At 45.1% G+C, this 144,179-nt stretch overlaps 2 protein-coding genes and 2 pseudogenes across 3 annotated transcripts; all 4 read left to right on the top strand.

Moving 5' to 3' along the window:
* The first annotated feature begins 26,751 nt into the window (after positions 1–26,751).
* On the top strand, positions 26,752–34,075 carry LOC141153238 (C5a anaphylatoxin chemotactic receptor 1-like). Its single transcript, XM_073637943.1, has 2 exons — positions 26,752–26,876; positions 30,157–34,075. The coding sequence occupies exon 2, from the start codon at positions 30,191–30,193 to the stop codon at positions 31,244–31,246; it is 1,056 nt and encodes a 351-aa protein (XP_073494044.1). The 5' UTR covers positions 26,752–26,876; positions 30,157–30,190; the 3' UTR covers positions 31,247–34,075.
* Positions 34,076–59,127: 25,052 nt separating this feature from the next.
* Positions 59,128–94,685, top strand: DHX34 (DExH-box helicase 34). Of its 2 annotated transcripts, none has more exons than XM_073641431.1 (17): positions 59,128–59,229; positions 61,109–61,838; positions 61,924–62,235; positions 63,417–63,671; positions 64,852–64,954; positions 65,098–65,315; positions 65,397–65,571; positions 65,868–66,061; positions 79,852–79,953; positions 80,845–81,078; positions 81,215–81,388; positions 85,051–85,162; positions 85,787–85,896; positions 86,046–86,318; positions 89,734–89,910; positions 90,652–90,784; positions 94,186–94,685. In XM_073641431.1, the coding sequence occupies exons 2-17, from the start codon at positions 61,155–61,157 to the stop codon at positions 94,320–94,322; spliced, it is 3,393 nt and encodes a 1,130-aa protein (XP_073497532.1). In that variant the 5' UTR covers positions 59,128–59,229; positions 61,109–61,154; the 3' UTR covers positions 94,323–94,685. The 2 variants fall into 2 exon arrangements, with proteins under 2 accessions (XP_073497532.1, XP_073497531.1); XM_073641430.1 differs by having other exon boundaries at positions 59,135–59,251.
* Positions 94,540–94,938, top strand: LOC141155526 (syncollin pseudogene; annotated as a pseudogene).
* A 10,271-nt stretch (positions 94,939–105,209) lies between these two features.
* On the top strand, positions 105,210–105,654 carry LOC141153237 (syncollin pseudogene; annotated as a pseudogene).
* The last annotated feature ends 38,525 nt before the right edge of the window (positions 105,655–144,179 follow it).

The following is a 144,179-nucleotide window of genomic DNA, read 5'->3' as shown; positions in this document are numbered from 1 at the left end:
GCAAGTGAGCAAGACGAAGATAAATTGCTTGCAGAACAGTTTATGAATGGGTTGAGATAAGACTTTCACCGTCAGCAGGTGCACATGTGGGTCCTAGATCATCCAGATGTGGATTTTAATACCTTAAAGGACCATGCTATAACTGTACTACGAGACCCATTACCTGCAAAACCTGCAATCCCATCCTGGCTGGTTAATACCTCTCACATGAACTTAGAGCCTACCCCTAAAGACTCTGTAAAAGCGGTAGGACAAGCTGTCGTACCCGAATCTGCTGATGACTTACGTAGTCAAGTGTTACAACTAACCAAAAACATGGACTACGTGCTAAAACTCTTGCAAGCCAGACCAGAGGCACAACCACCAAGCAAAATCCAGTTAGCTGAATTCCCTGAGGATGTTCTGTGGATGAGGAGAAAGCTCATGTCGCATGTGTAGGGGACCAATGCACCATTCCAACGCAGAGCCATGTCGCCCGTGGAGGGGATCAACAAGTCGCCCGTTCAGGGGACCAACGCACCATTCCGACGCAGAGCCACTGACCACACGGATTCTTCAGGACAACCCGTTTGCCTTCGTTGCAACAAACCGGGCCACTTTGCAAGAAGATGTCGTTTAAACCCGAGATTCCCAGGTCCCAGGGCCAACCCCCAGGAATAAAATGGCAGGGCCCATATGACTGGCGTAGTCGGTATGTGGGAGGCCGCCCGTACCTCAACATTACACTAGAAGGAATCCCCACATCGGCCCTATTGGACACTGGGTCACAAGTCACCACCATCCCACATATACTTTACAAGCAATTTTGGTCTGATGCTGATCTTAGCCCCCCAGACTCTAGTCTTGTCATTTTAGCAGCTAATGGTCAACCACTGAATCAGGTGGGGTTTAGAGAGGTGACAATAAAGCTGGGGAGGGAGTAGTTGAGAGGCCAAGGGTTATGTGTGGTAGAAGATGATGATGCGCCCAGGGGATGGGGACGACTCGGCGCCCGGGCCTTGTTGTTGGTTTTGGGGGATGCCGCGGTGGCCGGCTCCCGGGGCCGTACCCTGGGGTCACTCTTAAAAGAACGAAATTGGGGGAAAGGTGTATGGGAAATGGGAAAGTTCGTGACGCCACCCGTGGTGTCTGGTGAGACTCACCAGCACTGCTACAGTCCTCTGAGGCCAATGGTCAGGCAGCTTAGTTTGTGCGGCTCCCCAAAGGTGGAGCGGGGCCTCAGGGCAGCATAGGAAAAGGGATGCAGAACAGAGCGCTGGCGGGTGCAGAGCCATGGAGGAAAGAACAGACAGAGGCAGGATTTGAAGTCATCCAGGTCTTTACTCACGGTAGTGCTTTCTCAGCCCAGAGTTTCTCTCTGCTGTCACACGGCGAGCTGCGGCCGCCAGGGTGGGGTTCAGCACACTCCAGGTAGTTCTGGAGCGCTTGGCAGGACCCCCGCTCTAAAGTGTTCAACTCCTAGTGAAGCTTTTCCCGCCTTGTGTCCCCCACTGTGTCCCATACGGGTACTGCGATGTCCTTGATGGGTAGCCTGTATCTCCTGGACCGACTGGGTGCCCTTCTTGGTTACTAGTGGTGAGAACTTGGCGTAAGGCCGAGTCCCTCTGGATGAACTCAGATTAAGGAATACAGGTGGCGACTCCGCTCCGTCCATATCCCCCTGGGATCCACATAAGCCTCCGGACTTTTCCGACAGAAACGTGAAGTACAAAGTCAGATAATTGGGGATCGGTACCCCCTCTTGCGGCAGGGTCTCTCTGGCAGGGCCAGAATAAGGTATGCAGGTGGCGACTCTGCTCCATCCGCATCCCCTGAGATCCTTTCGCCTGTGGAGCTTAACGCCTCTGCTCCCCTCCTGGGCCTTCTTGGTTGGACTCTGACCGGGGACAGAGCCGGGTATGACTCTGCCCCAATCCCCCGTCTCGAGGCCTGAGACCGGGAATCGTGGACCCCTCAGCCAGTTGCAGCTTACTGCTGACTTGCCGCCCCAAAGACCCATGACTAAAGAACCGGTTATTAAAATGGCCTCCAGTTATATATGATTCTATTAAGTGCTAAAGTAAAGTGCTTTCTCCACCCTCACTCACTACTTGGTTCCCCCTAACTTTGGTTCCCCCCAACTCCTCCATTCCGGAATGGGGCAGCACTATGGTGTTTTTTTTTAAGCCCCCCTGCAGAACTGGAGTGGTGTAGTGTTGAGTGTGTTGGTTGGGGTCCTGTGTGGTGCTCCATCCTTACCTTGGAGAGGAGATACCACACCTCATTTTGAGGTGCAGTACCCCTGTGGCGACTGAACTCTCAGGGGCGCCACATTCCCCCCTGGTGAAACACAGCACGTCCGCGGGCTGCAATAGAGCAAAGACAGGGTATTTTCAGACATTCAAAAATATTTTGCATAACAATAACAATCTTCCCTTTATGGGAGGCACCTTATTAAACGTTGCAGGTTGTACATTATAATTACAGAGACATTATACATGTAGAAAAACAGTAGAAAATGTTAGTTAAGTGCGAGTTCAGCAGCATGAGGGACCTGTCCAAAACCCTCCACGTAGGCCCTGGGGTGGCTGCAGGGCATGGCGATCCTGAGTTGGACCACCGTTAGTGCCACCCAGACAGGTTGTGCTTCTGAGGTCAGCTGTTGTACTTATAAAACCAATAGGGGGCACCTTAATTAGGTGCAAACTATTTACAATCCAGTCTGTTGACTGCTCACTGTCCGCAGGCATAATGTCTCAGGGGAACAAAAACAGTAACTGAAACCGAGCAACAAGGAAATTTAGCCTCCGGGGCCGCATTACTGATGGTATCCCCACCGGGGGTACGGCTCATGTTTGCCCACAGAGGCGGATCAATCCTCAGTGGCACTGCGCAGGGGGGCATCCTCCTTGAACACCTGGTGCACCTCTAGGGTGTACCACCCACGTACTCCGTGGTGGCGGGTGTAGGAGACCAAGTCTCCCAGGTACAGATTGCGGTCGGGGTGTCCTCGCTCTAAGTGGGGCTCAACGTCCCGCCGATTTACAAAGACGTCTTGTGCGAACTGGGGCTGCGGATAAAGCCCCATCCCGCTTCCTGATGAAATCGGACTATCAGTCCTTCCTCCCGGGGACTAAAGCGGGAGGCCTGCGCCTGGCGGGCTTGGGTCGTTCTTTCTCTAGCTGGAGGAGCTCACTTCTGAAATGCTCCTCCCGCCATCGAGCCTCAGCTTGGGTCTCCTGGGGAAACCTCATTAGATCCCCCCCTGGTTGTCCCATCTAAACTCCTCTCCTTTAGGGCATGCAACCGGGGGCGCTGGTAACGGCGTTAACGGGGGTCGCTGTTGGTCCTCTATCTTAGCGGACCAGTCCGGGTGTGGGTGCGTATACACCCAGGCGAGGGCAGGTGCTGGCGGATCCGGGAGTGTGAGGGGCAGCAGGCTTCCGGAGGCTGCGGCAGCTTGGGCCTCAGGTTCCGGGGCTAGTAGCTGCTCCCAGACGGTAGCGCCCGGGGATGGAGGTGGCGGTAGGAAATCAAAGAGGAGATCGGTGCACTCGGCGCCCGGGGCAGGGGTTTCCTCCTTACCCGCTCCTGGGCTGGATGTGGCCTCCTGGCTTTGTTCCATTTCCGCCTGGGCTGGGGCATCGCTGACGGGGCACAGTGCATCTTGATGTCGGGCCGCAAGCTTCCCCATCTCTTTCCTCCACTCCGCGACTGCATTCCGTTGGGCCTCCTCCACTCGACGAGTCAGGTCCTGCGTCCCGCCACGGAGGAATTCGGTTTCCTCCGCTGTTAGGTGAACACTGCATTCCTCCAGGGTGAGAGAGGTGGCGAATGGTAGGCCAGCGACGGAGGGAACATCTCGCTCCGCTTCCATCGTGATGGCCCGGTGTGTTCTGCCTAGACGTGCCCAGGACACACCTTGTTTTCCTCTCTTCCTCCTCCTCTTTCAGGGGCGGTTCAGTGGCTGCTTGCAGACGGGCACTCCCTGGGACGTCCCATCCGTCTTGACAGACACAACTATGCGGACAGTCTCTAAGGCAATGGGCGGTCTGAGCTTTTGGCGCCATTGGAGAACCTGGCCCACGATGAGAGGGCTTAAGTTGGTGTTGTTTTCCCTGCACATAATGGCGCCCGTTCTTCTTGGGCGGGTGCCACATTGAATGTGGAAATACAGTCTTTAGGAAAGGCGCACAGTACCCGATGGCAATGGGTATAGACTTCTGCCGTTGCCACGGGCACGAAATCCTGTTTGTGACGCCAGGAAGAGATGACGCGCCCAGGGGATGGGGACGACTCGGCGCCCGGGCCTTGTTGTTGGTTTTGGGGGATGCCGCGGTGGCCGGCTCCCGGGGCCGTACCCTGGGGTCACTCTTAAAAGCAAGGAATTGGGGGAAAGGTGTATGGGAAAGGGGAAAGTTCGTGACCCACCCGCGGTGTCTGGTGAGACTCACCAGCACTGCTACAGTCCTCTGAGGCCGGTGGTCAGGCAGCTTAGTTGGTGCGGCTCCCCACAGGTGGAGCGGGGCCTCAAGGCAGCGTAGGAAAAGGGATGCTGAACAGAGCGCTGGCGGGTGCAGAGCCGCGGAGGAAAGAACAGACAGAGGCAGGATTTGAAGTCATCCAGGTCTTTACTCACGGTAGTGCTTTCTCAGCCCAGAGTTTCTCTCTGATGTCACATGGCGAGCTGCGGCCGCCAGGGTGGGGTTCAGCACACTCCAGGTAGTTCAGGAGCGCTTGGCAGGACCCCCGCTCTAAAGTGTTCCTCTCCTAGTGAAGCTTTTCCCGCCTTGTGTCCCCCACTGTGTCCAGTATGGGTATTGCGATGTCCTTGATGGGTAGCTTGTTTCTCCCGGACCGACTGGGTGCCCTTCTTGGTTACTAGTGGTGAGAACTTGGCGTAAGGCCAGGTCCCTCTGGATGAACTCAGATTAAGGAATACAGGTGGCGACTCCGCTCCGTCCATATCCCCCTGGGATCCACATAAGCCTCCGGACTTTTCCGACAGAGACGTGAAGTGCAAAGTCAGATAAACGGGGACCGGTACCCCCTCTTGCGGCAGGGTCTCTCTGGCAGGGCCAGAATAAGGTATGCAGGTGGCGACTCCGCTCCGTCCGCACCCCCTGAGATCCTTTCGCCTGTGGAGCTTAACTCCTCTGCTCCCCTCCTGGGCCTTCTTGGTTGGACTCTGACCGGGGACAGAGCCAGGTATGACTCTGCCCCAATCCCCCGTCTCGAGGCCTGAGACCGGGAATCGTGGACCCCTCAGCCGGTTGCAGCTTACTGCTGACTTGCCGCCCCAATGACCCACGACTAAAGAACCGGTTATTAAAATGGCCTCCAGTTATATATGATTCTATTAAGTGCTAAAGTAAAGTGCTTCCTCCACCCTCACTCACTACTTGGTTCCCCCTAACTTTGGTTCCCCCCAACTCCTTCATTCCGGAACGGGGCAGCACTATGGTGCTTTTTTTTAAGCCCCCCTGCAGAACTGGAGTGGTGTAATGTTGAGTGTGTTAGTTGGGGTCCTGTGTGGTGCTCCATCCTTACCTTGGAGAGGAGATACCACACCTCATTTTGAGGTGCAGTACCCCCGTGGCGACTGAACCCTCAGGGGCGCCACAATGACCCCAATAACAAATGTCCTTACCTGGTGCTTGGTACTAATGTGATTGCAAACTGCCTTGAAGAAGTGCTGTTTTTACTCCAACAGATTACAGAGACTGCTGGCATTGGGCGGAGGAGAGTCCTTCAAAGAGAAATCCGTGCCTTAATTCACAAGCAACAGGTAAATCTGTCTGGGGGGGAGATTGGCAGTGCGCGGGTAACAGACCCGTTTCCCATTGTATTACCACCAAACACCATATGATGATATGGTGTCGAGCAGCTATGTGTATCAGAAGAAAGGAATACCAGACAATTGTAGAACCGGTATATTCAGAGCATAGACCTACACTGCTGACAGCTAGAGGGGTGGTGGATGTACGCAGGGGAAGAGTACCAATCCGTGTGTTGAATTGTGGTGAGGAAGAAGTGAAACTACCCCGGTATGCTACTGTAGCAAAGCTGTACACTGTCAGTAATAACAACATACAGACATTAGAGCCCTTGCCCCTGTCAAGTCAGGTGGAGGACAACAACCCCAAGGGACATCTGGAGGAGTGGTGTCAGCAGTTGCACATAGGGACTGATGCCACTCCCGACCACCAGAAGCAAGGAGTTTACCTGGTAGTACAAGAGTTTAGCCAAGTATTCAGTAAGCATCCATTAGATTTTGGGAGGATAAAAGGGGTGCACCATCACATACCCACAGGAGATCATCCCCCGATTAAAGTGAGACATAGACCCATCCCACCAAACCACTACCAGTGTGCTAAAGAAATGCTGCAGGACATGAAGGAGGTCGGGGTTATAAGAGATAGCTGTAGTCCCTGGGCGGCCCCCTTTGTCTTAGTCAGAAATAAGGATGGCACTATGAGGATGTGTGTGGATTACAGGGAGGTCAATAAGATCACTCACAAAGATGCTTACCCGTTACCCCAGATAGAGGAGTCTCTTGCTGCATTAAAGACTGCTAAGTAATTCTCCACATTAGATCTCACTAGTGGGTATTGGCAGGTCTCCGTTGCAGAAGAAGACCGGGAGAAACCAGCATTCACAACGCCAATGGGCCTACGCGAATTCAATAGCATGCCATTTGGGTTATGCAATGCACCGGGGACGTTTCAGAGACTCATGGAGTGCTGCCTGGGACACCGGAATTTTGAGACGGTACTTTTATACCTGGATGACGTCACAGTGTATTCCAAAACCTATGAAGAACATCTGGAACACCTAGTGGAGGTATTTGCAGCTCTAACAAAGTATGGAATGAAGCTCAAACCATCTAAATGTTACCTGCTGAAGCCAAAAGTCCAATACCTAGGGCATGTGGTCAGCGCGGATGGCGTAGCACCAGATCCGGAAAAAGTGACAGCTATCCAGGACTGGCAGAGGCCGACCACCATCAGAGAGGTACATCAGTTCTTAGGTTTGGTTGGGTATTACAGAAGATTTATTAAGGGCTACACGAAGATGGCAGCGCCCCTACAAGATCTTCTAGTAGGCCAAGCTAAGAAGAGAAGGTCTGCAGAGCCGCCGTTGGAATGGGGAAAGAAACAAGAAGACTCCTTCCAACAAATGAAACAGGCCCTGACCGGTGAGGAAATCTTGGCGTGCCCAGATTATAACCTACCATTTGTCCTCTACACGGATGCAAGTAATGTAGGCCTGGGAGCAGTACTGTCCCAAATACAAGAAGGCAAGGAAAGAGTAATTGCCTATGCCAGTAGAAGACTTCGACCTACCGAGAGGAACCTGGAAAATTACAGTTCCTTTAAGTTGGAGTTCCTGGCCTTGGTCTGGGCAGTCACGGAGAGGTTCAAGCATTACTTAGCAGCTTCAAAATTTACCATCTTTACGGACAATAATCCGCTAACACACTTGGTTACTGCAAAGCTTGGTGCATTGGAGCAGCGCTGGATGGCCCGGCTATCGAACTACGACTTTACCATCAAGTACCGAACAGGCCGTGGAAATGCAAATGCTGATGCCCTCTCCAGAAACCCTCAAGTACATTTGCAAGGGCTTGAAGAAGAAGCAGATGACTTGGAGGAAATAGAACTTCCAGCTTTCCATAAAAGTAGAAAATGGAAAATGACAGAAACCCATATCTACCAGAACCATCAGGATGTTGCACTAAACCCGCTGCCTCATTATGGATGGAAAGAGACCCAAGATAGTGATCCGGCAGTGAGCCTAGTGAAGAGGCTGGTAACCCAACCGGATTCCAAATTTGAGAAGAATGCTCCCCCAGAGGCCCAATACCTGTGGAAAGAAAGAAGCAGGTTATTTATCTATAAAAACAATTGTGCAGACAGTATATCAATCCAGGGACACGTTAAATGGTATGGCAAGTTGTGGTTCGAAAGAGAGACATTCAAATGGTATTGGAAGCGTACCATAATGGAGCAGGACACTTTGGATGAAGAAAAATGGAAATACTGTTACGTGAGAGGTTTTATTGGATTGGCATGAGATCTTCCATAGAAAAATGGTGTAAAAATTGTGGCCCATGCTCATTAAGAAGAGGAGATCGTAACAACCAGAAAGCACCACTCCAGCCTATCATAACCAAACAGCCCTTGGAAATAGTAGCCTTGGATCATGTCAAACTCACACCCAGTAGATCAGGCTATACTTATGCTCTTACCATGGTGGACCACTATTCCAGATTCCTAGTGGTAGCTCCTGTGAAGGACTTGACAGCTCAGACAGAAGCAAGAACCTTTCAAGCTTATTTCTGCAGGCCACATGGATATCCAGAACCGGTATTGACAGATCAGGGTCCTGCCTTTGAAGCGGAAATATTTCAAGAGTTCTGTAGCTTGTATGGTTGCAAGAAAATTCGTACCACGCCTTACCATCCCCAAACTAATGGAATGTGCGAAAAAATGAATCATGTGGTAATAGAATTGCTGAAGACTCTGCCCTTGAAAGACAGAAATAGATGGCCAGAGAAATTACCAGATCTTATTGACATCTATAACAACATCCCAGTAAGCTCAACTAATTGTACCCCGGCATACTTGATGAGAGCGAGACCAGGAAAATTGCCAGTGGACTTTGAAATGGGCATTGTAGTTCCTGAGGAAGACCACTCAAGTGCAGATTGGGATACTAGAAGAACAGAACAATACAAGAAAATATAAGAGTGTGTTGAGAAAAGTCTAGAAAATCCAGAGAAGACAAGAAATCAATTTCAATAAAAATGCACAAGGAATGCCGTTAACCCCCGGAGAATTGGTTTTGAAAAGGAAAAAGAGACTTCATAAGCTAGATAATCAATTGGAAGAAGAACCATACACTGTATTACCATCCAGTTTTGACAGCCAGAAAACCTGTCTAATCAGCAAGGATAACGGAAAACAACAGCAACAGTGTCCCGAGACCACTTAAAGAAGTGTCCTCAACCCTTACAACAAAAAGAATATATCCCTTGTCCCATACCAGAGGAAGAGACGCCAAGGACAATTAAAACAATCTTAGGAGAGTTACCTGCAGATTGGCCCCAAATAGAAGGAGCATATTTAATTCCCATGTTGACATTCCCACAACCAGTAGAAGGATCAAGAGCAGAAGAACCACCTGCTGCAGCTGAGTTAGGGAATCCTGCAATCTGTGTACCTGCCATTCCCACTAGGGGAGTGGGAAGACACTCCGGCATACCTGTGCTACGTAGACCAACACATGAGTCAGTAAGTAGTGTTCGCTCCACACCAGGCTTACGCACCAGTGGGATACCAGTTTTACGGAGGTCATCACGTATTAATTTTGGACACCCACCACTCAGATACAGGGAGTAAACCATAACAAAAGGGAAATGTAGATAGGTTCAAAAATGTAAATATGTAGTTAAAGTCAGTATATAGAAGGGTGACGAGTAGACCAAAACAGGTTACACCAGGTACACAACATAAAAAAGGGGTGAGTTGAGTTGGCGTAAGATGCTGTCTATGGAGAGCAAAATCTTGGCCAATAGGTGACCCCAGGGCCAAAGGGCCTACATTGCTTATGACTGGGAGAGGCCCCTGCAGTACCTAGGACCCTAGCGCCGAGTCACACGTAGTAAATGTTTTGTTGTGTATTGTGAATTATTAAGTCTATTTGAATCTTTAAGCCTAAAGAGACTTTACCTGTTTGGACGTCTGAAACTTTTTGAACATTTTTTAAGAATGGACCGAAGCCACAGGACTGGTGGTAGCAAAAACACATTCCCTTTAACAGCTTGCAGCAGATCGACTAGCGTTGTATGGACTGGTTATCCATTTTTCCCACTTTCCCTGGTTATTGTAAATTTTATTTTTGAGACTCTGTTCAAATTACAAATATAAATGTTAATGTTATGTTATCTTTGTTAAAAAAAAGAAATGTTTCAGTCCCGGAGGACTGAAGTTAACTAGGGGGGAATGTGGCACCCCTGCGGGGGAATTACCACAGGATCCATAGGTGCAGGGAGAGATGTACACTTGGGCACACACAACACCTTCTACCTCAGGTCTGAGGGGAGGAGTCAGTTTCCAGGGAGACAGCAAAGTGGCAGTTAGTCTAGAGACGGGTGAAGGAGGAGGGAGAGTCAGAGAGCTGTTGGCTGAGGACCAGTTAAGCCCTGAACTAGGAAACTGGTCTGTGTTGTGAAGCACCCTAGAGAGAGGGATGGAAGCTAGAAGAAGAAAGAAAGAGATAAAACTATTATCCCTTTAGCTCACCCGGACACCGGAGTCCGAGATTGCTATTAATTCAGGAATAGCATAGAAAACCCGGAAAGATCAGGAGGATCTACTCCCCCTGAAGAAGAAGGGGAAAGAGTTGCCAAACTTGACCAAGTATAGGACCAGGGGCCCAGAAAGAGAATTGGTAGAATAAGGTGGAACAGACCGTCACTTTGGGGTCAGACCGCGTCTCTGCTCTCTGGTGCAATCACAAGTCATCATCCAATCACTCCAATCAGTGTTGGGGCTGGTTACACTACCATTGCCTAGCCCCAGCCTATGATCAGTGCTGTTATAGTACTGATCATAGGTGGACTTCAATGTTTCAGGCAATTTAATTTGCCTAAATATTGAAATAGTTGTGAGTGGCAGTTTCAGAATTGAACAGCCAATAACAGCCATCGTAGTGGTGGGGGGGCCTGCGAAACCCTCCATGGCAATGAGCACAGGTGCCATGCTGTCAAAAACAACAGGCACCGTCATGTGATCACCACGCTTTAAGTCATGATGGCACATGATGGCAAGGACGTACCCATACATCCAAGGTCAGGAACAGCTGCCTAACCAGGACGAATGGGTACGTCTAAGGTCGTGAAGGAGTTAATGATGCATCTGTGACGCCTCATGCTCGAAAAAGCCCTTTAGTTTACCCTGGGTGATGTGAGTCGGGTCCTGTGATGAAGAGATGGGGTGCAGCCGTGGCCCGGACCCGACTCGTGCTCAGGGCCGTCACATTAAAAGAGATGGTGTGGGCTCATCCAGGTTGAGTGGCTGATTTAACGACTACGCCACCTGTGGCACCTGGTGAAGGCCACCAGCGCCGCTGCAGTCCGTTGAGGCATGGTGTTATGGCGGCCAAAGTTATTACTACTCCCCACAGGCGGAGCAAGGCCTCAGGGCAGAGGGACAGGATGGAGGGGGTAGTAGTAGAGGAAGACAGGCGCCGCGTCGTACGGTGTAGCGCAGAATAAACAGTCCGGAGGCCATAGGGGTGAACTTCCAAGGCTTTACTCACTTTAGAGATGGCAGAAGGAAGGCGACTCTCTGCTCCCCGCGGAGTCCTGCGGTCACCAGGGATGAGGGTCCGACAACCTCCGAGTAAGTCCAGCGTTCAATCGGGACCCTACACCAGAGTGTTCCTGAACTACAGACCGAATCCTTTCCCGTCCGTGTGTGTGTGAATAGGCCGGGACTCCCTCTGAGCTCCTCTCAGAACTAGGGCACGGGTGGCAGCTCCGCTCTGTCCGATACCCGGTGGGATCCTCTGGGCCTACTGGGCTTTCCCGTCCAGGACGTAGAGTAGCAAGGTCGGATGTCGAGGGCCGGTACCCCTCTTGCAGCCGGAGTCCCTATGAATATATCAGCATGGCGAGGACAGGTGGCGTACACCGCTCTGTCTGCATCCTGCCTGGGATCCATTTGCTGTGGAGCCACACTCTTAAGCTCCGGGCCTTCTTGGTCCTGGTCATTGGCCGGGTTGAGACATTCTCCGTCTGCAACCTGCCCCTCGTCCCAAGGCCAGGGTACGAGGGCTGTGTCCCTTGCCAGTGCAGGCCCACACAGGATCTGCGCTCCGGGAGGGAGGTCACAGTTACACACAGTATATGACAGCACACAAGTACAGCCGAAAGACCAAGACCAAAAATGGCTTTTTATTAAATATGAAATTTAAGGTGTAACTAACTTGTAAGTCCTCCACCCTCACCCACTAACTGGTTCCCCTCACTCTTGGTTCCCCAGTCTCCCTGTAACCAGGGGAGCAGCACCTAGTGCATACTAGCTCCCTCTGGTGGAGAAGTGTGGTGTTGGATGCAAAGGTTGGGTCACGACTATCACACTGCTCTTACCTCAGAGGAGGAACACTACACTCCATTAGAGAAGTGCAGCATCCCTGTGGCGGTCGAACCCTCAGGGGCGCCACACATCAATTAAAAATGAATGAAACTTGGATGGAACCCTGAAGTACAAAGTCTGTCTACTGTGTTTTATATGTGTCTCACGGATCCCTATAGACTTTAATAAACGAGTCTGATCTACAAAATGGGTGAGAATAGGACCTGCTTTGAGTTTCGAGGACTGGAGACAAGGACCCGTTTTTAAAACTGATGTGTCAGTGAGAAAAAATAGCACAGCACATGGATTATTGTGGATGCACAAAAATAAATTCATATCGAGGTACAAAATGCAAACTAACCCCTTCTCACCTGAGCAATAGGTAACTACAAAGAAAACCAGGAAGGGAAGGAAACTTCATTTACAAAAACAGGAGTTACCAAATCCCTTAGCAAACTATATTCTGCTAGGTTAATCCAGCTTTACAGAATTCCTTACACCTCACCCAGCTTTACTTGGATGATAATATACTTCCTACTATGCATATGACGCGCCCAGGGGATGGGGGAAACGACTCGGTGCCCGGACCTTGTTGTTGCCTGATCTCGGGGGATGTCGCGGCGACCGGCTCCCGGGCCTGTACCCTGGGGTCACTCTTAAAAGAAGGGGGAAAGTTATATGGGATAGGGGAATGTTCGTGACGCCACCCGTGGTGTCTGGTGAGGATCACCAGCGCTGCAACAGTCCTCTGAGGCCGGTGTTCAGGCAGCTTAGTTGGTGCGGCTCCCCACAGGTGGAGCGGGGCCTCAGCGCAGCGTAGGAGAAGGGATGCAGGACAGAGGGGACCCAGCCGGGTCAGAGGAATAATAGAAGAATAGGCACACACACCGGAGTTCACTTCAGTACCTTTACTGGTGGTGTTTCAGGCACAATCCAGGGCACTTTAGGGTGAAGGGTGCATATCAGGACTCTCCCCAGTGAGCGGGTGTGGGGCCTCCTGTTCTCTGCCTTTCCTTGATAAGTTTCTGACCTACCTGGAGCTAGGCCTAACTTGGTCTCTGTCTTGCACCTGCTGACCTTGTGGTAGGGCCTTCTGTTGGAGATCACACTCCCTGGTCTCTTGGGCCTCCGTGTCTCCTGACCCTGGTATAACAGTCAGCTTTTGGTGTTGCTGGGACATATAGTTCGCCAGGGGTTCCGGTTGTTTCTGCTGGATGTAAGGAATCCCTGCAGACGCGGACCCGGTGTCCGGTATATGTTCCTGGGGTGAGCGGGTAAAGCTCCTCTGCCCCCTATGTTACTCTCTTTCCACTCACCTTCGGCCACGCTCGGGGCCCTCACTAGGCTTTACACGGGCAGTAGTCCTCGCTACTCTTCACCGCTCTTTTGGCGTCGGCACGCCCTAGGCTCACTAATCTGAGCTCTCTGAGTCTGGACTGACCTGACAACCTCTCTGGCTGCAGCAGACTGACTTCACTCTCTGTAGACTCCAGACTGAGCTGCCTAGCTCCACCTTCCCTTTTTATATCCCTAATGGGCTCCCTCTGCTGGTCTGAGGTGGAAGGTGGAGGTGTGTGAATGCTATGAGGGTCTCTTGTGGAGGAGTCCGTCCATGCATCCCTCTGGGATCTGTGGCACCAATGCGCAGCAGGGCGCCACACATAAGAGAGGAAATATAGTGATCTCCAACTACTTGTCTTATAATTATTTCACATCTTAATTTTGATTTTGGAGAAACAATTTGTTATATTATATCTGCTGAGCGATTTAAATTGCTCTTGTTTGATTGAATTATTGCAAATGTCTGTCAAAAAATTAGAATTAAATCTATCAAAAATCTGTATGTACCCCACAGTGTTACCAATAAAAACGTCTACTCATCCTACAAAGAAACGACATGTCATAATAAAGTGATGGCTCTTGTAACATGGCAATGATCAAAATAATAGTAAAGATAGGTCTTCTGGCTCTAACAGGCTTGGTCGTTAAGGAGTTAAAGATACATAGGGTAGATATCTTACTGTATTACTTAGCAGAATATTCAAGGATAAAGATAAGGCAGTGCTAATACCAAGACACTAGCACTTCTGTGGTTTGCAAAAGTAGAAGTGGAGATGTCTTCTGTGAATTAGTAATAATATCCATGAAGAAGGAGTTTGTCTTTAAATGTGTCATTGGGATGCAGGCCAGGAGTGATTAGCCGGGGTGATACATGGTTATGGATACTGCAGTTAGGAAGATCTTTATTATATTACAGAGGGGCGCAGGAAGAACTAAAAACTTCGGCAGAGCTATAGATGACCATTGGGTGATAAAAACCATAGACAGTGCCATTTGGCCCAATTTTGAACAGGCAAAGGGTAAGTGATATAAGGGATATTCTTAAATTAAGGAAAATATTCACCTTATCTGTGGGAGTGACAGGACAGTCCTTGAGGGTGGGATAGCAATAGTGTAGCAAATTGACTTCATGTATGATGGACTAATCTTCATTTTTCTCATAGCGTACCCACAATTTTGTGTCTTTGAATGTGAGCTTTGTGTGGTTGCAGTTCTTGTTAGCTACATAATGAAAATGTTCTCTACATTGTACACCGGCCAATAGTACATTGAAAATTTGTCATTAAACTCTTCCCGCTGCAGATGTTTTTTTGATTTTCCTTCCCCTTTTTCTTTCGACATACCCATATAAGTTCTTGTTTTTTCATTTTAGAATATAATCCAATGTCATCAAAATGCTCTCTATATTGGAACTAATGCTCTTTTTATACTGGAGACATAGAACCCCTGTTCTGGCAATTGGTGGAGGGCAAAGTGGATGGATTTGCATCAATTTAGCAATTATCACCCTTAATTTCCTGCAGGGAGACCTTCTAATAATGCCATTAGCCAATATATAAGCTAAGTCTTTGTTTCCTGTAATAAAGAAAATTTGCATATCTCCCGATACATTCAGCTGATTTACGTGTGTAGAAAATATATCAGTTAACAACTTCTTTCTTTCTCACATACTGTATACAGCTGTGCATAAACTAATGGACACCCAGTGCCTCCCACAGGCAAATGTTATTCTTGCATAAAAATGACCATAAAGTTTTGGGTTGTCTGAGAGTTTATGAAGTTACACTAACTCACGAAATGTTGGCAAAAGAAAAACAAATGTTGCTCAACTGTTAATTCCCCGCTGTAGCCATTGTCCGAGCGGTCTGACGAGACAGGTGACCTCAGCGGTGATGCAAGTGTGTATGGCATGTGACTTCTGAGGCTGGTAATTCGGTTAGGTAATCCCATGTTGGTACAACATGTAACAAGATGTACAGTACACCCCCAAAAAATAAATAAAAAAATGTATATTTTGAAACCATGTTAGCCAGAAATATGTAGGTAAATAATTTTATAGAAAAAAATATTCTATTGCTAGGAGTAATATCTTTATTGGCTAAGCAGAATAAATTATAGGGGATAAACATCAGATCGGTGAGGGTCCGACACCTGTCACTTTCACAGATCATTTGTTTACCACTGTGGTAGCTCAAAGGAAGCAGTTGTAGCCATGAGAAAGTCTGAGCATCCATCCCCACCTCAGACCCCAACGCTCATTTCATCCCTAGCTTTGAAATAATTATGACGAGGGCACTACATGGTCACACTTCACACCCCCATCGGACTTGAAGAGGTTTTAAAACTTTTAAAAAAGTTTCTCCCAAACAGGAGTCATGTAAAAACAAGAAAATCAGCATCCACCCTCGCAGGGTCCAGTGCCGACTCTCTTCTGCTTGTAATTTAGTGTTTTGGCTGAAGCGGTGAAGTTATGTTGACCGCTCACATCACCGCTGCTACCAATCAGCATTTCTGCTTATGTAGATGACACGAGCTGTTGAGCTCAGTAACTGGCTGCAGGGGTGATGAGATCTGTCAACCTGACATCAACGCTGCAGCCAAAACACTTAAGTAGAAGAGGTGGCAAAGGAAGCATTATAAATGTTATATACCAATAGAGTAGCTACCGGGGAGACGACCTCCCTGCGCCACTCACACAGTGGTGACCATCCAGAGCAACTGCGACTCTTAATTGTATCGGTGTGTATAGCAAGAGGATACAGTTAATTCTGCCGTAGAGCAGGGAGCCATGGTCTCCATGCCATACTACTCTCTGTTCTCTAGGCCACAGGTCAGTTTAGACAAACGGGCAAACAGAATTGCAAGGGCAGGCAGAGGACAGCGAGCTCACCATGGTCTGGGGTTAAGTGAACATATATGTGATTTTTTTTAAATTACGGTACATTACTTGTTATAGCGGAACTCAGGGGACATTATTACTAACCATAGGAGGATTCATGAGACATTATTACTGTATGTGGGGGGACTCAGGGGCTATTATTACTGTATATGGGAGGACTAAGGGGTTATTATTACTGCATGTGGGGGTACTCAGGGGCTATTATTACTGTATGTGGGGGTACTCAAGGGCTATTATTACTGTATGTGGGGGGACTAAGGGACTATTATTACCGTATGTGTGGGTACTCAGAGGCTATTATTACTGTATGTGTGGGTACTCAGAGGCTATTATTACTGTATGTGGGGGTACTCCAGGGCTATTATTACTGTATGTGTGGGTACTCAGAGGCTATTATTACTGTATGTGGGGGTACTCAGAGGCTATTATTACTGTATGTGTGGGTACTCAGAGGCTATTATTACTGTATGTGGGAGTACTCAGGGGCTATATTACTATAAGTGGGGGGACTCATAGGCCATTATTACTGAATGTCGGGGTACTCAGGAGCTATTATTACTGTAAGTGAGGGGACTCATGGGCCATTATTACGGTATGTCGGGGTACTCAGGAGCTATTATTACTGTTTGTGGGGGGACTAAGGGGTTATTATTACTGTATGTGCGGGATTCAGGGGCCATTATTACTATATGTGGGTGTACTCAAGGGCTATTATTACTGTATGTGGGGGATTCAAGGGCCACTATGAGTGTATGTAGTGGAGACTTAGGAGTCATTATTACTGTACGTGGGGGACTCAGGGGGCATTCTTATTGAATGTCATGGGGACTCAGGGGTCATTAATTACTGTTTGTGGTGGAGACTCAGGAGTCATTAGTGAACCAGCTCTACTCCCGAGCCCCTTAAAACTGAGCGCCATGGCTGCTACAATGGCAGTTCTGATACTGAGTTGAATAGTGGATCAGGGATGACTACCTGCTCCATAATTGTATTAAGAAAAGGCAACCAACCTTCTGGGACTATCTCCTAAATCTGGAAATGTCCCACTGGGTCTGGAATGGTTGGGAGGTACAGTACAGACCAAAAGTTTTTACACACCTTCTCATTTAAAGATTTTTCTGTATTTTCATGACTACGAAAATTGTACATTCACACTGAAGGCATCAAAACTATGAATTAACACATGTGGAATTATATACTTAACAAAAAAGTGTGAAACAACTGAAAATATGTCTTATATTCTAGGTTCTTCAAAGTAGCCACCTTTTGCTTTGATGACTGCTTTGCACACTCTTGGCATTCTCTTGATGAGCTTCAAGAGGTAGTCACCGGAAATGGTCTTCCAACAATCTTGAAGGAGTTCCCAGAGATACTTAGCACTTGTTGGCCCTTTTGCCTTCACTCTGCGGTCCAGCTCACCCCAAACCATCTCGATTGGGTTCAGGTCTGGTGACTGTGGAGGCCAGGTCACCTGGCGTAGCACCCCATCACTCTCCTTGGTCAAATAGCCCTTACACAGCCTGGAGGTGTGTTTGGGGTCATTGTCCTGTTGAAAAATAAATGATGGTCCAACTAAACGCAAACCGGATGGAATAGCATGCCGCTGCAAGATGCTGTGTGTAATGCAAGCGCCCGGACTGACTGGCGTGTGCGTGTATATGTAGTGATTCCACTGGACCGTACCGGAGAGTGAATGCCTGGAGGCGCGTAACTAAGTATCCACCCGATCCGACCAAGGTCGCACGACGGCATACAATGCCAGTGCACCAAGGAGGAACCGAGCAGAGGGACCAGGTGCTACTCCAGGTCAGACCCCGGACACGGCTGTTGACCCACACCGGGGAACACAGGAACAGGCAGGTTAGGCTGGCACACAGACTGGTGGGTATAGGCAGACACGGCTGGTATGCAGACGGGTGGATGCTGGTAAGCACGACTGGTATGCAGGCAGGGAGGTACTGGCAGGTACGACAGGTTGGAGCACAGAGAGGATAGGTCCCAGTACAGACTGGGACTCAGGAACAGAACCGCAGATGCGGTGGACAAACACAGCAGAGTGAGGCCGCCAGGAGCGGCGAGCAAGAGCAGAGCGAGACGAGACCGCCAGGAGCGATGAGCGAGAGTAGAGCAGGACGAGATTGCCGGAGCAGTGAGCAAAGGGTCAGAGCAGAGCGAGACTGCCGGAGCAGTGAGCAAAGGGTCAGAGCAGAGCGAGACTGCCGGAGCAGTGAGCAAAGGGTCAGAGCAGAGCGAGACTGCCGGAGCAGTGAGCAAAGGGTCAGAGCAGAGCGAGACTGGCCGGAGCAGTGAGCAAAGGGTCAGAGCACAGCGAGACTGCCGGCCGGAGCAGTGAGCAAAGGGTCAGAGCAGAGCGAGACTGCCGGAGCAGTGAGCAAAGGGTCAGAGCAGAGCGAGACTGCCGGAACAGTGAGCAAAGGGTCAGAGCAGAGCGAGACTGCCAGAGCAGTGAGCAAAGGGTCAGAGCACAGCGAGACTGCCGGAGCAGTGAGCAAAGGGTCAGAGCAGAGTGAAACTGCCAGAGCAGTGAGCAAAAGGTCAGAGCAGAGCGAGACTGCCGGAGCAGTGAGCAAAGGGTCAGAGCAGAGCGAGACTTCCTGAGCAGTGAGCAAAAGGTCAGAGCAGAGCGAGATCGCCTGGAGCGGTGAGCAAAGGCAGAGCAGAGCGAGACCGTCTGGAGCGGTGAGCAAAGGCAGAGCAGGCAAGGACCGCCGGAGCGGTGAGCAAGGCTGAGCAGACAAGAACCGCCGGAGCGGCGAGCAAGGCAGGGCAGAGGGGACAGGGCTCTGTTCACACGGAACAGACAGGAAGGGAAAGGCAGATCCAGATACCCGCAGGGTACTTGCAGTGAAGTAGCGAGTGGACCACAAACTCACAAACGGAAGTACAGTGACAACGAGCAGGAGTTAGGTACGAGTTCAGACTCTGCAGAAAAAGGGAAGATATGGGCATAGAGAGAAACGGGAAACAGGCTGGAAGATGGTTAGGGCAGGAACAGACACTGGGAAAAGACACAGACAACAGATCTAGGTATGCGGCCCCTAGAGGGCGGAAGGAACAGGCTAAGAGCGTGTTCACACAGGCCGGGAAATACAGCCTCCAGGAAAGGCAGAAAGACAGCTGGCTAGAGTACACAGACAGGACACAGTTCAGACACGGGAACTGATACCGCTAGGCAGGAAACATAGACAGGACCTGGCACATCAGTGACTAGAAGCCAACTGACAGAACAAGATGCTCAGGCCAAGATTCCAGGGAGGAGCTGGGTTAAATACCAGGTGACAGACAGCAATAGGCTGAGGAAGCATCAGGGGTGTGTCTGCAACAGCTACAAGAAACAGGAAGTTCAGCGGGCGTCGCCCTAAGCAGACAGAGCAGAGCAAAGCAGACAATATGGAAAGAAGCCAAAGTGATAGTCTGGACTGGAAATCAAGTGCGCGCTCTTGCACAGTGGGAGATGGACCACTATGCAAGGACGCCGCCAGGTATGTTACAGTACCCCCCCCTTACGCCCCCTCTTCTTTAGGCCTGCCAGAATCTTCCGCAGGGAATTCGAGGGCCAATCCTTCACTTCAAGGAGATTACTTCTACTGTCCACAGAAAAAACTGGTCTCATCTGGGTAGCTAGGATGCTACCTCCTATCCAGTCATCCTCAGCAACAGACGAAACGGGTGGAGTACCAGGAACAGCACACAAGGAAGTCTCTCTCCACATATTTTCAGGTGGCACCCCAGAGGGTACAGGAGACAACTGGAAGTCCTCCGCCGGGTTGGAGGGGGGCAGAGACTCGGGGGTAACCTCTGCTTCGGGGTACATCTTGTCAAGCTCACAGGATGAAATGGGCGAGGTATCAGGTACAAGGTGTAGAAACGTCACTGTCCCTTTGTTATCTGGTGGTACCCCGGAGGATTCAGGAAACAACTGAAGGTCCTCCCCCGGGTCGGAGGAGTGCAGAGACTCGGGGGTAACCTCTGCTTCGGAGTACACTAGGTCGGACTCACTGGACGAAGCGGGCGAGGTATCAGGTACAGAGTATAGGAAAGTCTCTGTCCATTCGCTACCAGGTAGCACCCCGAAGGGTTCAGGAGACAACTGGAGGTCCTCCACCTGGTTGGAGGGGTGTAGAGACTCGGGGGTAACCTCTGCTTCGGAGTACACTAGGTCGGACTCACTGGACGAAGCGGGCGAGGTATCAGGTGCAGAGTATAGGAAAGTCTCTGTCCATTCGTTACCAGGTAGCACCCCGAAGGGTTCAGGAGACAACTGGAGGTCCTCCGCCTGGTCGGAGGGGTGTAGAGACTCGGGGGTAACCTCTTCTTCGGAGTACACTAGGTCAGACTCACTGGACGAAGCGGGCGAGGTATCAGGTACCGGGTGTAGGGAAGTCTCTCTCCATTTGTCATCAAGTGGTATCCCGGAGGATTCAGGAGGCAACAGGGGGTCCTCCGCCAGGTTGTAGAGGTGCACGGACTCGGAGGTAATCACTGCTTCGGAGTACCCTTGGACAGGTTCACCGGGTAAAGTGGGTGAAGTATCAGATACATGGGTGCGGGAAGTCCTCCTGTGTGGATTCTGGGTGGGCAGAAGTCTCTTCGGGCAGGAGAACTGGTGCGCTACCCACGCACATTACCCGTCGGGGCTGCTCCGGAATACTGGGAAGTGAAGTTTCAGCAGGGACTTCAAGGTTGGGGTCAGGAGGTCTTTGGGAGGACAGACCCTGGCGTGACGGCTTGCCTCTTCGCCTAGCACGTCTGGACTGCCTCTTGAGGTTGGGAGAAGTATTCCGGAGAGCGTAGTCATCCTGTGTGGATTCTGGGTGGGCAGTAGTCTCTTCGGGCAGGAGGACTAGTGCGCTACCCACACACATTACCCATCGGGGCTGCTCCGGGATATTGGGAAGTGAAGCTTCAGCAGAGGCTTCCGGGTTAGGGTCATCGAAGACCATTAGAAAGGCCACCAGGAAGGCCTGCAGGTCCAGGACGATAGGATCCTGTGCGTCCCATAGGGGGGTGATCCATTTCAAGGCATCACCCGCTAGGTAAGACATCATGAATCCCACCTTAACCCGATCGGTGGGAAAATAAAGAGGGTAGAACTTGAAGTGTAGCAAGCATTGCTCTACAAATGCATGACTCAGTCTTGGATCCCCATAGTACCGTGGCGGATCCGCAGGAACGAGTGCTGATAGATCCATCTGGATGGGTGCGTAATTCGCCTGGAACTCAGCTGGAAGCAGTGAGCAAAGGGTCAGAGCAGAGCGAGACTGCCGGAGCAGTGAGCAAAGGGTCAGAGCAGAGCGAGACTGCCGGAGCAGTGAGCAAAGGGTCAGAGCAGAGCGAGACTGCCGGAGCAGTGAGCAAAGGGTCAGAGCAGAGCGAGACTGCCGGAGCAGTGAGCAAAGGGTCAGAGCACAGCGAGACTGCCGGAGCAGTGAGCAAAGGGTCAGAGCACAGCGAGACTGCCGGAGCAGTGAGCAAAGGGTCAGAGCAGAGCGAGACTGACGGAGCAGTGAGCAAAGGGTCAGAGCGGAGCGAGACTGCCAGAGCAGTGAGCAAAGAGTCAGAGCAGAGCGACACTGCCTGAGCAGTGAGCAAAGGGTCAGAGCAGAGTGAGATCGCCTGGAGCGGTGAGCAAAGGCAGAGCAGAGCGAGACCATCTGGAGCGGTGAGCAAAGGCAGAGCAGGCAAGAACCGCCAGAGCGGTGAGCAAGGCAGAGCAGACAAGAACCGCCGGAGCGGCGAGCAAGGCAGGGCAGAGGGGACAGGTCTCTGTTCACACGGAACAGACAGGAAGGGAAAGGCAGAACCAGATACCCACAGGGTACTTGCAGTGAAGTAGCGAGTGGACCACAAACTCACAAATGGAAGTACAGTGACAACGAGCAGGAGTTAGGTACGAGTTCAGACTCTGCAGAAAAAGGGAAGATATGGGCGTAGAGAGAAACGGGAAACAGGCTGGAAGATGGTTAGGGCATGAACAGACACTGCGAAAAGACACAGACAACAGATCTAGGTATGCGGCCCCTAGAGGGCGGAAGGAACAGGCTAAGAGCGTGTTCACACGGGCCTGGAAATACAGCCTCCAGGAAAGGCAGAAAGACAGCTGGCTAGAGTACACAGACAGGACACAGTTCAGACACGGGAACTGATACCGCAAGGCAGGAAACATAGACAGGACCTGGCACATCAGTGACTAGAAGCCAACTGACAGAACAAGATGCTCCGGCCAGGATTCCAGGGAGGAGCTGGGTTAAATACCAGGTGACAGACAGCAATAGGCTGAGGAAGCATCAGGGGTGTGTCTGCAGCAGCTACAAGAAACAGGAAGTTCAGTGGGTGTCACCCTAAGCAGACAGAGCAGAGCAAAGCAGACAATGTGGAAAGAAGCCAAAGTGATAGTCTGGACTGGAAATCAAGTGCGCGCTCTTGCACATCAAGAGAATGCCAAGAGTGTGCAAAGCAGTCATCAAAGCAAAAGGTGGCTACTTTGAAGAACCTAGAATATAAGACATATTTTCAGTTGTTTCACACTTTTTTGTTAAGTATATAATTCCACATGTGTTAATTCATAGTTTTGATGCCTTCAGTGTGAATGTACAATTTTCAAAGTCATGAAAATACAGAAAAATCTTTAAATGAGAAGACGTGCCCAAACTTTTGGTCTGTACTGTATTCCCAAGGTGGAAATATTTTGTAATGTATTTTACATGCTTTGCTCCGGACTCTGTTGTTTAAATCAGGTTTTTATGTTAAATGTATTGTTTAAATTTATGTTTTATTTTTCGCATTAGGATCTACTGAAAAGAAAAAAAAATCAGAAATTTTGCAATTTTCACACTTGGCATAATATTAGACTCCTAATTTTATGTCCTCCGATTCTAAACTTATTAACCTGAATATAATTTTTTTCTGCTCATGCTCTAATCTGAAAAAAACTCATTTTACAGGATGGGGAGGGGGTGAGCTGTAATCATCACTGAATGTGAATGGTGGATCCTATGTTATCTGCAATATAAAAAGTGTCACATCTTTCATTGTTATCCTGCCTGTCATGATAATGAGACTGCTGAAAAGTAACCTGTACAGAACAGGAAGTATGAGTCTAATATTACGTTTAGAGATCAGTGCAAAAATTGCAAGATTTCTCATTTATACATATTAAACAATTGTTCATTTTCTGATGACACATTGTCTGTCCTCAAGCAATTTAATCAGTTATCATTTTAGTTTAGTAAAATAACAGGATGCAGATAATTTGATGCAGATAATAGCTAGATAATAGCAGCTGAATTGTTCTAATTATCTGCACTCATCACTAGAGATAAAATGCTTTGCTCCAGTGTGAACAGTTTCAGAAGAAAAACTATTTTAATGCCTAATTTAACAATATTAACATTATTATAAGGCTTAGTGCCCACGATGCAGAAATGAAGCAGAAATTTTCCTGAGCATTTCTGCATCTCCTTGGCAGAAAAACGCATGCTCTTTTTCCATGCGTTTTTGACGCGTTTTTCCAATGCATTGTATAGGCAAATACGCATGCAGAAACGCACAAGAATTTGTCATTTCCGTATTTTTTCTGCGAGTAGAATCTGCGCAGAAAAAATCCTGACCATGTGCACAGAACTTGCAGAATGTCATAGGAAGTCATGGGATAAGGTATGCAATGTGTTTCTGAAGTGTTTACGCGCTGCAAATACGCACAAAAAAACGCCCCAAAAATGCATCGTGGGCACACAGCCTAAAAAATTTTTTTGCTGTACCATGGACTGACTCTGGACTTCTACAATGCTGGCACTTCCACAGGACACAATCGCCCAGCAGCCATAACAGGCTGCTATCTACTTAAAGGTGTATAACCATTGTAGTTAATTATGACAAATCGCTAGGATATCATGGGGCCAACGTCTGGGCCTTAGAACATTCCTATATGAAAGGGTTACACATTATGCTTCAGTGCTCCATCCCTCCTTGTAGTGTTTCCCTGCACAGCAGATCTTCAGCAGCACAGCTGTGCAGGGAACTCAAGCTGGCCTCATCACCTGCGCTGCAGCAGGTGGCTGGGAATGCTGCTATGCACAGGAACAACTGTGACAAGCTTGAACAATGGGCAGCGACTAAGAAAAATGCAAGATTCTACATCTGGGCAAGAAAAACGAATGGGAGGAATAGAAATAATCAATAGCATGTGTGAAAAAGACTTGGGTATATTACAAGATCACAAGCTGCACATGAGTCAACAGTGTGATGCAGCAGCAAAAAAACGCAAACGCAATTCTGGGATGTTTTAAGAGAAGCAAAAGAGTCAACATCACATGAAGTAATTATCCCCCTCTTCTCCTCTTTGGTCAGACCTCAGCTGGAATACTGAGTCCAGCTCTGGACATCACATTTTAAAAAAAAACTTAGAAAAACTGGAGCAAGTTCTGAGAAGAGCGGACTGCAAACTATGTCCTATGAGGAACAGTTATAGGATCTGGGAATGTTTAGCTTGCAAAACAGAAGACTGAGAGGAGACTTAATAGCTGTCTACAAATATCTGAAGGGCTGTCACAGTGCAGAGGGATCATCCTTATTCTCATTTGCACATGGAAACACGAGAAGCAATGGGATGAAACTGAATGGGAGAAGATACAGATTAGATATTAAAAAAAACTTTTTGACACTGAGGGTGATCAATGAGTGGAACAATGAATAGTGAATCCTGCATTGAGCAGGGGGGTTGGACACGATGACTCTCCAAATATTCACTCGGCTTCCTAACTATCTTCTGCCAGCCCACTCCACTGGCCAACAGGTGATCTAAACACCCAACCCAGGGGCCTTTATGTAAGTCCAGATCCCTGTAAAGAAGCTAAAGGGTAAAGGTTAAGGCAACTCCTGGGATCTGGTTAACGGAGTAGTTTGCACTAACCCTGTTGGTGGAAGCCCTATTAAGAGCTGTTAGCTTTTTGACATGGAGGAACTGTGCACGATAGCCTATGTGAACATGCTTTAAGTTTCTCATAAAAAAGTAATAACTCTAGCCAAACTGTAGCTTGAAGGGTGCCCCTTTAAAATGATCAATGTTAGATCGATAGGAATTTGGTTCTTTTCGCTAATCAGCTTTTTGAAAGGGACACTTGGCTATGAGCGCCTTGAGAGTTTATGTACTATTCAGGTTTGAGTCTCCAAGTTACATCAATGAATACTAGTCTCCAAGTTACATCCTAGAATAGCTACAGTATCTTCAAGGTCTCACAATGTCTTCTAGTACCGTAATTTGATGCCTGTTGCCTAATTAAAGGTGGTCCCCTATTTTACATTATATACTCAATGGGACCATGGTTGTTTAAATCAACTCCAAATCCTATACTTACCTCCAAGACACTGCTTCTCTGCCATTGCTACTGCATCACCCGTGACCTACTGGCATCAACATTAGTTGGGGGCGAGCTTTCACATTCCGGTTGGGCCGCTTCTTCCACTTGGATGAAATATGAAGGCTGACACCTAACTCCTGAATGTTGATGCCAGCAGACCTGTGGGAAACACTCAACTCGGAAACTAGGAGGTAAGTTTTGTTTTTGTTTTCTTTCTTAAACCACCCTGTGCCCTTTGAATATGTATAAGTTGTAAAGTAAGGGACAACACAACCCTTCTAATCATTATATATGTTTGTGTAATGAGGGTAAATTAATTTATATTTTTCTAAATAGAGTTTAAGTGAATATAAACCAGGAAAAACTGTCCCTCTTTGTAGCCTTTTGTTAGGCATGATACTCCTAACGGAAGGTGCGCCACAATTAATTTATTTATTTTACTCACTTATATAGCGCCATTAATTTCACAGCGCTTCACAGACCTTATCACTGTCCCCATTGGGGCTCACAATCTACATTCCCCATCAGTATGTCTTTGGAGTGTGGGAGGAAACTGGAGAACCCGGAGGAAACCCACGCAAACTCCTTGCAGATATTGTCCTTGGTGGGATTTGAACCCATGACCCCACTGCTGCAAGGCTGTCGTGCTAACCACTGAGCCTCCGTGCTGCTCTGTACTGAGTCACAATGACTATAACACCAGTTTACAAAGTTCTGAATTGTGTTAGTGCTGCATATACAGAACCACAGGATCAGACTACACAAAGATATTTTGTAGCCTTTTACCATGGAGATGCAAAGATCTGCATAAAAGCTGTTGACACAAAACAATTGGATATTCTTAAAGAGTCCTATTGCAAAGTTACAGTATAAGGGTGGCAAAAAAGAAATATGAATGGTAAAGATGAATAGATCTTTACAACCATCACTAATATCCTGCCACTTCTATGTTACATAAGGGTCTTCATTGGAGTGCACAGATAATTATGCAACAACTTCTTACAAATGTGCAAATCATGTCATGTTATCTGGAGAGACATCAACCATCAGACCGCTTCATAAAAGGAGAGGACTCTTAGAGAATTCTTATATTACCAGTCAGAAGTCTCCAGAAACGTGAAAGCTTGTCTCTGGGTAAGATAACATTTATTGCTTATAAAATAGTTAACGCCTTACATAATATGCAGTACTTTTATATTTTTATATGTTTACATAACGTGAAAGCAGAGTTGTGTTCCTCAACACTTTGTAATTTAGCACCAATTTTGTAATGGATGCTGGCAGTTTTTTTGGCTACAAATCTACAGTCTATTAATACGTAAAAGGGAAAGCAGTAAATGTTCATTTCTGAATTTCACAGAAACTTAGCTCAAAACTGACTTAAGGAAACAAATACTTTAGGGTAAGTTCACAACAGCATTTACATTGTTATCTGCAAACCTCTTTCAGATGTATGAGAGAGCTGCAGAAACTTATTTCTTAGGCTATGTGCACACTGTACGTTTTTTCTGCAGAGTTTTTCCTGCCAAGAGATGCAGAAACCTTAAGGAATTTTATGCATTCAAATCCTGAACGTGTGCACATAGCCTTAGAAACCTCTTAATCTTTTCTTTGGTATGCGACTATACCTTTATTTGGGCTCAGATCCTTATCTATAAGCAAGAGCAGAAAGTGTCTACAAAGATCACCTCTCACATCACACAACTGATTTTAATAAGAACAGCTTGATGTTTCTTCTCACCTGTTATGGCGCTGTGGGGCAAACACTTGTCAAATTCCTACACAGTGTTGATCTCTGCCATAAGGAATTTGTGGGTTCCATTAATCCAATGAGTCTTGGCTCTTGCCCTCCTCGTTAAAAGGGAATAGTGTCAAAAAAAGTGGCAGCAAGGCTGGATGGTGGAATAGTAGGGGTGAGGCGCAAACTAGCAGGGGTTCTATGGGAGGGCAGAGAAAGTATCTGAATAGGGGCTCTGGCAGGTAGGAAGGGGGTGAGACTAGGCAGAAGAGTTCTGTGTGTAGGGGAAAAGGACTAAGAAAAAGGAAACTACTAAAGGCAGAAGAAATTAGGCTAATGTGGAGGCAGTAATCTGATAGGGGCTTTGTTGAAGGACGGGGGAGAGACAGTAGGTATGCATGGACTCTTTGTGGGGGAATATCAAAAAAATATTACACTGAATTTTCTGCCTGTACAGAGGTCAGAAAAGACAACATATTTTTCTGTTGTTTTACTCTAGAGCCCTAGTAAATACAAATGTCCAGGTTCCCTCCCGCCTTTTGATTTTCAGCAGGGGATGTTTGTAATGTCTTAGTCCAGCTGACACGGAGTAGTGATGTGGACGTCAGACCAGGGTGCTACAAATCTATTTTTTCAATTTTTTCAATCTCTAGTTATGACATTGGGTGCAATGACACTTTCACTGATGGAGTTTTAAGGATTTCCGTGTTTTATCAATTGAATTTGATTACATAGTTTCATAGTTTTTTAGGTTGAAGTTAGACATAGGTCCATAAATTTGCTTGTAAAAAAAATCTGAGTGGCATCTGGGGGGTGTCTAGTGATTCTCACCATATGTTAGATAGTAAGCAGTGAAAGGAGGTGATGCAATAGGGAAATGGGGATGCCCAAATTAAATAGGCAATGTGGGAGGAGGGTGCAGGGGAGACACATCTTGACAGGGCAACCTGTCGGGGAGATAGGTGGCATGCAAAAGGTGACAGGGGAAGGTGCAGAAAAGGCTAATAATAATTGCACTAAACCTTTTGCCTGTCTGTGCAAAAACAGAGCAGGCCGCTAAAAGTAGTCCACTCATGTGCGATTGCTTCTCTATAGAAGGGAATAGATACAGTGGACATTCCCTCTTACTCCAGACTCTCATCTCTCGGCATCACAGACTTGGCCCTATCCTGGATCTCCTCATACCTAACAGACCGGATATTCAGTGTCTCCCACTCACACACAACCTCCTCATCTCACCCCCTATCTGTCGGTGTCCCCCAAGGGTCAGTTCTAGGACCCCTACTCTTCTCCATCTACACCTTCAGCCTGGGACAGCTCATAGAGTCCCATGGCTTTCATTATCACCTCTATGCCGACGAAACACAGATCTACCACTCTGGACCCGATATCTCCTCCCTACTAACTAAAATCTGACAATGTCTGTCCGCTATTTCATCCTTCTTCTCTGCTAGATTTCTAAAACTTAACATGGACAAAACAGAATTCATCATCTTTCCGCCATCTCAATCAATTCCCCCAACTGACCTATCTATCAACGTCAATGGCTGTCCACTCTCCCCAGTCCCTCAAGCTCACTGCCTTGGGGTAACCCTGGACTCTGAACTCTCCTTCAAACCACAGATCCAAGCCCTTTCCACATCCTGCCGACTCCAACTTAAAAATATCTCCCGGATCCGCACATTCCTCAACTATGAATCTGCAAAAACACTAGTGCACGCCCTCATCATCTCCCGCCTCGACTACATCAACCTCCTGCTCTGTGGCCTCCCTTCCAACACTCTCACACCCCTCCAATCTGTCCTAAACTCTGCTGCTTGACTAATCCACCTGTCCCCCCGCTATTCTCCGGCCTCTCCTCTCTGTCAATCTCTTCACTGGCTCCCCATTGCTCAGAGACTTCAGTTCAAAACCCTAACCATGGCATACAAAGCCATTCACAACCTGTCTCCTCCATATATCTCTGACCTAGTCTCCCGGTTCTTACCCGCACACAACCTCCGATCCTCACAAGATCTCCTTCTCTACTCCCCTCTTATCTCCTCCTCCCACAATCGCATACAATATTTCTCTCGTGCATCACCCCTACTCTGGAACTCTCTACCCCAATATATCAGACTCTCGCTGACTGTGGAAACCTTCAAATGGAACCTGAAGACCCACCTCTTCCAACAAGCCTACAACCTGCATCAACCATCGCTCCACCATACCGCTCCACGACCAGCCCTACCCTCACCTATTGTATCCTCACCCATTCCTTGTAGACTGTGAGCCCTCGCGGGCAGGGTCCTCTCTCCTCCTGTACCAGTCGCTGTCACATTTTGTTCAAGATTATTGTAATTGTTTTTGCTATGTATACCCCTTTTCACATGTAAAGCGCCATGGAATAAATGGCGCTATAATAATAAATAATAATACTAGGGAAAACCACAAGTGTCCTCGTTAAAAAACTATAATAATAATAAATTGGACTTGACCAAATTGCACTTCACCACCAATCACCATTACTGTGTATGTTTACAATAGATGTTCTTCCCACACAAGTAAACTGCAGCCATCCAAAGCACTTGTTATAAGCAGCTCTGCAAAAACTGAAAATTGTGAATGGTGTAATTGTGTAGACTGACCCTGTAAAAGTTGAAGACTAAGAGGACCACTTTTTGTTATATTTTTCAGGGTCTCACAAAGACTAAGAATTCTCTGGTTCGTCATGGAGATGTCATGGAATGAGAGTTATGAGTATGATTATGATGAAAACTATACTTTTCCCTCATTTCCCCCCAGCATTTCACAAAATGGGAATGATCAAGTTTCAGTCATCGATGGAGTTGCCATATTCCAGTACCTCCTTGTTTTTTTGTTTGGTGTTCCTGGGAACAGTTTGGTGTTGTGGATAACAGCCTTTGAAATGAAGCGCTCTGTGAACACCATATGGTTCCAAAATCTGGCAATTGCCGATCTCCTGTGCTGCCTCTCTGTACCTATTAGCATCATGAATATAAGCCTGAGATACTGGCCCTTGGGTCTCTTCGCCTGCAAGGTTATCCCTTCCATTCTGTTAATTAACATGTACGCCAGCATCTTCCTCCTGACTATGATCAGTGTTGATCGCTGTGCCTTGGTGATGAAACCTGTATGGTGTCAGAACAGCAGAACTTTGCGAAAGGCATACTTGGCATGTCTCATTCTGTGGATCCTAGCTATCATCTTGAGTAGCCCACCCTTAGTCTTTCGAAATGTCAAAGAACACGAGGGAAGGATAAAATGCTTAGCTGACTATAGGATTCTCAGATTTCAAAGACAGAAGGTGGAAGACTCTATTGCCATTTGCCGTCTACTGCTTGGGTTTGTCATTCCATTTTTGGTCATCATTGGATGCTACACTTTGCTGATACATCGGGTGAAATTGCGATTTACACAAAACACCAAGACGATGAGAGTTTCCATTGTGGTGATTATTGGGTTCTTCGTGTGTTGGCTTCCTTACCATGTGTCAGGAACCATCTTAGCTATGAGTGCAGTTAGTTCACCATATTATATGCCTACGCTAAATCTTTTTAACATTTTCATTGCTTTGGCATTTATGAACAGTTGCATCAATCCCATAATTTATGTGCTAGTTGGTCACAACTTAAAAAGTAAATTTAAAAGGTCAGTGAGGGTCATTCTAAAGGATGTCTTGGAAGAGGAAATTACTCCCGAGTCTGTTGACTCCAACAGGACAAATCTAACATCTGACTCAAAGAACACAAACACATCCATATAGTTCCAAAGAGGCATCCATACACATTAGTGCAAAGGTGGTTATATCTGTTGATATTTTTGGGGCAGGTTAACTCTCCACCAACACATCATGTCAGATAGAAGGATTAAAGCCCGATCCTTCAATCTAAGGGAAGATAAGCTGCTGCTTGAAGTGTATGGCAGCAACTTACTCTCCTCTACCTATTTGCTCAGCCGAAACTTTCTATGGGAGTGTTGACAGGGTTCCACTGGGAGCTAGTGAAGATATATGGGCACCTTAAGATTGCGTCTTCTGTGCATAGTTTTTGATCTCTGATGATGCAAGTGCTGTAATCATTTACCACTGTAAATATGTAAAATGTGGTATATTACATAGACTGTAAAATTTAAAGATTAACTGAAAGATCCTTGGCACCGATATTCTTAAAATATGCCAAATTTGCCACAATTTTGGAAAATTTCATGCCAGAATTTCCATTTTCATTGGTTTTAATACGAAATCAATGCTGATGTTGAAATGGCGTAAGTTCACTTGAAAATTTGAGTTGGATTATTCTACTTCCATAATCATCATATGAACATACCTAAAGTTATTGGAGTGATAACATTGCCATGATGATTTCCTTAGCTGTGTTTTAAGTCTCATTAAGCTTTTTCTACCAAGACGAATCTTCATTTTTGCTCTTTTGTTTTTTTCTTTCCTTCTTTCAAGAGTGATTACCTATTTTATTCTTCCATTTGACATAGTTTTGAATGCCATACTTTATATTACCATATAATACAATGAAAATGAGGGAAAACAATTCTAAGTGCTGCAAAATTTATTCAACCTATGTTACTATATATGTTACTAAAATAGTGAAAAAACACACACAAATATTTTTTTGGGCTTTGTTTTTCCAGCGTTCACTGTAAAGTAAAAATTACCTGGTGACTTGATACTGTCTGTTAGTATGATTATGGAGATACCAAACTTGTATACTTATCATTTAAGTGTTGAAAAAACCCTCTGTTTTTTCAGTAAAAAAAAAATAGCTTTGTCTTGAAACAGAGTTTTTTTCATTTTTCTGTCGATGGACAGGTGTGAGGGCTTGTTTTTTTGCATACTGAGCTGATGTTTTTATCAACACCATATTGGGGTACAGTGACGTTTTGATCGCTTTTTGCTGCAATCTTTCGGAAGGCGTGGCAACAAAAAAATGGAAATTCTGGTATTTTCTGTTTTACAGTGTTTACCATAGGACTAAATAATTTTATATTTTGATAGATCGGACTTTTGTGGATGTGATATTACCAAATATTTCTTTTTATTGACTTTATTTTTAAGTTCGGAAAACGGAGAGGATTCAAAGTTTTAGATTTTTTTTTTTTTTAAATAGTCTCTATTTTTGGTGTATTTTTCAATGACCATTTGAACCTGTGATCATTTGATCAATCAAAGGTGTAATGTTAAGATCCTTGGCACCATATTAGCATCTGTCACACCCAACTATCATGTGTCAACTTATAATACTGGACTGAAACTATTGGAAAGATGGACATTTTGGGTAATAAAAACTCTGCACCCCAATATTTACACCCCTATGTACAACTAGATGGTGGCCTGATTCTAATGCATCGGGTATTCTAGAATATGTATGCGGCCGACCGGGCGCAATCCGCAAAGCTGTGTTAAAATTTGGCGCCTATATGGCAGATTGGTCACGGCCGGCGGTCGCAACTAATCAGCAGAGCGTGGTTTAAAATTGGCACCAATAATGCTGATTGGTTGCGGCCAGCGAACGCGACCAATCAGCAGAGCGTTGTTTAAATTTGGCACCAAAATTGCTGATTGGTCGGGGCTGGCAGCCGCAACCAATCAGCAGAGCGTTGGTTAAATTTGGCGCCAATGTGGCTGATTGGTCGCGGACGCCAGACGCGACCAATCAGCAGAGCGTTGTTTACATTTGGCGCCAATCTGGCTGATTGGTCGAGGCTGACGTACGCCACCAATCAGCAGAGCGTTGTTTAAATTTGGCGCCAATCTCACTGATTGGTTGCGGCTGGGAATCGCGAACAATCAGCAGAGCGCTGTTTAAATTTGGCGCCAATCTCGCTGATTGGTCGCGGCTGGAGTCCGCGACCAATCAGCATAGCGTTGTTTAAATTTGTCGCCAATCTCGCTGATTGGTTTCGGCTGGCGTCCGCGACCAATCAGCATAGCGTTGTTTAAATTTGGCGCAAATCTCGCTGATTGGTCGCGTCTGGCGTCCGTGACCAATCAGCACAGCAGTGTTTAAATGTGGCTCACAAATCGGTGATTGGTCGCGGCCGCTATTTAAATGTGGTGGCCAAATCGGTGATTGGTCGCGGGCAGCGGCCGCGACCAATCAGCACAGCGTTGTTTAAATTTTGCGCCAAGATCACTGATTGGTCGGGTGCGGAGACCGCAACCAATCAGCGAATCGCGTTGGTGATGACCGGGGAGCGGAATCGTATTGGTGAGGACCGGGGAGCGCCACTGCCTGTGTGGCTACTTCCGCTGCGATAAGCCGGGAGATGAGCGACTGCTCGCAGCAGAAGTATCCCGACCTGCAGCGCCGCTCCCCGGTCCTCCCTTCTGCATGGATGTCGGCGCCGCTGCCTGTACGGCTACTTCCGCTGCGAGCAGCTGGGAGATGAGCGGCCGATTGCAGCAGAAGTATCCCGACCCGCAGCGCCGCTCCCCGGTCCTCCCTTGACACCCTAGCCGCTGATCTCCTGACAGTAGCCGCATGGTGTTACTAAGCTCCGTACATATGTGTTCAAAATTGCTGATTGGTCGCGGGCGCTGGCCGGAACCAATCACCGATTTGGGCGCCACATTTAAATATCGGCCTCGACCAATCACTGATCTTGGTGCCACATTTAAACACCGCTGTGCTGATTAGTCACGGACGCTATTTAAATGTGGCGCCCAAATCGGTGATTGGTCGCGGGCAGTGTCCGCGACCAATCAGCACAGTAGTGTTTAACTTTTGCGGCAAGGTCAGTGATTGGTCGCGGGCCAAGACCGCGACCAATCACCGATTTGTGCGGCACATTTAAATAGCGGCCGCGACCAATTGGATGTCAGCGCTGCTCCCAGGTCCTCCCTTCACACCCTAGCCGCATGGATGTCAGCGGCGCTGCCTGTGCGGATACTTCCGCTGCGAGAACCCGGGACATGAGCAGGCGCTCGCAGCAGAAGTATCCCGACCCGCAGCGCCGCTCCCCGGTCCTCCCTTGACTCCCTAGCCGCTGATGTCCCCACAGTACCCGCATGGTGTTACAAAGGTCCGGACATTTGTGTTCAAAATCGGTGATTGGTCGCTGGCGCTGCCGGCGACCAATCACCGATTTGGGCGCCACATTTAAATATCGGCTGCGACCAATCACCGATCTTGGCGCCACATTTAAACACCGCTGTGCTGATTGGTCGCCGACGCTGGCCACGACCAATCACCGATTTGGGCGCAACATTTAAATAGCGTCCGTGACCAATCAGCACAGCGGTGTTTAAATGTGGCGCCAAGATCGGTGATTGGTCGCGGCCGATATTTAAATGTGGCGGCCAAATCGGTGATTGGTCGCGGGCAGCGCCAGCGACCAATCAGCGATTTTTAACACAAATGTCCGGACCTTTGTAACACCATGCGGGTACTGTGGGGACATCAGCGGCTAGCGTGTCAAGGGAGGACAGGGGAGCGGCGCTGCGGGTCGGGATACTTCTGCTGCGAGCGCCCGCTCATGTCCCGGGTTCTCGCAGCGGAAATATCCGCACAGGCAGCGCCGCTGACCTCCATGCGGCTAGGGTGTGAAGGGAGGACCGGGGAGCGGCGCTGACATCCAATTGGTCGCGGCCGCTATTTAAATGTGCCGCACAAATCGGTGATTGGTCGCGGTCTTGGCCCGCGATCAATCACTGATCTTGCCGCAAAAGTTAAACACTACTGTGCTGATTGGTCGCGGGCCACGACCAATCACCGATCTTGACTCCACATTTAAACACCGCTGTGCTGATTGGTCGCGGACGCCATTTAAATGTGGCGCCAAAATCGGTGATTGGTCGCGGCCAGCATCGGCGACCAATCAGCACAGCGGTGTTTAAATGTGGAGCCAAGATCGGTGATTGGTCGCGTCCGATATTTAAATGTGGCGCCCAAATCTGTGATTGGTCGCGGGCAGCGTCCGCGACCAATCAGCACAGCAGTGTTTAACTTTTGCGGTAAGATCAGTGATTGGTCGGGTCCGAAGACCGCGACCAATCATCGAATCGTCTTGGTGAGGACCGGGGAGCGGCGCTGCCTGTGAGGCTACTTCCGCAGCGAGAACCCGGGACATGAGCGGGCGCTCGCAGCAGAGGTATTCCGACCCGCAGCGCCGCTCCCCGGTCCTCCCTTCCGCATGGAGGTCAGCGGCGCCGACGGTCGGGGTCCTTCCGCTGCCACCGGCCGGGAGATGAGTGCTTTGCGCCGCTCATCTCCCGGCTGCATCTCCGTCCCGCAGATGGGTCCGGCAGTCGAGGTCCTTCTGCTGGTACCGGCCGGGAGATGAGCGCCTCGCGCCGGTCATCTCCCGGCTGCATCGCCGCTGAGCTAAGTCCCGCAGATGAGCCGCTAACGGCCGCCATCTTTTTTCAGAAATCCCGCGACGCTGATTGGCCGCTGCCGGACCAATGAGCGACGCGGGATTTCCAGGACAGACAGACAGAAAGACAGACTGACAGAGACAGACAGACAGACAGACGGGATAAGACGATTATATGTATAGATGCATTTTATAAAGGGATCTCAGGTCTTATTAAAGTGTTTCTTTGATGTACAAATTACTATATGTGCTAAAACAATGGTATCCACCCTGTGACCATTGGAGTGGTCAGAAACTCTTAGAATATGCCAAAATTGTCCTGTATATAGCATAAAAAAAGAAAAAAAATAGAAAGGACAGCTGACCATATGCATCAGACAGCTGTGTAGTAAGTGCTTGGTATACTTAACTGGCTTCTGCATGTATCTTAGCTATTACCTACTGTTATGGTAAATATTTTATACTTTGCTTTGATTATCATTTAGACAATTTGTATATCTATATATCTTTGATAATTTTGTGTTTCTGAATTAGCTTTATAAGTGTTATTCATAAAAGCAATAACACAGGGCTTTGTCTCTGATATAGAGATGACTTTGTGTTAAGATTTCTTTGTTACTGAAGGCAGAGAACGCTGGATAGAACTAGTTTGAAGGAATTCAGCAGAATCCATAACTTACGACTTTGTTATTCCCATATCTTTTTCCTTAGGGGAATGGCTAAGTACATTACCTTTCTTCTGTGGGTGTAATAAAAAATTTTTAAACCTGCAAAATCATGGAAGGAAAAAAAGCTTTATTAACAGAATTATTAAAAACAGAAGCTAAAAATATTGAAAATATTAGAAAAGATTCCTAAATCAGTCATAACAAAATTAGCTACTAGAGGAAACTCATGCACCATAATATAACCATAAACTCTTATTGGCAGTCAGTGCAACAAAGAAACAAGAGTTTGGATAAATGGAAGCATGTCAGTACAGAAAAATTCAAATACATTCCAATATGAAAATACACCATAAATCATGTCATTAATTCCAAGTTATTAGAACATAGAAAAATACGGCGTATATTATAAATGCAAAATGCTTATGCCCACATGACATCTACATAGGAAAAATAGATTAATAAAGAAGAGTTGAATCAATTGGTGTTATACCCCTACATGAAATGTGTCAGTGCAGATTATCTGCAACTATCACCGGGTATCCCAAACCACCATGAAAAAGGGTTCAGTACCAGAGAATCTCAATTCACATAAAAATAAAGTGCTCAAGAACCAAGATATAAAAAGTAGAATATTTTATTAAATACAAAGAATCAACAACACATAACATTAAAAGTTACAGTGGGAAACCACAAGATGGCAGCACAAGACCATATTAGTGAAAGCAAGAGAAGGGAAGTAAAGTTTGTAGTGTAGCAGAAAACAAGTCATGAGAAGAAACCTAGTTTCTAATATAGTAAACTGACATACAGGACAATCTGTATGATATAAAAAGTGCAAAGTGCTTACAGTTTTAAATCCCTTACATAGATGCGGGAAAGAGGTAGATAGAACACAGGGCTAAAATAAAGAAAGTGGCAAGTATGATCTGATTTAGATGAATCAATGACTCCAACGCACGTTTTGCGGTTGAATCTTCCAGGGGGATGCGTATACAGAGTGGAGGTAGTGGATTAATTTATGCAGGTGCTTTTAATTAATGGTCTGCTCGGATAGGTGGATTACTAGGAAGGTAATCCGGAAGTTGCGTCTCCGCCAGATTGAATCCTGCACCGCTCTCACACACGCGCCCCTGTCCAATCTTTTTTTAGGGGCGTGGGAAAGAAAAATATTCTTTACCAACCCCACTTTTACAACTTTCTTTATTTTAACCCTGTGTTCATGTGGGCATAAGCATTTTGCATTTATAATAGACACCTTATTTTTCTATGTTCTAATAACGAGGAATTAATTACGTGATTTATGGTGTCTTTTCATAATGGAATATATTTGAATTTTTCTGCACTGATATAGATACATGCTTCCATTTATCCAAACTCTTGTTTCTTTGTTGCACTGGCTGCAAATAAGAGTTTAAGGTTATATTCTGGAGCATGAGTTCTCTCTAGAGGCCAATTTTGTTATGACTGATTTATCAACCTTTTCTACTATTTCCCCTATTTTTAACTTCTGTTTTTAATAATTCTGTTAATAAAGATTTATGTGAGTTTTCTACTACATTGGCTTTTTTACTTCCATGATTTTGTAGGTTTAATTAGTTTATTCGGGAAGTGCTCTATAATATATATGGCTCGTGGTAGGTTGAGCATGATGGTAATAAAATACTTGTTGCTTGGGATCTGAAGGCAGACAAGAATTGTACACTGACAGACACTTGCTGTGTGTGTTTCTTTTTGCCTCTGATGCATCGTTTTTAAATAGATCAATAATGGCAGATCTGGAGATCGTTTGTATCTCTACCCAACTACGCTCTCCTTGAAAGAGTTTACCGCGACATTAAATATATGTACATCATATGCGCAGGACTCTGTCATCTATATATGTTTATCTAGCTTCTGTATGTAATTATACTAAATAAAATGCATCTACCTGCTTGTGTTGTATAAGAAATTAAATAAAGTAGAATGAAATGAATATGGTTGTGATTGCTAAGTCCCTTTGGTCCACCGTCCTTTGCAATTCAATCAAATCAAAAGGTTCAGCTTTCCATCTTTGCATAGAGAGTGCATAATCTTTCCAGTCTCGGGCAACTTATTTGGGCCCTGTTACACCTGGGAGCATCGTAAGTAACCATGGGGTCTTGGGAACAGAATGTCCATTTGGATTTTCATTTTGTCTTTTCTGTTTTAGGAACAAACAAAATAAGTGACCCGTGTCGGATGGAAGTAGAGGGTTACATTGATTATTATGGGGTTTCGTCTAGGTTTCATTTGCAAGACTTTTTTTTTCAGTTCTAAAAAAAACAACAAAAAACCCCATAGTAATCAATGTGACCCCTCTGCTTAAATATGCAAAATAGATGCAACAGGTCACTCATTCCGTTTGTTAGTTAAAATGGAATGCTGTCTGAACGGACATTCAGACAGAGCAAAAAGCTGAATGGTGCCTTATTTTGCAAAGTTTTCAGAGCCCAATGGTGGCAGACCTCCACCATCACTAGTGATCAGGTTGAGGATTCATTAAAAAAGCTACCTGGTTATAGACATAGTTGTGAGGATGTTAAATGACAGCTACCAGGTCCTTTCTATTAATTACCCAGATCATCTGTGACTTTATGATCAGTAAGCTGAATGCAATGTGTCCATCACATACAGCTGCAGTGATATAACTTGGGCAAGAAATGGTAGGTAACTCACTTGACCACAATATACTTAGCCGTAACTTACTGTAGACCACCAGAGTTGCCAGTAATCACTCCAGTACTCTATATCACCTTGCCAGTGACGCGCCCCCAGGGCCGTGGGGTACTCGGCAGCCGGGCCTCTGTGGATGCCGGTGGGGGATATCATGGTGGCTGGCCCGGTCCGTGGCCCAGGGCGGTCAGCAAAAGGGGAATTATTTATAGGGGATTTGTAAAGTGTTCGTGACGCCACCTGTGGATTGCGGCTAAAGGGAGCCGCCGCTGCGGAGCAGTCCTCTGAGACAGATGGTAGGGCAGCTTGTGATGGAACGGCTCCCCACAGGTGGAGTGTGCCTCAGGGCGGCGTGAGGTAATGGATGGTGGTACAGGGGAGAGACGGCCAGGGCGGTTCAGGAAGAAATGACGGACACTCACACGGGAGTTCGCTTCGGTACATTTACTGGTGTAGATGCAGGTATGGTTCAGGGTACTCGGTACGCAGGGTGCACTTCTGGACTCTCCCCAGTGAGCGGGTATAGGGCCTCCTGATCCGTTGCTTCCACTTGCTAAGCTTCTGACTAGTGTTGAGCCACCCCCGTAGTGTTCGAGTTTGGTTCGGTTCGTCGAACACCCTTGTGTTCGCCGAACTGTTCGTCGAACTGTTCGTCGAACACCTTCGAACACCGTTAAAACCAATGGCAGGCAAACAAAAACACATAGAAACACATTGAAAACACCTTCAAAGGTGTCCAAAAGCTGACAAACTGCTCAGAAGACATAACTAACACATGGAAAAGTGACAAGTACATATAGTCATGCGAAAAGAAAAGAGGTGGAGGAGTAAAAGGAGGGGGAGACACAGATATAGGCATGTCATGCCCTTCTAAAATACAAAAAGTGAGAAGCCGACACGGCCAGTCCGTTCCTGCCCGTGCCACCTCCGTGTCGCCGGGTTTGTGCCAGAGCCGCGGTGGACCCTGACGGCCAGCCCCCCTCTCCCAATACTGGTGCCTGTCCGCTGGTGGGTCGAGCGAGCCCCCCTGTGGTGGAGGCAGCTCTAAGCTTTTTAATTTAAATTGTCTCTCTAATTTGAATGAATACACTTTAAATCCTTTTACAAGGATCTATTGGAGGGCAAGTCTCATGCCAGCAGCCGCGTAATTCCAGCTCCAGTAGCGTCCACTAAAGCTGCTGCAGTTAAAAAGCTTTTATAAGGATCGAGCTCGGTGGTCCACCGCAAGGCGTCCTACTGCCAGTCCCAGCCCCTATGCCTTGGGGTGCCTCCTGATGCTCTTCACTGAGTATCCCGGGGTCCCGAAGCATTTCCTTTGAAAAAATTAAGTGTCCAAACTACAGGTGGTGTAGCTTGCTTAACAGCTGGGATAATCCGCTGACTAGCAGACACTGCTACTAGGCACAAAGTATTTCCTGGGCTAGATGCAGTTAAAAATTTGTAATTAGATACTCTCGTTGGATGCTGAGAAAGCATTCCATAGAGTCTCCTGGCACGCCATATATTATTCTCTTAAAAAGCTTGGGGTAGGGGTCTAGGGGACCCTTTTATAGCCAAAATCACGGCCCTGTATCGCAATACGTCACCTAGGCTGAAGATAAATGGAACTGTAGCACCCCGAGGGCTTGGTTGCTACAGAGGTATTGCACCTCACCCAGAGGTGTGATATCTCACTCTCAGGTAAGGATGGAGTGTGGATCAGGACCCCGACACCTGCATGCATTACACCACATTGCCGTGGGGCAGGGCGACCAATATGCCTCTGAGATGGGCACGACAGTCCCTGTCCCTGGCTGGAGTGGGGGGAGGGAACACTGAGGAAGGGGAACCCTGTAGTGCAGGAGCAGGGAGGAAGCAGTTCCTGGGTGCATTGAGAAGGAAGTATAAAAGGTGGGCACCATCTTAGTTCAGTGCAGAGAAGTCTGAGCAGAAGTGGCAGGGAGCAGGAGCTCTGCATGAGCTCTGCTCCGGAGGCGGGCCTAGTAACAGAGGCCCAGGCCTGGAAGAGGGAGAAGGAAGGAAGAGGAGCGGAGAAGGCACCAGGAACGAGGAACGAAGGGATCCCAGGGGTGCGGACGGGCGAGTCGCCACCGCACGCCCAAATCCACCTGCGTGGAGGGGTCAGGCCAAAGGGGGAGACCGGTCCCCGAAACTAGTGGAGGCGGGAAACGACCCTCAGCTAGAAACCGGAGGCTGTGACATTTTATGTGGCGCAGCCCCTCGCTACACCCGCTAGGAAGGCACCACATAGGGTCAGGGAAACTTGCGCCAAGTTTACCAAGAGGAGGCCCGAGGCAGCCGGACAGAAGCGTTGGTAAGAAAGGCCAGACAAAGGACACACAAAGGGGGTCCTGTGAAGCGCTCCAAAGTTATCTGGGAGTTGTCTGAGCCCCTCACCTGGTAAGCACAGTACGACGTGGGCAGCCGTTACCTGCAGAAGTGGTCTGGATAATAAGAACTGTGAGTAAAGGCCCTGGACTGCATCACTGACTCCGTGTCGTTACTGCTGCTGCCCTGCACCATCACCCCCATCCTCCGCATACACTGCCCTGAGGCTATACTCCTCCCGTGGGGAGTTATGCTACGCTCTGCTGTACCCACAACACCAGCCTCAGCGGTCTGCCCTGCAGCGGCGGTTCACTCTGACCGCAATCCACGGGTGGCGTAGTCGGACATTTAAACATCAAAACCACATAAATAGTTCCGCCACTGGTTTGACCGCCCTGAGCCACGGAACCGGGTCGCCGCCACGGAGACTACAACCACCAGCATCCACCAAAAAGGGTCCGGCTCCGGGTGTCCCAAGGCCCAGGGGGCGCGTCAGAACATTTTCATCACCTTTCATAATCACCAATGGGACAAGGCAGGGATGTCCTCTGTCCCCTCTCTTATACATCCTAGTGACGGAGCACCTGCTCTCATCAATTCGCCATAACCCCAATATTAGATGGATTGAGGTGGGAGGCACCGAGTACAAGTGCTCTCTATTTGCTGATGATGTCCTAGTATATATCACTCAATCACATATATCCATCCATGCTGTTATGGCTGAAATAGATCACTTTGTTACATGGTCAAATTTTAAAATCAATGCAGCGAAGTCTGAGGCCCTCGATGTCTCCCTCCCCAAATCCATATAGGATTCCATCCAGTCCAACTTTCCCTTTGCCTGGCCCTCACAGGGTATCAAATACTTAGGAATTCCTATTCATAGAGACCTCTCCCATCTATGTTATCTTAATTTTGGGCCCTTTATTGAACAACTCCATACAGACCACGGTTGGCAAGTTAGAACTGTAAGATTCACTACGTGAACCACTGGTGTTTTGTGGAAAAGCACATGTAGACTATGTTCCAAATTATTATGCAAAAAGTGTTTAGGAGTGATAAGGGAAGAATTTGTTTGTTTGTCAGTTAAACTCATTGATGGTGATGTGTGTCAGGGCTCTTTATATCACTGTAAGCAATTGCAGACACCTGTGCTAATTAGTTTGGCAGGTGTGTCCAATGAAAGGCAAGACTACTTAAGAAGGCTCTCTCACATTATTAAGCAGCCTACATTTTCTGCCAAAATGGGAAAGAAAAAGGATGTGTCGGCTGCTGAGAAGCAACAAATTGTGGAGTGTTTAGGTCAAGGCATGACTACAATCAACATTGTGCGATGATCAGGATGAAGTGTCTTGGCAATCAAGAAGTATGTAGCTGATTCACAGTACACACGTGTGCGTGCTGATAAGGGCAAATTGAGGACTCTTTCCTACAGGCAATTACGTCAGGTTAAAAGAGCAGCGGCAAAAAAGCCTTGTCATAGCAGCAGACAAGTTTTTGAAGCTGCTGGTGCCTCCAACGTCCCCCGAACAACAAGATGCAGGGTCCTTCAGAGGTTTGCAGCTGTGCGTACGCCATCCTGTCGACCTCCTCTATCCACTTCACACAAGCAGAAATGGCTCCAGTGGGCCAAACATTACATGAAGACTGATTTCAAAACTGTTTTGTTCACGGATGAGTGCCGTGCAACGCTCGATGGTCCAGATGGATGGAGTGGAGGATGGCTGGTTGATGGACATCCCACGCAAACACGGCTACAGCGCCAACAAGGAGGATGTGGAGTAATGTTTTGGGCTGCAATCATGGGGAGAGAGATTGTCGGCCCCTTTAGGATCCCTGAAGGGGTAAAGATGAACTCCATAATGTATGTAGAGTTTCTCAAACAGCACTTCCTGCCATGGTTCAAGAAGAAGAACCGTGTATTCCACAGCAAGATCATTTTTATGCATGATAATGCACCGTCTCAAGCTGCACATAACACATCTGCATCTCTGGCTGATATGGGCATAAAAGGGGACAAACTTATGCTGTGACCCCCATGCTCCCCTGACCTCTACCCCATTCAGAACCTCTGGAGCATCATCAAAAGGAGTGTCTATGATGGCGGGAGGCAGTTCACATCTAAGCAACAGCTCTGGGAGGGTATTCTGTCCTCATGCAAAACAATTGAAGCAGAAACCATCCAAAACCTGACAAATTCAATGGACGAGAGAGTTCAGAAGCTCCTTTCGAACAAGGGGTCCTATGTGAAAATGTAACATCACCTAGAAAAAAGTTTTGAGTTGAAAACTGTTTGATTTCAGTTTCTAATAACCTGCTAATGTTTATAATTTCAAAAATGACCATTTTTTTGGTCTTTATTAAAATGAAAAGGTTGATCGAAGAGTGTGGGGGATCTAAGAGTGTGGCAACCCAGTAGTCAGGATTACTTCGAATTCTGACAATCTGAGGGTCATGTTGCAGGTAGTGCAGCAAGAAGGCACTTATGTGTCTTGCGCATCTCGGAGCCCCAAAATTATTTTCCAGGCTAGATGCAGCTAAAAATTATTATTAATTTTAAATCTGGTGGAGCTTAGTATAGATGGCCTAAGAGAATCAGTACCGCACACTGCTAAAAAGCCCAAATTATTTTCCAGCCAAGATACAGATAAACATGATTAGTAATTTTAAATCTGGTGGAGCTTAGTATAGATGGCCTAATAGAATCAGTACTGCACACTGCTACAGAGCCCAAATTATTTTCCAGCCAAGATACAGATAAACATGATTAGTAATTTTAAATCTGGTGGAGCTTAGTATAGATGGCCTATTAGAATCAGTGCTGCACACTGCTACAAAGCCCAAATTATTTTCCAGCCAAGATACAGATAAACATGATTAGTAATTTGAAAGCTTAAAACGGTTGGTGAGGTGATTTTAACCAATCATCAAGCTTTTACTCTCCCCAGGATGACACAGGGGTAGAAAAGTCATTTCGGATCCATGATTTGTTCATCTTTATGAACGTGAGTCTGTCTACATTATCAGTGGAGAGCCGCGTGCGCTTATCTGTCAGCACACCACCAGCAGCGCTGAACACACGTTCAGACAGAACGCTGGCTGCGGGGCATGACAAGATCTCCAAGGCGTAAGTGGCTAGCTCCGGCCATTTATCCAGATTGGAAGCCCAAAAAGAGCAAGGGTCCAGTGACACAGTCATGGCTTCAATGTTTACTTGGAGATACTCCTGTACCATCGTCTCTAGGCGTTGACTATGTGTCAGACTTCTTGTCTCCTGTGGCCTTGCAAAGGATGGGCTAAAAAAGTGGTGAAATGATTCTGCAAAATTGATGTTACCAGCAGATACTGTGGTTCTGTTACGGTTTGAGTGCTGAACACTCGACGGTCCCACGGTTGGCAAGTTGGAACTGTGAGATTCACTACGTGCACCACTGGTGCTTTGTGGAAAAGCACATGTAAGATTCTGCAACAGTCTCTGCTGATACTCCTGCATGCGTGCTTCCCTTTCTATGGCAGGAATAATTTCTGCAAATTTACTTTTGTACCGGGGATCTAACAGTGTGGCAACCCAGTAGTCAGGATTATTTCTAATTCTCACAATTCGAGGGTCATGTTGCAGGTAGTGCAGCAAGAAGACACTCATGTGTCTTGCGCATCCAGGAGCACCAAGTCCCTGTTGTGTTGGTGGCGAGGTAACAATCATGCTTCCTTCCTCTGTCCTCTCCCCCCAACCTCGCACAACAGAAATGTGATCAAGGTCTCCCTCATCTGATGAGTCTTCCATCAGTTCGTCCTCCACTTCTTCCTGGGCTCCTGCACCTTCCTCACTAGTTTGGCTGCTACCATGCGCCCTGGTAAAACCATCTCCCCACCCTCACATGCCTGCCGCCTTGGTGCTGCCGACCGTCTGGACCTTGCAGATGTTAGCCCTTCCGCATACAACTCCTCCTCCTCTACTTCCTCCACCTCCTCTTGTGCCACCACCTGACTCCGAATTCTGTTTAACATGTGCTCCAGCATGTAAATCACCGGAATAGTCATGCTGATAATGGCATCGTCAGCACTAAACATCTTCGTCGCCATTTCAAAACTGTGCAGAAGGGTGCATAGGTCCCTGATCTGAGACCACTCCTCCAGCGTGATTTGCCCCACCTCTGGATCTCGTTGGCCCAGGCTATACGTCAGAACGTATTGCACCAGGGCTTGTCGGTGCTGCCACAGTCGCTGCAACATGTGCAGAGGTGAATTCCACCGGGTAGGCACATCACATTTTAGCCGGTGAAGTGGCAGGCCCAACGACTTCTGTAGAGATGTAAGTCGCTGAGCTGCGGGATGTGAACGGCGGAAGTGAGCACACAGCGACCGTGCCCTCTGCAGAAGGCCATCTAGTCCGGGATAGTGGGCTAAAAGTTGCTGGACAACCAGGTTCAACACGTGAGCCATACAAGGCACGTGTGTGACATTGCCCCGGCGAAGGGCCGCACCCAGGTTTGCAGCATTGTCGCACACGGCCTTCCCTGGTTTCAGGTCCAGTGGAGACAACCATTCATGAAATTGGTTCTCCAGAGCTGACCACAACTCCTCAGCTGTGTGACTCACATTTCCCAGACATTTCAAAGTAAAAACTGCCTGATGACGTTGAGCCCTACTGCCAGCATAGTAAGGAGGTGTGCAGGATCCCTTCTACGCAGTTAGAAAGCTTGTGGCATGACCAGACAGGCTTTGGGTGCAGGTGGAGGACCGAGAGGAGGTTGAGGAGGCAGAAGCAGTGGAGGAACTTTGAGATAAAGAGGATTGACGCACAACTCGTGGGGACGGCAAGACTTGGACAGCAGCCCCTTGTCCTGCTGTCACCATAGTTACCCAGTGCCCAGTCAGCGACATGTAACGCCCCTGTCCATGCCTACTCGTCCAAGTGTCTGTGGTGAAATGCACCCTGTCACACACAGAGTTTCTCAAAGAAGCGGTGATGTTGTGTGCGACATGCTGGTGGAGCGCAGGCACACCTTTCTTTGAGAAGTAGTGCCGACTGGGCATCTGGTACTGGGGCACTGCGACGGACATAAGGTCTCGAAAATCCTCTGTGTCCACCAGGCGGAAAGGCAGCATTTCTGTAGCCAAGAGCTTGCAGATGGTGAAATTCAACCTCTTAGCTTTCTCATGGCTAGGAGGAAATGGTCTTTTACTTGTCCACATCTGAGGGACCGAGGGCTGGCTATTGTGCTTAGACGGGGTTGATAAGGGTGTCCCCGGCTAACTGCCGGTCTGTGAGGAAGATGCAGGCGGACATGTTAGGTTGCCTTGATCCAAAGGTGGTGCTATCGATGTCGGACAGCGCTCAACACCAGCTGGTGTTACCACCTCCAAAGAAAATGATGACCTGCCAATCACGCTGGCTGTTGCGGGTAAAGAGGTGGCAGGTCTGCGTCCCAAAACAGGTGTGACTGCTGTCCTCCCAGTCACAGAGGATGAAGAGGCCGTGGATGCACAAGATATGGCAGACGGTGGTTGGCCCGGCCGGCTAGGCCGCATTGTAGCACAGTGAGCTTCCCACTGCAACTTATGCTTCATGTCCATGTGCCGGTTCATGCATGAAGTACTCAAACTATGTATTTTTTGGCCTCTACTTAGCTTTTGCTGACAAAGTTACAGATAACACGAGTTGGGTCATCTTTATCGATCTGAAAAAATGCCCAGGCTATGCAAGGCTTAGCACCCATGCAACCTGAAGAGCCACCACGACTTGTGGTGAGAGGCAGAGTTGTGTTTGAGGATGCAGTTGTTGACGTGCTTCCAGTACTACGTCTCTGTCCAGGAAGGCGCAACCTGACCTCGTCGTCACTAGCATTCTCCTCCACCTCCTCTGCTGACCTCATCTCTTGGCTGACTGAGGGTTGACGGTAAGTGGGATCTCCAACCTCATCATCATCACCCTGTGCGTTATCACACCCGTCGTCCTCAGAGCCAACCTGTTCCTGCCCTGACAAAAAACTAAAGTTGTCGCTCCAATCAGGTATTGGAGTCTCATCATTGTCTTCCTCATTGTCTCCACCAACATGAGTTACAGTTTGGGAATGAGGGTCTACATTATGGTCAGAACCTTCAGCGTCTGGTCCTGGATCCGACTCATAAAGATTCTGGGCATCAGTGCAGATCATTTCCTTGTCTGGATTCACAGAAGCGCTGGAGCCGACCTCTGATTCCCAGGCTATAGTATGAGTAAACAGCTCTGCAGACTCAACCATCTGTTCTACCTCATACTCAGACGGGCAGCTGGAGATTTGGGAGCTGTGAGGAAGCAAGTGCGATTGGGGTGACACCTATGAGGACAGGAGTATTTGTGATGTTGAAGTTGATGTGGAGGAGAGCCCACTTAAAGGAGCACTTGATATCTGTTGAAGCACCTGCTGTTTTTGTGCCTCATCTGGAATTTGTAGCGATTGGCGTGGCCGTAAGAAAGGGATCTTATCACATTGTCCGCTAAAAGAAGTAGACATTTTAGTTTGGCTGGAAGATGGTCTTTCTTCTGCAGATGTTACTGTTGCTTTAACACCTACCCCACGGACACAACCTTTTTTCCCCTTCCCAACACGCCTATTCCCCTTTCCACCAGCAGCAGGCCTTTTTCCACTCATTTTGGTGGTTAACTAATTCACAACTCTGGAGTTGTTTGCACAAAAAAACAATGGATGGGAACCGAGCAGAGCTGAGTGGCCAAACTGTGGTATTAGGCCAAAACTATTGGCTGGGTTAGATGCAGAAAAAAATTATATTCAATTTGCAACCTGATGGAGGTCAGTATAGATGGACTAATAGAACAAGTCCCACACACTGCTAGAAGCCCAAATATTTTTTCAGAGCTAGATGCAGAAAAAAATTATATTCAATTTGCAACCTGATGGAGGTCAGTATAGATGGACTAATAGAACAAGTCGCACACACTGCTAGAAGCCCAAATATTTTTTCAGAGCTAGATGCAGAAAAAAAATATTTTTAATTTGCAACCCGATGGAGGTCAGTATAGATGGACTAATAGACCAAGTCCCACACGCTGCTAGAAGCCCCAATATTTTTTCAGGGCTAGATGCAGAAACAAATTATATTCAATTTGCAACCTGATGGAGGTCAGTATAGATGGACTAATAGAACAAGTCCCACACACTGCTAGAAGGCCAAACATTTTTTCAGAGCTAGATGCAGAAAAAAAATATTTTTAATTTGCAACCTGATGGAGGTCAGTATAGATGGACTAATAGACCAAGGCCCACACACTGCTAGAAGCCCAAATATTTTTTCAGAGTTAGATGCAGAAGAAAATTATATTCAATTTGCAACCTGATTGAGGTCAGTATAGATGGACTAATAGAACAAGTCGCACACACTGCTAGAAGCCCAAATATTTTTTCAGAGCTAGATGCAGAAAAAAATTATTTTTAATTTGCAACCTGATGGAGGTCAGTATAGATGGACTAATAGACCAAGTCCCACACACTGCTCGAAGCCCAAATATTTTTTCAGAGCTAGATGCAGAAAAAAATTATATTCAATTTGCAACCTGATGGAGGTCAGTATAGATGGACTAATAGAACAAGTCCCACACACTGCTAGAAGCCCAAATATTTTTTTAGAGCTAGATGCAGAAAAAAATTATATTGAATTTGCAACCTGATGGAGGTCAGTATAGATGGACTAATAGAACAAGTCCCACACACTGCTAGAAGCCCAAATATTTTTTCAGAGCTAGATGCAGAAAAAAAATATATTCAATTTGCAACCTGATGGAGGTCAGTATAGATGGACTAATAGAACAAGTCCCACACACTGCTAGAAGCCCAAATATTTTTTCAGAGCTAGATGCAGATAAAAATTATTTTTAATTTGCAACCTGATGGAGGTCAGTATAGATGGACTAATAGACCAAGTCCCACACACTGCTAGAAGCCCAAATATTTTTTCAGAGCTAGATGCAGATAAAAATTATTTTTAATTTGCAACCTGATGGAGATCAGTATAGATGGACTAATAGAACAAGTCCCACACACTGTTAGAAGCCCAAATATTTTTTCAGAGCTAGATGCAGAAAAAAATTATATTCAGTTTGCAACCTGATGGAGGTCAGTATAGATGGAGTAATAGAATGATGCTATGCCCAAAAGGTTTTACTTCACTAGGTGCAGTAAAAAAATTGGTATTCTATACACCAGTGCTGTAGCTTGCAACACAGATAGGCTACTCCACTGACTAACACACTCTGCAATAGGCCAAAAAGGATTAGCTTTGCTAGATTTAGCCAAATGCTGTGAAAAAAACTTGCACAGCACTGGCACAGACCTGCCTGGCAAAAACTGATAGGATCTGATGTAACTTAGTCCTGAAAAGGACTGCAATTACAATTAGTCTTTACTCCCAACCTATCTATTTAAGAGCACAGACCTGCCTGATAAAAGTCGTAGGAAATGCTGTAACCTAGTCCTTAAAAGGACTGCAATCACAACTCTTCCCTACTCCCAAGCTATCTGTAGATTTGTGCGAAAATTGGCTTTAAATTAACAAGGTATAGCGCACACAGCAACAGCGGTGCCGTCTAACACGTATCTGCAGCAGTGAGAAAATGGTGGCGACGGGGAAAATGGCTGGGTCTTATAGGGCAAGGACGTGTGACATACACTGCCAATGACACATGCCCTTGCTTGTGTGAAAAAAAGCAGTTAGCTCCGTGTGTGCTCTGTTGATAGGCTGACAGATTGCACCTCCCCACTGTAAATGTGGGAAAGAGAAAAAAAAATGGAGATCTTCATTATTCCTGCAGAGATCCATCCCCTGCCCCTCCCCCCGCCCCGCTGAACACTCAAACTGCATATTAACATTAATTTTGAGCATTACTGAGAAAAAATCCAGTTATGATTTTGGTGCACAAACAGTTATCGAACATAACCTCGAACAGCCGAATTTTTTTCAAATTGTTTGTGTTCGCCGAACGGCTCGAACACCGCCCAAAACAGCTCGAATTTGAGATTGGCGAACAGTTCGAGTCAAACAACGCTCATCTCTACTTCTGACCTGACTGGAGCTAGGCCTGGCTTTGTTACTGTCTCTCTCTCTTGCACCTGCTGACCTGGTGGTAGGGCCTTCTCTTGGAGATCACTCTCCCTGGACGCTGGGGCCTCCGTGACTCCTAGCCCTGGTACAGTAGTCAGCGTTGGTCAGCCTGGGACTTGTAGTCCTCTAGGTATCCGTTGTTCCCTACTGGGTATAAAGGGTCCCTGTAGGCGCGGACCCGGTGTCCAGTGTATATTTCGGGGTGAGCCTGGTACGCTCCTCTGCCCCCTCAACTCCTCTCTCCTTTCCTCCTTGCCGTCGGCCACGCTCAGGGCCCTCACTAGGCTTCAACTCGTGCTGTAGGCCTTGGCTCGCCTAAGCACTGCAGCCAGCGTGCTGCCTCTTCACTGGTCTAAGTGCCAGCACACTCTCTCACTAAACTGAGCTGCCTGGCTCCACCCTCCCTATATATATCCCTAACAGGCTCCCTCTGCTGGTCTGAGGTGGTAGGGTGGAGGTGTGTGAATGTAATGAGGGCCTCTTGTGGAGAAGTCCATCTATGCACCCTACTGGGTTCTGTGGCACCTGTAAGCAGCAGGGCGCCACACCAGCAAGTCAGCCTAAAGCCAAATACCGTGATGCTGCATTTTCTTGGGTATTTCACATTTGGAAAGTTAGGACGATTATTGTGATTCTAAAGCTTAAAACTCACAAGAGGAATGTTTATGTGAGCTGCAATGAATCCCTTCTAACCTGGCCATTAAAGATCTTCAGGTCCCCAAATCCTTAGAGTCTCATTTTCTATACAATCTACATTCAACAGAATAGACTATTTCAAGTATAACATAAGTACAACACACATCAACTTTTCACGAGACTTCCAGGCTGTGATCATGGCTGCGGAGAATGGCAGAAGTAATGAGATGTCTTCTGTCATGGCCAACAGAAGAGGTAAGCGGGGTTTGATATTTTTTATGGAAGCTGATGGGTGGAAATTTTTAACTGATATTCATGGGTTAAAATATGTATTGTTTTTTTCCGCAAAATCTCATTCACTCGATGCAGAGAAATTCTGTAGCGTAAATTGACCAGTTCTGTTCCAATTTCCAAACCAAGACCGGTTCCAAATTTGATCCACATGCTGAGAAACTTTTCTGTACTGAAACTAACCAGAGGTGAGGATTTTAAAATATGTAGAATTCCAAATTTACCATAGATTTTCCACTTTTCAATGTAGAAGAATCCAAGGGGTAACATTTCTCCTTGCAGAGAGTAATATGTCAAGCCTGACATGGAAGGTGAGACTTTTAAACCACAATGCTACTTAGGGAAATATGCAAATTGTCTCTTCAGAGAGGAAGAGGACTCTAGTGCCACCTATAGGAAGTACAAATCCTAAAACTCAATATCGACTCTCTAAAGAGCCTTGTCACATGTCTCACCCAGCCAAACCAGATCTCAAACTTTGCACTGACGAGAGGCAGTACCCCGAAAGACACTGTCTGCAAACTGAGATTTTGGTTTCAGCTTTTATCCTAAGTCATGTGACAAGGCTCGTTAGAGAGTCGAAATTGACTTTTAGGATTGGTACTTCCTATAGGTGGCACTAGAGTTTTAGTTCTCTTCCTCTCTGAAGAGACAATTTGCATATTTCCCAGAGGAGCATTGGAGATTAAAAGTCTCCTCACCTTGGCATGTCAGGCTTGACATGTCACTCTCCGCAAGGAGAAACGTTATTCCTTGGATCCCGGTCAGACGCCTCTCATCCAGCCAAACTAGATCTCACACATTGCACTGACGAGGGGCAGTACCCCGAAACACAGTGTCTGCAAACTGAGATTTTGGTTTTGGCTCTTATCCTAAGTCATGTGACAAGGCTCGTTAGAGAGTCGATATTGAATTTAAGCAATGTAGAGGAGTGAAACTCGCCACAAATTCACAGTGAAACATAGTAAACTTGTAGATTTTGCTGTGGAATTGCAGCACAATTTGCAGGCGGATTTGAGACAGACCAGGCCTCAAATCAGGTGCCAGCAACTGGGCGCATGTAGCTTGGGACGCACCTCTGCACCTCCATAAGCCAGCTCTGATTGCTGTAGTTTAACCTTTTAGATACTGTTTTTCAATCGTGACAGTGGCATTTCAGAGGATTATGATGGGGGAAGATGTCCAATGCCAAACGGCTGACCAGCACCATGACTGCCAGGAGCAGATGGCATTGCCGTGGCAGCCTACCGAAGGTTTATAATTCGGCATTTTACAATACACTCTATTATGACAGTATTCTTGTGTTCAACTGATCACAGGTTCAAGTCCCCCAGTGGACTCAATAAAAAATGTTTAAAAAAAATCAAAACATTAAAAAAAACAAATACAAAACTTTGCACCCCCCCCATTTCCCAGAAGTAAAATCTTAAAAAAATAATATAAATTATAAAAACAAATATTTGGTATTGCAGCGTGTGCATACTAATAAAATATCATAATATTTATTCCATATGGTGAACCTCAAAATTAACACAAAAAAAGAAGTTTGAAATGGCAGAATCACAATTTTTGTTCACTGTATCTCTGAAAAAGAGAATAAAGGAGATTACAAAGCCATAGGGAACACAAAAAGGTACTGATAAAAACTACAGCTCGTACTGCAAAAAATAAACCCCCAAAACCTTATACAACTCTTATGGAGTGAAAAGAGAAGAGGGGTCCACTGGGAATCTGTCAAACAAGAGACCACATAAGCCTGGAGCTGGCCCTGTATGTCTAATGGAGGAATCTGTGATTGAAATTGGGTCACAGGAATCGGAGCACCGGTGGCTTGTAACATTGCCAGTGCTTCTCTAGCTGGTACACCATTAGGGAGGCATGTGAGGCTGCCAGCGTTATGGTAGCATCAGTAGCTGATCCATTATATTATGTCTTCTGATCAACGCTACTCAGAAAGGCTAGAGTAATTGGGTCAGTTATAGCGCCATCTCTCAAGTAGTCATGGAGGCTTCTGGATCTCATCTAAGTTTCTGGAGGCATCTCTGGTGGTTATGGAGAATTATATAACTGGCACAGTTATGGGGGCATCTGCGGCTGCCACTTATGGAACCTTCTGTAGATGCTACACTGTTATGGACACCTTTCTGGCCAGAACACATGGAGGTTTCTATTGCTGGACGTTATAGGGGCACTTCTGGCTCATACATACAAAGGACTATGTAGCTGGCTTCTGTCATTTATATAGTATTCTGAACTGTGTACTCTTATAAGGTGTGTTCAGATTGTTTTTTCCGCCTCCAAAAATCTTAACATTTTTTCCAAGTGAAATCTACTTCAGGAAATGCTTATTTGTTCCTTTGGATCCCTGAAGTGTTTTGTTGGGAGGTATGAAATGGTTTTGAACAATGTTCAATGTGTTCTTTTAGGGTGTTTAAAAAGGTTTCAAATAATTTTTTAGGTGGTTTTAAAGCAGTTTTTAAGCGTTTTTTGAGGAGGTATAAAGCGGTTTTAAAGGGTTTTTGATGTGTCTTTTGAGGTTTGAACCAGTTTTGAAGCAATTTTTGAGGAGGTTTGAAGTGGTTTTGAAGAATCTGTGAGGGCGTTTTTTGAGGAGGTATGAAGTGGTTTTGAAAAATATTTAATGTGTTTTTTGAGGAGGCATAAAAAGGTTTCAAAGAATTTTTCAAGCAGTTTTGAACTGTTTTTTTGAGGAGGTATGAAGTGGTTTTAAAGTGTTTTTGATGTGTCTTTTGAGGTTGGTGGCAGTTTTGAAGCAATTTTTGACAAGACTTGAAGTGGTTTTGAAGAATTTTTGAGGCGCTTTTTGAGGAGATTTGAAGCCATTTTGAATCAATATTTTTTTATGGCAGTATGAAGCAGCTTTTAAGAGTTTTTGAGACATTTTAAGTGGCTTTGAAGATTTTTTGAGCCATTTTTTGAGGAGGTCTGAAGCGTGTTTTGAAGTGTTTTTTTTTTAGTTAAAAAGCGGATTTGAAGAGTTTTTGAGGTATTTTTTTCAGGAGGTTTCATGCAGTTTAGAAGAGATTTTGAGGTGTTTTTTAAGGAGTTTGAAGTGGTTTGAGGAGTTTTTTTTTTGAAGTTTGAATCCATTCCAAAACGTTTTTGAGTTTTTTTTTAAAGGCTTGGACTATGCGTATACAAAGTTTTTTTTAGGAGGTATTGAAGCAGAGACTTAACAGAAACTCTCAGCAAAAAGACTGTGTGCACATAGCTTTGAATAGGTTTAAGATTTTTTTTAACCCCTTTCTGACATTATATGTACTAATATGTATCTGCGCCCTGGGCCTATCACCGGTCGCGGTGATCACATTAAATTTCCGGCGCCATTTTATTTCAGAGTAGATAGCGTCGTCATCCCGGGGGGGTGTCGCCGCGCCCCCACAACCACAATCGCTGTGATTGGCTGTTCAATTCTGAACAGCAAATCACAGCATTTCTCACTGTTTCAGTCAATCAGATTGCCCGAAACAGTGATGTGCAGCCTAGGATCGAAGTTCCTAATAGCACTGATCCTAGGCTGTTGCCTAGCAACACCAGCCCTCTCCCCAACCCGCTCTGATTGGTGCGATCGTCGATTACATCGATCACACCAATCAGAGCGCCGACCGCGAGGTGACCGGGCGGTGACCGGCCTGTGACCTGCCTGTCACCTCCCTGTGACCCCCTGTAGTGTCTGTCTAGGCCCCAGCCAGCTCTAATTGGAGTGATCGATAATGACATTGATCGCTCCAATCAGAGTGCCTGACCGGGAGGTGACCGGCCTGTGACCTGTCTGTTAGCACCCTATCACCCCCCTGTGACCACCCTGCAGCTAGTCACACTTGGTGAGGATTTGTACAGAGGATTTGATCGTCTTTGCAAAGTTCGGCCGGTCATCGAGCACTTCAACAAGAATTTTGCAGAAGTGTATGAGCCCCAAAGGGACATCTGCGTAGATGAGTCCTTAATCCATTTTAAGGGGTGGCTTGGATTCCGGCGGTACCTGCCCAGTTAGACAGCCAGGTATGGAATCAAGCTGTATAAACTGTGTGAGAGTACCTCAGGGTACACTCACAAGTTTAGAGTTTACAAAGGGAAGGACTCCCAGATTGAACCCCCTGAATGACCCCCTGTTCTGGGAGTGAGTGGGAAAATTTTGTGGAATTTGGTGCACCCACTACTGGATAAAGGTTATCACCTCTACGTGGATAACTTTTATACAAGCATCCCGCTCTTCAAGTTCCTCTCTGGGCGAGGTACCGCAGCCTGCAATACTGTCCGCAAAAATCAGAAAAGCCTCCCAAAGACACTAACTGGGCAGCTGCTCTGCAGGGGTGACAGCAGAGCCCAATGTAGCGACCACCTGCTGGTGATCAAGTACAAGAACAAGAGGGATGTCCTTTTCTTGACCACCATACATGGTGATGGCAGCACCCTCAGCACTGTACAAGGTTCCACTACACAGGTCGTCAAACCAGACTTTGTAATTGGGGTACAACAAGCACATGGGGGGAGTTGATCTCTTTGATCAAGTCCTCCAGCCGTACAGTGCTTTGAGAAAGGCCAAGGTATGGTATAAGAAGCTGGCCGTGCACATCGTACAGATGGCAATGCACAACGCTTTCCTTCTGTCACAATGTGCAGGCCATACTTCTATGTCGTACCTTCACTTCCAGGAGGTAGTGATCAAGGCCCTGATATTTGGCAGTGGTGACGGAGTGGACCCCAGTACTTCTGGAACTGAAGGACCTCGAATTGTACCAGGCCAGCATTTCCCGGGAGAGGTCCCTCACAGCGGAAAAAAAGGTAAGTCACAAAAGATGTGCCGAGTGTGTTCCAAAAGGGAAATACGAAAGGGCACCATTTATCAATGTGACACCGGCCCCGACAAACCTGGCCTGTGCATGAAAGAATGCTTCAAAAGGTACCATACTTCCATGGACTACTGAATTAATTTCTGATGTAAGACAACCTGATGAACACTACACAACTGACGTAGTATTCGTCAGGTTGTCATACCTCTGTTATATAGTGTTTGTCAGGTTGTCCTACACAACTGACGTATGACACTGCATTATTAAATTCACATATCAGGAATCAGTTCCAAAAAGGAGGCACTTGTTGAGCATTTCCAATGTTTAGGCACATCAGGGGCTTTGAACGCGTGACATGACGCCCGCAGGCCGTTCTGTCAAAGTCTGCATTCCAAAGCGTCACTCCTTTCCTTTCGGGCACTGGCGTGAACCCAAACAGTAGTTTTCTCCAACACATGGGGTATCAGCGTACTCAGGAGAAATTGCACAACAGATTTTGAACTCCACTTTCTCCTGCTACCCTTGTGAAAATATTTTTTTAACATTTTTGTGGAAAAAAATTGTTTTTTTTTCTATTTTCATAAGTCAATATTATAATTTTCTGTGACGCACCTGGGGGTTCAAGGTGCTCTCCACACATCTCGATAAATTCATTGGGGGGTCTAATTTCCAAAAAGGTGGCACTTGTTGGGCATTTCCACTATTTAGGCACATCAGGGGCACTGAACACGTGACATGACGCTCACAGACCATTCCATCAAAGTCTGCATTCCAAAGCGTCACTCCTTCCCTTCTGAGCCCTGACGTGCGCCCAAACAGTAGTTTTCTCCAACACATGGGGTATCAGCGTACTCAGGAGAAATTGCACAACAACATTTGGGGTCCAATTTCTCCTGTTACCCTCGTGAAAATAAAAAAATTGCGGCTAAAAAATCGTTTTTGTGGAAATTTTTTTTTTTTTTTCACGACTCTACGTTATAAACTTTTGCGAAACACTTGGGGGTTCAAAGTGCTCATCACACATCTAAATAAGTTTCTTAAGGGGTCTAGTTTCCAAAATGGGGTCACTTGTGGGGGTTTTCCACTGTTTAGGCACATCAGGGGCTCTCCAAACGCGACATGGCGTCCGCTGTAAGTTCCTGTGAGTTTTGCGTTGAAAACGTGAAAGGGTGCTCCTTCCCTTCCGAGCCCTGACATGCGCCCAAACAATGGCTTTCCCCCACATATGGAGTATCAGCGTACTCAGGAGAAATTGCAAACAACTTTTGGCGTCCAATTTCTCTTGTTACCCTCGTGAAAATAAACAAAATTTCGGCTAGAAAACTGTTTTTGTGAAAGCAAAGTGATTTTTTTTTTTACGGCTCTACGTTATAAACTTTTGCAAAACACTTGGGGGTTCAAAGTCCTCACCACACATCTAAATAAGTTCCTTAAGGGGTCTAGTTTCCATAATGGGGTCGCTTGTGGGGGGTTTCCACTGTTTAGGCACATCAGGGGCTCTGCAAACGCAACATGCCGTACGCTGTAAATTCCAGCGAGTTTTGCGTTGAAAACGTGAAAGGGTGCTCCTTCCCTTCCGAGCCCTGCGCCCAAACAATGGCTTTCCCCCACATATTGGGTATTAGCATACTCAGGAGAAGTTTCACAACATCTTTTGGGGTCCAATTTCTCCTGTTACCTTTTTGAAAATAAAAAATTGGGGTCTAAAGTAAAATTTTAGTGAAAAAAAGTTAAATGTTCATTTTTTCCTTTCACGTCCGATTAATTGCTGTGAAGCACGTGAAGGGTTAATAATAAAGTTTTTGAATGTGGTTTTGAGCACCTTGAGGGGTGCAGTTTTTAGAATGGTGTCAGTCTTGGATATTTTCTGCCATAAAGGCCCCTCAAAGTGACTTCAAATGTGATGTGGTCCCTAAAAAAAATGGTTTTGTAAATTTTGTTGTAAAAATGAGAAATCACTGGTCAACTTTTAACCCTTATAACTCCCTAACAACAAAAAAAAAATTGGTTCCAAAATTGTGCTGATGTAAAGTAGACATGTGGGAAATGTTATTTATTAACTATTTTTTTGTGACATATGTTTTTGATTTAAGGGCATGAAAATTCAAAGTTTGAAAATTGCGAAATTTTCACAATTTTCGCCAAATTTCCGATTTTTTTTTTTACAAATAAACGCAAGTGATTTACCACTATCATGAAGTACAATATGTCACGAAAAAACAATCTCAGAATCAGGGGGATCCGTTGGTCTATTGGTCGGACAATGCCGAGTTTCCTAAAAACAACTGCTCAAAAAAGCTCACCATATTAAGAGTAAAGTGGATTTGACAATGAAATAAATAAGAAGAGCATTCAAAGCATTTTTATGCGATTTTTGAGGCGTTTTTACAGTATCACCTCTGGGTAGTAATAGGGGTAATATCCTAAATTCAAAGTAGCACTAAAACATTAGCATAGAAAAAAGAAAAGCTCCATGTATATTGTAAACATGTAAAAAAATACAAGATGGGGTAAAGCAATAGGTTACTAGCTCATAGATTAAACAATTAACCATCAGGGGTATAATACATGTAACACAATGTTTCCTGTTGGGTAATGCCAATAATAAAACATGCTTTATATGTGAAAATCGATTATATTGCAGCACAATACCCACCAAAATAAGAACAAAAACATTTTTATACATTTTCTCTATTACAGGTAGGAAGACACGTCCAGAGAAGAACACGGAACCAAAGCTCGGTAACTTGTTTCTGATGGGATGGTGATTGTAAACGCACCCAAAGAGCATTGAGCAAAGGACCTGATTATCCAAGCCTCGCTTTGGCAGAATAAGCCGTGGAACGCAAACCCGGAAGTGTGTGAGATCTTGGAGGATTGCATGTGCACGGGTAAATAATGTGATGCAGGAAGGTGGGTTTAGTGTTTGTACGACTCTAAAGCAGATGCTGAGCTCTGTGCAGATTATAATCTCCTGTAATCGGAGTGATAGCCAAGAAGGTCCCTTAAGAAGTCATTTATAGGAGACAATATTACATATAACGTCTGACTATTTAACCCCTTAGTGACCTGCCTATATCTATATGCATGTCTACCTGTAATGCAACTATATTTTGCACCGTTTTGCAGTGCTATTCTGCATTTAGTGCTGCACCCACCATAAGCGCTGTCTCTTTAAGGAGGTACGTGGGTCTTGAGAATGAGGGGACTGCACATATGGTGTAGCGTTGCGTCCCCCTTATGATTTTTGCAGAGGCACTCGGGACTGCAGCTCAGCCCTATCCAAGTGAATGGGGGCAGGTGCAGACCCCCACTGATCATAAAGTAATGGCATAGGCAAAACTGACGCACTGGGGGACCTTTATCATCGTGTTTGCGCCAACATTTTTGCAGTAATTGTGACATTTCATTGTAAATGCCTAAGCCAGAATTATCAATGTTTTATACCATTTATTACACCAGTTTTTAGTGCCAGAATTTAAAGAGAACCTGTCGCTAGATTTATTCTGTCTGTGGTTCGGGCAGCATGAATCACAGCCTGGTTTCCCGATGGCAGCCATATATGTATCTCTCTGAGAACGCTCCAATGTTTCAGAGAAAGTAAAATTTGAAGATCCGACAGGAAACTATAGGGATCAAAGAGACTGTGTAACCCCTGTTTGATTGACAGGTCTCTTATGTATACATATGAGAATCCTGTCAATCAACAGGAGTTGGGTAGACAGGAGCCAGTAAGGAGCTCCACAGGTTTAGTCATGTCTCCCTCTAAAGTTCCTGGCCAGCTTTTCAAACATAGTATGAAAAAAGAAAAAAAGAGCACCATCGTTACTCACACAGTCAGACGGGATAAAGGCCCACACCCTGTGGTTATTCTGGAGCTCCTGGTTCTTCACCACATGCAGAATTTCATGCACAATTTTTATTCCTATAAAAAAGTATTTTATTGCAAAAAATCGTAAAACATGGATACAGGAGAACACGGGTGCATAAGACGAATGATGGCCGTTTCACACACAATGGTGCTTCAATGGGTTTTAAACATAAGTAGCTGTAATCCGTGCAGCCAGGCTATGGTTCGTGCTGCCCCTTGTTTGGGCAGCTTGAATCTATTGACAGATTCCTTTTAAAAATAAGGAGAAAGAGGGTGTGTGGTGAACCTTATAGCATGAATTATGATACATTTATGATTACAATTTCTCCAAAATATGTTGCACGTACTAGAAAGGTCTAACTGTCTTAAAAATGCACCGTGAAAATAAATTTATGTTTGCAACTATTTTTTAACACGCCTTAAAAGTCTCTTGCTCTTTTTCTAGCATCAGAAGGGTACCAAGTTTCACACTTAAAAAGTTGCACAAAAATATTTGCATTGGCTTGCAACATTTGACTCCTTGGTCTCAGGCTTTTACCTAATAATAATAAGTGTGCTAACCATGTCTAAAAAGAGAGATGATGGGTTCTGTTGATATGAGTTTTGTGCATAAGTTAGGCTGGCTTTTCACATGCGGCATTCACGGTTCGAGTCTGGAACATTATTTTCGTATTGAACGCAGGTCTCCTCACAGCGTCATAGGCATATATGAGGCTGTTGAGTTCAGATCAGGAGAACCAAGGCTGCTCAGTACATCATGATCTGACCTTGGAACATTAATGTCGGAAACTGGGCAATAGACTTGTATCCTAGTGTCTGTACATAGAAAATTTAGATTCCTTCTTTGTGTGTATCCTTTTAAGACACTGACAATTGTGTTTTATAACTTGTTTTTTAAGGGCATAGCCTAATAATTTCCTAGCCTGGATGAGATGATTCGGCAGCATGGAGAGGGACGAAAGAAGTGACCAGTGGGATTGGAATAGCCCCCGGAATCGCGTTCTTCTAGAGGAGCTATTCTTTGATCCTCATGGCTACATCAAAGCTAATTCTGAAGAAAGTAGAGAATTTTGGTCATTTTTTGAACGTTTCCAAAGATTTCAAAGTCTTCAAAAACAAAACCGTAAAACAAATGAGCCGAGCCATCATGAAGGACAAAGACGTGAACTTATGGACCTTCCCAAGGAGTATGATGCAAGGTATCGAATCAACCAGACCATTGTACTGAGCAGAGACATTGAAAAAGTTCTGCAGGGACATCAGGACAAGGGGCGTAAATCCAGAGATGTCAGTGGTGTGCCTAAAGAGAAGCTACATGAATTTAAGAAAGCCATTCTTCACTACCTGGACTTCAGCCAGAGGCAGAGTTTCGGAAAGTTGGCCAAGCTCCGGAAGGAGAGGTCAAGCTTGCCCATCTTTCAGTACAGAGAAAAAATAGTCCAGATGGTGAGAGCTCACCAGGTTGTGGTGGTTGCAGGAGACACCGGGTGTGGAAAATCTACACAGGTTCCTCAGTACCTGTTGGCAGCAGGTTTTGGGCATATAGCTTGTACCCAGCCGCGTAGAATTGCTTGTATTTCATTAGCTAAGAGAGTTGGGTTTGAGAGCCTCAACCAGTATGGATCCAAGGTAAGATCTGATTTTCAAACTTGGACATCAATAGCAAAGCAATGTAGAACATAATGCTGATATTTTCATTGCTATCATCCATTAGGTTGGGTACCAGATCCGCTTCGAGACCAGCCGTTCGCCAGCCACAAAAATTGTGTTTCTGACAGAAGGTCTGTTACTCCGTCAAATTCAGAGAGACCCAGAGGTTCCTCAGTACCAGGTCCTTATAGTGGATGAAGTGCATGAACGACATCTTCACAGCGACTTCCTGCTGGGAGTCTTACGTCAGCTGCTCGCTTTACGGTCAGATTTGAAGGTCATTCTCATGTCGGCCACCATAAACATCAAGCTCTTCTCTGGATACTTTGACCAGGCTCCAGTCCTCCAAGTCCCAGGAAGACTTTTTCCTATACAGGTAGAATTAAAGCGGTATTCTGATCATAGACGTGTTTGGCATATCCTCATATGTGCCATATATATGTGATAGATGTAGGTTCCACCTCTTAAAACCTGTGCCTTGACCCTCGTCTTGTCCGGTGTGGTGGCTGCTACGTCTAGGCAATGAATGATTGGAAGTGAATTCTCTTCTATGGAAGTCATGTAAACAGCCACACATGCTTGCTCAGTTATCTTACATAGAAGTGAATGGAGAGAGGCACAAACAAGATATACAACTGGCAGCTGCCTGTAAGAGCAACGATTGTTGAAAAAAGAGAATAAAAACGCCAGAATTACCATTTGTCAGTTGCAACAGCTCCAAAAAAAAACGCAATAAATAGTGATTAAAATGTCTATAACTCAAATGGGACCAGTAAGGTCATGTTCACACGTTCAGTATTTAGTCAGTTTTTTACATCAGTATTTGTAAGCCAAAACCAAAAGTGGAATAATCAGAGGAAAAGTATAATAGAAACACGTCACCACTTCTGTATTTATCACCCGCTCCTCGTTTTGGCTTACACATACTGATGTAAAATACTGACCAAATACTGAGAGTGTGACCGTAGCCTGAAACTACAACTCAGCTTGCAAAAAAAACAAATAAACAATGTCTCAAACATACCAATGACAGAAAAAGAAGTTAAAAGCCTTAGAAAATTGTGAAATCAATTCATATTTTTTATTTGACAAAGTTCAGATTTTTTTCACCACTAAAAAAATAAATAGATTAAAAAAATATAAGTTCGGCATCGCTGTTCATCCTGACCAGATGAATTATACCGCCAGGTTCATTATTACCGCACAATGATTGCTTTACAAAGAAACCCCCAAAAACAGTTTCAGAATTGTCTTTTTTTTCCTACCATTTCACTGTTCTTGGAATTTTTTTCCTCACTTTTCAGTGCATTTTGATATTCAAAACTAAAATTCGTTCTACAAAAAACAAGTCCTTATACGCCTATGTCACCGGGAAAAATAAAAAAGATAGGCCTCTTGCAAGAACACAAAATTTTTAAAATGTCCGTGTCTTTAAGGGGTTAATTGCATATCCTAAGGGTGTACATAAGTGTCTTAAGATTGGAAAGCCCTTTTATACAAATGTATGTTATGCAAAATGCCATATACTTAGTGATCTTACTGAATTTCATGTCCTAGGTAATCTACCAGCCAATCCCCCAGGAGGAGAAAGCATCCAAGTCCGAGAAGCTGGACCCCAGACCTTACCTCCGTGTACTACAAGCCATTGATCACAAGTATCCAGTGGATGAGCGCGGAGATTTGCTCATCTTTCTCAGCGGGGTGACGGAAATCAGCAGTGTGCAGGAAGCGGTACAGGTATACGCCACCCATACCCAGCGCTGGATTGTGCTCCCATTACACAGCACCCTGTCCATCGCTGAACAAGATAAGGTACGTTTTCAAAGATGGTCTCTTGTAGTATTTCATTGTGCATCTAAGCCCTCTCTGTAAATATGTGATATGATTCTCCTATATAAAGACACTAAGACTCCTCTGCAGGTTACATATATGCAGACTTTAAGGGTATGTTCACACACACAGCGGATTTTCCTTATGGATTTGACTACAGCAAAGTGGATGAGATTTTCTGTGGGAAAATATTCACACATACATTTTCATGAGGTGGGGATTTTAAATTTGCGACGTGTCAATTTTTTTAGAGCCGATTTTCATTTATGCATTGCAAGGGTAAAATCCGTAATGGAATCTCCATGTAAAGCAGTTAAAGGGGTTGTCCAGTATTTGGACAATCCATTCTCAATGCCTATGCTTTCCTCTTGTAAAATAACAACACCTATACTCACCTCTGGTGTCGGCACTGGCTCTCCGGAGATAACAATGTCAATCTATCCCTGTGGCCAATCAGTAGACGCTTCATTTACCTAGCCTTTGGTCAAATCTCATACATCCAGAGGAAGTGAGAGCAGCCGCTGGGATCGTGTGACATAAAAATGTCACATAATCCCAGGGAGAGCCAGTGCAAACACTGCTGGATCAATGCCGGTGAGTTGTCTTTTTTTTTTCTCTGTTTTTTTGTGTTCCGATACACACAAAGGAAATAAACGTGTATAACAAAACATGTGTAATTGCAATACTTTTCTGGGAGAAATACTTCATTTTCTGGAACAATTTCAAGGGTGCCAACATATTCGGCCATGGCTGTATATGGGGTCTTATGGTTAGACCACCTTCGCAACCACACTGTTCCTGTGAACCCAAGTTGAAAAATGGCTGAAAAAATACCCTCATCATGGTTGATCCTTGTTGCTCTTGGTGGCGGACATTGGGGGTCGCTCTTGCTGCTCCTATACGTTTTGGTTTGTACTCTGATCCTGTCCAAATGTTGACATCTTTTTTTGCGTTCCTAAAGTCTGCATAATTTATGGGAGTATTGGATTTCTTGAGACACCCCATGCACCGGTTGTACAAAATAAGCCTTCCCCAAAAAATCTTGGTCACAGCAAAGAGACAAGTTTTGACCTCTACATGTGGATGTGCCCTAATTCAGCATTTATGCCCATTTGTGACATACACTTTCTTTGATTACTCTCCGTTTATACCCATAATGCAGGTATTTGACTTGTCTCCACCCGGTGTCCGGAAATGTATAATCTCCACCAACATTGCCGAAACCTCCGTGACTATCGATGGCGTCAGATTTGTGCTCGATTCCGGTAAGGAGTTCGCTCTACAATACGCTTTTCTACAAGCAAACTGCTTTCCTAGGAAGGATCAGTGATGTTACCATCTATGACCTCCACTTTGCATTTCCCCAGCACCATCACCACTAAATTAATATTCTGTGCCATCTCTGCAGGAAAAGTCAAAGAGATGAGTTTTGACCCCAAAGCAAAGATGCAGCGACTGCAGGAATTTTGGATTAGTCGTGCAAGTGCCGAGCAGAGGAAAGGTCGGGCCGGCAGGACGGGCCCCGGGGTGTGTTATCGCCTCTATGCAGAATCTGACTATGATGCTTTTGCACCGTACCCAGTGCCGGAGATCCAGCGTGTGGCTTTGGATGCATTAGTTTTGCAGGTATGTGTGTTATTTCTGCAGAAATTATTTGTATCTCTCATTATAACATGACTCAGAACTGTATATTTGTGTCACTGACAGATGAAGAGTATGGGTTTAGGAGATCCACGCACCTTTCCTTTTATAGAGCAGCCCCCAATGTCAAGCATCGAGACGGCCATTTTTTACTTGCGAGACCAGGGTGCGCTTGATGGCAGCGAAGAAGTCACACCTATTGGAAACCTTCTGGCACAGCTGCCAGTGGATGTTGTTATCGGTAAGGCCTAAAATTAAAGTGATTTGCCCAAGTTTATTCCTTTTCAGAAACAGTGCCACCCTTGTTTATAGGCAGTGACTGATATTGCAGCTCGTCTCAATTTAAATCAATGGGATCGAGCTGCAATATCAGACACAACTCATGTACCAGAGATTTCCTGTGTCCGGAAAAAGAGCAGACCCATTTTTCTAATTCCGGACAACCCCTTTAAGCTTTTTTTTTTTATAGTAAACTGCAATGACTTTCATATATTCCTGACATAAAGCTTTAATCGTTCATTTTTATCCCTTGCTTAGGAAAGATGCTGATATTGGGGTCATTATTCAGCCTGGTGGAGCCAATCTTGACTGTTGCAGCAGCCCTTAGTGTACAGTCGCCCTTTGTACGGAGCGCCACTAATAACCCAGAGTGCTCCACAGCAAGGAAACCTTTAGAGAGCGACCACGGAGACCCCTTCACTTTGCTCAATGTCTTCAATGAGTGGATCCAGGTGAGAAGGCTGGTTGTGCCACTTAAATGCTATCAAAAGAGAGTGGCAATGGCACTTAAGTGGTTAAATAGCAGTGACTGTATCTAGATATGTTTGCTGCTTTGAGAGGGGCAGATGTCGGCTGTATAACAGAGCCAGCATCTACCATGTATGGTGTAGGCTCAGCGTCTGAGCCTAAAATACAAAGGAAATGTGTCATCTTTAACTTTTTTAGAGATCATTTCATCTTCAACTTGCTTAACTGTTCACAATAACAGTAATTTTGACCAGGGGTGCCCAAACTTATACATGCCACTGTGTGTGCATATAGATAGATAGATATGAGTGACAAAAACTCAAGTCATCCACTTCTTTTTCTATTAAAAAATACTAAATACTACTAAAAAGTAAAGTAAAAATTAAAAAAAATTAAAAAGAGCCAAAAGCTATCAAAATATTAAAGTACGATAACACCATGAAGCAGAAAAAAAAATTTAAATTCTAGAATTGTTATCTTTTGTTTGTGGCACTTTTCTTCCCTTCACCCCGCAAAAAAAAATGCAATTAAAACATTGTGTGTATCCAAAAATTGTATGAATAAAAACATCTCGGTATCTAATGACAGTCAGGCTACCTCTGGCGAGCACATGGAGGGCTGTGTGGCCCTCCAAAGAAATGCCACCCCACACCATTACTGACCCACTGCCAAACCGGTCATGCTGATGGATGTTGCAGGCAGCAGATCGCTCTCCACGGCGTCTCCAGACTCTGTCACGTCTGTCACATGTGCTCAGTGTGAACCTGCTTTCATCTGTGAAGAGCACAGGGCGCCAGTGGCGACTTTGCCAATCCTGGTGTTCTGTGGCAAATGCCAAGCATCCTGCACGGTGTTGGGCTGTGAGCACAACCCCCATCTGTGGACATCGGGCCCTCATACAACCCTCATGGAGTCGGTTTCTAACCGTTTGTGCAGACACATGCACATTTGTGGCCTGCTGGAGGTCATTTTGCAGGGCTCTGGCAGTGCTCCTCCTGTTCCTCCTTGCACAAAGGCGGAGGTAGCGGTCCTGCTGCTGGGTTGTTGCCCTCCTACGGCCCCCTCCACGTCTCATGGTGTACTGGCCTATCTCCTGGTAGCGCCTCCAGCCTCTGGACATTACGCTGACAAACACCGCAAACCTTCTTGCCACAGCTCACATTGATGTGCCATCCTGGATGAGCTGCACTACCTGAGCAACTTCTGTGGGTTGTAGAGTCCGTCTCATGCTACCACGAGTGTGAAAGCACAACAACATTCAAAAGTGACCAAAACATCAGCCAGAAAGCATTGGTACTGAGATGTGGTCTGTGGTCCGCACCTGCAGAACCACTCCTTTATCGAGGGTGTCTTGATAATTGCCAATCATTTCCATCTATTGTCTATTCCATTTGCACAACAGCATGTGAAATTGATTGTCAATCAGTGTTGCTTCCTAAGTGGACAGTTTGATTTCACAGAAGTTTGATTTACTTGGAGTTATATTCTGTTGTTTAAGTGTTCCCTTTATTTCTTTGAGCAGTGTATATACAGTACAGACCAAAAGTTTGGACACACCTTCTCATTTAAAGATTTTTCTGTATTTTCATAACTATGAAAATTGTACATTCACACAATGCATCAAAACTATAAATTAACACATGTGGAATTATATACTTAACAAAAAAGTGTGAAACAACTTTAAATATGTCTTATATTCCAGGTTCTTCAAAGTAGCCACCTTTTGCTTTGATGACTGCTTTGCACACTCTTGGCATTCTCTTGATGAGCTTCAAGAGGTAGTCACCGGAAATGGTCTTCCAACAATCTTGAAGGAGTTCCCAGAGATGCTTAGCACTTGTTGGCCCTTTTGCCTTCACTCTGCGGTCCAGCTCACCCCAAACCATCTTGATTGGGTTCAGGTCTGGTGACTGTGGAGGCCAGGTCATCTGGCGTAGCACCCCATCACTCTCCTTCTTGGTCAAATAGCCCTTACACAGCCTGGAGGTGTGTTTGGGGTCATTGTCCTGTTGAAAAATAAATGATGGGGTCCAACTAAACGCAAACCGGATGGAATAGCATGCTGCTGCAAGATGCTGTGGTAGCCATGCTGGTTCAGTATGCCTTCAATTTTGAATAAATCCCCAACAGTGTCACCAGCAAAGCACCCCCACACCATCACACCTCCTCCTCCATGCTTCACGGTGGGAACCAGGCATGTAGAGTTCATCCGTTCACCTTTTCTGCGTCGCACAAAGACACGGTGGTTGGAACCAAAGATCTCAAATTTGGACTCATCAGACCAAAGCACAGATTTCCACTGGTCTAATGTCCATTCCTTGTGTTCTTTAGCCCAAACAAGTCTCTTCTGCTTGTTGCCTGTCCTTAGCAGTGGTTTCCTAGCAGCTATTTTACCATGAAGGCCTGCTGCACAAAGTCTCCTCTTAACAGTTGTTGTAGAGATGTGTCTGCTGCTAGAACTCTGTGTGGCATTGACCTGGTCTCTAATCTGAGCTGCTGTTAACCTGCGATTTCTGAGGCTGGTGACTCGGATAAACTTATCCTCAGAAGCAGAGGTGACTCTTGGTCTTCCTTTCCTGGGGTGGTCCTCATGTGAGCCAGTTTCTTTGTAGCGCTTGATGGTTTTTGCACCTGCACTTGGGGACACTTGGGGACACTTTTCAAAGTTTGCCCAATTTTTCGGACTGACTGACTTGTTTTTCTTTACTTAGCTGCTTATTTCTTGCCATAATACAAATTCTAACAGTCTATTCAGTAGGACTATCAGCTGTGTATCCACCAGACTTCTGCACAACACAACTGATGGTCCCAACCCCATTTATAAGGCAAGAAATCCCACTTATTAAACCTGACAGGGCACACCTGTGAAGTGAAAACCATTTCCGGTGACTACTTCTTGAAGCTCATCAAGAGAATGCCAAGAGTGTGCAAAGCAGTCATCAAAGCAAAAGGTGGCTACTTTGAAGAACCTAGAATATAAGACATATTTTCAGTTGTTTCACACTTTTTTGTTAAGTATATAATTCCACATGTGTTAATTCATAGCTTTGATGCCTTCAGTGTGAATGTCCAATTTTCAAAGTCATGAAAATACAGAAAAATCTTTAAATGAGAAGATGTGTCCAAACTTTTGGTCTATACTGTGTGTGTATATATATATATATATATATATATATGTATATGTACTAGATGGTGGCCCGATTCTAATGCATCGGGTATTCTAATTTATGTATGCGGCCGACTGGGCACGACTAATCAGCGAAGCAGTGTTTAAATGGGTTGTGCACTACTTTAAATTAACCCCCCAATGTATCCCCCCGGGGCCCCTAATGAATTTTGTAATTACGTCATGTTGTCAATACTGCTTGTGACAACATCGCTGACCACGCTGCAAGTGTGAAGGGAGGAACGGGGAGCGAGGCCGCCGGTCGGGGTACTTCTGCTGCGAGCAGCCGGGAGTAGTGTTGAGCGATACCTTCCGATATCGGGAAATATCGGATTGGATTGGATCGGACCGATACCCAAAAAATATCGGATATCGCCGATTCCGATACCGGAAGCCAATGCAAGTCAATGGGACACAAATATCGGAATGAAAATAAACCCTTTCTTTCCTTGTAGGTTAATTCTACATGAAGGAAAACAACTAAGAATGATGTAGACTGTATTACATGAAAAGCCGGCAATTCAGCAGCGGCATTCACCGTTACCCCACTATTTAGAACAGAAAGAATAGAGCATCACACATAGATTAGATAGAAACATGTCAGTCACATATATAAGAAGTACAGTGACAGTGTTGCTTCCTGTACTTGTCATTTAGTGTTAAAATAAAGGATTTATTAAAAAAAAAATTGGCGTGGGGTTCCCCGTAATTTTAGTCTCTAGCGGAGGTTAAGCAGGCGGCTGGGACAGATTTTTGAAGCCTGGGAGGGGGTAATACCCACGGAGCTTCCCAGGCTACTAATATCAGCCCCCAGCTGAATACCTAGCCTTTACTAGCTATTAAAATGGGGGATCTCAAAACAAATAGGTCCCCCCTATTTTAATAGCTAGCAAAGGCTAGGCAGACAGCTGGGGGCTGATATTAATAGCCCAGGAAGGGTGCCATGAATATTGGCCCCCTCCCAGGCTAGAAACACCAGCCGTCAGCCGTCCCAGAAATGGCGCATCCATATAATGCCAACTGACATCAAGCCCAGGTTAGTAATGGAGAGGCGCCTATAAGACACCCCCATTACTAACCCCATAGTCAAAGTTAAAAAAAAAACACAAACACCCAGGATAAAGTCCTTTAATTGAAATAAAAACACAATTCTTTATTGTTCTAAATTAAACCATACTTACCATCACGCCCATTCCAGCTGAAGCCAATGTCTTTTGCAATAAAAGTAAAATAATAAAGCAACCTCATCCTTACCTTTCCATGGTTCCCAGGACGGCTCCAGCTCTGCTACATTGACATGACAGGCTGGATCGCAGCCGAAAGCTGCCATCCAGCTTGCCATGCCGCAGACACTGAGAAGCGCAGGCATGCTTGCGCTCCTCAGTGTCTCGCTGTGACGGCATCCAGATGAGCCGAGGTCATGTCCAATGAGCTCAGCTCACCTCATGCACGTCACTGACAGCGTGGGAAAATTCTCCTGCGCTCAGCGCTTCAGCAGGAGAATTCTCCCACGCTGGGATGACATTGAGATGACAGGCTGGATCGCAGCTGAGCGCTGCCATCCAGCATGCCATCCTTCATAGACACTGCAGAGCGCAGGCATGCTTGCTCCGTGGGTATTACCCCCTTCCCAGGCTTCAAACATCTGCCCCAGCCGTCTGCTTAACCTCCGCTAGAGACTAAAATTACGAGGAACCCCACGCCAATTTTTTTTTTAATAAATCCTTTATTTTAACACTAAATGACAAGTACAGTAATCAACACTATCACTGTACTTCTTATATATGTGACTGACATGTTTCTATGTATCTAATCTATGTGTGATGCTCTATTCTTTCTATTCTAAATTGTCGGGTACCGATGCTGAATTGCCGGCCGGCTTTTTTAAAGAGACGGTGCATGAAAACACTATTATTTTTTTTAATAAATCCTTTAACACTAAATGACAAGTACAGTAAGCTGAGCGCTGCCATCCAGCTTGTCATCCTTCAGAGACACTGCAGAGCGCAGGCATTATGGGAATTTCCGATTCCGGTATTCGATATTCTAAAAGTATCGGAACTCAGTATCAGAACTCTGATACCGCTAATATAGGTCGATACCTGATATTTCAGTATCGGAATGCTAAACACTAGCTCCCGGCTGCGTCGCCGCTGATCTCCCGACGGTGACCTGCGTGTTTCAAATCTGGCGCCAATTCGCGGCCGGGCTGCGCCAGTCGCTGATTGGTCGCGGCCGACTGGCCGCAACCAATCAGAGAAGCGGTGTTTTAAATTTCGCGCCAATATCTCTGATTGGTCGCAGCCGCCCGGCCGCAAACAATCAGCGAAGTGTGTTTCAAATCCGGCGCCAATTCGCAGCTGGACTGTGCTCGTTGCTGGTTGGTGGCGGCCGCCGGCCGCGACCAATCAGGACAGCGGTGTTTTTAAATTTCGCGCCAATATCGCTGACCTATCAGCGAACCGTGTTAGTGAGGACCGGGGAGCGGCGCTGCAGCCGGGAGATGACCGGTGTTATGGAGACCCTCTTTGTTTTAAGGAGAACTTTGGAATAGACAGCAAAGGGTCTTCACATTGCCAGTGAGATTCAAATTAAGATACTTCATCGATGAAGGAAGAGAGACAGAATACATGTGACATGCATTGTCAGCAGGTAGAGTCTTCCTTGTGTGGCAGCAAAGACTCGCCATATTTATTAGCTAGACAGAACAGAACTTCATTGTTACAGAAAACCGAAATAGACTTATTAGTAACAAATTTCCCTTGGCTCAGCGTAAACCTTCTTGTCAAGGACTTTTCAGGAAACAAGTATCTTAGTCAGACATTCCACAATGTAAAATTAGAAAACACGCAAGCAGACTTCATACATAACAAAAATATAAATAGTTTTTATCTAAATTAATAATGATATCTAGATATTAAAAAAATTAACCACAACAACTCCTCCCTTTTTATTATTTTACAAAACAATTTATTCATCAGCTACTTCCCCATGCTATAAAAGCCTGGAGGGGACGAATTCCGTTCACCAACAAATTTCTTGTTTGTAAATCTCATCATATATGGAGAAGTGGCATTATATTTTGCAGGCCTGTGATGCTTAATCTTGTGTGTTTTCTTGCGTAGTCTCTTAATAGCAAATATATTAATCCTGGCAACTATATACACTAGTAATATCAAAATCCCTATTTGTAGAATACCTTGTAGGATACCCATTAGCCATCCAACTATACCCTTGAACCAATTGACAGGATTAAGAAATGAGAAAGTGTCACTCCACCAGGAATCTTTGTTGACATGATGTTCTTGGAGCCACGCATCCCTCATTTCTCTAACTATCTCTATTTTGGTCTTTACCTGGAAATTTCCGGTAGGGTCTATGTAGTGGCAACAGGTAGGGCCTATTATCTGACACATCCCGCCCTCTCTGGCAGTCAAGTAATCTAGCACTATGGTGTGTTGGTTAGTTGTTTCTGTACAATATTAGATGTATTGAGAATGTCAAGAATCTGGAAGATCTGGTCATCTAGATAATCAGTCGCTTCTAGCAACTTATCCCACATTTGCATTATGAATGGGTAAATGAATAACACACTAAAAAATTTGTTAGCCACCCCCATTTCTACAAGATGTGGTTTACCATTTGGTCGGGGCTTGTCGTCTGCAGCTCGTCTGTACAGTGTGTGTAGAGGGATTGCTTTAATATCTACTCTTGTGTGTGGTACTATAAAAGTAGAAGGTGTCAGAAAGGCCAATGTGCAAACTCCTGTGAAATTGTTGGGTAACCACTTGTAAGCCTGATGTCCACATACAATATATAAACTCTCTGGTACTCCAACAACAGTGTTGTTGAACAGACTAGCAATCCATTTAGATTACAAGGTGGTGCTTAATTGTTCCATAATTTTTCCCTGATTCTGAGTGTCATTTGAGCTAAAACCTGATATTAGATTTTGCAAGGTGACATTTACACAATGAAGCTTAGGATTGAGAGTGGCATCAACCACTATACACTGCGTAGTAGTGGTAGCAGATCCATTACACTCTGAATAGTCAGCTGTAGAGAAAGGAAACCCTCTGGATTTTATCTGAATACAGCTGCAAGAGGTAAAGTTCGGATAACAGGAGAGGTCGACATGACAGGTCGCCCAAGGCATTTCAGTCTGACTTAGAGGTGGACCACTCCTGTTAAACAACAACCATGGCTCAGTCACCCAAGCAGCTACAGTTAGACCTACAGCCTTCTTTTTCTTTGTTGTTCTTAATCTAATAGGAAAAGTGTAGTTACTTAAGTAAAACATTTCATTCAAAGTCACTGGAATAGCTAAATAAGGCATAGTATTGGAGGATATTGGACTATGGGTGCATATCCAACAGTTCTTAGGACGGCCATTAGAGTTCATGTCTTGGAGTAAGACTTGGTGATGCTTAATCAGTTTGTTAACCCAGTTCTCTTTACTTCATGGAGAGTTAGAGCGAAAGGTACGGTTTCTATCACCATAGTCCAAACAAACAGGGTCATCATCTTTGCTGCTGCTGGGGTTCAAAATCTTTTTACAATGGCTGACGTGGATCCAAGTGTCCTTGCCTTGAAGCTTGACCGAAGTGGCAGTGGTTAACAGCACTTGGAATGGTTCACTGTATCTGGGCTCCAGTGGTATCCTCATATGTCTCTTTACCACGACCCAGTCTCCTGGTACCAAAGTGTGAGTGCCGCTGAGGAAATTGGGGTCTGGGATAGAGGAAAGAACACGATTATGAGTAACAGTCAAATGTTTATGCAACTCCAGAACATATTCAGTGAGAGAACCATAGGAGGCTGCAGCTGCTGTGGGAAATACAACCCTGTCTTAGGGACACTACCAAACAGTATTTCATATGGGGACAGCTTCTTCCTCCCCCTTGGGGCGGTCCTCACTGAATACTATGCTATGGGCAAACAATCTACCCAGGACAAGTGTGTTTCTTCCATGCACTTTTGAATTTTTAGTTTCAAGGTACCATTGAGACGTTCCACCTTCCCACTACTTTGTGGATGATAGGGAACATGGAATGCCTGTTCTATCCCAAGAGTGACCATGATTTGTTTCATTAGTTCCCCAGTAAAGTGGGTTCCTCTGTCACTTTTTATAGTTTCGGGCACCCCATGTCTACAAACCACTTCACTGATCAGTTTTTTAGCATTAGTTTTTGTGTTTGCTTTAGTCACCGCCAAAGCTTCTGGCCACCCAGATAAAAGGTCAATGCATACCAGGGCGTATTCATAATTACCCACCTTAGGTAGCTGTATGTAGTCCACCTGCAGTCTCTGAAATGGGTAATCTGGTTTTTGTGTGCATTTTCGTGGGACTTGAATAAGCCTACCAGGGTTACGTTTTGCACAAACTAGACATTCTTGAACATACTTTGCAGCTGTTTTCGGGAACCCTAGGGCACACCAGTTTTGTAGCACCACTGAACACATAACACCCTTTGAGTTATGCACCGGAGAATGTGCAAGGGCAGCCATCATGGGGAACAGGCAGTGTGGAAGGCAAATACGTTTGTTTACCTGCCATACCCCTGACACTGACTGCACGGCGCCTGCTTTGACCCATGCATTCTGCTCGTGGGGGGGAGCCTGGGTCTGGAAGACGTGCAGTAGTTCGAGGTCCACGGCCACTGGGACCGGTGCAGGGGATGTCTCCTTATTTGAAAGGGGGCTTCCTGCACTCCCTGACTCTGAGTCTCCTGGGGTTCCCGCACTTGCGATAGCCAGTATCTCTGTCAGAGGTAATCGTGCTGCTTCCTTAGCCGCCTGGTCGGCCAAAGCATTCTCTACTGCAAGGGGAGTTTGTTCCAGAGTGTGTGCTGACACTTTGACTATGGCTGCCCTTCGGGGAAGGTTGAGTGCTGTGAGTAGCTGCTCTACTGCTTGCGCATTCCTTATAGGTTTGCCAGCAGAGATCAAGAAATTACAGCTTCGCCAAATGGCGTCAAAGTCATGTGCAACACCATAAGCATATTGCGAGTCAGAAAATACATTAATTTCTTTACCTTTTCCCAGATTACACGCTGCAGCGAGTGCTTTAAGCTCTGCCTCACTGCCTTACCATTGTGGACTACTGCATACCCGGTGATGAATCGTCATTGTTCACTGTCCCAAGCTCTGGAACCATCTACAAAGTACTCAGCAGAGGGGTTAGTGAGTGGTACATCAGTAATATTTGCCAAGCCCTTTATTTCAGCTTCCATCAATGCCTAACAATCATGTTCATGTGCCATATCAAACTGAGCTTCCTCATCTGCTAATTTGAAAAACAGGGGCAAATCTTGGCTCATGGTCTCTCCCTCTTCCCCATCCTGATACTTTCCTCCCTTTTCTAAATCCACTGGAAGTAGTGTAGCTGTATTTAGAACATTACAGCGTTTGATAGTTATATGGGGAGGTGTAAGGAGTGAGACTTCATATTTTGTCAACCTTGATGCTTAGAGGTGACGGGTTGAAGTATTTCAGATACAGCATGAGGAACTTGAAGTGTGAGGGGGCTTCGTAACACTATGTCCTCTGTCTTTTTAACAAGTTCTGAAGCAGCTGCCACAGCTCTAACACAAGTAGGAGAACCCATAATGACTGGATCAAGGGTTACAGAGTAATACCCTAGAAGGCGCTGCCTACCACCATGTTCTTGGGTAAGGACACCAGACGCATGTCCAGCCTGTTCGTGGCAGTACAAAGTAAAAAACTTGTCATAATTCGGTATACCTAGAGCTGGTGAGGTAGAAAGAGTGAGCTTGAGGGAGTGAAATGCATCAATAGCCTCAGAATTAATGGTGAAAGGCTCAGTTTTGAGGCATTGAAACAATGGGGCCATAATACTAGAGGCATTTCATATCCAGAGACAGCAGTACTGGACTAGGCCCAAGAATGCCTGAAGGGACTTGGTAGATCTTGGAAGGGGTATTTTTAGTATAGCCTAAATCCTCCCTGGGCTGAGATGCTTAATGCCTGGAGACAGGCAATGCCCAAGGAAAGTGACTGTGGACTTGCACAATTGGAGTTTATCTTTTGAAGCTTTGCACCCATTTTCTGCTAAGAATATCAGCAGAGATTGAGATTCATTGTGGCATATCTGGTCAGTGGTGCAGCAAAGGAGAAGGTCATCTAGCAGCTCCCTGAGGAAGGACTGCCCATGCATACTGAGCACCTCTGTGGGTGAAGGCAAAACAAGAGGTACACTCCGTGGACAAGAAGACAGAGAAAAAAGCATTGGCCAGATCAATCACTGTGAAACAAGTGGCTGTGGAGGGGACCTGATTCAGGAGAGTATGGGGGTTGGGTACAAGTGGAGCATCCTCTATAGTTACTGCATTAACTGCCCTAAGATCATGTACCATACGATAGGCTACTGGCTGTCCAGGTGGGGTTTTCTTTTTGACTGGGTACAGGGGAGTGTTAAATGGGGAGGTTATAGGAATAACTAGACCTCTTAACAAAAGCTCCTGGACATTCTCATGTATTGCTGCATCCTGAGCAGCACTTAAAGGATACTGCTTTATACAGGGGAGTTGGGCACCTGGTTTAAGTTTTACAGTCACCTTAGCTATGTAGCGAGGTCAATAAGTTCACTGGGGGACCAAGGCCGATATGTTTCTATTGGCCATACTTGGGGGAGATCGTGTACCTGAACATTATCAACCATCCTAGGAGGTTGAAACTGTACATGACTAGTGGTCCTAATAGGGAACGGAGGCACCCTTGGTGTTGTCCCTGGGTGTGAAGACCCACAGGACCTGCAACAATTAACCCCAGGGGGATTCTGATGACCACAATGTCTGCAAGTCCATGCCATTGACCCAGCATAAGGCAGGGGTGCAAAATTTACATCAGGTGTCTGAGAGTTTTTCAAACTATCATAGATTACATAGACAGTTCCATGCCTGGTTTCTTCTGATTTATGTTCACTCATTGAGAGACGTTTTGCTACTTCTAACCACATCCTAGCCTGCTCTAGTTTGTTTTTATCTTTCAACCATCCTTCCCAATTGCAGATATATTTCTCCCATTCCTTCTCCTCCAAATTTCCTCACTTTCCCATACCAAATTTCCTCAATATTATTTCACATCCCTCTACTGCTTCTTTCCCTTTCAGTCTCTCCACTATCTCACATGCTGGAACTGGGGCAACGCCCTTTAGGTTAGTCAATTCCTTACTGTTGCCAGTCCCCATGACTGCAACCACTGTGCCAGAGTTACCGCAGAACTCTCTTCAGCACACCTAGAGCCTCTCAGACTCTAAATTTGATCCCGTCCTAGTCTCCTCTGATCCTCGTAAGACGGATCTGATCCTGTCCCAGTCTCCTCTGAGCCTCGGAAGACAGATCTTTAAGGAAGTACACAGATTTTCCAGCTCTTTGAGGTAGGGAGATTCTTACAACCAAACAAATAACAATACCAAGAGTTCTGCTCCACTTACTATTGAAATTATTTCTACATGATTCCAGTTCAAAGTTCCTTCTACACCTTGTAAAGGCACTGCATGACAATTGACAATTATATCTGCAATAAGTGTTACTTTTTATACTATATGTTTCCCAGTCTGGGTATACAGGCTAAGCAAGAAGTTCAGCTACTATGATTTTCCCTCTCTTGAGCTTACACAAAACAGAACACAGACACTGAGGACAAAAATTCTGATTCATCAAAAACGACTTAACAATACGTCAATCATTCATCTAAAAACCACATTGAAACATATAAGACAACAAATTCCATCACTGGCTAGGGTTCAAAAATGATTGTCTTGTTAGGACCACCAATTACCCGTCCTGGAGCCCTCTAGGTAGTACTGAATTAGTAGTAATACAAGGGATTACTTACCGCAGATTTCATGCAGTAATTCCCAGAGAGATCCTTGTTGACGGGTCCAGAGGAGGTCCGGTTATGACAATCCCAGGTTTCAGGCACCATGTACTGTTATGGAGACCCTCTTTGTTTTAAGGAGAACTTTGGAATAGACAGCGAAGGGTCTTCACATTGCCAGTGAGATTCAAATTAAGATACTTCATCGATGAAGGAAGAGAGACAGAATACATGTGACATGCATTGTCAGCAGGTAGAGTCTTCCTTGTGTGGCAGCAAAGACTCGCCATATTTATTAGCTAGACAGAACAGAACTTCATTGTTACAGAAAACCGAAATAGACTTATTAATAACAAATTTCCCTTGGCTCAGCGTAAACCTTCTTGTCAAGGACTTTTCAGGAAACAAGTATCTTAGTCAGACATTCCACAATGTAAAATTAGAAAACACGCAAGCAGACTTCATACATAGCAAAAATATAAATTGTTTTTATCTAAATTAATAATGATATCTAGATATTAAAAAAATGAACCACAACATCGGCTAGCGCCGGTCATCTCCCGGCTACATCGCCGCTGACCTCCGTGCGGCAGATGAGCCGCTAACTGCCGCCATCTTGTTCTGAAATCCTGCGCCGCTGATTGGCCGCAGCCGGCCCAATCAGCGACGCGGGATTTCCTGGACGGACAGACAGACGGGATAAGCCGATTAAATGGTTTTATTGTCTTTATGTATCTTGGCCATATTGGAGTGCTGCTGCGCTTTCTTTTTATATATATATATATATATATATATATATATATATATATATATATATATATAAAAAAAAAGTTTGGTATTGCTCTAATCGTCCTGACGTGAAGATTCATGATTCCGAGTGACTTTTTACTGTACAATGAACACTGTAAAACACCCAAAAATCAATGGCGGCATTGCGTTGTTTTGTTGCTTGTTGTTGTTTGTTTCTCCGTATCACCGCACTTGGAACTTTTCCCCATTTTTTTCAGTATGTTTTGCAGTAAATTGAATGGTGTCATTCAAAACTACAACTCGCCTTGCAATAAACAATCCTCATACGGCTATATCCAGTCTTTATCAAACTTTACAGGCCCAGCTGTGCCGCCACGGTTGTCTTTTCTGATGCACGTGCTCAGGAAACTACAAGTGATATAACGGCATTCTCACACAGGAAACTAGACCAGATTACATGAAAAAGTGCTTATCGCTTATGAGTAGTCGAGCAAGAAGAGATTTATGTTTTGTTATATCAGATGTCTTCCATCTGAATTTTACTATCTGTCTGAGAAATCTTGTGTAACTGAAAAATTGTCTTGGCCACTAATGTATGTAGGGGATGGATGGACCGATTACTTAAAGGGTAACCAGCTTTTTTATTTTGTAACTCAATGATACACATCAGAATAAGCGACTTTGAAATATATCTTATCAGCGAAATCTGCTTCTTTCTTTTCCTGAACTGATCTTTCACTCTTAATTCAGGGGTAAAATCTGTAAAATGTGTATTGGGTGGGGACAGATTTTTAAATTACTGAAAAAAGAAATGACAGTTGGTGCTCACAGTTCTATGTAGAGGGGAGGAGCTAGCGGAACACACTGAGATTCTACTGCAAGTTCTGCTGTGTCGGTGAGACATCACACTACGTACTGGTGCTTTATGCCGAAGAAATGCTGAGAAGGCCTTTGTGTTACATGTATGAGCTTTACGCTATACTCTGTGAATGCTAATATTATTTTCGTCCACATCAGATCAAATCCAGTCGTTCCAGTAACTCCAGGAAGTGGTGTCGTCGGCGGGGACTGGAAGAACAACGGTTGTATGAGATGACGAATCTGCGGCGGCAATTCAAAGTGAGTCTCAGGAAAAACTTATCACACGGATGTAACATCCCATCAATGTTATATCATCCTGTCCTGCAGATATTGACTGTCAAGTGACTACTGGTGTGTATGGTAATAATACACTTCTGTATCTTCTAGGCATTTACTGGTTTAGGCGGCTTTTCTGCAATGGTGTAGATAGGGAAGAGATTCAAGATCGGGCTATTTTTTCCCCCATTCATGGTCAGACGCTTTTTTTTTATTTTTATGAAGTTTATGATTTTTTTTCTTGTTTTTTTTTTTATACAAAAAACGTATTGTCTTCTTTGTGATATTCAGGTTCTTATTTGTTATGCCTTTTCTTTTAAGTAAAAAAGTAAAAACATGTCTTTTTCACATTTTTTTTTCTGCAACCAACGACAAAGGAATACATTTTAAATTGTTTTCTCCTTTCTATATGTTAGTTTTGCTTTGAACATATGTGTTTTTTTAAGGTGGGGATAAAATTAACAATGGGTTGTTTTTTTTTACATTTTTTTTCCTTATTTAATTTTTTTTTGCAGATATTGCACCACCAATAAAGTCATACAGGATCTTTGGCAAGCATTTCAACATTTTAAATACATTTTTATTATTGCTGATTTCTCCTGTAACTTGGGCTGGAAAATTAGTCCCAAGTACAGGTCAAAGACACCCTAGACCCCAGCACTTGTCTGTCACCGCTTCCTGTACTAATAGACACAGATCTCCTCCAGCTCTGTGTATAGAGCGATCAGGAAGGCAGAGGTGGTAATAAACCATTTCTGCCTACTCTATGGGAAATCCTGATGTCTCTGACACTTGCTTCCCGTTCTGCTGCGTCATTTTAAAATGTTTCATCAGACAGCTGAATAATTAATTATTTTTTATTTTCCATTCCAGAGTCTACTGAAGGACCACGGGATATTGAATGAGACGGAGACCAGAGTAGTTGACCGGTACAGCCGCCAACGGCAGCACAAAGAGCGCAAAGAGCTTCATCAGCTAAAGAGGGAACACGAACGATCGGAAAAACGCAAACGGAAAGTGCTGAAGCTCCATGACCAAGATGTGGGCTCTTCGAGCGACGATGATGAAAAATCTAATAAAGAGAAGAATGACAGCGTAGACATCCAGGTGGAGGACCGGACGGAGTTGATCTCGTGTTCCTCCGGCCATACTTTCCCATCTTGTGGTTGATCCTCTTGTTGTGTAACTGTAGATAATTCATGACCAGTAACATCAGCATTTCTTGTCGTCATGTATTTTGCAGGACGTGAATTTTAAACTCCGCCATAATGTCGATGAGTTACGAGACTTATCTGGTGCGGGTGAGGAGTTATCCACAAAACGGCTGTCCCTGCTGAAACTCATTGTCTGCCACGGCCTGTACCCGCAGGTGGCACTGCCAGACAGCTTCAACAGCTGCCGCAAAGATTCTGATCAGGTCGGTTCTTCTGCAAGTGATAGAAGCTCCAAAATGAATTTTCTGCATTGATACACTATAGGGTTTATTAGGGAATGTTAGAGTCCACGCATTATCCAGAAGCAAAGACCAAAAAAGCACAAAAGACTTCGAAAAACGTCCCAGATTATGAAAGTATAAACTCTTTATTGAAAGAAAATTGAATGGATACAATACGGATCACTCAGAGACACAAAATTAAAAACAATGGAAGAGCAAGGAGACGAGGACCAAATTGAATATATTGTCCCATAAGAACCAATTATATATAAATACAATGGGGGCACTCACAAAACAAATCATGAGATAGTTGCTCACGTATCTGTCACATTAAATAAGCCCCGCAGTGGGAGCAAATTAAGTATACTGCCCCATAAGTATCAGTTGTATAGAAGTACAGTAAGGGCACTAACAAGAAACAATCATGAGAAAGTGGGCAGAGCAGGAGCGAGGCGCTGTGTCTTCACTACAGCGGTTGTAAGTATGGGATCTCGTCATGTCATATGAGTGGATGGGTTAATAACTTGGCTATAGTCCTTATTGGCAAGCGCCTCTATTTGTGATAAAAGTATCTACCTGCATCCACCAATTATCTTGGATACATGTTTCCATTTCTGGTACCCATACTGAACACAGTCTCCCACTGTGGGATTTATTCAATGTGACAGACACGTTAGCCACTTTCTCCTGATTGTTTCTTGTTAGTGCCCTTACTGTACTTCTATACAACTGATACTTATGGGGCAGTATACTTAATTTGCTCCCACTGCGGGGCTTATTTAATGTGACAGATACGTGAGCCACTATCTCATGATTTGTTTTGTGAGTGCCCCCATTGTATTTATATATAATTGATTCTTATGGGGCAATATATTCAATTTGGTCCTCGTCTCCTTGCTCTTCCATTGGTTTTAATTCTGTGTCTCTGAGTGATCCGTATTGTTTCCATTCAATTTTCTTTCAATAAAGAGTTTGTACTTTAATAATCTGGGACGTTTTTCGAAGTCTTTTGTGCTTTTTTGGTCTTTAATTCTACATTACTTCAGTAGTCCCTATCATGTGGATTAATAAGTCATACTATGGGGTTTTATTAATTCTAACTATTATACTCCTCATTTTTCCATGTTGTAGATTATTATCCAGAAGCAGCCGAGCAGGCTGTGCTACCTTTCTCCATTAATCCCATTCATTTTTATGGGAGTTACGGAAACAGCGTAGCACAACCTTCTTGGCTATTTCCAGATCCCTGATCGCTTGTGGCTGGCAGATACACATATTTAAAAAAACTGTTCCATTTCAGACGTAATTTGGAAGCAGTAAGACCCTACGTCTATTGAGAGATTTCTACTACTTTTCAAACTTTACAGAAAGTAGGGATCCGTATAAAAGAAAGCAATAATCACCACGGAATCCCCCACCACTTCCACCGTTTTGTCAGGATCGGAAGTGATGATGTCCTGACCGCCAGTCACTTGATCGCTGAGGTAAATGATCGGCTGCACTGACTGGTGACTGGTGATGGGACGTCCTAACTTCCGTCCAGTAAAGCTTTATGGCTGGGTGTCTGACCCCCATTACTGCCACTGCATAATAGAAGCTGAGTGACACAGCTGAGACCTATTTAAATGAATGGAGCTAAGCTGCAATACCACACGTAGCCACATGCACCTGGATGTCGCTGCAGTAATGAACATTCATTCATTAGAAAATGAATAGAGGTGTGGTAACAGCAGTTTTTAATGTGGAAAATAGAATTCTAACGATTGTTACTCACTATTCTTTGTCATAGTTTTTAAGGTTGAAGGTAGACATAAGTCCATCCAGTTCAACCAATAACAAGTGCATATATATAATATATATATATATATATATATATATATATATATATATATATATATATATATATAATTGAAATAAATACAAATATATATATATACACAGTACAGACCAAAAGTTTGGACACACCTTCTCATTTAAAGATTTTTCTGTATTTTCATGACTATGAAAATTGTACATTCACACTGAAGGCATCAAAACTATGAATTAACACATGTGGAATTATATACTTAACAAAAAAGTGTGAAACAACTGAAAATGTGTCTTATATTCTAGGTTCTTCAAAGTAGCCACCTTTTGCTTTGATGACTGCTTTGCACACTCTTGGCATTCTCTTGATGAGCTTCAAGAGGTAGTCACCGGAAATGGTCTTCCAACAATCGTGAAGGAGTTCCCAGAGATGCTTAGCACTTGTTGGCTCTTTTGCCTTCACTCTGCGGTCCAGCTCACCCCAAACCATCTCGATTGGGTTCAGGTCTGGTGACTGTGGAGGCCAGGTCATCTGGCGTAGCACCCCATCACTCTCCTTCTCGGTCAAATAGCCCTTACACAGCCTGGAGGTGTGTTTGGGGTCATTGTCCTGTTGAAAAATAAATGATGGTCCAACTAAACGCAAACCGGATGGAATAGCATGCCGCTGCAAGATGCTGTGGTAGCCATGCTGGTTCAGTATGCCTTCAATTTTGAATAAATCCCCAACTGTGTCACCAGCAAAGTACCCCCACACCATCACACCTCCTCCTCCATGCTTCACGGTGGGAACCAGGCATGTAGAGTCCATCCGTTCACCTTTTCTGCGTCGCACAAAGACACGGTGGTTGGAACCAAAGATCTCAAATTTGGACTCATCAAACCAAAGCACAGATTTCCACTGGTCTAATGTCCATTCCTTGTGTTCTTTAGCCCAAACAAGTCTCTTCTGCTTGTTGCCTGTCCTTAGCAGTGGTTTCCTAGCAGCTATTTTACCATGAAGGCACAAAGTCTCCTCTTAACAGTTGTTGAAGAGATGTGTCTGCTGCTAGAACTTTGTGTGGCATTGACCTGGTCTCTAATCTGAGCTGCTGTAAACCTGCGATTTCTGAGGCTGGTGACTCGGATAAACTTATCCTCAGAAGCAGAGGTGACTCTTGGTCTTCCTTTCCTGGGGCGGTCCTCATGTGACCCAGTTTCTTTGTAGCGCTTGATGGTTTTTACAACTGCACCTGGGGACACTTTCAAAGTTTTCCCAATTTTTCGCACTGACTGATCTTCATTTCTTAAAGTAATGATGGCCACTCGTTTTTCTTTACTTAGCTGCTTTTTTCTTGCCTTAATACAAATTCTAACAGTCTATTCAGTAGGACTATCAGCTGTCTATCCACCAGACTTCTGCACAACACAACTGATGGTCCCAACCCCATTTATAAGGCAAGAAATCCCACTTATTAAACCTGACAGGGCACACCTGTGAAGTGAAAACCATTTCCGGTGACTACCTCTTGAAGCTCATCAAGAGAATGCCAAGAGTGTGCAAAGCAGTCATCAAAGCAAAAGGTGGCTACTTTGAAGAACCTAGAATATGACATATTTTCAGTTGTTTCACACTTTTTTGTTAGGTATATAATTCCACATGTGTTAATTCATAGTTTTGATGCCTTCAGTGTGAATGTACAATTTTCATAGTCATGAAAATACACAAAAATCTTTAAATGAGAAGGTGTGTCCAAACTTTTGGTCTGTACTGTATATATATATATATATATAAATATATATATATATATATATATATATATATATATATTTTTTTTTTATTTTTTATTTTGTTGCAGGTCTTTCACACAAGGACTAAGCAGGGTATTGTTCTACACCCAACCTCAGTCTTCTCTAGTAATCCCGAGCTTCTTCAAGTAGAGAGTGACAGAGAAGAGGCCGCTCCAACAGGTCATATTCCAGTTTCTATATATTTTCATATATTTCATGCACCATGTGAGTATAAAGTGACACAGAGTGACCGAAAGAAAAGTTATGGGAAGAAAGATAAGTCTTGTGTGCAGAAATGGAGAAAATTCAGATGGAGAAGGAAAAGACAGAGGAGCTGTATACGAAAAGTTACAAATTTCAATGTCCCCTCCCCACTATCTCCAAACACGGATATTTCCCTCTAGCAGAAAAGTCTTATAAAGTCCTTATAAAGTCTTTTATTCACTGTCCCCGGGTTCAGCGATGAGTGTTCACTGCTGCTCTCGGCGTCTGTTATTGTCTGCAGCTCTAACGGCGCTGCAGCCAATCAGTGAGCTCATCAACTCTGAGCAGTTCCTGCCGTCAGTTATGGCAGAGCCGCTGAGCTCAATGATTGGCTTTAGTGCTGTCGACAATACAAGACACCAGGAGCGGTGGGGGAGACTAGACCTGGGCGGGTGAGTAAAGCACATTATTTTTGTTTCTTTTTTAAAACAAACTGCAGCCGGTCGACAGGGGTTTTCCAAAACCATAATACCCCTTTAAAGTACAAGGAAATTATATAGAATGTGAATTATAACGCACTCATTTGTTTACTTTCCATAGACTCAAGAAACAAGGGACGCAGCAGCAAGCACCAAATTGTGGGTTTTGTCTCCCTTCTGGAGACGAACAAGCCGTATTTGGTGAACTGTGTGAGATTGCCAGCTCTGCAGGTTAGTCCTCCTGATGATTACGTCTGCATAGAAGCTGTAGACACAAAACAATAGGAGATTTTTAAACCACACCATTTGCAACCTTGCATCTGAAAAGTGGTTGTCTTATCAGAAAAATGTGTTTATGTGACTTTCTTTTATGGACTCAGGGTCTTCTGCTCTTGGCCCGCTCCTTGGACACTAATGCTGACTGTTGCCAAGTTGTGTGTGACAGCTGGATAGAGGTGAACCTGGAAGACCCCGAAGGAGCCCTTCATCTCATCTCCGAAGCTGTCCGTGTCCGACAAGCTTGGGAGAAAGTGCTGCGCTCCCGGCTAGAGAAAACATCTAGTAGGCGAGACACTGAGGAAGATGACAGCCGGAGGAGGAGACGAGAGATCGATGATTTAGGCCGACGGCTCGTGGATTTTGTGCGCAAAGAGGTGAGGTGGGATCTGAGGATATCCTCTATTGTATCGTGTGATTGCAGTAGACATTTCCTGTAGAGGTCTTGGTTGAACTTAGGTATTTGTACAACCAGTCAAGTACTTCCTAGGATTATGTGTCCGTCAGATCGCCAAAATGAAATGAACCTCAAAAATTTGCTTTATCCTTTTCCTGATTTGTACTCATCCAGTTTAAGAAAATAAAAGCTTAAAGAGCAACTAAACTTTCATTGTTATTTTTTAATAATTTTGTCCTGAATGGAAAGTCTTGAAACTTTTGCAAATCACTTTATTAGAGGATTTGTCTTCATCCCTGTAAAAAAAAAAATGCATGTAAGTGACTACCAAACCAATGCTTTTCTACAGTCTATTCAATTCTCTATACTCCTCTTTCTTGACCTGTCCTCTGCCTTGGTCACAGTTGACCACTGCCTCCTACTACAGATCCTCTCTTCCTTTGGCGTCAAAAACCTTGCCCATTCCTGGATCTCCTCATACCTTTCCAACCGCAGATTTAGCGTCTCCCACTCCCACACTACCTCCTCATCCCGCCTTCTTTCTATTGGAATCCCTCAAGACTCTGTCCTAGGACCCCTACTCTTCTCCATCTATACCCTTGGCCTGGGACAGTTCAGAAAGTCTCATGGTTTCCAGTACCATATGTACGCTGATGACACCCAGATCTACCTCTCTCGTCAAGACGTCACCTCTCTGCTGTCCAGAGTCCCCACAGTGTCTATCAGACATATCCTCCTCCTCCTTTCGCTTCCTCAAAATCAGCGTGCACAGATCTGAACTCATCATCTTTCCCCCATCTCGCGTATCTTCCCCATCTGATCTATCTATCACAATAAATGACATCACACTTTCCCCTGTACTGGCAATCCGCTGCCTCGGTGTAACCCTTGACTCTGCTCTGTCCTTTAAACCACACATCAAAACTCTCACCACCTCCTGTCGCCTCCAGCTCAAAAATATTTCCAGAATCCGTCCTTTCCTCAACCCTAACTCTACTAAACTGCTTGTGCATGCCCTCATCATCTCCCGCCTGGACTACTGTAACATCCTCCTCTGTGGCCTACCTGCTAACACTCTTGCACCTCTCCTGTCCATCCTTAACTCTGCTACGCGACTGGTTCATCTCTCTCCTCGCTACTCCTCTGCTACCCCCCTTTGCAAATCTCTTCACTGGCTCCCAGTTCAAACTACTAACACTGACCTACAAAACCATCCATAACCTTTCTCCTCTGAACTAATCTCCCGGTATATTCCCTCACGTAATCTCTGGTCCTCCCATGACCTCCTTCTCTTCTCCACACTTATTTGTTCCTCACCCAGTCACCTCCAAGACTTCTCCCGAATATCCCTCATCCTATAGAATTCTGTGCCCCACCACATTCGATTATCCGCCACACTCTGATCCTTCAGTCGTAACCTGAAAACTCATCTCTTCAACGAAGCCTACAGCCTGCCATGACGCCGCTGCCACCTCCCCACCACCGGAGCTACTGCAACCCCCCAACCTACTGTCTCCTTCCCCATTCCAGTAGAATGTAAGCCCGCAAGGGCAGGGTCTTCTTCCCTCTGTACCAGTCTATCATTGTTAGTTCATTTACTGTAAGTGATATCTGTATTTGGTATATAATCCCTTCTTATGTACAGCGCCATGGAATCAATGGCGCTATATAAATAAATAATAATAATTTGGCTGCCTTCAGCTGCACTGATATCAGAACGTAGTCATTTGGAGTACAGATAATGGCAGTGTGGTGTGTCAGCACTTGTGTCCTCCTCTGGGTGTTGTGGTTCTCAGTACAATCTCTAGCAGCAGCTTATCCCCAGTGTTAGTGAGTGCTAAGCTGACCCTTTCACTGTCATCATCTGTACTCCAAATCAATGCAACTGAAAGCAAGCAAACAGACAGGGGAATATCAGAGGTTTGGAAGCCACTTACCTTACATGCATTTTATTTTTTCAGAGGAGTGAAGACAAATCCCGGTGATAAAGTAATTTCCATTTTATATGATCTTCCATGCTGGACAAAATCACTAAAACTCAAAAACTAAGTTAATCTTTAAATTGGAATTTCAGAAACAAAAACATTTATGCAGATTCCAAGTTGGGACAATTGTGATCCTATCTGTGATATATCTCTCTGCTACCCTGAAGTCAGACCAAAATGGATGCAGAATACAGTAATTTGACTCTACTCATCTCCTTCCCCTTTTATCTGGCTTTACAGCAGACACATGAGGCACCAGACCCCTCTTCTCAGAAATCAATAATGATTCCAGAAGTGTGACCCTTATTTATCAGACGTTTATGGCATACATTTTTTAGCCTGTTTACCCCTTTAACCCGACATGGACCCTATGTATGTCACACGTTGGAGCGGGCTCAGGAGCTGAATCTGCTCCATACTGGGCAGGAATCAGCTGTGTTATTCAGCCAGTACCTGCCTCTAACAGCAGCGATCGGAGCTAGTATAAAAACATAAGTTTGAATTACCCCTCTTTTTCTAATTCAAAAGTAAATTATATATATAAAAAAAACACACTTCGTATTGCAGCGTCCATATAAGTCCGATTTATGATCATATTAAATGAATGAACCCATAAGATAAATAGTGTAAAGAAGTAGAACATTGAAACACCGGAATTGTTGTTCTTCGGACACCAGACACCCCCCCCCCCCCCCAAAAAAAAAAAAATACAATAAAGTATGTTGGATGTGCTTTGAAATGGCACCAATAAAAACAAAATCCTGCTATGCAAAAAAAAAAAAAGCCCTCATGTGGCTTCATCAGCAGAAAACGAAAAAAAGTTACTGATACAAGCCAATTTTTCTTTGCAAAGTTGTAAACTTTTAAAATATTAAAAAGCTTTAGAAGTTTGGCCAAGCTGTAATTGCCCTGACCTGGAGAATCCCATTTTTCAGTACGTTATACGGTAAAATAAATGGCGTCATTCAAAACCAAAACAAGACCTGATACGGCTATGTTGATGGAAAAAGTAAAAATGTTATGGCTCTTCAAAGAAAGGGAGGAAAAAGTGAAAGCGCAAAAATGGAAATTCCAATGAGGAGGGGGTTACAGAAAAAAAATTCTTCTTTAGCCCATGTTATCAATATAGAGAGCTATATAGGAATAAGAGACAATAAATGTAGAAATTGCCATTAAATGAACACATATGAAGCTCCGGAGTCAGAATTGCCGTAAGCTGCCTCCACTCCGGTCCGTGCCAAAGGGGTGAGGCCCTATTTCATACAACAGAGGGAAAAACCCATTACAGGAAAATGACAAACTCAACTCCACTACATCTGTAGATGAAAGTATTGCTGAGAGGAGTCTCTTGCATTATTTTTTTTGCCAAATTTTTCCCTCTGTTTCATCTCCTTTGTGATTCCTCTGCAGACAATGTACAGCATGAGACGTCTTGCAGTTTTAGAAGCCCAGAACCTTTATGTGGGGCCCCAGACAATTACCGACAGTCACAACTTAAAGGGCTTGTTCAGCACCAAGGAGATGCAGCCAGATCCTGAGAAAGGAGGATACGGCGTAACGAGCTTCCTGACATATAATTGTCTGCGGGTAAGCGGGAGAAACACGTAAGCGGGGTTCGCTCTTCTTCACATTGTGGGGTGTGGGTTACAAAATAGATAAACGCTTCCTGGGTGTAGGCCATATATAGGCTGCAATGGTGCAAACCCCTAATGCCAGGGGCCACAGGTTCCTAGTAATATATGAGAACAACATTGCTGTAAGTGCCCTGTTAATGTTAAAATCTCCAGCCCATTTAAGGGGGTTGTCGAGATAAAACAAGATAGGTGATATTTGATAGGTGTCCGACCACTTGGATCTGCAAAATTGGGAACTTGGATGCCGACCTCTGCTCCATTCATTCGCTATGGGGCTTCCGGAAAAAGTGGAGTGAAGCGCCACGGAGCGGCGATCAAGCATTAGTCTAAAAAGTGAACTGTTCTGCCAAACGGTGCCAGTCCTAGCAGTCGGACCCCTGCTAACCTATCAGATACCATAGGTGATAACATGTTTTCACCTGACAACCCCTTTAAGAGACTATTTCAAAGTTCACAGTGGAGCCCAGCATTTTCTAGCTGTGCCTGTGGTTGTCATTATTTGGGTAGTGGGTACACAGGAGTCCCCCGATGTCTGTGCTATGCAGCTCAACAAAGGTTTAATGCAAATCTTCATAACGTAAAGGTATAGTGACGTGTCCCCATAGGATGTAGTTGGTGTTTTTTTTTTTTTTTAATATCTGTGTATGTTAATGTGATTGATAATATTTTTTTTTATTTTTAATATATATTTTAGAACGATACAGATTTCTACAGTGACTGCCTGCGCTCATTCTGGACCTGTCCTCGCTGCAGTCTCTACATGCCATTCACCCCCTTAGAACGTATGGCTCATCAGAACAGCTGCGCAGAAGAAGCGACTTCTCAGGGTACATTGCAAACCACTGATGGCAATATAGCAGAATGTAGAGTGGCTTGCGAAAGTATTCACCCCCCTTGGATTTTTACCTATTTTATTACATTGCAACCTGTGTTTAAATATTTTTGTAATCCGATTTGTGTGTAATGCATCAGCACTAAATAGTCTACATTGGTGAAGAGAGAAAAATATAGGCATGCATTAAATTTATGGGATCAAATAATTAAAAATTTGCATGTGCATATGTAAACGCTATATCTGGCGCCAAACCAACACAGCTCATCACTCCAAGAACACCATCCCCACAGTGAAACATGGTGGCGTCAGCATCATTCCGTGGGGATGTTTTTCAGCAGCAGAGACAAGGAAGATGGATGGTGCAAAATACAGGGAAATTCTTGAGCAAAACCTGTTTCAGTCTATCAGTGATTTGAGACTGGGACGGAGGTCCACCTTCCAACAAGACAATGACCCAAAGCATACTTCTAAAGCAACACTCGAGTGGTTTAAAGGGAAACATGTAAATGTTATAGAGTGGTCTAGTCAAAGATCAGACCTTAATTCAGTTGAGAATATGTGGTCAGACTTGAAGATTGCTGTTCACCAGAGGAAACCATCTAACTTGAAGGAGCTTAAACCTTTTTGCCTTGACGAATGGGCAATAATCCCAGCGACAATTTTAACTAATTTTTAGTTATTAGATCCCATAAATTTAATTTATGTCTATATTTTTCTCACTTCACCAACTTACACTATTTAGTGCTGATGCATCACACACAAAAAGGATTACAAAAATATTTAAACACAGGTTGTAATTAGTGTTGAGCATTCCGATACCGCGAATATCGGTCGATACCCGATATTTCAGTATCGGAGTTCCGATAGTTTTAGAATATCGAATACCGGAATCGGAAGTTCCCATAATGCCTGCGCTCTGCAGTGTCTCTGAAGGATGACAAGCTGGATGGCAGTGCTCAGCTGCGATCCAGCCTGTCATCAGAATGCCATCCCAGCGTGATAGAATTCTCCTGCGCTCACAGCAAGCACAGGAGAATTTTCCCACGCTGTCAGTGACGTGCATGAGGTGAGCTGAGTTCATTGGACATGACCTCTGCTCATCTGGATGCCGTCACAGCCAGACACTGAGGAGGGCAAGCATGCCTGTTCTTCTCAGTGTCTGCGGAATGGCAAGCTGGATGGCAGCTTTCGGCTGTGATCCAGCCTGTCATGTGAATGTAGCAGAGCTGGAGCCGTCCTGGGAACCATGGAAAGGTAAGGATGATGTTGGTTTATTATTTTACTTTTATTGCAGAAGACATTGGCTTCAGCTGGAATGGGCGTGATGGTAAGTATGGTTTAATTTAGAACAATAAAGAATTGTGTGTTTATTTCAATTAAAGGACTTTATTCTGGGTGTTTGTGTTTTTTTTAACTTTGAGTATGGGGTTAGTAATGGGGGTGTCTTATAGACGCCTCTCCATTACTAACCTGGGCTTGATGTCAGCTGGCATTATAAGCTGACATCAACCCCAGCCCTATTACCCCACTGCCACCGCTACAGGGCAGTGGGAAGAGCGAGGCTAAGTGCCAGAATTGGCGCATCCTATGGATGCGCCATTTCTGGGGCGGCTGACGGCTGGTGTTTCTAGCCTGGGAGGGGGCCAATATTCATGCCACCCTTCCTGGGCTATTAATATCAGCCCCCAGCTGTCTGCCTAGCCTTTGCTAGCTATTAAAATAGGGGGGACCTATTTGTTTTGGGATCCCCCATTTTAATAGCTAGTTAAGGCTAGGTATTCAGCTGGGGGCTGATATTAGTAGCCTGGGAAGCTCCGTGGGTATTACCCCCTTCCCAGGCTTCAAACATCTGCCCCAGCCGTCTGCTTAACCTCCGCTAGAGACTATAATTACGGGAAACCCCACGCCAATTTTTTTTTTAATAAATCCTTTATTTTAACACTAAATGACAAGTACAGTAATCAACACTGTCACTGTACTTCTTATATATGTGACTGACATGTTTCTATCTATCTAATCTATGTGTGATGCTCTATTCTATCTTTTCTAAATTGTCGGGTACCGATGCTGAATTGCCGTCCCGCTTTTTTAAGGAGACGGTGCATGAAAACATTATTTTTTTTTAATAAATCCTTTAACACTAAATGACAAGTACAGTAATCAACACTATCACTGTACTTCTTATATATGTGACTGACATGTTTCTATCTATCTAATCTATGTGTGATGCTCTATTCTTTCTGTTCTAAATTGTCGGGAACCGGTGAATGCCGCTGCTGAATTGCCGGCTTTTCATGTAATACATTCTACATTCTTCTTTGTTGTTTTCCTTCATGTAGAATTAACCTACAAGGAAAGAAAGGGTTTATTTTCATTCCGATATTTGTGTCCCATTGACTTGCATTGGTTTCCGGTATCGGAATCGGCGATATCCGATATTTTTTGGGTATCGGTCCGATCCAATCCAATCCGATATTTCCCGATATCGGAAGGTATCGCTCAACACTAGTTGTAATGTAACAAAATAGCTAAAAAGCCAAGGGGGTGAATACTTTCCACTGTACATGACATTTGTCAACGATGTCAGGCACCCAATACTGTATAAGATTTCTTTCTTTCTTTTTTTTTTTATTGTGTGTTTTCCGATATTAAATTGCGATCAGCCATCATGTAGCCCAGAACTTAATCTTGAAAAAAAAAAAAAAAAACATTAGGAGACATTGCTTAAATATTTTGCGCCAGGGTTTTAGTGTCAAAAAGTTGCACGTTTTGTAGTATATAATTTTTATTCAAAAATTTGGGATTTTTATGCCGCTCTCAACACTTTTCAAATGTGGGTAGGAGAGGTAAATGAAAAAAGGTCAAAGCGGGATTTATCATTTGTGACTTTAAAAGATTGAGCTAAAAATTGATAAAAACAAAACATTTTTACAGAAGTGTTTATTCTAAATAACAAGGAACGGAGGCCTACTCATCTTCCAGCACCTCTGTGAATCTAGTACAGACCACGTCAGGATTTTTCGATGGCTCTGGAATGTCTGCGCTGTTCGAAAGTCAACAAGACTGCTGCAGCCTGTGATTAGCTGTAGCGGTCAGGTGATTAGAAGAGCACATCATTGAATGTTTTTCTGAAGACACGCTCTTCTAGTCACCTTTGAATGGTTGCAGTGGTCCTGTTGACTTCCAAACAGGAGCAGACATTACTTCTAGAGACCTCTAGAGCGGCCTGGGCTGGACAGTGAGTGTGCCTCCATTTATTGTTCTAAAATTATCTATGCCTAGAAAAAAAATATTTTTGTGTCAGACAACCCCTTTAATTTTTTAAAATACATTTTAAGAAATTAATAGAATGGAGTGAATATTGTAATAAAAATGTATTTATTTTTCCCATAGAATTGGAAGACGCAGAATCTAATGTGTCGTTAGTGACCTCTCTGCATAGAACGTATCACTGTGATGTGTGTGACAAGGACCTGGTTCTGACGCCCACTGAGATCCTCAAACACAAGAGGCAGCATATGAACTCTTAGGGTAAACACAATGTGGGAATGGACGCACCTGAATCCCCCTCCCCATCTAGACGCCATGTGCTTATGTTTTCCCTGCCAAATATTAACTTATAGCATGACCTCGGAATCAGTATGTCATCCATATCACCCACAACCTTGGTCGGCTCCTCAAACAGAAGTGAAGTATACAAATGTCTTAGATGCCGTTCGGGCAGTCAGATTGGTGACTGCCGCTACCATGAAGCTGCTCTGCTCTGTGCTCCTGGTGCCTTTCTTCTTCGTGGGGCTTCTGGCCGAGTGCCCCTCAGCAGCCAGCCTCGTAAACGAGGACGGGGAGAAGCTCTGTACCCGTATGTTTGAACACAGCAATATTTACTTCGACCAGTCCTGCGGAGGCGCCCACCTAGATGCCAAGAATGGAGATGACTTCCCGTACATGCCAATCGGATGGGGAAACAAGATTTCATCCTTGGTGGTTGCAAACCGCTGCACCCTGAAAGTGTGGAGTAAGAGCGGCAAGACGGGCAACAACCGCACCTTTAACTCTGGGGTGGCCTACCAGCTGAAGGACTACACTAATGGACTTTTCGGAGACTGGAATGATGCCATCTCTTCTTATTACTGCACATGCACATAATGTACCAGGTGACTGCTGGGCAATGCCAGACTGATGATGGTGGCAGAATAAATGTCCATCTACCATGGCTTGTAGTTGTGTTTTTTTTAACTACCAAGTTTGGGGTGGGGAGTTGTCTCTTATTTGGTATCATATTAATTTTAAAATTATCCATACATTTCTATATTAAAAAAATGATTTGTTTTAAAGGGGACAGTATGAGATTAGACAACAATGTTTCCTCCCCTCCCCAATCCGGAAAGAGCGTCACTTTTGTGTATGGCCTCTTTGGTATTACAACCCTATTCTGGTTGCGATGCTTGAACTACAATATAGGTATACATTTATACATATTATTATTATTATTATTATTTGTATACATTTATGGCAAGGGACAACATAGCAACTGGAGCAGTTCATGAACCGGCTCAACAACTCTCTAAATATTAGATTGACATATAGTCTCAGTGCGAAGAAAATAGATTTTTTGGACGTCAGTTTGGAGGTTGATGATACACATCTCCTACAGACTGATATCTATAGAAAAGCTACATCAGTTAATTCTCTGTTGGAGGCTACGTCTGTGCCTAATGCTTCTACCGGTTGGACAATTCCTCAGAATGAAGCGGATCTGTTCATCGGATGTCAGATTTGAAAGGCAGGCCAAAGATTTAAAATCTAGATTTGAGGAAAAAGGCTATAGCCAAAGATGTATAAAACAGGGATATAACCCCATGGAATTAGCAACTCTATCCCTCAAGAACACAAGTGACTCATGATGATAAATTAGATTTATCTCTACTTTTAATAATGAACGGCACACAATGAGATCATTTCTGAGAAAATATTGGTCAATGCTACTAATCGAACCTTCTTTAGCAACATATTTATCGGATGTCCCATTGATGACTTCAAGACGATGTAACCACTTGAAGGATATGCTTGTCAAGAGTCATTATATACCTTGCCTGTTGAATCCCTTTGGGTCTAATGGTCCCACTAATGGTTGCTTTCCTTGTGGCCAATGCCTTTCTGCCTTACCAATATCTCTCGCATCTCAAGCTTTGACTCTGCAGATGGCACACGCCATTATAAAAATAAACATCATATCTCTTCCAGTAGCAGTAATGTTATCTATTATGCTACTTGCAGCTGTCCCAAAATTTATGTGTGACTCTCTTTTAGAGAATTGAGAGTCAGGGTTAGGCTATGGTCACGCTATCAGTATTTGGTCAGTATTTTACATCAGTATTGGTAATCCAAAACCAGGAGTGAAACAATCAGCGAAAAAGTATAATAGAAACACGGCACTAATTCTGAATTTTTGACCCACTCCTGGTTTTGGCTTACAAATACCGATCAAATACTGAAAGATGTGAATGTAGCCTAAGGGAGCATGTGAGGGACATTGGTGCAGCCAGTACGCTGGAAGATATTACACAACTTAAGACTATACCATTTCATTTTAAGACACACCATAAGTGCAATTCAAGATCTTTTATATGTGGTATTGATGCTATCCATACGGCATTAGAGATGGAAATATTAAAAAATTGTTGGCTCAATGTGAGATAAAGTGGCTTGTGACTCTGGGAACCATGACTCCATGGAGTTTAAATGAAACTCTTAGTTTCTCTATCGCTTCATTGGGGGACACAGGAAACTGCGGGTGTATGCTGCTGACACTAGGAGGCTGACACTAGGCTAAAAAAGTTAGCTCCTCCCCAGCAGTACCGTATATACCCACCGACTGGCATGAAGCTAATCAGTTTTAGTTTAGTGTCAGTAGGAGGCGGACCCGGATCTGCTCCCAGCCCCCTTTCTACCTTAGGTTTGTTGCTTTTTATTAATCATTTCCATTTTGCAGGTCCAGCTTGTGATACAGGTGACAGAGTGGAATTGTGTCACTCTGTTACCCACCTTTCTAAAGGCCGAGAGCACAGTATGGGATTGCGTTACTACTGTTGTCTCCCCCGTCTATCCGGCAGGACCCTATCCCCCTAACACATCAAGCATGGTCAGGGCATCCGCACTGAGGGACAGGCAGACTGGTCCTCGCCATCACCCCCTGGCCCGCTCGCCCCCCAGAGCCAGACGTGCACGGTGGAAAGATTGGACCCATTGCTGGCCACAGGCCTTCTGATGACAGCCCGAAGATCTGCATTCAGCCACCCCATGGTTTGCACCCAGGTACTCGACTTCCATCTTCTGTATCAAGTCTGCGAAGAAGGATTGCGGATCTTCAGGACAGGTATCTCCATCCAGGCAGTGAGGGGGCTTCTTTTAATAGATTAACATCTAATCCCTAGACATGTGGGAACTAATACAGGTCTCTTCCCATTTAATAAGCGAACTCTGGTCATAGAGGGAAGAATAACTTTAATATTGCGTCTACTGAGCTCCTCCCTTCCACGGCCGTCACCTAAAATGTTGTCCCCGTCTCCATTCCATTCCAGACCTTCTCCAGAGGCTGGCCCACACCCTGTCAGCCCTGCCAATCACACAATCACACGCGCTGGCTCATCGCGTGCCCACCCCCACTGCTCCCTACCAATCAGGACGCTTCTACCTCCCAGCGCGCGGGATCTCTGCGTGCTTTTCTCCCAGCTCCACTTCCTCCTCTCATTCATGCATTTTGCTGGCTCCACTTCTCCTATCCGCTGCCATCTCCAGCTACTGGCTCTTGTGTCACAGCATCAGTACCCGCAGCACAGCTTCACGAGCCCCTCCACACAAAGCCGACTCAGCACCGCAGGAATCAGGATCCAGGGTCTGAGTAAACTCTGCCACTGGGGGAGGCAGCTCTCTTCCTGGCATATCTCACATTGGCTCTTTCTTCATCTTTCTATGTCTATGCCTACTATGCCTAGACCCAAGAAGCCTCACTCCCATCCTCCTCCTATTGTCCTCCATTTAGCTTCCTGCACCTGCAATAAGAAGTTTTCTTCTGGTCAGATCTCGTCCCTCTGCCCGAACTGCAACCCATCTAATATGCCACCTCTGGAGCCCCCCATGGCCCGTAACGAGAGTGGGATGCATCTCTCTCCCAGTCAGTAGATGACCTCACCAAGGTATCCCAGACCTTGGTTTCGGTCTTAGAACGACTGCCCAGCCCTGCCTACACCATGGGACCCCCGATCACTCCCCTCGGTATTCCGGACCCAGCTGTTGGCCCCTCAATTCCAAAGGTTACACCACACAGGCGTTCCAGGGGTTCTAAAAAGCGTGCCCGCACTAGCTCATCGTCTACATCCTAATCATTCTCTCCGTCCTCTCCAGGACCCCATCTCTCACCCCCTCCCTCCTCTCCGATTCTCCAGCTTCACAGGAATCAAAACCCCAATCTGAGTCAGGCTCTGATCTAGACTCCAAACAGATCTCCAAACTACGAAACATGGTAAATAGTCTGATTGTATCCAGACCCCTAACATAGAGAATCCAGAAACATCTTCCTCTGAGCAGACCATATCATTCAGAAAGACGAAGCATCCTCCCAGAACCTTCCAAAACCACCGGAATCTTCACTAAGGAATGGGAACATCCAGACAAGTTTTTCCATAGAAGAAAATGCATGGACGTCTTGTATTCTTTTACATCTGATCTGCTTCAGAAATGTACATTGTCTCCCGGCGCTCCACTAACACTATTCTTCCTCTCTGTGATGCAGCCCCCTTAAAGGAGACCTCTGACAGACACAATAAAACCCCCTCCAAATCAGCCTTCGAGGCCGCTGGCTCGGCCCTCTGCTGGTCCTTTGCAGGTACATGGGTAGCCAAGGCAGTCTTGACCTGGGCAAAACCCCTCCACCAGGGTATCTAGTCAGCCGCCCCTCCCCCTTTCAAGCTGGCGGACCTAGCGCACCAAATCAGTCATGCAGGGAAGTATCTCCTCACAGCCTATCTCGACCCAACCACTTCCTCTTCTCTGGCAGCCGGCAACCTCATCACCATTCGCAGGGTCTTATGGTTGAAGACATGGCACGTGGATACAGCTTTCAAAAGTTCCCTTACCGGCCTTCCCTTCCAGGGTTCTCGTCTTTTCGGGGAGGAATTAGATAAGATAATTTCCAATGCCACGGGGGGTAAGAGTACTTCACTCCCTCAACAGAGGCCTAAACGCCCTCCTCCAAAGCGTTGCACAGTACAGTTTGGTTCCTTTTGGAGATTCCCAGTTTAGACCAGCAACCGACAGGACAAATCTCCAGCTCATCAGGAGAGTAAGAGACCTTCCCTCAAGCCAGCTCCCTCCTGGCGCCCATGAGCCCACCATCGCCAGTCTTCCATACCCGGATCCAACAGATTTCCTTTGCATGATGGTACACTCCCACCTAGAAGCCTCTCAGGGTGGGTGGATTTCTCTATTTCCGGAATGAGTGGCCCTCAGTGATCGACGACGCCTCGGTCTGAGAAGTCGTCTCCCACGGTTACAAGATAGAATTTTCTACCTTCCCTCGTTTTCGCTTTTGCCAGTCCTGCCCGCCAAAGAACCTTTCCCTCATTCCTGGGTTTTTCAAGACTATCAGCCTGCTCTCCGAGGCTGGGTTTAGCATGTTTATTCCTTCACCAGATCGCTTTTCGGGTTTCTATTCAAACCTGTTTGTGGTTCCAAAGAAGATTGACTCCGTGCGTCCCATTTTGGATCTCAAGCTATTAAACAAACATGTTCGACTATGCCACTTCAGAATGGAGTCCCTTTGGTCTGTGATAGCCTCCATGGAACCCGAAGAATTCCTACGCTCAGTGGACATTCAAGATGCCTACCTACACATTCCCATTTTTCCTCCTCACCAGAGATCTCTTTGGTTCGTGGTACAGAAATCCCACTTTCAATTCACGTCACTGCTGTTAGGCCTAGCCAGGGCACCCAGGGTCTTCACGAAGATAATGGCGACGGTTATGGCCATTCTTCTGAGCAGAGGCATCCTCATCACCCCTTATTTAGACGACATTCTCATCAAGGCTGCGTCTTCCTCAGCAAGTCATGAGAGTCTACAGATCACTCTGGTCACCCTCTCCCATCGAGGCTGGATTATAAACATCCCGAAGTCGTTTCTGATCCCCGTCCAACGTATTGTTTTTCTGGGAATGCTGTTCAGCACCACGCGAACAAGAGTTTTTCTGCCCGAAGAGAAACACTCGGTTCTATCACGCAGGATTCTCTCCCTCAGAGGCACATCTCCTCATTTGCTCCATTTCAGTATGAGCGTCCTAGGCAGGATGGTCGCGTCAATTTAAGCAGTTCCATTCGCCCAGTTTCATATGCGTCCCCTTCAGCTTTTTCTACTATCAAGATGGTCGACTCACACCCGGGATTGACTAATCACACTCCCTCCCCAAATAAAGAAGTCCCTAGAATGGTGGACTCAATCCCCCCCTAGTCCATCGCGGGAGACCTTTTCTACCACCTCGTTGGAAGATAATTACAACAGATGCCAGTCTCCTTGGTTGGGGAGCAGTTATTCAGAACTTAACAGTCCAGGGCCGATGGACCGCCCAAGAATAGTCTCTTCCCATCAACATTCTAGAACTCAGGGTAATCTTTCTTGCTCTACTTCACTGGCAGGATCTTCTCCTCAACCATCTGATTCGGGTCCAAATTGACAATGCCACGGCGATGGCATACATAAACCACCAAGGAGGAATCTAAAGCCAAGCAGTATTGTCAGAAGTGACGCGGATTCTGTTATGGGCTGAGGAGAACGTACCAATAATCTCAGCAGTACACATCCCAGGAGTGGAGAACTGGGCCGCCAACTTTCTCAGCCGAGTGGGTCTCGCCGCTGGCAAGTGGTCCCTGAACCCGTAAGTCTTCCTCGACATTTGACTCTGAAGGGGGACTCCCGACGTTGACTTGATGACATCCAAACTCAATCACGAGGTTCCTCAGTTCGTATCCAGATCACGCGACCTGCTAGCAATCGACACTGATGCCTTGGTAATTCCTTGGTCTCAGTTCTCCCTCCTGTACCTGTTCCCTCTCTTGCCACTGATCCCCAGGCTGGATCAGTGAAAAAATGCTGCAGAGTAAGAATGCTTTAAATAAAAAAGTTAACTGATAAAAAAAAAACTATTAACACACTGCAAAGTGAATGAGCAAAGAGAAATCTAAATCAAATCAATGTTTGGTCACTATAGTGGGGTTTCTACTTTTGTGGCATCCCAACGTCGGAGTCCTTGGCCTGGTACTTGGTTACCCTCTTTTTAGCCTCAAGTACCTCTCAGGGTGGGAGCTCTGGCACTTTTTTCACTGTCCCTTTCCTCTGTTCCCTTCTCCTTTCCCCTCCTCCCCCTCTTTGGGGTCGGGGTGGAGGAGGGTGTTTGGTGGGAGTGGTGGGCAGGACCAGCTCCAGGTTTTCATGGGCCCCGAGCAAAAGAGTCTCAGTGGGCCCCTTTAGCACATACTACGATTCACGATGCACGGATTCAACAGTTTTCATTTTAGACTGAACAGTATAGTCCTCCATACAGTATTATGGGCACTACATAATCCTCGATACAGTAATATGGGCACCACATAGTCTTCCATACAATATAATGAGCGCCATATACTGCTCCATGCAGAATAATGAGTCCCATATATTGCTCCATACAATATAATGAGCTACATATATTGCTCCATACAATATAATGAGCCATATATATTGTTCCATACAGTATAATGGGCCTCATATTGCTCCATTCATTATAATGGACCCCATATATTGCTTCATGCAGAATAATGAGCCCCATATATTGCTTTATACAGTATAATGAGCCCCATATATTGCTCCATACAAAATAAAGAAAATTCCAAAGTTTTCATTTTAGACCGGACAGTATAGTCTTCCATACAGTATTATGGGCACCACATAGTCCTCCATACAGTATAATGATCCCCATATAATGCTCTATACAGAATAATGGACCCCATATAATGCTCTATACAGATTAACGGACCCCATATATTGTTCCATACAGAATAATCGGCTCCATATAATGCTCCATATAGAATGGGCCCCATATAATGCTCCATACAGAATGGGCCCCATATAATACTTCATACAGAATGGGCCCCATATATTGCTCCATACATAATGGGCCTCATATAATACTCCATACATAAAAAAAAATGAAATACTCACCGCTCCTCAGGCCGCAGGTCCTGTCTCTTCAGGATCTTCCGGCTCTCTGCTCTGTGACTGCTCAGCACACAAGGCGCGCTGTAGTGATGTCATCGCGCCCTCTGTCCTGAGACGTCACACAGTCAGAAGACCCGGAAGACACCGAGACACCGGAGCTGCAGAGGTACAGGGAGAGGTAAGTATTGTGAATAGTTTAAAGCAGGGGCCCCATAAAGAACCAGTGTCCCCGACGGTGAGTAGGCTCCCTGGTTGCTCAGGGCCCTGGCACTTGCCCGGGTGTGCCAGGTGCTGATGCTGGGCATCTTTCCCTGCCGTCCAGGGTACATATGGCTGTTTTTGGTGTAGGTAGAGTTCCTGTATGGTGGTGGTATGTGTTTGTCACATTAGGTGTTCAATGTCGTAGCCTGTGTAGGCTCAACCTATGTCCAATATGGGCAATACCAGACTTTGGTGTGGCCTTGCGCTATTCAGACTCTATATTAATTTTTATGTCCATCCGCTGGCCAGTCAGCTTGTTCAGTGTTCTCATACCCCCGACCAATCAGCGTGGCTGGTGGGCCCAGCCCGCTTGCCATTCTGCTGGGCCTGCATGTGCCTACCCTCTGACCAGAATGGCTGATTGAGCGCCATTTTCCCTGGGTATTTCCCCAGGATGGTTCTTCTAGCATCGCTTCTCTGCTTGCTCCAGCATGAATCTATGCTCCAACAGCAGCCAGCCTAGGTGCCCTAAATACAATCTTGTCGGGGCCTCACCACGTTCTCAGACTGTAGTGGACCCTTGGATAAGGTAGGCGATTTATTGTTGGGGGTCCCAACGCTTGCAGTGTCCCAGTGGCTCCCCCTTCCTTCTGTCACCATTTAGCTTTCCAAGTATTTCCTTTGCTTTCTCTGTCTTTCATAATGTCGGAGTCCAAGGAGTCCAGAGAAGACCACTCACTCTCAACTATCCTGCCTGCCCTGGTCACCTAGTATGCTTGCATTTCAGGTTTCCCTTGGACCAAGCCGTAGCATATTGCACTGCTGGTACCTCCTTCCTTCTTTGCTGATTGCTGCTCAGGGGAGCCCCTACGGCCTGGGTATGAGGATGTGCCCCTCCACCTGCATAGGCCTTGACTTTTAGCTCTTCTGTATCCTAGACCCTGGGTACAGTTGTTGAACTACTGTCTAGGGCCTCTACCACCCTCAGTACTGTGACCGCTGTCCAGTGTCACACCCACCAGCTGGAAAGCATGTGTATATCTAGTTGCGGAGGCTGTCCAAGCAGCCTTGGATCAGCTTATCACCTAGGTCTCAGTTTGTATCTCCTGGGATGCGGTCACATTCACGTTTCCCTTCTCATGAGGCCCACTCCCCACAGAGGTCAGAGCCAGCCGTGCCTTGGTTCAGCCTATCCAGGCCGCCATCCAGACTCAGGTTGCCGCTGCCACAATACTTTTCACCCGTTGATATGTGAAGTCACCCACCAGGACCAAGTAGGCAGTTGGTCAGCCGAGCGACCAACACTAACGGTGTCCTGGCAACTATATTGCGCCTGTCTAATCCGAACCTATGAGAGATTGTGTTCAACAGACTGCCCTGATTACCCACAGATAAGCACAGGTTTTCAGAGATTTAGTACATGGCAATTTACAATTATAGCACTGCCTGCAGCTTTGTCGCTGCTTGTGCACTCCACTCCTAAATGGGCCATAGCCTTATCTCAGCAGGGGCCATCTTTGCCAAGGTGTCATTGTCCTGGTTTGTGGCCGTGAAGCATCCAAAAGTTTTCTCCTAGTTCTTGGTACGCTGACCACCTCCCTGTGTGAGTCAGACTTTCCAACTGAGAACTGTGATCACTATGGTGGGGCCTGAGCTCAAGACTTACCGACCATAACCTGGTCACTGAGAAGGCTAGCTGATCTGCCTTTAGCTGGGAGGCTGAAGAGTGGATGGTGGACTTGTCACACGAAATGTAGATTAGCCCAGTAGACTAGCAGGAGGTTCTCCATGTCAAAGCAGATGGCTTGGGGGGAAATTAGACTCTGCATATAACCGTAGTCGTCCCCCAAAGGTATTCTCTCTCTAACAGACATTACGGGAACAGGTACACGTTTCTCAAGTACTTAGGCCAGGTTCTAGAACACCACGAACTCCAAGCTACAAGGATGGCATCGGATTTCCCTCACTCCCGTCCTCCTACTGTCAGCTCTCACCAAGTTCTGAAAAACACCTTGAGGTCTACAATAGAGTCTATCCAAGAGGCAACAGTGACCTCTTGTCGCTGGAGTCTGACACTGCAAGTCTATTCACCACCATCTCACACGGACACTATGTGGACCACCTACCACAGCAGGTAAGGTGGCGCATCGCAGAAGTGATCCAGATAGCACCCTACCTCATTCCTGGGTGAGTCAGACCCTCTGGGAGTTCTCTCTACAGAGAGCAACGCAGAGTTAGCGATCTACAGGTGCTCCACCCAGCTACATCAGTGGCTCTGAACCCCTAGCAAAGACTTCTTTAGAGGAGAAGGTAATTCAGACAACGCGAATGATACCGTACGGTGCTCTGGCTACTTTCCACAGTTGGTGAGACCAGCAAACAAATTGCACTCAGAGGGGTGTATTGTTTAGGTGAGTAAGACAGTATCCTGACTATGACATTGTTTACAGAGACTTCTAGAGCGGTCTACGATGGACGGTGAGTGTGTCTCCATTAATTTTTCTAAAATTATCTATGCCTAGCAAAAACGTATTTTAGTTTCAGACAACCCCTTTGTTTTTTCAAATACATAACATACATTGTAAGAAATTATTAGAACAGAGTGAATACTGTAATAAAAATTGATTTCTTATTTATTTTTTTCCCATAGAATTGGAAGACGCAGAATCTAATGTGTCGTTAGTGACCTCTCTGCATAGAACGTATCACTGTGATGTGTGTGACAAGGACCTGGTTCTGACGCCCACTGAGATCCTCAAACACAAGAGGCAGCATATGAACTCTTAGGGTAAACACAATGTGGGAATGGACGCACCTGAATCCCCGCTGATCTAGACGCTATATGTTTTCTCTGAGAAATATTAACTTATAGCATGACCTCGGAATCAGTATGTCATCCATATCACCTACAACCTTGGTCGGCTCCTTAAACAGAAGTGAAGTATACAAATGTCTTAGATGCCGTTCGGGCAGTCAGACTGGTGACTGGCGCTACCATGAAGCTTCTCTGCTCTGTGCTCCTGGTGCCTTTCTTCTTCGTGGCCCTTCTGGCCGAGTGCCCATCACCAGCCAGCCTCGTAAATGAGGACGGGGAGAAGCTCTGTACCCGTATGTTTGAGCACAGCAATATGTACTTCGACCAGTCCTGCGGAGGCGCCCACCTAGATGCCAAGAATGGAGATGACTTCCCGTACATGCCAATCGGATGGGGAAACAAGATTTCATCCTTGGTGGTTGCAAACCGCTGCACCCTGAAAGTGTGGAGTAAAGCCGGCAAGACGGGCAACAACCGCTCCTTTAATGCTGGGGTGGTCTACCAGCTGAAGGACTACACTAATGGTCTTTTCGGAGACTGGAATGATGCCATCTCTTCTTATTACTGCACATGCACATAATGTACCAGGTGACTGCTGGGCAATGCCAGACTGATGATGGTGGCGGAATAAATGTCCATCTACCACAGCTTGTTAGTGTGTTTTTGATTGACTATCAAGACTAGGGCGGGGGAGTTGTCTCTTATTTGGTGTTATGATATTGTTTTATTTCATTATCCATGCATTTTTATATCAAATAATGAATCATTTTCAAGGGGCAGTATGACAGACAAAAATGTAAATTATTTTCTTCTATTTTTTTAATGCCTGAAAAAGCGCCACTGATAAATGTGTGTGTGTGTATATATATGTATATATATATATATATATATACCCACACACACTAGCTATTGAACCCATTCTAAGCCCGGGTTAATTTTGTATTGCTATAATTTTGGCGCCATTTATTTTTAAGACACTGTGTCTGCGAATTCACATATACAGTGTCAGTGTCTTCAATAAAATGGCGCTGGAGATCACGGTATTTGCACATGCTGACTCCGGCGCCATTTTATTGAAGTAATGTACTACAACGTCAACCTAACAGTGCGCACATGCCGGCCATAGGGATAATGGCGATAGTCAGTGCATGCGCACTGCTATGTTGACCTTGTAGTACTTCAATAAAATGGTGCCGGAGTCAGCGCGTGCACATACCGTGCTATCTGGTGCCATTTTATTGAAGACACTGTATATGCAAATTTGCAGACACAAGGTCTTCAAAAATGGCACCGGATGCCATGGTATGCACACGCGCTGATTCCAGCACCATTTTATTGAAGCATTGTGCTACAAACTAAAGGGAACCTGTCACCAGAAATAACGCTGTTAACCTGCAGATATGCGGTTAATCTACTAATTAACAGCGTTATTATGCTGCCCGGTGCATGCACGCATCCGAATGCAGCAGGGAGAAAATGAACTTTATTCTCCCAGCTAGCATTCTCCCCCATCCTGGTATATGTGGTATATGCTGCCCCATCTTGGTCTCCCATCCTATTATATGCTCCTCCCATCCTGGTATATACTCCCCCATTTTGGTCCCCCATCCTGGTATATGCCCCCCATGCTGGTCCCCTATCCTGGTATATGCTCCCCCCCATCCTTGTCCCCCATTCTGGTATATGAGCACCCATCCTGTTATATGTTCTCCTCATCCTGGTCCCATATCCTGGTATATGCTTCCCCATTCTGGTCTCCCATCCTGGTATATGCTCCCATCATCCTAGTATATGTTCACCTCATCCTGGTATATGCTCCCGTCATCCTGGTCCCTTTTCCTGGTATATGCTCCCCATTCCTATTATATGCTCCCCTCATCCTGGCCCCCCATCCTTTAATATGCTCCCCTCATCCTGGTCCCCTATCCTGGTATATGCTCCCCCATCCTGGTCTCCAATCCTGGTCTATGCTCCCCTATCCTGGTATATGCTCCTCCATCCTGGTATATGCTCCCCTCATCCTGTTATATGATCACCTCCTCCTGGTATATGCTCACTTCATCCTGGTGTATCCTCCCCTCATCCTGTTATATGATCACGTCATCCTGGTCCCTTGTCCTGGTACATGCTCCCCCATCCTGGTGTATGCTCCCCTCATCCTGTTATATGATCACCTCATCCTGGTCCCTTGTCCTGGTACATGCTCCCCCATCCTGGTGTATGCTCCCCTCATCCTGTTATATGATCACCTCATCCTGGTATATGCTCACCTCATCCTGGTGTATCCTCCCCTCATCCTGTTATATGCTCACCCCATCCTATTTTATGCTCACCTCCTCCTGGTATATGCTCCCTCACGCTGGTATATGCTCCCGTCATCCTGTTCCGGTCCTGGTATATGCTCCCCCATCCTATTATATGCTCCCCTCATCCTGGTCCCCCATCCTATAATATGCTCCCCTCATCCCGGTCTCCCTTCCTATAATATGCTCCCCTCATCCCGGTTTCCCATCTTGGTATATGCTCCCCCCCATCCTGGTCCCCCATTCTGGTATGTGCTTCCCCCATCCTGGTCCCCTACTCTGGTATATGCTCCATCCTGGTCTCCCATCCTGGTATATGCTCCCCTCATCCTGGTATATGCTCCCCTCATCCTGGTATGTGCTCCCCATATCCTGGTATGTGCTCCCCCCATCCTGGTCCCCCATTCTGGTATATGCTCCCCCCATCCGGGTCCCCTATTCTGGTATATGCTCCTCCATCCTGGTCTCCCATCCTGGTATATTCTCCCCTCATCCTGGTATGTGCTCCCCCCATCCTGGTATATACTCCCCCCATCCTGGTATATGCTCCCCTCATCCTGGTATGTGCTCCCCCCATCCTGGTATGTGCTCCCCCCATCCTGGTATGTTCTCCCCCCATCCTGGTCCCCCATTCTGGTATATGCTCCCTCATCCTGGTATATGCTCCCTCATCCTGGTCCCCCATCCTGGTCTCCCATCCTGGTATATGCTACCCTCATCCTAGTATATGCTCCCCTCATCCTGGTATGTGCTCCCCCCATCCTGGTCCCCTATCCTGGTATATGCTCATCCCATCCTGGTATATGCTCCCCTCATCCTAGTATATGTTCCCCCCATCCTGGTATTTGCTTCCCCCATCCCGGTCCCCCATTCTGGTATATACTCCTCTCATCCTGGTATGTCCCCCCCATCCTAGTATGTGCTCCCCCCATCCTGGTCCCCTATCCTGGCATATGCTCCCCCCATCCTGGTATATGTTCCCCCCATCCTGGTATTTACTCCCCCCATCCTGGTCCCCCATTCTGGTATATACTCCCCCCATCCTGGTCCCCCATTCTGGTATATGCTCCCGTCATCCTGGTCCCTTTTCCTGGTATATGCTCCCCATTCCTATTATATGCTCCCCTCATCCTGGCGCCCCCATCCTTTAATATGCTCCCCTCATCCTGGTCCCCTATCCTGGTATATGGTCCCCCATCCTGGTCTCCAATCCTGGTCTATGCTCCCCTATCCTGGTATATGCTCCTCCATCCTGGTATATGCTCCCCTTATCCTGTTATATGATCACCTCATCCTGGTGTATCCTCCTCTCATCCTGTTATATGATCACCTCATCCTGGTCCCTTGTCCTGGTACATGCTCCCCCATCCTGGTGTATGCTCCCCTCATCCTGTTATATGATCACCTCATCCTGGTCCCTTGTCCTGGTACATGCACCCCCATCCTGGTGTATGCTCCCCTCATCCTGTTATATGATCACCTCATCCTGGTATATGCTCACCTCATCCTGGTGTATCCTCCCCTCATCCTGTTATATGTTCACCCCATCCTGGTATATGCTCACCTCATCCTGGTATATGCTCCCTCACCCTGGTATATGATCCCCCCATCCTGGTATATGCTCCCGTCATCCTGGTCCCGTCCTGGTATATGCTCCCCCATCCTATTATATGCTCCCCTCATCCTGGTCCCCCATCCTATAATATGCTCCCCTCATCCCAGTCTCCCTTCCTATAATATGCTCCCCTCATCCCGGTCTCCCTTCCTATAATATGCTCCCCTCATCCCGGTCTCCCATCTTGGTATATGCTCCCCCCCATCCTGGTCCCCCATTCTGGTATGTGCTTCCCCATCCTGGTCCCCAATTCTGGTATATGCTCCTCCATCCTGGTCTCCCATCCTGGTATATGCACTCCTCATCCTGGAACATGCTCCCCTCATCCTGGTATGTGCTCCCCATATCCTGGTATGTGCTCCCCCCGTCCTGGTCCCCCATTCTGGTATATGCTCCCCCCATCCGGGTCCCCTATTCTGGTATATGCTCCTCCATCCTGGTCTCCCATCCTGGTATATTCTCCCCTCATCCTGGTATGTGCTCCCCCCATCCTGGTATATGCTCCCCCATCCTGGTATATGCTCCCCTCATCCTAGTATGTGCTCCCCCCATCCTGGTATGTGCTCCCCCCATCCTGGTATGTGCTCCCCCATCCTGGTCCCCCATTCTGGTATATGCTCCCTCATCCTGGTCCCCCATCCTGGTCTCCCATCCTGGTATATGCTACCCTCATCCTAGTATATGCTCCCATCATCCTGGTATGTGCGCCCCCCATCCTGGTCCCCTATCCTGGTATATGCTCCTCCCATCCTGGTATATGCTCCCCTCATCCTAGTATATGTTCCCCCCATCCTGGTATTTGCTTCCCCCATCCCGGTCCCCCATTCTGGTATATACTCCTCTCATCCTGGTATGTCCTCCCCCCATCCTAGTATGTGCTCCCCCCATCCTGGTCCCCTATCCTGGCATATGCTCCCCCCATCCTGGTATATGTTCCCCCCGTCCTGGTATTTGCTCCCCCCATCCTGGTCCCCCATTCTTGGATATACTCCCCCCATCCTGGTCCCCCCATTCTAGTATATGCTCCCCTCATCCTGGTTCCCCATTCTGGTATATGCTCCCCCACCCTGCCTGTGCTGCTCATCCATCCATCCATCCATCACCCTAATCCATCCATTCATCACTCCTGCTCACTTTTCCCCCACTCTCCTGCAGCGCATCGTCTACATTAAATATTTAAATAAAATGGCGCCGGAGTCAGAGCATGCACATACCGCGCTATCCGGCACCATTTTGTTGAAGACACTGTGTGAAAACTTGTCTTCAACAAAATGGTGCTGGAGATCATGCTATGCGCAGGCGCTTACTCCGGCGCCACACTAGTCCTCCAGCCTCGTTGGAGATTGCGGTATGTCCTTATGGTGCCAGAGATCATGGTATGTGCAGGCGCTGACTCCAGCGCCACATTCCTCGTCCTCCTCCTGGTCTGGATGTGTCCTTCTGACTCTGGCCACAGTGCGCAGGCGCAGTCTATACCGGCTTCGTACAGAAGCATGCATTCCGCTTACTTCACTGTTTTATTTCTTTATTTCCTACAGGTCACAAGTCTCTTACTTACTGTATCTATATCTGTGTTTGTTAAGTGCATTGTACTCAAGGTATACATTCTGAGATATAGTGATAAAGTGTCATAAATAGTTACTAGAAGGAGCAGCTAATTGATTACAAATGGGAGTACCTAATTGCTTGCAGTCCTTTGCAGACATTGCAGCGAGTTGCAGGTTGTATTGCAGCTAAGGGAATATTATACAGCCATACTTCACATTACCACTAGATGGCAGTATTACTCCAGAAATCTCTTTATTATGGCGACACAGACTAAAATGAGCCATAATTGAAAGTAAACTGCAAAATGTGTGTTTTCACCAGCGCTCACATAACAAATGCCGTTCTTTTATTATTTTCCTCTTGCCTTACTCTCCTGGTGCTTTTAAACTGCGTGGTGCTTATGCCAGGAGCTTTTTTTTCCTCCTCTTTTTTAGTTAATTTTATTGTCCATTATTTTCATCATATATATATATCACTATGATGGGAAGAAGCTGCTGCGAGCAGCAAAAATAAAAGGAAGTTAAATAGATTTTAGTAATGTGAATTAGCATAAGAGCTCATTTTATGGTAAAGAAAATGAGATAATAGGACACTGGTCATTAAGAAAACCTGGATAGGAAGACGAGGTCTAGTGCTGACCTCCGACCACTAAGCCGCCAATGTTGGGTAGCAGCAGTCATATTCTTCTGTAATTTCCTGAGCCGGAATGTCATCATACTGACACTTCTGTAGTGATGGCGTGGGTCCCTTAGGGGTAGAGTGATCTGCCATTGTCATCTGCATCTATACTTGCAGTTTGAGATTTGTTTTGTCAATATATATATTGTAGGGTTTGGTACTCACTCAGCCACGTTAGAGGTAGACACAGGACACTGTTTCTTTAAGAATGCCCAAGGCAGGTTTATTATGCCTGCATAAACCGCACTTGCAGAAGTAAACAAAAGAAAGCCTTGTCCGGCACAGTGTAACAAAACAGAAAATAAACAGTCCACACAATATGGCGGGTTCGCCCTCTCATGGTCAGTGTCCTTTTGCACAAACACCCTGGAGGTCTCCACACCTCCAGCCACAGACACTGAATGAGACACTTGGTCTCCATTTTATACACACGCCCTGGGGTGGGGATATGTGAGCAGCCAATCCCCCCCCATCTCTTATGACTGCTCGTAAAAAACAGCCCTGATACACCTAATCAACCCTCTCAGCACTACTTGTGCTGCAGCATGCTTTTTTGGTTTTACATCACTGAAGTTGCCAACCTCAGCGATACATGTCTCCCCTCAAGGACATGTCCGGTGGCCATCTTACATACCCCCCCCTGCCGACTTGGCACCTTCCGCTGATAAACAGTGGACACTCGACAATGCGTCAGCATTGGCATGCAGTTTCCCTGGCCTATGTTCTACACGGAAGCTAAAATCCTGAAGGGCTAGGAACCACCTGGTCACTTGTGCATTGTTCCCCTTCTTCTTGCTCATCCACCTTAGTGGGGCATGGTCGGATACCAGCCTGAACTTCCTGCCTACGACATAGCCCAAATACTTGGCTTCCTCCATGCCCATGGCACATTTCTTCGGGTTGATGGAAAACCCCGCCTTCTGTAGAGCATTGAATATCGCCTGGACTTTGCTTAGATGGCTTCCCCAATCCTGGCTGTAGATCACGATATCATCCAGGTAAGCCGCTGCATACTTCTTGTGGGGAGCTAGGATCTGGTCCATGGCTCTCTGGAAGGTACCTGGAGCTCCTTGCAACCCAAACGGCATCCTGGTGATTGGAAACACCCATCTGGCGTTGGAAAGGCCGTCTTCTCCTTGGCCTCTTGGGACATAGGAATTTGACAATACCCTTTTGTAAGGTCAAGGGTGATAATGTACCTGGCCAGCCCTAGCCTTTCAATTAGTTAATCTACCCTTGGCATTGGGTATGCATCAAACTAAGAGACCTCATTTAGTTTCCTATAGTCATTGCAGAACCGCCATTCTCCATCTGGTTTCGGCACCAAGACTACGGGACTGGACCAACCACTCTTGGAGTCTTCAATGCGCTTCACCTCCTTCGAAATTACCTCTTGGCACACTTCAGGAATCCTATATGGCTTTAGGTTCACTCGGACATGAGGCTCCCTAACACCACATGTTCTACAATCTGAGTACACCCCGGTAGATCCGAGAACAGGTCCTTGTTCCATTGCAGCAACTCTTGGCATTGTTGCTTCTGGGCATGTGACAGCGATTCTGCCACCTTAACGTCTATCACGTCTGCTTCCGACATTGCCACTAAACACGGAGCTTCCACAGGCTCCCTATCTCGCCATGGCTTTATCAGGTTAACGTCGTACACCTGGTAGTGTTTCCTTCTCCCAGTTCGGTGTACCCTATAGTTGACATTGCGAACCTTTTCAACCACTTCATAGTGGCCCTGCCACTTGGCCAGGAATTTGCTCTCCACCGTAGGTAGTACCAGCACCAGTAACCGATCCCCGGGGTTGAAGTGTCTCACCCTCGCCGACCTGTTGCGCCTCTTGTGCTTTGAGGAGGTGTTCTTTCACAATGGGCATCACCTCTGCAATCCTCTCTTGCATCTGGGCCACATATTTGATTTCACTCCTGTAGGGTGTGGATTCCGCCTCCCAGCTCTACTTTGCCACTTCCAAGAGTCCATGGGGTTGTCGGCCATACAACAGCTCGAAAGGGGAGAATCCATTAGAGACCTGTAGGACTTCTCTGATGGAAAATAGAAGGTAGGACAGTAGATAGTTCCAGTCCCGGCTGTCTTTCTCTATGACCTTCTTCAAAATGGCCTTCAAGGTTTTTATTAAACCTCTCCACCAAGCCATCTGTCTGTGGGTGGTAGACTGAGGTCCTGAGTTGTGTGATCTGCAGGATCTTGCACAACTCCCTCATTACCTTTGACATAAACGGAGTCCCTTGGTCCGTTAGGATCACTTTAAGCAACCCCGTCCTGGAAAAGATATGGACCAACTCCCGGGCTATACACTTGGAGGAGGAGTTTCATAGGGGCACGGCCTCTGGATACCGCATAGCAAGTCCAGTACCACCAGGATGTACTGATGTCCTCTGGCAGGCTAGACCAGGGGTCCCACTAAATCCATGGCGATCGAACGGCACCTCAATGATGGGCAGAGGCTCTAAAGGGCTATGGAAGTGAGCCACCGGGGAGGTCAGCTGACAGGTGGGACAGGACCTACAATAATTCACTATCTCTCGGTGACACCCGGGCCAGAAGAACCTCTGAAGGATCCTTTCTTGGGTTTTCTTCTACTCCCAGATGACCAGCTAAGACATGTGCATGGGCCATATCGAGCACCTTGCGTTTGTACGGCCCTGGCACTAGTAACTGCTCGAGAACCTCCCCTCTGAGCTTGGTGACCCGATATAACAACTCCCCATTTATGGCAAAGTGTGGAGATCGGGTGTCAGCCCCCGACTCTTGAGCAACACCATTAAGAACAGTCACATTATCAAACGCCCCTTTTAGGGTTAAGTCCCTGAGCTGGGCGGTTCCAAAGTTTCCTTCGGACACCTCCAGTTCAGGGAGGTTGACCTCCGGGGATGCTGCCTCATCCTCATCCCCAACCAGCACACAAAAAGGAAACCTGTCGGCAGTGGGCTGCGATGAGGTTTCTTCAGGAGCAACCTGGTTGCTGTCCGGACAACCTGGCTTCCTCCCTTTCTCCCACAAGTTCCAAAACAAGCCAAAGTCCCGCCCTATTATAACAGGGTGCAACAGGTCCTTGACTACGCCCACCTCATGAAACTCAGCACCACAGTTTGTGTCTATGACCACTTGGGCCACAGGGTAATCCTTGGCGTCCGCATGGATACAACGGACGCCAACCTTTTCCCCCGGAACCAGCTGATGAGGAACTGTGGCCCTCGCTAGGGTTACCAAACTCCCGAAGTCTAGCAGAGCAGTCACTTGCACACCATTCACTGACACGAGGCATGCCTGCAGTTCCTCGGCTGGATATGCAAAGTACGAGCAGTCCATTGGCTCATTGGTCATGGGGCAACGGGAGGCTATGTGACCTGGGGTATGACATCTCCAACATACTACGTTATGGGGCGGGACCTTGGGCAGCAACTCAGACCCCTCCTGAACTCTAGGACGCCTCCCAGGTGTGGCTCTAGCTCCCCTCTTTTGGGTGTCCGCCCCCTTTTGGGAACCCCAGTATGGAGAGGCTATGACCCCTTGTTTCCCCATGGAACTCTCAACCGCCTGGTACCTTTCCACCAACTCCACCAAAACATCAGCATTATGGGGATCTCGCTGGGCAACCCAGGATTGCACTGACCTCGGAAGAGAGTATATGAACCTGTCTATAACAACCGTCTCCAGCATCTGTGCTGGGGAGGAAGATTCAGGTTACAACCACTTTTGGACCAGGTGTAGGAGGTCGAACATTTGGGACCGGGAAGATTTGTCACTGCAATAGCCCTAGTGGTGCACCCGTTGTGCCCTGACAGTCAGAGTCACTCCCAAGTGCGCCAAAGTCTCAGTTTTCAATTTGGCGCACTCCTTTGCATCCTGCAAGGCCAGGTCATAATAGGCCTTCTGCGGCTCCCCTGTTAAATATGGCGCCAGTACCTCCACCCACTGCTCCGGAGGCAATTTCTCCCATTCCGCCACCCTTTCAAACACAGTCAGGAACGCCTTGACGTCATCACCCGGGGTCATCTTTTGCAACGCTCTCCTTACCGTCTTCCTCACGTGAGAGTCATCACCTGGAGTAGGGGGTGGGGCGGTTGCCCTGCCACGGATCACCACGGCCAGGAGCTCCATCTACTGCTTGTGCTGTAGTTGTTGCATCTGCTGCTGCTGTTGCCACTGCTGCTGCTGCTGTTGGTGCTGCTGGAGGTTAGCCTATACCAGTTGCTTAATCAGCTCCTCCATGCTGCCGGACGTCCCTGGCTGGCTGGCGGCCTTCACCCAGGACATAAACGGTTTCTTGTAGCAATCACACTGCTCCTTGGGATTCGTGCTCGCATTCTCCACCAATTGTACAGTTTGGTACTACTATATATATATATATATATATATATACACATATATGTAAAAAAAGAATCCAAAATGCTAAAAGTACAGGTATGCGTCTTTATATCTGCACGTTCTCTTCTTTTGGGCATACATAAGCATGCACGTGCATAAGCGCATTTGCAATGTATTGTACAAGTGCACACATACACACATGCACACTCCCTACTTACACATACTCACTGTTGCAAATTTCAGCAGAATAATTTAGCGCTTAGACATTTTGCGACCTGATTTACTTGGGACAAGCAAACATTATCTGCAGCATGTCAATATGGAAGTTACAGGTGAGAATTGACACAAACCCCTGTTCCCCTGAGAGGTCTTACAGCAAAGTCTACAGGGAAACTACACACATACAGTGCTGGCCAAAAGTATTGGCACCCCTGCAATTCTGTCAGATAATACTCAGTTTCTTCCTGAAAATGATTGCAATCACAAATTCTTTGGTATTATTATCTTCATTTAATTTGTCTTCAATGAAAAATCACAAAAAGAATTGTCCTAAAGCCAAATTGGATATAATTCCACACCAAACCTAAAAAAGGGGGTGGACAAAAGTATTGGCACTGTTTGAAAAATCATGTGATGCTTCTCTAATTCGTGTAATTAACAGCACATGTAACTTACCTGTGGCACCTAACAGGTGTTGGCAATAACTAAATCACACTTGCAGCCAGTTAACATGGATTAAAGTTGACTCAACCTCTGTCCTGTGTCCTTGTGTGTACCACATTGAGCATGGAGAAAAGAAAGAAGACCAAAGAACTGTCTAAGGACTTGAGAAACCAAATTGTGAGGAAGCATGCGCAATCTCAAGGCTACAAGTCCATCTCCAAAGACCTGAATGTTCCTGTGTCTTCCGTGCACAGTGTCATCAAGAAGTTTAAAGCCCATGGCACTGTGGCTAACCTCCCTAGATGTGGACGGAAAAGAAAAATTGACGAGAGATTTCAACGCAAGATTGTGCGGATGGTGGATAAAGAACCTCGACTAACATCCAAACAAGTTCAAGTTGCCCTGCAGTCCGAGGGTACGACAGTGTCAACCCGTACTATATGTCGACGTCTGAATGAAAAGGGACTGTATGGTAGGATATCCAGGAAGACCCCACTTCTTACCCCGAGACATAAAAAAGCCAGGATGGAGTTTACCAAAACTTACCTGAGAAAGCCTAAAACATTTTGGAAGAATGTTCTCTGGTCAGATGAGACAAAAGTAGAGCTTTTTGGCAAAAAGCATCAACATAGAGTGTACAGGAAAAAAAAAGATGCATTCAAAGAAAAGAACACGGTCCCTACAGTCAAACATGGCGGAGGTTCCCTGATGTTTTGGCGTTGCTTTGCTGCCTCTGGCACTGGACTGCTTGACCGTGTGCATGGCATTATGAAGTCTGAAGACTACCAACAAATTTTGCAGCATAATGTAGGGCCCAGTGTGAGAAAGCTGGGTCTCCCTCAGAGGTCATGGGTCTTCCAGCAGGACAATGACCCAAAGCACACTTCCAAAAGCACTATAAAATGGTTTGAGAGAAAGCACTGGAGACTTCTAAGGTGGCCAGCAATGAGTCCAGTCCTGAATCCCATAGAACACCTGTGGAGAGATCTCAAAATGGCAGTTTGGAGAAGGCACCCTTCAAATATCAGGGACCTGGAGCAGTTTGCCAAAGAAGAATGGTCTACAATTCCAGCAGAGCATTGTAAGAAACTCATTGATGGTTACCGGAAGTGGTTGTTCGCAGTTATTTTGGCTAAAGGTTGTGCAACCAAGTATTAGGCTGAGGGTGCCAATACTTTTGTCCGGCCCTTTTTTAGAGTTTTGTGTGAAATGATCAATGATTTGATTTTTGCTTCATTCTCTTTTGTGTTTTTTCCTTGCAAGCAAATGAAATGAAGAGAATAATACCAAAGAATTTGTGATTGCAATCATTTTCAGGTAGAAACTGAGTATTATCTGACAGAATTGCAGGGGTGCCAATACTTTTGGCCACCACTGTATCAACAATCAGTAACAATGCAGCGTCATCTGCTGTCTGCTCAACACAGTCCCACACGACATAAGCCTGCAGCTGTTGTATGCTGTAACACATGCAAGGATATGCCAGCAATGCACATGGATAGACATACATGCACACACGCTTATTACCATTATATACACCAGTGTTATTTAACTCCGGTCTTCAAAAGCCTCTAACAGATCATGTTTTCAGGATTTCCTTAGTATTTTTTCTTGCCTGTCCAGGTGATTTAATTATCTCCTGTGCAATACTAAGGAAATCCTGAAAACATGACCTGTTGGTGGCTCTTGAGGACCGGAGTTGGGGAACCCTATTATACAGTTACCTGCACACTCCCTACATGCACATAATCACCCTTGAACGCTGACTACTTACAATCATACATGTTTACAGTCTTCTCTGTAGACAGCTGTTTCAGGGGTTCTTGCCCCTCATCAGTGAAGATCAAGTTACTGGTTGGCTGTGTTAGGGGATACTGCTTCTGCTTGCGTAGACCGCCATCTAGGGAGTGCATGGCAAATATCAGCTGACAGTCTCTGTAGAAAGAAGCAATCCCCTCTAGACTTTTTTATTTTAGCTGACATATAAAGGCATTGTGACTACTATTATGGAGGCATTGGTCAGAAATTATTGTGGCTTATTCAGATTATTTGCCTATGGACAGCAGCACATCTCCTTCTTCCACAGACCATAACAAATATATTATAAGTAACCCAATCTTACGCCCTAAGGCTGTGTTCACACGTTGCTTTTTTGTTGCTTTATTTTCTGCAGCCAAAACCAAATCTCATGGCAGTAAAACAGTTGCACACAAAATGGTTGATGCGTTTTTTTGCCTTTTTTTTTTTTACAGAGTTTTTCAGGGTCTCAATGTTCATCTTTGCTCCCACCATACAAGCATGAACAATACAACGTGTTAGGCCACCTATATAAGACGTATGTGACACCATAAAACATTTTTGGAAAAAAGGGCAATTTGATCAAATTATTTAACGGAAAAAGTTTTTTATGTCTGGAAAAATAGTGACTATACTGAACAAAAAGTGCATATGAGTTTCTGAAAAAATAGAGCTAAATGGGTTGGGCATTGTTTACCTAACACATTGGTAGGGCATTGAGTTGATAGGGCATTGAGTTGACAGGGTATTGTTTACTTTAACACATATCACTAATTTAATTAAACTGTACTAATACTAACATCCAGACTCATGTTAGGAGTCCAAGACATTATGGTTTAATCTTGGGAAAAATCACAAAAATAAATGGGTTTCACATCCTGCTGTGTTTGTGTTTTTTTCACTAAAAACTGATGGCAATGTTATTGCTGCATTTTTGCTCTTTCTCATTGCTTTTTATAGGTGAAAAAATGCTAAAAGAATTGATGCAGATTTAAAAAACGCAGCATTTTTCCAATTCAGTCAGCAAAAAAAACAAACATATGGGTGCATGAGATTTCTGAAATCTCATCGCTTTTGCTGGTACTGTAAAAAGCAGCTTATAATTTGAATAAAAGAGTAGCAAAAAAAAAAACGCAGCAAAAATGCAGCGTGTGAACATAACCTAAGGGTGTGTTTACTGCGTCTTTTCCACCATTTTTTGCATGGAAAATGCTGAAAATACTAAAAAAATGCTCAGAAGAATGAACGCGTGTTTATATGTAAAAACAACTCGCTGTTCACATGTTCAGGCTTTTTAGCTTCTTTTAACAGCTTCAGATTTGAAGAGACGTCAAGCTGTTAAAAAAGATGACTTGACCGTTCTCCAGGTGTTTTCCGCTAGGAAGACGCTCAATACTTAACAATCCGTCAATGAGAAGGCTAAGAAGACGCTCGGAAGATGTCCAGACGTTATTTGCTTCCACCTCCTTCATTGCTAAATGGAGTTTAAAAAATGTCCGGAGAACCCCTGAAAAAAACCCTACGAAAACCTGCAAAAAAAATGACAATGGGGAAAAAAACTCTGGAAACAGCGCATAATAAAAAAAATATTAGCAAAAGATTTCCTAAAAAACCCAGAGAAAAGGAGTGTTTTCTGCTTCAAAAATTGTCAAAAAAGCGGTGTGAAAGCGTCATTGTTGTTTTAATACTTCGTAATATATCTCATCAGGGGGATCTGCTTCTTTTCTCTTTCCCACGGGCTTGAGTGGTCTGATATTGGGACCCGGTTCTATTTGTCTACCCTTTTATATGCATTACTTCAACTTTGATATACAGTAAGGTTTTTAATATAGACAGTGTAGGACCGTCCCAATTTAGGGTCACCTTGTCGCTGGTGGGACGGCTTGTATACTTTTTTTGATCAAAAATAGTTCACTAAGTACCCTATATTTAATATGCAACTTTGCTTTACATTTATATATAATTATGGTAGGGTATGAGATATTTTTTGTCTTTTGTAGGTTTTGCATCTTTTTGCTAGTGTGAACATGCTCCTATTTCTTGCATGTGTACCATCTTAGACCTCAGTTCACATTGCTTGGTTTTCTTTCTCCTCCTGGACTGATCTTTTCCTCTCATTTCAGGGGTAAAATCTGCAAAATCTGTGTTCAGAGAAGACAAATGTTGCCATTACTGAGATAGGAGTTGACAGTTGGTGCTTTTAAAATTCTATGAAGGAGGGAGGAGCTAGAGGCCGACACAACATTCTGCTGCAAGTTCTGCTGAAATGTTCCATACAGGTCTCCATAGAACTTTATAAGCACCAACTGTCATCTCTAATCTCAGTAGTGGGAAAATCTTTATTCACTGAAGAACTTTGTGAATGAAAGATCAGTCCAGGAGAAGAAAAAAAGTGGATTTCTCTAATAAGATGTATTACAAAGTTTCTTAAAAAAAATGATAGTTACTCTTTAACACATCCTAATACTTTATATATCTGCGCCTTTTACACTTCTGACATAAGGGGGCGCTAGAGTGACACAAGAAGAGCAGCATAGATCTGATCTTGAAGGCAGAAGAGGAATGTCAGATATTGGTGGAAAATCGCTGCTTGAGTCCGTTTGGATCAATACATGAGTCAGTCCCACTGATTGCAACAATCCGGATGATACACAACTCCGAGGGGTCTCCGATTGATTTAGGAGATGGAGGATTTCTGCGGTTTGTTTGTCTTGTCTCCGCTTCCTTCATTACATTGCTGTGCATTATAATTACCAGCTACGTAATATACAGGCGGTAATAATCGCAGTAATATAATAATATCCCAGATTGGGTAATATTCACTTTGTGCCGTCTGGCGCACATAAATCACCGGGGTGAATCTGTGTCATTTTCGGAGACAATTTCTTCCAAGAAAAATTATTTGTGCTGTGATCTGCAAAATGCTGATGCAAGCTGCGGACGCATCCATGGAGCCGAGCGTGTCTGCATATAATACCGTATCCCTGGGGACTTGTCGTTTTATTTTCAGTATATTAATTAATGACTCGTTATATTGCTACCTACCCAGTGAGGGAAGTGAGGGATAGCCTTCGGCGTTCTGCTGCATTTTGTTTTCTGTTGAGCGTTGTTTTTCTAGTAAAATAACATCCGCCTAATGTAAGTCGTAAAATACCGCATTACAATACACTGGAAAAGAAAAAAAAATGAAACGATTTGTACAGGAGTAGAAAAACATGGCTGCTTTTATTTTTCTAGAAACAGCCCCACACATGTCTACAGGTTGTGTCTGGTATTGCAGCTCCATTAAAGTGAATGAGACTGAGCTGCAATACCATGCACAACCTAGGGACAGGAGTGGCGCTGTTTTAAATAGTGAATGAGCCTGAGTTGCAATGCCATGCACAACCTTTGGATAGAAGTGGCGCTGTTTTAGATTGTGAAAGAGCTTGAGCAGCAATACCATGCACAACCTAGGGACTGGAGTGGCGCTGTTTTAAATTGTGAATGAGCCTGAGTTGCAATACCATGCACAACCTTTGGATAGAAGTGGCACTGTTTTAGATTGTGAATCAGCTTGAGCTGCAATAACATACACAACCTAGGGACTGGAGTGGTGCTGTTTTAGATTATCAATGAGTTTGAGCTGCAATACCATGCGCAACCTAGGGACTGGAGTGGCGCTGTTTTAGATTGTGAATCAGCATGAGCTGCAATAACATGCACAACCTAGGGACAGGAGTGGCGCTGTTTTAAATTATCAATGAGTTTGAGCTGCAATACCATGCGCAGCCTAGGGACAGGAGGGGCACTGTTTTATATTGTGAATAAACCTGAGCTGCAATACCATGCACAACCTAGGGACAGGAGTGGCACTGTTTTAGATTGTAAATGAGTCTGAGCTGCAATACCATGCACAACCTAGGGACAGGAGTGGCGCTGTTTTACATTGTGAATGAGTCTGAGCTACAATACCATGTACAACCTAGGGACAGGAGGGGAGCTGTTTTATATTGTGAAAAAAACCTGAGCTGCAATACCATGCACAACCTAGGGACAGGAGTGGCGCTGTTTTTTTTAAAGAAATCATCCACTATTTTTTGTTATTATTATGATTCAAAATATTTGCTTAATATGTTACATTTACATTAATAAAAGGTACAGAACAAACCGGTAATCCCATTCGCTATTGCAGCCCTAATAATCTAATTGTAGACAAGGTGTAAATTCGCACAAGTGTAAGAAAATCATCAGAAAAAAAGGACGATTTTTCATCCGTATTGTCATCAGTTATTACACATCAATAATAATTACAAAATTGCAATGGATCAGTTAAAAAACTGATGGATGGTGTCTGCATTGCATCTTTTTTGTGTGCTCCCATATAACTGTACAGACGAGTGTCGCCCAAAATACGGATGAGACTAGCGAGTGCTGCAATCTGTTTTTTTTTGGTCCGTGTGCTGTCCGAGTGCTGTCCGAGTGCTGTCCGTGTGCTGTCCGTGTGCTGTCCGTGTGCTGTTCGTGTGCTGTCCGTGTGCTGTCCGTGTGCTGTCTGTGTGCTGTCCGTGTGCTGTTCCTGTGCTGTTCCTGTGCTGTCCGTGTGCTGTTCGTGTGCTGTCCGTGTGCTGTTCGTGTGCTGTCCGTGTGCTGTCCGTGTGCTGTCCGTGTGCTGTTCCTGTGCTGTTCCTGTGCTGTCCGTGTGCTGTTCGTGTGCTGTCCGTGTGCTGTCCGTGTGCTGTTCCTGTGCTGTTCCTGTGCTGTCCATGTGCTGTTCGTGTGCTGTCCGTGTGCTGTTCGTGTGCTGTCCGTGTGCTGTTCGTGTGCTGTCCGTGTGCTGTCCGTGTGCTGTTCGTGTGCTGTTCGTGTGCTGTCCGTGTGCTGTTCCTGTGCTGTCCGTGTGCTGTCCGTGTGCTGTCCGTGTGCTGTTCCTGTGCTGTCCCTGTGCTGTCCATGTGCTGTCTATGTGCCGGCCATTTTCTACTCAGACCGGAAAAATATAATTCTGTTGCCGATTGTTGGTTGAGATTATGCTGACGCTTTCCGCTGTGAGAGAGGAAAAAAGAGCAATTTTTTAAGGTAAATTTGATAAAGAAATGACTTTGTGTATCCCAATTATGGTATTTGACGTGGATTATGTGATTTTCAGCCACAGAGATTTGTGCCGGGTGTGAAATTACCCTACAGTCTGGATTTTGCACTGCTCACGTGACTGCAGAGGGCACTCAGCAATACCAGTGATGGAGAATAAGTCGCTGACTTTGCATGCTTGGCTCCCATCTGTATTACACTCGTAGCTTTTCTTACTTTTTCTCTGAAGGGTTTAGTTTTCGCATTTTCAACTCCTTTAACATTTGGGAATATTTCTTCAATTTTTTTTTCTGCTTTGTGTCACTCATTGCCTTGCCTGGTTGTAAAACATCCATTAGTTTCTCCTCCTTAAGGCTCGTGCAGACAACTGTATTTGTGGTCCGAGTACAATCCGGCAAAACACTGGGACCAATGTTATTCTATTGGGCTGTGCAGCATGCCCAAGTTGGATCTGGCTATTGGATGGCACTCAGCCATGGAAGTCAATGAGTCCGTGAAAAACATCGGAGTGCGCTCGGATGACATCTGAGTGCAGTCTTCATTTTCACGGACTGACAGAAAGGAGAAGATGGAGACATTTTTTCCCATCTTCTCCTCCTTCAAGAAAATCAGAGCACACTATGATCATACGCTGATAAGAGTGTGATGAGCATAGTCAGCCTGATTCATCGACTAGAGGTAAACTTAGGGCTCATTTAGACGAGCATGTAATCGGCCCGTGTGCTACCCGTGGGCACCAAGTACCACACACAGACATATTATAGTCAGTGTGACGATGCACATGGCCGATTTTCCACCGTGGAAAAAATATGGCATTCACTAATCTGAACTCATAGGACCAGAAAAATATTCAATGGCACCAATCCTTAGCACCCGGAGCTGAATATGGAGGCGGTTCTGTCTACATTTTGTGGATGTCATCGGCTTTTTTTTCTAGCTCTCCTGAATGCAAATCATAAACTACAGACCATATTAGCTGCTTCCCGTCGTGGTTAATTTTCATTTTAGCATTTTTTTGCATTTTTGTTTTTTTCTTCCAAGAGCAATAACTTATTTATTTTTCCATGCACATTGCCATATGAGGGTTTATATATATATACAGGGTGGTCCAAAAGTAGGTGGACAGAAAGTGTAATAAGGTTATGAAGGGAGAGATTTATCAAACATGGTGTAAAGTGAAACTGGCTCAGTTGCCCTTAGCAACCAATCAGATTCCACTTTTCATTCCTCACAGACTCTTTGGAAAATGAAAGGTGGAATCTGATTGGTTGCTAAGGGCAACTGAGCCAGTTTCACAGATCTAGTTTTCACAGGTAGATCTCCCCCAAATCTGTTTTCTTTTCAGATAATTCAGATAACACATAATGACAAATAATTTAAATACAGATCAAAGAAAATGGATTTTAACAGAGTATTGGAAATCTCAAAATGCTGAAACCGTTAGAGCAAATTGGGTTGAAACATTTGGTACTCAAGCCCCAAAGAGACAAACCATTTACCGCATTCGTGACCAATTCAATGCCACTGGCTCAATCCTTAATGCTCCAAAAACTGCTCGACCCAAAACCGTCTGTACAGAAGATAATAAACAACTTGTTGCTGAAACATTTGTTCAGAGCCCAAAAAAGTCACCAGAAGAGCCTCTGTGGAATTGGGAATTTCACGAGCTTCTATCATGCGAATCCTGAAATCTATTGGGTGGAAAGCTGATCGTCCACGTCTAATTCATGGTTTATTGGAGGATGATCCAGACAGGCGGCTGCAATTTAGTGAGATTATGCTTAATGAAATTGAAGAAAATCCAATAATTTTAGATAACATTATGTGGAGTGATGAAGCTTCTTTCACATTATCCGGCCATATTAACAGACATAATTGTATTTACTGCTATAATGAGAACATGCATTGAACATTAGAGCAACAACTAAATGAGCCTGGTGTCAATGTTTGGGGTATTTCAAATTTTGGTGTTTTAGGACCAATATTTTTTGATGGAACAGTTACAGGAGATGAGTATCTCGAAATTCTAATGAATCAAGTTGTTCCCCAGCTACAGCAACAGATGGGGCCCCTCCACAAGATGGGGCCCCTCCACATTATTCAAGAGTAGTCTGCGAGTATCTTGATGAAATATTTCCTAATAAATGGATTGGCCGGCACGTTCACCAGACTTGACCCCAATGGATTTTTTCTTTTGGGGAGCACTCAAGGACAAAGTTTATAGTCGAAAACCAAAAAGTGTCAGTGATTTGAAAAATTAGATAAGAGATGCATTTCAAGAAATTAATACCCAAAGAGACTTGTGCAAAAAAGTTTGTTGAAGCGTTAGAGGCAGACTTCAAAGCTGTGCAAATTGTAAAGGAAAACAGTTTGAGCGCCTGTGCTGATAAAATTTAAGGACTTTTGTATTATTGTTCAGAATAAAATTTAATTGTCAATGTTATGCTTGTGTTAGTAAATATAATTTTATATATAAATCAAAATAAATGTTATTATTTTCTGCCCACCTACTTTTGGACCACCCTGTATAATAAATATATAATATAATCATAAATAATAAAAAATAATTAAATAATATTAATTAAATAATTTTTTAAAAAATGCAAACGAAACTTTTTTTTATGACGTACAGATTTTTTAAAGCCACTAAAATAATTAAAAATGTTATACAAGTTTGGGATCCCCATAATCGTACTGATCAGGAGAATTACATTTCCAGGTTATTTTTACTGCACAAACAAATGTCGTAAAAACGAAACCTTAAAAAGCAATAGCAAAATTGTAATTTTTTTCACCGCTTCTCTGCATTTGGAATGTTTCCTGTTTTCCAGTATGTTATTTGTTAAAGTTAATGGTGTCATTGAAAACTAAAACTCGTCTTGCAAAAAAACCCAAGTCCTCATATGACTATGTGGATGGATAAGGAAAAAAGTTATGGCTCTTGGAAAAAGAGAGAGAAAAAAATGAAACTGCAAAAATTGATTTTTTTTTCTGCGTCTTTAAAGGATTAATATCAGTGCAACCTGGTGATATTTTTGGGAATCAGCCACTAATCCAAAAATGGTCAGGAGATCCTGGACATGGTGAAGAATTGCAAGGAAATGAGACATTTACATTAATACATAAGCTTGATTTACAAAAGACCAAGTCATATAACGCCCATCTAAAGGTGACACAGCCAAAAACTTCCTGGCATCACTTAATTTCTGACTAATGCACGAGAAATAGAAATAAAAAGCTATTACACAACTCGTCTCTTTGTACCTGGTACCGAAACAAAGTGTAAAAAAAAGGGAAAAACTAAAGAAATAAGAGCTTGGCAGAATGACAGCAGTTCACACAAGGTCTGCTTTGTATAGAGCGCTCCACAATACATTCCAAATGTCACATTGGAAAATATGAAAGTCACTTTATTATAGGCACTCAGCGGCCCCGGGGTAATGACCTTCACAAAATCTACTTACATCATCCAGATGGTAGAAGAGCGGACTATAGAAGTTACCTATTAATAGCAAAGTCCAAAAGTCTGTGCTGATTCATTTTATTCTATATTTTACATCGGTCAGAGCTCCACATACAGTAATAGGTAAATGCTAACATTCTGGCTGCATGTTACCACCACTAGGGGGAGCCTACTGCGTAGGTTTACACAGCTCCTATTGGGAGTGCAGTGAGCTCCCTCTAGTGGTGGCTGCAGGCAGCCAGAATATTATTATGTAACTGGTTATTATGTAAGCAAAATGTCATTATAGGGAGATATGAGAGGAGTCTCATGACTGTGTCTGACATGGATAAAGGTAGAAGATGCTGGAAAAACAATTAGCACAAGTAGGGTCTTATCCAACGACACAAAAGAAATTGAAAAATAGGGAATTGCTCACCTGGTGTGTTATTTTGGAAATCAGCTGCTGCAGACCGACAATAAAAAGCTATAGGATAAGTAAAGGAGTCTTGTTTTTTTTTCTCTGCGCTGCCGATGATACCGGTATTTTGGATCAAGGGTGTTCAATAATGGATTGTAGGATCGTGAAGTTTTAATAGTGGTTTATTTGTCAACGCGTCACTTCTTCATCAGGACAAACCACATTAAACACCTTTGAATCAAAGTATCAAGTATCGTAAAAGCGCAGAAGAAAACCCAAAGACTCCTTTACTCATCCTATGACGTGGATAAAGCACATTTATGCATCAACTATTTAATGGCTTTATGGGTTGGTATTGTCAGTGTATGGTTGTGTTCCCTTAGTATTTTTCTCCTTGTATAGCTGCACCCTGGTCTTTTGGCTGTGCTGGGAATTTCAGTGTTGCCCCATATTTTGAGAAAAGGGTTGGCTACAAGACCTTGCACAGTTACATACATGGAGCGCTGCGCTCGGTTATTTCCGGCAGACCCAAAGACGGTGAATGGAGCAGAGATCGAGAATGCACACCACCACTCCATTCAAGATGGGGGCTGCAAAGCATGGATCCCAAGTTCGAAAGCCCCGATCTTTGGATCGAAGGGGGTCCCAGCAGTCAAATCCCAGTGATCCATAAGATGTCCCCAATTCCACTTAATATTTTGGGGATCACTCTTTAAAGAAGTTGTCCGAGACTTTCAATGTCTAATCAGTAGGGATGTGATACCCGGCACCCCCTGCCGATCAGCTGTTCCCGGAGTTGGTGGCGGCTGGAACTGCTCAGTTTTGGAGCTGCACAGCTCCGTTTACGGAATAGTGGCCGCGGCTGGGTACTGCACATCCACCTCCTACTGATTTCCTAAAAATAGACCATCAATGATAAAATCCCAGACAACCCCTTTAAAGGGGGAACAGCGCTACATCCACTTTATTCTCAGAATTAGTGGGGTGTACAAGAGGTCAGACCCCTACCAATTATAAACAATATGGCCTTACTTTATAGGATGGGAATCCCTTTTGCAAGTGCAAGTAGATAGGGCAGATGATGTCGGAGAGAGTCAAGAGGAGAGTCGATAGCCCCTGTATGTGAGCTGACCAGCTGGTACCCTAAAAATCGAATGTGTATGGCTGCTTTTGGGACATATCATCTAAGCTGTGGCTCCATAGGAAGTGAATTCTATAGCTGCATAAGCTTCGGTAAGAACGCTCGTTCCCAATTATTGGCCCCTGTATAGATGCTGACGATCACCCGATGAACGAGCAAAACACCCTTTTGTCTGGTTATTGGGATCATTTACGCTGCAAAAAAAAATCATTATCAGTAGCGCATCACCCGGTGTACATGTAGCGCCCCGAGGGTTCGGTCGCTACAGAGGTATTGCATCTCATCCAGAGGTGTGATATCTCACTTCCAGATAAGGATGGACTGTGGCTCAGGATCCTAACACCAACATGCACTACACCATATTTCCGGGGGACAGGGCGACAATGCTCCCAGGAGTGAGCACAACTGCCCCTGTCCCTGGCTGGAGTGGGGGGAGGGAACACCTAGAAAGGGGGAACCAGGTAGTGTGTGGGTGGGGAGAGTAAATTCTGGGTGCACTGAAAAGTAGGAGTATATAAGGTGGGCACCATCTTAGAGTCAGAGAAGAAGTGGAGGGAGCAGAGAGAGAGAAGGAGAGCGGGAGCAGGGACTCTGTACGAGCTCTGCTCTGCGGGCAGTCCAAGTCACAAGGCCTGGGCCTGGAGGAGAAGAAAGGAGAGGAGAGGAACGGAGGAAGCTCCAGGAGTGGAGTGAAGGGACCCCAGGGGTGCGGACCGGCAAGTCGCCACCGTACGCCCGCTGCTACCAGAGTAGGGGGGTCAGGCCAAGAAAGGGAACCGGATCCCTCATCTAGTGGAGGAGAGCAACTACCCTCAGCTAGTAACCGAAGGCCGTGGCATTGCACGTGTTACGACCCCTCACTACACCCGTTAGGATGGCACCATATAGGACCCAGGGAAACGGAACATACGTTTGCCCGCCAAGGCCCGAGGCAGCTGGACAGAAACGTGGTCAATTGTGGAGTACGACGGGCCAGAGAAAGGACACACGAAGGGGGTCCTGAAAAGCACTCCAAAGGTACCTGGGAGTTGGCCGAGCCCCTCACCCGGTGAGCATAGTACGACGTGGGCAGCCATTACATGCAGAAGTGGCTTGGAGTGTAAAACTGTGAGTAAAGACCCTGGACTGCATCACTGGACTCTGAGTCATTACTGTTGCTCCCGCGCACCATCACCCCCACCATCTGCACTCACTGCCCTGAGGCTATACTCCTCCCGTGGGGAGTTATACTACCCTCTGCTGTGCACACAACATCAGCCTCAGTGGTCTGCCCCGCAGCGGCGGTTCTCAGTGACCGCAAACCACGGGTGGCGTAGTCGGACATTTAAACATTACAAAACCAAATAAACAGATCCGCCACTGGTTTGACCACCCTGCTACACGGAGGACCCGGACGGGTCTGAAGAGTATGAGGAGCAGGAACGTCCACAAGGGGGACACCGCTACTAGAGAGCAGCAGCAGAAACTGTAAATAGTTACCCGTCAGGGTGGAAGAGGAAGAGTCACGCCCGTTTGTGGATTATAAAAAGATCACCCGGTTCGGGATTGTAGTCAGTTTGTTTGTTAAAGTAACCCGAAAAGGGTCTGTGAACTATTCGGCTGAGGACTGGGAGCAGCCAACCCTTTCTCTCCGGCTGAGGACTGGGAGCAGCCAACCCTTGTAAATAGTTGCACTTCTTCAAGTGCCCCCTATTGGTTTTATAAACTCCTACCTCAATAGATACCTGAAGGTGTTTGAAAGTTTGCACTTAGTAAAATTGCACCTTGTTGGGTGACATGGACACCTGGTCGCGGCAAGGACTGTGGCCTGTTAAAGAGACCTCGCCGTTGAAATATTGCTGATAATGTTTTATATTTTCTACTTAAAAGAATGTCTTATATGTGTATATCGAAAGCTATATCAAGAGAAAAGTTTTATGACAAGTAACGTTTAAAAAAAACAAACTTTAATTCTGCATGTCTTGAAATCAATTGTCTTTTACTCTGTTTCAGCCCGCGGACGTGCTGTGATTTACAAGGGGGGAATGTAGCGCCCCGAGGGTTCGGTCGCTACAGAGGTATTGCATCTCATCCAGAGGTGTGATATCTCACTTCCATGTAAGGATGGAGTGTGGCTCAGGATCCTAACACCCACATGCACTACACCACATTTCCGAGGGACAGGGCGACAATGCTCCCAGGAGTGAGCACAACTGCCCCTGTCCCTGGCTGGAGTGGGGGGAGGCAACACCTAGAAAGGGGGAACCCGGTAGTGTGTGGGTGGGGAGAGTAGATTCTGGGTGCACTGAAAAGTAGGAGTATATAAGGTGAGCACCATCTTAGAGTCAGAGAAGAAGTGGAGGGAGCAGAGAGAGAGAAGGAGAGTGGGAGCAGGGGCTCTGCACGAGCTCTGCTCTGCAGGCAGGCCGAGTCACAAGGCCTGGGCTTGGAGGAGAAGAAAGGAGAGGAGAGGAATGGAGGAGGCTCCAGGAGTGGAGTGAAGGGAATCCAGGGGTGCGGACCGGCAAGTCGCCACCGTACGCCCGCCGCTACCAGAGTAGAGGGATCAGGCCAAGAAAGGGAACCGGATCCCTCATCTATTGGAGGAGAGCAACTACCCTCAGCTAGTAACCGGAGGCCGTGGCATTGTACGTGCACGGCCCCTCACTACACCCGTTAGGAAGGCACCATATAGGACCCAGGGAAACGGAACATACGTTTGCTTGCCAAGGCCCGGGGCAGCTGGACAGAAACGTGGTCAATTGTGGGGTACGATGGGCCAGAAAAAGGACACACGAAGGGGGTCCTGAAAAGCACTCCAAAGGTACCTGGGAGTTGGCCGAGCCCCTCACCTGGTGAGCATAGTACGACGTGGGCAGCCATTACCTGCAGAAGTGGCTTGGAGTGTAAAACTGTGAGTAAAGACCCTGGACTGCATCACTGGACTCTGAGTCATTACTGTTGCTCCAGCGCAACATTACCCCCACCATCTGCACTCACTGCCCTGAGGCTATACTCCTCCCGTGGGGAGTTATACTACCCTCTGCTGCGCACACAACATCAGCCTCAGCGGTCTGCCCCGCAGCGGCGGTTCTCAGTGACCCCAAACCACGGGTGGCGTAGTCGGACATTTAAACATTACAAAACCAAATAAACAGATCCGCCACTGGTTTGACCACCCTGAGCCACGGGACCGGGTCGCCGCCACGGAGACTACAACCCCCAGCATTACACAGAGACCCGGCTCCGGGTATTCCCCCACACACGGCCCAGGGGGCGCGTCATACACAGATGTGCAGCCGCCAATATGGTTCTGTATGGGGACACAGCGTCCCATTAATGATCCTTCTGTTCCCATTATTGGCCAGAAGATGAGCGCAGATAGACTTGTGTGCAGATGATTGTCACTCGCTAACCTGTCGAGATCTCGGTGATCTGTATGTCATTTTGTCTTTAACCTAATAATGTAAATGATTATTCCAACAAACCGTCTACAGCTCCGAATAAATAACAGAATAATTACATCTAATCCTCAGGCCATTACCAGATTCATTTACTTCCTAATAATTAGCCACCATATTGTGCTCCAGCACATAAATATGTGTACAGAAGGTGAGAGCGTCCATGAAGAAGACCAACATCATAGTCCTCGCCAATTCACTTCAATGGGGAAGAGCTGCAATACCAGGCAAGGCCAAGGGGCAAGAGTGGCGCTGTTTCTGGACAAGCCTCAACATTATTAACTGCACTAGACCCCTTTAAGCAGTTTAACTAAGTTTTTGGTGTAAAGTGTATAAAAAAAAAGTCACCTATGACAACATGGAAAAAATTTGTACTGAAATCTGCTACTTAAATTCCATGTTTCTAAGTGAATTTTTGCCGTTAGGATTTTTTCTGCACCAAAATGCTTAATAGCAGTCTGCTCTGATTATTGCATTTTTGTTGCCATTTTTAAACACACTTTCCCATTTTTTATGTGTATTTGATGCTGATTTGAAGCAATGTTTTTTAATGTTTATTTTTTAGTGCAGAAATTTTGGGAATCTGTGTGTACTTTATATACATTTTTTTCTGGCTCCTTAAACCTATAGGGAAAAAACATGTAAAAAAAAAGCACAGTCCAACAGCGATTTTAAGCACCCATTTGGCAGGAGTTTTCATAAAATCACATCCGCTTTGCTTGAACTGTTAAACATAGCGGATTTTCTGTACAAAAAAAAGTAGCAGAAAAAAAAGCAGTAGTTAGACTGCATGTGAAGACACGGCTTAAAGAGTCTTTCCAAGACCTATCCTTAAAGCAGTATTTCTATCTCCAAGATCCTATCCCAATAAGTAGTAGGTGGAATAATAATAATGTTAGCAAATACCTCCAATTAGAAACATGGTATAGTTCTTCTGATTAGCTATGTCACTTATCCCATGTACAAGACATTGCAGTAGCTTAGGTATCCATGGTTACAACCACTAACAGCTAACTAACTGTCACTATATGGGTGGTCATAACCATGGATACCTAAGCTACTCCAATCCCCTGTGCATGGGGTAAGCGACATAGCTAATCAGAAGAACTATACCACATTTCTATTTGGAGGTATTTGCTAATATTAGTATTATACCTACTACATATTGGGATAGGATCTTGGAGATGTAAATACCCCTTTACATTGTGTCATCAACAGGAGCACAACTATAATAGATTCAGGGGTTGCAGTTACACCTGGGCCATTGAGCCTAGGGGGCACAAAAGGTTCCTTTCGCCCATATGAAAAGACCATTACTATTAAAGACTTGCACTAGTTGGGGGCGCCATTGGAGATTGCATTGGGGCCCACAAGCTTCAAGTTATGCCTCTGGTCATCAATATCAGATCGTGGGGCAGCTTCACTGATCGGCTGTTGGCAGGCCCTATTAGTGGCTGGAAATATACTGTGTACAGATCCGGGGCGCCACATTTTGTAATGGCCATTCTCAGGTACTGCAACTCAAATCACATTCACTTCCATAGGATCTGAATTCGATAATGACCACTTCACAATCTCCAGGCATCATTGGAGGTCTGTGTTCTGACATTTGTCGCCTATAACATATAGACAGTGGTATTTCCTGGATTTCAATTGTTTTATCAATATTTTTCAATGTTTACAATTCATATGGTGCAAAGCAGTTGCAGATTTTCATGCTTGTTTTGACATATTTGAATTTTTATTATTTTTTTTGTGTGTCTGTATTATATATATTTCTAGTTAATTCCTGTTTTATAAATATAGATTTCTAGGAGGTCCAAAATATGATTTTTTTTTAGACAGAACTTTTACTCTTGGGGTATTAGAGAATACTGACGCATTCACTATCTCTCATAGTGGTAATATGGTTTTCTGAGCCATTGCCATTTTCTTTTTTTATCATTTGTCAGCTGTGACACTGGGAGGAGGGAGAACTGTCTTAGAAGTATTTTTTTTACAGTTTTGTTATCAGCCAAGTTCAAGGTGCTTGAACAGGTGTGTGAAGTTGCTTGAGGTCCCTTGCTACGTTACCTAGTTTGTGAAGCTCACAACATAGAATCGAGTTCAGACATAGTATTCATTGTACAGTTACAACCTTTGCATTCAGATAGTGAAGGGTCATGTCTTAGGGTATGTCCATGAAGGGGGGAGGCTCAGGGCCGGTAACAACACTCTTTGGGCCGGAACCGAGTTCTCTTCGCCCTGTGTCCCCTCTTCTATAAAGGACTGAGAGTGGAGTGTATTGTGTGATGAAGGACTGAAGGACTGTACTCACTGTTACATTGTCCATGGGATCGGAACCGGCTTCAAACAAGACAGGAGATCTGAGATCCAGATTAACAGACTCACTTTTACTGTGCAATTCTTCTACACACGGCTGCGGCATACAGATTAAGACATGGTCTTTTGTAAGTGAAGTACCCCTGGTTATATGCCTTTCCAGTGTTCATCCTCGTCCTGTCCTGAGACCCACCATCTTCCACTTCTTCTGTGACCCAGCTGAAATTCTTCCTATGAAGGATATAGAGGCCTGCTTCTCAGTACCTCTTGTAGGCTTTTAGCCCAGGACTGTGCCGGCGTCCAGATATATCATCAAATGTGTCCTCATTCTGTTCAGAAAACTTGCGCTGATAAAAACACTCTCTTCACCGCTGTATCTGATTTCTGGAACTTGTCTCCCTATCAGTTCAGCCTTCCTTCTACACTCCACTCTTGCTCATATAGGACCTGCACCGATCCCATTCTATAGGGGTCGTGGACCCAGAACTCGGGTGTCCATGTCATCGACTGCACCCTCACCAACGCACTGCAACCCGGAAATTGTTTTCTATAAAACCCCTTCCAACTGATGATCTAATCCCCGAGTTAACTATCTAATGTCTAAGTAATGTAATTTAAACTATATCCCTGCCTATTGTATGATTCCCTGAGCGGACAGACCTCCCTCATTCCCAGGGACGGCCTTAGGCAGAGCCTATAGGAGAACCGGCATACAATAACGGCCATAGGGATAAAACACAGCAAAAACTTTATCACACAACTTATAAGGTACACAGCACACACATTTAACATCTTATTCAACTCTGTCAACCCATTTGTTGCCACGGCTTCATCATCAGCCTGCCACCCTCCTACATCCATATAGTATACCAGCATACACATACCAGCTGCACAAATCGGCAAAATATACCCCAAATCACGGTATTTTGCTGCACATTTTGCTGCATAATTGCTGCAGATTTTTTTAGATACTGCTACAGAAACTTCCTGTGCACCGTATATGACCTATATGAACATACACATACAGGGAATAAAAGTGCTTTGAGTAGATTGTTTTTTAATTGGCTGAGTCGAAAGACTTGGCTTAGATCAGCAGAACTTAAAAATGATGAGTAACCAAATTGTTTGGTAAAACTTTGCAATGACGAAAAATAAAGGTGAACAGAAACTCACAAACTAAACTTTTTAGTTCCTTTTTCTTTCTTATTATCATCTTCTTTTTCTCTATTTCATGTCAGACTCAACCCTTTTTTTTTGCAGCACAATAAATCAAGGCATCTATCGGGTCCTTACCATACGCCGGAGTGTCTTTTTGATACAAATCTGCTGGAATCTTACACATTTCAAAAAAAAAAAATCTTTCTCCATCAGGAGCCGAGAAGGATCTTCTGAAATCGTAATCTCACATTCATCAATCACTTCTTCGAAACATTTTTCTTTATCCTTCCAGCACATCTCTCGACGACTTTAACCTTTGGAGAATCAGTTTGTATTGATAATTCTTCTTTCATTCTTTCTGTCACCAGAAGTTTCTTTTTTCCACCTCTTGTTCTTCTGTTCTCCTCGGGTGTCTTTTTTTTTGGGATGGTCGTGAAAAAAAAACTGACTGCTTTCCTTGTATAATGTCCTAAGTCACTTTTCACTTTACGGCCTCCTCTGCCAAAAGATGAACACACTTTTTTGATGTATTCTTCTTTCTCATGGCCATACATCTTGCATTTTCTGCAAAATTAAAACATTCCCTTTATAGTGTGTATCCGGCAGAAAAAAAAACATATTTTTCCAGATTAATTCATATGGAAATAAAGTTTAAACTTCCATTCGAATGTCCAAAATCTTTACTCAATATAAAAGTTTCCAATTGTTTTTCTTTTCTCGCACTAGGGATCCAATTCATTACTGTGCTTGCACCTTTAATTGTCTAGTTTTTGGCATTTTTTCCCTTGTTTTTGATTTGTGCCAAATTCTTCTTTCAGTTGAAGTCTATTTTATCCGTGTTCGCCTTTCTTTATTTTCTCCATTTAGGGGAGTTTTTTTTTACTTTCCAGATGTTTGCGAATGATTTATCAATTGTGACTTTTTAACACATCACAACATTTTTGCACAAATGTTATCCAGAAACCTCCCCCCCCAACCTTGGAATGATTTTATGTATGTCTGAATTTTTTGTGCTAATTTTGCAACTTTTTGCTCTGTAAAGGAGCAGAAAATGTAAAATATAAAAAATAAACTGTGTTTTTTTATTTTTGAACAAAATTCACGAACCACGTGCACCATTTTGAAGAATTTGGGGCAAAAACATCAATGAATAGAAGGCAAGAAAAGAAAAATAATTTAAAAAAATATACCGCAAATGATGAATTGAGCCTTTAGGAACTCCAATTTTTCTCCTCTGTGAGCTAACATGAATACATCTTCTCTATTTTTTCACCAAACCTTTTAGTCTACAGTAGGGATGAGTGAACCCGTGGAAGTTCAGGTTATGGTACCGAACCAGAAATTGAAGCAAAACCTGAACCTCATTGAAAATTATCAGGACCCAAACTTTGGAACTGGAAAATTCTCTCTCTCCCGGACTTCCCCCGGAGCTATGAACATTAAAAAGGACTTCAGGGAGAAGTCCATGTTCGGAGTTTTGCACCAGTGTCCGGTACGAACTCCAAACCTTTAAGCTCAAGTTCACTCATCTCTAGTCTATAGTTAGTTGCAAAAATTCTGTTGATTTTGATAGGAATTTTTTGCAAACGTCAGACTTGGAATAAGACATTGTATAGTATGTTCTTCTCTTCATCCACATCATCCATGTGAATGGAGCGGTTGTGCATGTACATGACCACTGTTACACTCACTTTTATGGGTGTATGGGGGCAGTAATGTGCATGATTGACCACTGCTTCCATAAAAAATGAATGGAGTGGTGGCCACACATGGCATTACTGCTCCATTTACATAAGAGATACAGGTTGCCCTCACATCTATAAATGTTCCTTTCAGCAGCCTTTCTATAGGGCCGCCTATAGGCACAGGCTTATGTAATCTACTGTGCCATATATACAGCCGTCACCGTGACTTCAAAACAACAGCTGCAGACAGGATAGAAAAGTGTCGCATGTTTTTGCTGCTTTGATCTCGAAAGATTTTACAGAACATAAGATATCTGCATTTAGGGGAAGCGAAGAAGCGTCCCCGCGATTGTCCCTGGAGAATGGAAGATGAGAGGCTGCATCTTGTAAATAATATAGAGATTCATTGCTCTGTTTATGCCGGGCCAGAGAGCAAAAATTTAATTTACTAGTGTGACAACGTAAACCGTGGGAGCCGAGAATGACTTATGTCTTGTGTGGAGCTGATCTCTATAATAATGATGCTTTAGGAGAGAGGGGACGTGAGACGGAGAGAGTGCGAGAGAGAGATTGATGGAGGGAAGGAGGCAAATCCAGGGGGGAGAGAGCAGGGCTGAGGGTGTGATGGAAGAGGCAGGGTACAATCCTCACCAAGATCGTGCCAAACTCCGTGGAGCCCATCAATTTCCATGTGTCGCTGGTTACTTAGATGCAGAAAAGATGTGCAGATGTTTGCAGAGATGCACAAATATGAGCCATATGCTGTCATTATGCAGGGAAATCTGTGTAGCTAAAACTAAAGTCTCACAGTAGTTAAGGTCTATTTATATTCATGATTGGAGGAGTATTGACCTCTGGGACCCTTAGTGGCTGCCATAATTGCAAAATCCGGTGCCCTATTTTTCCCAGCATCAAGGCCATTACGAGTAGGATTTTTATTAAAGCAGCATGCTCCATGTCGAGCATGCTCCATGTCGATCCCTTCATTTATCACATCCTATGATCTTGTGATCAACTAGATAATTGTCCTAGGTATTCCAGCTCCGCTTCCTTCATCTCGTGCTGTGCTCTCTGTTGTGCTCCACATCAGGTTTTGCAGGTTGTCCAGAGTGACTCATTGACATTATCTACCTAATCCTATTTAAGGGCCATTAGGAGTAGGACACACACCTGTGTTTTAGGATTGACTCCAGAGTCCTATGTTTGATCTGCTCCACCATCTGTGTTTATTGTGCTTTAACTTCCATTCATCTCTGCTGGATTCCACTTCATCTGTCCTACTGCTTCTGTGATTGCTGTCTGTCCAAGTCCATGTGTAGTTGAGGAAGCTGCACCACTGGCCAAGGTCTGTGTGCCCACCCGGACCAGAGGCTTAGTGGATCCACCGCATCAGGTAAGTCTTATAATCTGCTTCTTGTGGAATATCCCTTTAAAGAGAATCTGTCAGTGTGATGACCCCCCCCAAACTGCATATGTGGTTATGGAGGTCTATGAAATATAAATCCATGGACACCTTTATATCTTTTATCTGTTATTACATTCCCAAGAAAGCATTTTTTCATATGTAAAGGAATCATTAAGCGCTCTGGGCATGACAGAGCATTTCCGTAGCCTCTTCATCCAAAGGTTTTTTCCTTGCTCAGCAAAAAGCCTCTTAGTTTGATTGATAGCTCAGTGTCTGTGATGTCAGGTTCCATTTGTATGTGAATTAAAATGCTGATTTGTCAGGAATGCAGCAACAGATAAAAATATAAAGGTGTTGATAGATTTTGCATTCACAGACCTGTATGACCATATATGTGGTTTGGGGATATGGGGGTCATCTTATTGACAAATTCCCTTTAAAGGAATAGTAAACATATACATCAAGAATAAAATAAATTATATTGCGTGGAGGACTATGTGCGGCCCATTATTCTGTATGGAGGACTATGTGGGGCCCATTATTCTGTATGGAGGACTATGTGGGGCCCATTATTCTGTATGGAGGACTATGTGGGGCCCATTATTCTGTATGGAGGACTATGTGGGGCCCATTATTCTGTATGAAGGACTATGTGGGGCCCATTATTCTGTATGAAGGACTATGTGGGGCCCATTATTCTGTATGAAGGACTATGTGGGGCCCATTATTCTGTATGAAGGACTATGTGGGGCCCATTATTCTGTATGAAGGACTATGTGGGGCCCATTATTCTGTATGAAGGACTATGTGGGGCCCATTATTCTGTATGAAGGACTATGTGGGGCCCATTATTCTGTATGAAGGACTATGTGGGGCCCATTATTCTGTATGGAGGACTATGTGGGCCCATTATTCTGTATGGAGGACTATGTGGAGCCCATTATACTGTATGAAAGGTTATGTGGAGCCATTATACTGTGTCGGGCCCATTATTCTGAATGGAGGACTATGTGAGGCCATTATACTGTATGGAGGACTATGTGGGGCCCATTATACTGTATGGAGGACTGTGTGGGGCCCATTTTTCTGTATTGAGCACTATGTGGGGCCCATTATACTGTGTGGAGGCCTGTGTGGGGATCACAGTTAGGGCATCATACTGTGATGGGTCACCATACTTTGCTGGGGGGTACAGTAGAGTCATCTTGCCATGGGTGTGGAGTGTACCGTGGAGGAATTCACTGTGGGGGTATCATACTGTGTTTGGGGGGGGTACTTTTGTTGGCATCATACTTTATTATCTGTATTATTTATTAACTCAAGGTTTTTTTATTCTTTGTTATTACTTATTTAAATTAGGCCATAGAGCCATATGCTTTATACTTCACTTACATAACATATTATATTATTCCAGTATGCCCCATTTGCGATTATGTTTATTTATTCTAAGATCTATTAATTAAAATCTACTTTGTTCATATGAAAAGGTTCATCGTTATATTTGATAAGGAAAAACTTCCTCAATTGTAGACATTTCTTTAATAAATAACAACGACTTTGTCCAAGTTTTTAATTTTTGGCCCTCTATGTATTTGAGTTTGACATCTCTGCTCTGGAGGGTCGTTAAGAATTAACTAAAATCACTTTGCTCTGCAAAGTAATAGGTCACCTTTTTGGGTAATTTTGCACATAAAACAGCAATTGTCTATTAAGATGAGTCTTACGAAGACATTTTGTGCGAGATAATAAAACGCAGATGGTTTCGGTCATGCTGCATTGTGCAGCGTGTAATTCCTCCAGCTTCTCTGCCTGCCACACTGCATTGTATGTGATGCTAATCCAGCGCCTCCCTGGATTGCACCATAGCTACATAATTGCAGTAATCCATTCCCTTTCCTGACACTATGTTGCATCTGGGTGTTAACCCCATGTCCGTGTCTATCACACTGCATTGTGCCTGGATATTAATCCACACATCCACTGTGTCACATTGCATTGTACAGAGCCTTTAATCCTGCACTTCAGCCTCTTATGCCGCATTGTATTAAGATTAATTTTGGGCGCACTGGGTCTGTTCCCCGTCCATATTAGTAATTAAAGCAAGAAACAATATAATCTTGCTATTTATATAATGCACATCCGTAGCGGGCTGGAGATTACGGAGCGCTGCAGGCGGCATTTGGCTGGCATTTAGCAGTGCCCCCAAGTGAATTAACGCTTCGTAATCAGGAGATTTTTCTATTTACTGCCGTTTCATATGTTAAATATTAAGAGGTGGATGAAGCGCCCGGAGCGAGGGGGATACAGAATTACATAGATGCATATAGTGACACTGATGTATAGGGTTTACACTGAATTAAAAGCCGCTCTTCTTTTGCCGAGTGAGGCTATCTATGGTGTGACAGATTTGGGGAAGTCATTTCCTTCATACTGTTCTTTAATGTCACTGCACATAATCCACAGAAGACAAATTGTGACCTGTCATACACCTCTGTTATTCCAGTGTTTTGACAAAGGACTCAAAGACCAAAAAAAATAAAATAAAAAACCCTGCTTATTCATCTGTGAGAGCGGACAGGGGCGAGGAGGATTTAACTCAGTGTCTGGCAGCGGACGGCGCGAGGTGACACATTAGCACCCAAATCTGCTTCCTGGAAAATAGAATTTACTCTTATATGCCTCGAAATAGAAGGAAATGTCTCCGTAATGGCTGGAAATGTTCTCACGGCTGCAGCTGTACAATCTTTGTATATTATCTGTGTCCTCTATGTACATGTTCTGTTCATACTTGCATTAGTTTGGGTTTACTGCCATTTTTGATGAGAAGAATAGCAAAATAGGCTGAGCTGTTCTCTATATTAGAATTTACGGAAATCCCAGGACTAAGTCTGGGGGTGACCCTCCTCACTGCACCAATTTCATGTAGCACTTGTTGACCCCTGAATAGGCTACGACCCACTCCCTTTTTGTAGTATATACTGTATGCATATAAATATGGACATATGGATATGTATGGACAATATGCTCTCCAAACATGGCATATAAAATTGGCCATTCATATTAAATAACTGTCGGACAGTTGTTTGTTCAGCAGAGCACTATCTCTCCCGACTTAACCATACGCTTGGGTGCTCAGCTTTGTCTAGCGTTCATGTGTTTTCAGTGCGGAGAGAGGAGAAAGCCGCTGCCTGACTCCTCTGGCAGCAGCTTATTTTCCCTGAAAACAAAGTGATTGGGTGCTGAAATTCCAACTGCTTGATTCTTCTCTCTCCCCGATGTTATCGGTCAAAGCTATGATGCCGCATACAAATTGTAAAGCACCTGTCTCAGTTTCATGATTGGGCTCCACTCCCATCCTCTATTGCCTCCGCCCTCTGTTGTGCTCCATGTGAGAAGGTGGACAGGAGCTCTGTCCCCACCCGGAAGACATTGTGTCAAGCGGGTTACAATTGCTAAAAGTTGTTTCTGTGTGATGACAGTATTTGCATATATTATATTTAAAAGTGTAATTTATCCTTATGGACGGTGTGTGTCTGGTTCCTGGAGGGTTAACCTCAATACCGTCCCCAGGAATTGGGGGAGAGCTGTCCAATAGAGGAACCAGTGGGTTGGCTATAAGGATGTAGGAAGTAGTTAGGTAGCGTTGAGAAGGCTGTGTGCAGAGGAAGTGGAGACAGCAGGATACAGGTTCAGCGTGTGTGGAACTACAAGGCTCAGCATGTAAAGAAGCTAGTTACAATAGTGGCAGGACATTACAGGCACTTGGGGACCCTTGCATCGAGGAAAAGCTTCGCAGTCCGGGAAAAGTACGTTCCAGTGGGAAAGAGGGACCTTATGAAGAAGTACTGCTGTGAGTACTAAAACAGGGAGCATTGTCTTAATGAATGGCCCCTGGGACTGTCTTAGCTAAAGGCTCCAAGTATCGGGATCAGTACGTAATGCATGGACCTGAATGACCCCACCCCTAAGAAAACGCAGGCAATTAGAACATCTACCCATGTCCCCTGCGATACCTGTTGCCAGGAACAAAATGCTGACTGTAACTCTCAGAATGGAGCCGGTGTATTGGGTGAAAAATGGAGGAAGTGAATGTATAACCTGTAATCCACTGTTTACCAGTTTTGTCGAATATAAAATGGACATTGTTTTTAAGGAACGGTCTGTCTTATTGAATGAAATGGTTAACAGGAAAGGGACTGCCCTAAGAGCAATGGAACCATCGATGGAAGTAGCAGATCCAGGTACAATGTCGCACACACCCCCCAACAACACAAAATTCTCTGTAGCTGGCCTCAGTGCGGAAATGACGACTACCGCTGGGGGCCAGTTTACACTCCACACCGGGTTCACAAGTTTCCCTGCGTGGATCACTGACATCATCCAAGACCTTTTAAAGTTCACTTGGATACACGTGGTATCTGAGCATTCAGTCAGTTTTCCTTTGTCTTGGAATTTGCCACCATCCTGTTCCTTCAGCTGAAATCATCTCTACAAATTCCTGTGATTTCTACATCTTGATCCTCAAATCTGTTGGTTAACCTATCGTTTGCTGTAAGCATTACAGTCTATTCACATTACATTGCTATTATCTCTGCAAACTCCTGTGATTTCTACACTCCTGGCTCTATGGCTTTCGATGTGTCCTGCATCGCTACTTGTTTGCCATCCAGTATAGTATGTCTTGTTCGTTACTGCTGTGCCATCTCCCTCAGTCCGTGTGTTCACCATGGCCTGTAGATTTGTGGATCCGTCACACTTGGTGTGCCTAGCACAAATCAGACTATTAAGGGCTTCAGCCCACTTTCATTTAATGTATAAGGAGGCCATAAGTCCCCTCTCCAAGACTTACTTTCCGGAGTTAATCATAGTTACCAATATTTGCAATGCAAAATTTGGGACATTTGAGCCACGCTCCACAGGAATTAGCCTCCAAACAGCCGGAATGTCCCCCAGACTTCATTTTTGCGTGTAGTTTTGCTGAACCCTGTCTATTTTGTGGTCCAGATGGTGGACTGTCCCAGCAAAATTGGCTCATCCATGGCAGCAATCGCAGCCACCTACTTGACTTGGCTTAAGACCAATCCTCGCAGACCTGGCAGGTCTATTTCTGTGTTCCTTCTGACACAGAGAAATTTCCCACTCCTCCGAGTGTCAGCACATGATAGAGAGGCTGCCGGTCGGTCAGGTTCAGTCCATTAGCTATGCCAGCCCCCTTTTCAGTCTATTCAAGGCCGGTGTCACCACCCGGTGCACCCAGGCAAGTGCCGGGGCCCTAAGAAAGTGGGAGGGGTCACTCGCCGTCGGAGACACTGGCACGCTATGGGGTCCATGAGTTGGGGAGGTCCGATGCCCCCCCGAACGTTAAACTATTCACAATCCTTAACTCTCCCTGTTCTCCACTGCCTGGTGTCTTCTGCGTCTTCTACTCTGTGACGTCTCAGGGCAGAGGGCGCAATGATGTCACTACAGTGCACCCTCTGCTCAGAGCAGTGCAAATAGGCAGAAGATGCTGAAGAGACAGAACCTGCAGCTAGCGAGGAACGAGGAGAAATGAGTATTTGATTTTTTTTTAATGTATGGAGCATTACATGAGGCCCATACTGTATGGAGCAATATATGGGGGCCCATTCTGTAAGGAGCAATATAGTGGGCCCATTCTATATGGATTGGAGCAATATATTTGGCCAATACTGTATGGAGCATTATATAGGGTCCCCTGACAAAGGTGTGCTGAAACACGCGTCGGGGTTGAAATGCATCACACGGAGCCACGGACCACCAGGTACTGAGATTTACTTCCGTGCTGTGCATATTTGTAGCCTTTGACTAATGCGGCAAGCTTATACATCGACATACATTAATGTCTTAGACACACCTCTCTTTTTTACTATATATGCTCCTTTCCCTTTGAGCATTTATGTGTATCCATAACAATCATATGATGAGGTTTCTTAGTAGCATCTGGTCTATGACGCTATGCATGCGCATATAATGACAGAGCTGCAATTTACTTTGAGTCAAATCATTTAAAATAGAATATATATATATATATATATATATATATATATATATATATATTGTATGTATACATATACAGTACAGACCA

Source organism: Phyllobates terribilis, unplaced genomic scaffold, assembly GCF_046119375.1.
Source record: "Phyllobates terribilis strain yellow unplaced genomic scaffold, ASM4611937v1 Scaffold_7__3_contigs__length_470593459, whole genome shotgun sequence".
NCBI lineage: Eukaryota > Metazoa > Chordata > Amphibia > Anura > Dendrobatidae > Phyllobates > Phyllobates terribilis.
Note: the sequence above shows the minus strand (reverse complement) of the source record. Positions and strands in the feature narration are given on the sequence as shown.

Excerpts from the sequence above, each read along its gene's own strand:
- LOC141153238 (XM_073637943.1), top strand. The coding sequence starts at position 30,191 with ATGGAGATGTCATGGAATGAGAGTTATGAGTATGATTATGATGAAAAC.
- DHX34 (XM_073641431.1), top strand. The coding sequence starts at position 61,155 with ATGGAGAGGGACGAAAGAAGTGACCAGTGGGATTGGAATAGCCCCCGG. Across the intron at positions 85,163-85,786 it reads AGAAGAGGCCGCTCCAACAG|ACTCAAGAAACAAGGGACGC; the intron begins GTCATATTCCAG and ends TACTTTCCATAG. Across the intron at positions 89,911-90,651 it reads TGACATATAATTGTCTGCGG|AACGATACAGATTTCTACAG; the intron begins GTAAGCGGGAGA and ends TATATATTTTAG.